Source organism: Sorex araneus, chromosome 2, assembly GCF_027595985.1.
Source record: "Sorex araneus isolate mSorAra2 chromosome 2, mSorAra2.pri, whole genome shotgun sequence".
Lineage (NCBI taxonomy): Eukaryota > Metazoa > Chordata > Mammalia > Eulipotyphla > Soricidae > Sorex > Sorex araneus.
In genome coordinates this window covers 224263987-224402046 of record NC_073303.1, presented here as the reverse complement: position 1 = coordinate 224402046, position 138060 = coordinate 224263987, and the positions used below count along the sequence as shown (strand labels likewise).

At 56.4% G+C, this 138060-nt stretch overlaps 5 protein-coding genes across 11 annotated transcripts in view; 2 read left to right on the top strand and 3 right to left on the bottom strand.

The window, feature by feature from the left end:
• The window catches only part of SOAT2 (sterol O-acyltransferase 2), a 13917-nt gene extending 5205 nt beyond the window's left edge, over window positions 1-8712 (top strand). Inside the window, exons 6-15 of the mRNA XM_055128367.1 lie at window positions 419-695; window positions 1142-1223; window positions 2518-2593; window positions 3267-3312; window positions 3536-3665; window positions 4705-4802; window positions 5165-5263; window positions 7138-7273; window positions 8066-8211; window positions 8362-8712. Coding sequence (XP_054984342.1) covers window positions 419-695; window positions 1142-1223; window positions 2518-2593; window positions 3267-3312; window positions 3536-3665; window positions 4705-4802; window positions 5165-5263; window positions 7138-7273; window positions 8066-8211; window positions 8362-8412 — 1141 coding nt within the window. The 3' untranslated portion in view covers window positions 8413-8712. The remainder of the gene's footprint in view (window positions 1-418; window positions 696-1141; window positions 1224-2517; window positions 2594-3266; window positions 3313-3535; window positions 3666-4704; window positions 4803-5164; window positions 5264-7137; window positions 7274-8065; window positions 8212-8361) is intronic.
• A 20902-nt stretch (window positions 8713-29614) lies between these two features.
• Window positions 29615-60543, bottom strand: CSAD (cysteine sulfinic acid decarboxylase). Of its 3 annotated transcripts, none has more exons than XM_055124237.1 (17): window positions 60481-60543; window positions 43759-43898; window positions 42656-42720; window positions 42180-42316; window positions 41545-41671; window positions 41367-41457; window positions 40997-41103; window positions 39456-39571; window positions 39103-39182; window positions 38857-38911; window positions 32753-32869; window positions 32595-32659; window positions 32265-32346; window positions 31543-31742; window positions 31337-31388; window positions 31136-31225; window positions 29615-30242 (listed from the first exon to the last, which is right to left on the bottom strand). In XM_055124237.1, exons 4-17 carry the CDS (start codon window positions 42303-42305, stop codon window positions 30069-30071), a joined length of 1482 nt encoding a protein of 493 aa, XP_054980212.1. In that variant the 5' UTR covers window positions 42306-42316; window positions 42656-42720; window positions 43759-43898; window positions 60481-60543; the 3' UTR covers window positions 29615-30068. The 3 variants fall into 3 exon arrangements, with proteins under 3 accessions (XP_054980212.1, XP_054980211.1, XP_004601570.1); XM_055124236.1 differs by having other exon boundaries at window positions 43759-44348; window positions 60481-60522; XM_004601513.2 differs by lacking the exons at window positions 43759-43898; window positions 60481-60543 and adding an exon at window positions 44242-44309.
• Window positions 60152-73572, top strand: ZNF740 (zinc finger protein 740). Of its 2 annotated transcripts, none has more exons than XM_055124239.1 (7): window positions 60152-60309; window positions 60883-61195; window positions 67432-67581; window positions 67873-67962; window positions 68409-68532; window positions 68976-69094; window positions 70882-73572. In XM_055124239.1, exons 2-7 carry the CDS (start codon window positions 61187-61189, stop codon window positions 70969-70971), a joined length of 582 nt encoding a protein of 193 aa, XP_054980214.1. In that variant the 5' UTR covers window positions 60152-60309; window positions 60883-61186; the 3' UTR covers window positions 70972-73572. The 2 variants fall into 2 exon arrangements, with proteins under 2 accessions (XP_054980214.1, XP_054980213.1); XM_055124238.1 differs by having other exon boundaries at window positions 60883-61387.
• Window positions 73573-73697: 125 nt separating this feature from the next.
• ITGB7 (integrin subunit beta 7) lies at window positions 73698-98668 on the bottom strand. The gene is made up of 15 exons (XM_055124235.1): window positions 98623-98668; window positions 85556-85759; window positions 82065-82266; window positions 81816-81986; window positions 80536-80777; window positions 80079-80237; window positions 79746-79841; window positions 79448-79537; window positions 76863-77009; window positions 76005-76201; window positions 75543-75766; window positions 75114-75333; window positions 74806-75014; window positions 74407-74567; window positions 73698-74239 (listed from the first exon to the last, which is right to left on the bottom strand). Exons 2-15 carry the CDS (start codon window positions 85754-85756, stop codon window positions 74165-74167), a joined length of 2394 nt encoding a protein of 797 aa, XP_054980210.1. The 5' UTR covers window positions 85757-85759; window positions 98623-98668; the 3' UTR covers window positions 73698-74164.
• Window positions 98669-103011: 4343 nt separating this feature from the next.
• On the bottom strand, window positions 103012-129674 carry RARG (retinoic acid receptor gamma). Of its 4 annotated transcripts, none has more exons than XM_004601517.3 (9): window positions 129523-129674; window positions 123179-123509; window positions 110179-110327; window positions 109846-109987; window positions 109063-109223; window positions 108762-108938; window positions 108317-108521; window positions 106904-107062; window positions 103012-104192 (listed from the first exon to the last, which is right to left on the bottom strand). In XM_004601517.3, the coding sequence occupies exons 2-9, from the start codon at window positions 123360-123362 to the stop codon at window positions 103993-103995; spliced, it is 1377 nt and encodes a 458-aa protein (XP_004601574.2). In that variant the 5' UTR covers window positions 123363-123509; window positions 129523-129674; the 3' UTR covers window positions 103012-103992. The 4 variants fall into 4 exon arrangements, with proteins under 4 accessions (XP_004601574.2, XP_054985135.1, XP_054985137.1 ...); XM_055129160.1 differs by lacking the exons at window positions 123179-123509; window positions 129523-129674 and adding exons at window positions 115030-115269; window positions 115687-116018; XM_055129162.1 differs by lacking the exons at window positions 123179-123509; window positions 129523-129674 and adding exons at window positions 115030-115269; window positions 115894-115991.
• Window positions 129675-138060: the final 8386 nt, after the last annotated feature.

The window sequence follows — 138060 nt, the reverse complement described above, 5'->3', positions numbered from 1 at the left end:
GACCGCGTACAAGGCAAAACGCCCTACCCGCTGTGCTATTGCTCCGGCCCCAAGTGCTGTACTCTTAAGAAACAAAACACAGCCTATGGACACTTTAAAGCAACCAAACTAAGAAAATCGGTTAAGCTTTAAATATCTTCTATCCCAGCAATCAGGCCATAAAAAGCCCCGAGCACCTCGGAACCCTTAAAATACTGATCCAGGCTCAAACGTCAGAGGCAAACTCACTCCATGGCCCAGCCTCCCCGGGGAGTTCCCTTTGCCAATGCCTAGGGCAACAGAAGTGCCACCTTGCACACCGTTAGAGCTCATCACCTTAGCATGACCTCTCAGTCCGTCCTCCAAGATCTCTGATCGCTGTGGAAAGGGAAAGGGCGGGCCTGCACATTCCTCTCCTCTGTCTCTCCTCCACCCCAAGGCTGATGCTGGAGATTGACCTGCTGATCTTCAGTTTCGGACAGCTGCCCTTGGCGCTGATGACGTGGGTCCCCATGTTTCTGTCCACTCTGCTGGTACCCTATCAGGCCCTGCGACTGTGGGCGAGGCCCCGAGCTGCAGCAGCCTGGAAGCTGGGGGTGGGCCTGGCTTGCGCGCTGCTGCTGGCCCACACCCTTGTGCTCTGGGTGCTCCCGGTCCACGTGGCGATGAAGTACCAACTCCCACCGGCCTCCAGCAGTATCCTAGTGTTCGAGCAGGTGAGGGGCGGCACCCGCAGAGGGGGCGGGACCAGATACTTTCTGGTGGGCGGGGTTAGCCCCTGGGGGCGGGGCCTGGACCCTCCCTGGTGGGCAGGGTTAGTCCCGGGGGCGGGACCCGGGTACCTCCTGGTGGGCGGGGTTAGTTCTGGGGGCAGGGCCTGTGGCGGGGAGGTGGAGCGTGCCCTCAGGTGAACCCATGCTGCCAAGCAAAGATAATCTGACTCCGTGTAGAGTTCCAGGTAGAAGGCCTGATGAAGATTACACCCTGGCTTTTCCTGTGCCCTTTACCCTCGGTTCATCCCAGCCACTGCCGTGGTAGTCTCTAAAACGAGATGACGACTTAAAGTACAGGTTCTGATCAGAAAGCATTCGCTGCTCGCCCTGGAAAGGAGGGCGCAGCTGAACGACACACAGCAGTTTCCCCTCCCTCCACTCGGTCGCAGGTCAGGCTTCTGATGAAAAGCTATTCCTTCCTGCGAGAGGCGGTGCCAGGGACCCTTCATGGCAAAGGAGGTGAGGCCCTTGGCTCAGCTGGGCTGACTAGCAGAACCCCGTAAAAGCTCTTTATGTTTTGCTTTGTTTGGGGGCTACACCTGGCTGTGCTCGGGGTTTACTCCTAGCTCTTTGCCCAGGGATCACTCCTGCTAGGGTTTGGGGGACCATATGGAATACTGGGGATTAACCCTGCATTGGTCACATGCCAGGCAAGTGCCCTACCCACTGTGCTATCACTCTGGCCCTAACACACAAGTTCTTCTTGAACCCATCATGCTCATGAGATAAAGCTCTGGCTTCCAGCTGCGCCCTCTGGTCCCAGTCAAGCTGCATTTTACTAACTCTCTGGCCCCCGTTTTGGTTTGGTTTGGTTTGGCCATACCTGCAATACCTACGGGCTATTCCTGCACCCTCAGAGAGAGGCACCTCAGTTGCCTAGGACTTCTGGCACTTTCCTAATCTCAGACGGGGCTTGTTCTCAGGGAAGACCCAGGGTTTGTGAACCTTTGTTTAGGAAGTGGGAACAAGAGACCAAGTGGTTGAACTTGTGCACTGGACACAGTAGGCCCTGTGCCAGAAAAGGGGGTGTCTGGACAGAAGCCCTAGAAAAGGAGTGTTGAAGAGCATGTTCAGACCTGACTGTTTCCAGTTTCCCAGCTCACCCGGGGGCCCCACATGCAGCCCTCTCACCCATGCTCACGCCTCTGTCCTACCCAGCTCTCCTCACTCTGGCCCGAACGCCCTTTCCCAGGCCGGGGAGATGGCTTAAAGGGCTAGGACAAATGCTTTGCATACAGGTGTGATGCCTTGGGACTATATGGCCCCTCAAATACACTGCTAGGAACAGCCTTTAGGTACTGTCGGGTATGGCCCAAAACAAAATTAAAAAGGAGCCAGCGAGGGGCTGGAGCAGTAGCATAGCGGGTAGGGTGTTTTCCTTGCACGCGGCCAACCCGGGTTCGATTCCCAGCATCCCATACGGTCCCCTGAGCACCATCAGGGGTAATTCCTGAGTGCAGAGCCAGGAGTAACCCCTGTGCATCACCGGGTGTGACCCAAAAAGAAAAAAAAGGGGGGCCAGAGAGATAGTACAGTGGGTAGGGTGCTTGCCTAGAACACGGTCAATTTGGTTTTGAACCCTGGCATCACATATGGTTCCCTGAGTCCTGCCAGGAGTGATCCCCAACTAGAGATCCAGAAGCAAGCGCTGACTTACTCTCAATAGCTGAATGTGGTCCCCAAATAAAAACCAAACTCAACAAAACCAAAAATACCCTCACTCACCTTGCCCTGTCCCTACTGACCTCCCTTCTCCTTCCTCCAGGTGGGACCCCTAGTTTCTCCAGCTACCTCTATTTCCTCTTCTGCCCCACACTCATCTACAGGGAGAACTACCCCAGGTAAGACCCTGGGTCCCTTCTCCAAACGCCCAGCTACAGGGCCAGAGAGAGAGCACAATGGCCCAGGTACACACTCACCTTGCACATGGATAATCCATCTCTGGCACTAAATCATTCGTTAAGCAGCGTCATGAGTGACCCCTGAGCACAGAGATGGGAGCTGCCCCAGAACATTGCCAAGTAGTGTGTGTGTGTGTGTGTGTGTATACACCACCAACAATAAAACACCCAAATGCCCAGGCCTAGCAAGGCGGGTGTTCCCTCCTCTCTCTCCCTGGCGTCCCTACCACATTCCCAGGAAGCATCCCCCAAAGATGGCAGCTGAATGGGGTTGCCTACCCTTCCTCCTTGCATGACGCACAGTGACACCAAGGTGACCGGCTCTCCTGGATTGCCCAGGATTGTCCTGCTTTGGACACTGAAAATCGCAGGTGGTGGGAAAACCCTCAGCTTGGCCCCCCCAGCCAACAGCGAGCTCAAATCCCACCGGCCCTCTCTGTTACGGAAGCTGCAGAGTGTTCTAGATGCCCAGCTCCTCAGACAAGCCTTCTGGGGCTGGAGCAGCTGAGGGAACTCCAGAGAGAACCCCACGCCCCCCCACCCCCACCCGGTCCCAGCCTGAGCAGAAGCCAGGCAACAGCCTGAGACACACGTTGTCCCTTTCCCGCCGCAGGACACCCCGCGTCAGGTGGAATTACGTGGCCAAGAACTTTGCCCAGGTCAGAAGATGGGGGAGGGGCGGGGGTTGGGGGAGTGGGAGTGGTGACTCACCTGTCCCTGCCGCCCGAGGGAGCAGGGTGGGGAAGGCCCCGGAGGAGGGCAGAGGGTGGGGCCGAGGGAAGACAGGGATACTGGGCCAGAGTCCAGAAAGGGGGGCAGCAGTTCCCAGTGCCCCCGGCCCCCACCCACGCAGCGGCTGCCCCTCTGCACGCGCACGCGCAGACCCTGGGCTGCCTCCTCTACGCCTGCTTCATCCTCGGCCGCCTCTGTGTGCCCGTCTTCGCCAACATGAGCCGGGAGCCGTTCAGCACCCGCGCCCTGGTGCTCTCCATCATGCACGCCACCCTGCCAGGTCTGCGCGGGCAGGGCTGGAGGGCTGTGCCCGGGGAGGGGAGCTCCGGGGCGCCCCTTCTTCCTCTTGCTTACCCCGCACTCAGTGCTCACCACCCCCCCACTAGCCCCTCCTAGCCGTCCCCTCCCTTTGCTGCTCATCGTCGCGGTGTCCCTACTGTGCGCCCCCCCCCCCCCCCCGCTCTGCACGCCCTCTTTTTCGTTTTTGTTTTTGAGACACATTCGGCAGCCCTGATGCTCAGTGCTTACACGGGTCCTGCTCAGGATCACTCCTGACAGGCTCAGGGGGCCACATGGGTGCTGGGGATCAAACCTGAGCAAGCGCCCTACCTGCTGTCACTCCCATCAGCTCCTTTTTTTATTTGGGGGCTGCGCCTAGCAGTGCTCAGGGCTTATTCCCGGCTTTGCACTCGGGAGTCACTCCTGGCAGTGTTCGGGGGACCATATGGCATGCCGGAGACTGTGCACGGGACATATGCCCTCCCCGCTGTACTATCTCTCTGACGCCCCGGTTCCTTTGTGGAGGCCTAGTTCCCCCTCTGAGAGGCCTTCCCTGTGCAGCCATCCCTCACCGCAGCCCCCCTCGGCCCTGCACCCCACTTTCTTCAGCAGCTACTCTGCAGCTGACGTAACTGCACGGACACAGGCCCCTCCTCTTCTCTCACCCACTCTGTGATCTCCCAGGCCGGCCACATCCCCAATACCCGGCCCGAGTTCACCAGAAATGGGTTAACTCACAAATGTCTGAATTGCCGAGTAACTAATGGGACCTGGGTAAGGACGGCGGCCCCAGGGGCCCGCAGGATAGGCCCGCGGGTAAGGTTGCACACAGCTGACCCAGGTTCAGTCCCCGACACCCCAGGGTCCTGCCAGGAGTGATCCCCGAGTGAAGAGCCGGGAGTAAGCCCTGAGCAGAGCTGGTGTGGCCCCCACACAGAAGAACTGAGGCCCCGTGACTGCTGAGCTGGGGTTCCCCACCCCTTCCCGGGGTCCTCCCGGGTGGCCGGCCTGACGCGCCGCCCCTTGTCCCTCCTGGCCAGGCATCCTCATACTGCTGCTCGTCTTCTTTGCCTTCCTGCACTGCTGGCTTAACGCCTTCGCAGAGATGCTGCGATTCGGAGACAGAATGTTCTACCAGGTAGGGCCAGGCCCCGGGCCGTGTGGTTGCTGGGTGAGAGACGGCTGGGGAGAGACCGGGACGAGGGGGGCTCTGTCGGGTGTCCCCTCAGCCGTGCCACCACCCTCTCCCACAATGAGGCACCCTCCCCCACGGCAACAGCTTTCCTGGGTGGGTGCTTTGGACTCTTCCTCTCCTGAGAAGGGACGGGGGGGGAAGGGGGGGCCCCATCAGACCCTGACTGAGCCCCGGGAGAATGGCGGCTGCCCTCATGCTGCCAGCCGCCAGCCTCATGGGAAATTTGGGGCCAGGGCCAGATGTGGGGAGCCGCTGGGGCCAGGCGGGCACAGGCCCTGACGCCCCCCGAACCTGCCCCTCCCCAGGACTGGTGGAACTCCACGTCCTTCTCCAACTACTACCGGACCTGGAACGTGGTGGTGCATGACTGGCTCTACAGCTACATCTACCAGGACGGACTGTGGGTAGGGGCTCCCCGCACCCCTGCAGCCTGGCTCCCGCCCGCTCAGCACCGCACCGCTCCCTGGATTCCGAGTGTCCGTATTCCACCCATGACCAAGATGGAAAACGTTGTTCAGGGTTTAATGTTGTTCTTCCTTGTTCTTTTTTCTTTTCTTTTTGTTTTTCAGTTTTGGGGCCACATTTGGCAGTGCTCAGGGGTTACTTCTGGCTCTGTGCTCAGGAATTATTCCTGGTAGTGCTTCAGAGGACCAAATGGGGTTCTGAGAATCAAACCCAGGTCATCGTGTGCAAGGCAAATGCCCTACCCATTGGACTATCACTCTGACCCCTACCCTCATTCTTTTTTTTTTTTTTTTGCTTTTTTTGGGTCACATCCGGTGATGCTCAGGGGTTACTCCTGGCTCTGCACTCAGGAATTACTCCTGGTGGTGCTTGGGGGACCATATGGGATGCTGGGGATCGAACCTGGGTCGGCCGCGTGCAAGGCAAACGCCCTACCTGCTGTGCTATTGCTCCAGCCCCTTTCCCTCATTCTTAATTGCACCCCCTGCACAGGGCTTTGCCCCCACCTTAGCTCTGATGATCCTTGCGAGGATCATTCATATGGCCATTTTACTTTATCAAGAGATTTTTGTTTTTGATTTTCTTTTTGGGTCACACCTGGCGATGCTCAGGGGTTACTCCTGACTCTGCACTCAGGAATTACTCCTGGCGGTGCTCAGGGGACCATATGGAATGCTGGGGATCGAACCTGGGTTGGCCACGTGCAAGGCAAATGCCCTCCCTGCTGTGCTATGGCTCCAGCCCTTATCAAGGGTTTTTATTTAGCCTGTACAGTAACCCTGAAAAATTAGCTTTTATAAAAAAAAAAAAAAAAAAAAACCTGGGGGCCACAGCTGGTGGTACTCAGGATTTACTCGGCTCTGAACTAGGGATCATTACTGGCAGAGCTCAAGGGACCACATGAGGTGCCAGAGATCAAATCCAGGTTGGTCACCTGCAAGGCAAGAGTTGTATCAACTGTACTAGCTCTTCCATCCCAGAGAGAAGCATTGTTATACCTCCTCTTAAGAACTGCATCTAGGGAGGCTGGAGCACTAGTACAGCAGGTAGGGCGTTTGCCTTGCATGCGGCCAACCCGGGTTTGATTCCCAGCATCTCATATGGTCCCCTGAGCACTGCCAGGAGTAATTCCTGAGTGTAGAACCAGGAGTAACCCCTGTGCATCGTCGGGTGTGACCCCAAAAGAAAGAACTGCATCTAGGGAGTGAGTGGCAGCTCAGTAGACTGAGCACGTTTGCATGTAGAAAGTCTGGTTCCATCCTCAGCATTGCTTGGTCTCCTGAGTACTGAGCAGGGAGCAGACCCCAAGCACTGTGAGGTCTGACCTAAAACACAACAGCAGTGAAAAAAAAAATTGTATTGAGGGTGAGGTAGGATAGAGGTAAGGCACTTGCCTTACACACAACTGACCCAAATTTGACCTGTGGTACTACATACAGTCTCCTGAGCATCACCAGGAATGATCCCTGAGTACAGAGCCAGAAGTAAGCCCTGAGCACTGCCGGTATGGCCGCCCACCCCTAGAACCAAAAAGTCAAATAAGTGTATGTCTTGCATGCTTGAAATCTGGGGTTGATCTTTGGCAGTCCACTTGTCACTGTCACTGTCACTGTCATTCCATTGTTCATTGATTTGCTCGAGCGGGCACCAGTATCATCTCCAGTGTGAGACTTCCATCTCAGTCCCAGTGGGCAGCTAGGGTGTTCTTAAGTAGTACCAACTTCAGCCGGCTTTGCCCCCAGTCCCGTATTCTTCCCGCTGCCCCCCACTCTGTGCAGGGGCTCACTCCTGCCTCCCCGCTCCCCTCCGCCAGCTCCTGGGTGGCCGGGCCCGAGGCGCAGCCAAGCTGGGCGTGTTCCTGGTCTCTGCGGTGGTCCATGAGTACATTGTCTGCTTCGTCCTGGGCTTCTTCTACCCAGTCATGCTGGTCCTCTTCCTGGGCATCGGAGGTGAGCCCTGGCCTGGGTGGCACCGGGAGGGAAGCCACCCAGGGGGAGGGAGCTGGGGTCCTACTCAGTTTTGAGGCTGAAGGGGCACTCCAAGACAAGGGAGGCAGCATGAGGGTTGGTGGGGGGGGTCGCTGAGAGAAGGCTCCTGTTGAGGGGACGAATGCAGAGAGGATAATGAGGGGCCCAGGAGGTTAGGGGTGTGGCAGGAATGCCAAGTCAATGAGGCAGACACAGGTTCTCAGCCTCCCCTGCGCTGCCTACGGGCTGGGCGCATTGCACATCCGGGAGGCACTTTCCTGGCACGTGGCCAACCTGGGTTCAATCCCCCGAATCTTTTTTTTTTTCTTTTTGGGTCACACCCAGCAATGCACAGGGGTCACTCCTGGCTCATGCACTCAGGAATCACCCCTGGCGGTGCTCAGGGGACCATATGGGATGCTGGGATTCGAACCCGGGTCGGCCGCGTGCAGGGCAAACGCCCTACCCGCTGTGCTATCACTCCAGCCCCAATCCCCCGCATCTTATTAGCGTCCCCTGAGCTCGCCAGGAGCAACCACCTGGGCTCAGCTGAGTGTGACCCAAGAGCCTAAAAATTAAAAACAAAAGCAAAAAAAAAAAAAAAAAACCCACCTATGCTGCCACCAGCTCCAGGGGTTTCGGCTGTGGGCTCAAGATCTTCAGAGGGGCTTCCTGCCCCTTCAGCTCCCGGTGCCTGGCGGGAGGAGGGCGGCGCGGGCGACCCCGCCCGGGGCCTGGGGCTGGGGTGACAGCTTCTCTGCCTCGCCCCTGCAGGGCTGCTGAACTTCATGATGCACGACCGGCACACGGGCCCCGCGTGGAACGTGCTCATGTGGACGCTGCTGTTCCTGGGCCAGGGCATCCAGGTCAGCCTGTACTGCCAGGAGTGGTACGCACGGCGCCAGTGCCCCCTGAACCAGGTAAGGCCGCAAGGAGGCCCCCTCCCAACAGCCAGAGCCAAGCCAGGGTTGGGGGCGCCTGGCCTGGCTGAGGCATGTGGGGCTCCCGTCTGAGGTGTGCAGGGGGGGCACCGGGAGGGCCCCCTCCAAACTCACCCTTCTTCGGCACAGACAACCTTCTGGGGGCTGGTGACGCCGCGCTCTTGGTCCTGCCATTCCTAGAGGTCAGGGCACCGTTGCAGCCCTGACGCCACCAGCAGCTTCTTCCCCGCCACGGCCGGGCTGGGGGGGGTGCCTCTCTCCAGCGCCCCCCACTCCGAGACCCATGGAGACATGCAGAGCCCTGCAGGGGACTCTAGGGACAGGTCTGTGCAGCTGCCTCGAGACTCAGAGTGGAGGTGACTCTCGAGCTGTCACCCCCCTGGACGAGCACAGGGCCCCTCCCGAGGCACGTCCAGGCCCAGGGGGACCGAGTTCCAGGTGAGGTGACTTGGAGAAATGCCCCCAACAAGCTGGATTGGGCACCTGCTTTGTCCTTCTTCCAATACTCTTTATAAATAATAAACTCGTGTGTCTCTTTTTGACTCCTCCATTTGGGGAAGGCCCGCGGGAGGCCTTTCAGCGGGGGGCGGGGGGGCTTCCTCACCACCCCCCACCATGGCGTGTTGTCCCGAAAGGCGAAGTCTCCAGTGGGAACTTTCAACTTCCGGTGGGAGTTGAAGTTTGGGAAGAACTCTGGGTGTTGGGGGAAGACCACCGGGGCAGGGGTGAGGGTCCGAGTGTCCTGCAGCCCGTCAGTGCCATTGGGTGCCAGGGAAAGAAAGAGGCGATGTGGGGGGCCAGAGCGATAGCACAGCGGGGGCAGGGGCTTGCCGTGCCTCTTCTCAAGCCACAAATCAAGGGGGGGGGTGCCCACAAGGGCTGTGGCGGAGGGAGAGCTCTGAGTGGATGCCTCCGTGTCAACCTCGTGCTGTGGATGAGTTGAAGAATCAAACGTCAGATGAAGAGACAGTGTTTCCCTGACACTGGGTGAATACCCTTAACCTAAAAATAAAATAAAGTGAATGTGGGGCCGAGACTGGAGCGATAGCACAGCCGGTAGGGTGTTTGCCTTGCATGCGGCTGACCCAGGTTCAATTCCTCCATCCCTCTCGGAGAGCCCGGCAAGCTACCGAGAGTATCCCACCCGCACGGCAGAACCTGGCAAGCTCCCCGGGGCATATTCGATATGCCAAAAACAGTCACAACACGTCTCACCATGGAGACGTTACTGGTGCCCACTCGAGCAAATTGATGAACAATGGAACAACAGTGCTACAGGGCTAATGTGGGGGAGAGGGAGAGATGGGTGAGCTGAGACCAGGCTTTGCACATGGGAGGTTTGCTCCCCAGCCCTCGCGGGAGCTTGCTACCCCCTTGCTACCCCTTGCTACCCCAGCAGCAAGCCCCAGCAGCCTCTCGGAACGGCCAGGTGTGGCCCAAACACAAACAAACACATTTTGAAGAAGGGGAAAGAGAGCTGGGGAAGAGAGAAGCTTGGTTTGTGGTGCATTCTAAATCAAAGCCCGATCCACCAACACGACTTGTTCTGGGAACTGGTCAGCAAGGCCGAATCTCAGGGCCCCTCAGGTCTAATGAATCAGAAAGTCCTGGCGTGGGGCTCCGCCATCTGTAGGAACAATTCCTGGCAGGGGTGCAAGTGAACACTCGGGGTTGAGAGCCACTATTCTCGGGAATTTCCACTCCCCTCTCCAGATAACGTCCCCTGGCCCCCTGGCTGCCAGGCTGGCCAGCACAGGGGTGAGGGGAGAGGGTGCGAGGAACTTAAGAAACTTAGCAGGAGCGAAGGGGAAGGTCTGGCATTGGCTGAAGTGTCCTTGGTCCCCCAGTCAGGGGGGCTGCAAAATGCAGACGGGACCCGGAGGCAGAGGACCAGGACTAAGGGCTAGACTCGAAGGACAGTCATAGCTGCTTTCCGCCCTACAGGCGAGACACCAATGGCAACCTTACAACCTAAAAAAAGGTTAGGGCACTTAAAAAGATTTTTGTTTTGCTTTTAGGGTCACACCCAGTGATGCACAAGGATTATTCCTGGCTCTGCACTCAGGAATTACTCCTGGCGGTGCTTGGGGGACCCTATGAGATGCTGGGAATCGAACCCGGGTCGGCTGCGTACAGGCAAACACCCTACCCGCGGTGCTATCACTCCAGCCCCCTTAAAAAAAGGATTTTTTTTTTTTTTGCTTTTTGGGTCACACCCGGCGATACACAGGGGTCACTCCTGGCTCTGCACTCAGGAACCACCCCTGGCGGTACTCAGGGGACCATATGGGATGCTGGGAATCGAACCCGGGTCTGCCGCGTACAGGCAAACATCCTACCCGCTGTGCTATCATTCCAGCCCCCTTAAAAAAAGATTTTTAAGTCATTATCTTAAAAAGTATTTTCTGAGGGGCTGAAGAGATAGTAGAGCAGAAAAGGCGCTTGCCTTACACACAACTGATGCTTTTATAATCCTCAGTACCAAGTATGACCCCTGGGCCTGACAGGAGTGACTTCTGAGCACAGGGCCAAGACTGAGCCCTGAGCACTGCCAGATGTGGTCCCTCTAATATTTCCCCCCAAAAAAAGTATTTTCTGGGGAGCCGGAGAGATCCCAGCACCCCATACGGTCCCCTGAGCACAGAGCCAGGAGTGAGTCCTGATCACCGCTGGGTGTGACCCCACTTCTTCTCCCCCCGCGCAAATCACTTCTGGAAATTAAAAAAAAAAAAAAAAGCCATCATTTTTCATCAAAAGGAAAAGCAATACATGTGCTGAGAGAGAACTCTGGTTTCTGCTGAGACTAAAATCAGTGGCTTGGAAGAACAAGCGGAAAAAACGATTTCAGAGCACAGGGCAAGTAATATGAAGAGATGGAAATAATGAGGAAAATATGAGACTTGGAGACTAGATCCAGTAGCTCTAACAGTCAAATGCTTCGCTCCAAAAGAAAGAAAAGGCATAAAGAGAGGAAAGCTGAAAGGGCTCAAGAAGATAGAGAAAGAAACGTTATGCATCTCAGCAGGACATGCCTGAAGCCCAGCATCAAAGGACACTTTCTGCAGAGAGCTCAGGGTCAGTGCATGTGCTTTGCGTGTTAGGGGTGCATGTTTCATCCCTAGCACAGAAGCTCCCCCAAGCAACACTGGGAGTGAACCCTGAGCACAGAATCCAGAGCAGCCCCTGAATACTTCTGTGTGTGGCCCAAACATCACACTCATGCACACATGGGCACACACATGCACACACAATTACACATGTGCATGCACACATGCATGCGCATATACACACATGCACATGTGCACAGACATGCACACTCACACACAAGCATGCACTCACATATGCACACACATGCACATGTACACATATGCACACACATATGCACGTATGCATGTTCACACACATGTACACAGAACTTACACTATTCAACACTTATGGCAACTGAGAGAGACCTATTCCCAGAACTCAGAAAACTAGATTAAATGCTCAGCAACCCCTAGAAGTTGGAAACTGAATGAGAGATAAGTAAAACTTAGTTCTGTCTCCCTTATTGGGATAGAAATGGCAGGAAGTAAAACATCTTTGGGTTTGGGGCCCTATTCAGCTTCATACTTGAATTGAGCAACACAGGTTGCTCCTGGCGGTGGGAAAACCACATGGTACCAGTAATCAAACCGAGGGGTCCCATAAGCAAAGCATATTCTCAGCCTGCTGAGCTCCCGGGGCCAAGAATACATTTAATCAATTATTTATTTTGGTTCTGGGGACCTGTAGTGCTCAGAGGATCAGAGGCTGTGCATAAGGGCAAATGCCTTAACCCCTGTACTATTTTTCTTCCCCCCTTTTGCCCTGTGGCACTCTTACACCCACAGGGGAATAGAGTTGCACCCCATCCCCTTGCAAGGCCACGGATGTGCCTAGAGAGGAGATGAGTAGAGAAGCAGAGAAAGTCTTGGGGTCACACTCTGCCCAGTTGGGCTCTCTGCCACGTCTTCCTTTCTGGGGTCTCCTTACTGCCACTCCCAAAACTCTGCCCCCACCCGCTTGCTTCTTCCCCTATCACCTCGCCCTATGAATTTTTGTTTGTTTGTTTTTTGGGTCACACCCGGCGATGCACAGGGGTCACTCCTGGCTCTGCACTCAGGAATTACCCCAGACGGTGCTCAGAGGACCATATGGGATGCTGGGAATCGAACCTGGGTCAGCCGCATGCAAGGCAAGCACCCTACCCACTGTGCTATCACTCCAGTCCCTTCACCCTATGACTTTTAAAGCTTATTTTGTTTGGGGGCCACACCCAGCAGTGCTCAGGGCTTACTCCTGTCTCTGTGCTCAGGGACCACTCCTGGCAGGCTCACAGGACCTTGTGGGATGCCAGGGATTGAACCTGGGTCGGCTGCCTGCAAGGCCAAGCCCTACCCGCTGTACTATCGTGCCAGCCCCCACCCTGTGATTTTGCTCAGCCTTTTCTCCCAATCTCCTTGCCTGGCCTGGAACCCCAGGGCTGCCCTTTGCCCTGCCCTGGTCTCACGCAGCCTGCCCAGTGCTGGGTGCCCACAGTCCTCCCTCCTTGCTGTTCTGTTTGACCCATGCCCACCCTGCACATCCATCACACACGCGACAGGTCTGGAATAAACATTTCAAATGGATATTTCAGGGCTGGAACAGTAGCACAGCAGGTAGGGCGTTTGCCTTGCACGCGGTCGACCTGGGTTCGATTCCCAGCATCCCATATGGTCTCCTGAGCGCAGAGCCAGGAGTAACCCTTGTGCATCGCCGGGTGTGACCCAAAAAGCAAAAAAAAAAAAAAAAATCAAATGGATATTTCCACAAAGTCCACCATCCTACTATTCTCTGAGGGACTTTCCGCTCTTCAAAGAATCCTATTTCAATGGGAATAGGAGGGAGTCCGATAGGCTGGCACATGTGGAAGGCCTGGCTTGACCCTCCAATACCAAATGGCTTCTTGAGCAATGCCAGGGGTGACCGGAGAGCAAGTGCCAGGAGTAGCACCAGCACATGGCCAGGTGTAGCCTCCTAAAAACGAAAATAAAAATGAAACCCCTATTTCAGTTTTCCCATCAGCCCTCGCCAGGTCCTTGTTCCAATTTTCTCCTGCGAACCAGAGGAATTAACCTTCTCTCTCCTCACCATCTCAATGAACTCTGCCCCCCAACTTTCTTCTCTACCACTGTGTTCCATCAGCCTCCAGAGACCCCCTTCTGCACGGCCTGTCTCTCACTTCCTTTCTAGTCACCCCACATCCTCGTAAGCTGACGCACTTCTCAAGTCTCGTCTTTTCCCACTTCTGGAAACAGTTGTACATGCTCACGACTGTGGATTCTTACCCCATTTACTTTGTTGTTGTTGTTGTTGTTGTTGTTTGGTTTTGGGCCACACCCGGAGATGCTCAGGGGCTACTCCTGTCTCTCCACTCAGGAGTTACTCCTGGTGGTGCTTGGGGGATCATACGGGATGCCGGGGATCGAACCCGGGTCGGCTGTGTGTAAGGCAAATGCCCTATCTGCTGTAGTATTGCTCCAGCCCCATTTACTTTTTTTTTTTTCTTTTGCATTTTGGGTCACACTCGGCGATGCTCAGGGGTTACTCCTGGCCCATGCACTCAGGAATTACCCCTGGCAGTGCTCAGGGGACCATATGGGATGCTGGGAATCGAACCCGGGTCGACCGTGTACAAGGCAAACACCCTCCCCACTGTGCTATCGCTCCAGCCCCGCCCCTCCCCCCATTTACTTTTATATATGCTTAGTGCCAGGGATCAAATCTAGGGTTTTACACAGGCAAGACAAGTGTTTTTGCTGAGTCACATCCCTGGCCCCCTTCACTTTTTTCTCTCTCGTGGGAGTGGGGTCACATTTTGCAGAGCTGGGAGGAGGGGTCACTCCCAGCAGTGTGAAGTCCTCTGACCCCTGTACTATCTCCCCCTTCAATTTTTTTTTTTTATGGTGTGGGTTTTTTTTTTTTCTTTTTGGGTCACACCCGGCGATGCACAGGGGTTACTTCTGGCTCTGCACTCAGGAATTACTCCTGGCGATGCTTAGGGGACCATATGGGATGCTGGGATTCGAACCTGGGTCGGCCGCGTGCAAGGCAAACGCCCTACCCGCTCCCCTTCAATTTTTTTTGAGGGGCCACACCGAACAACACTCAGGGCTTACTCCTGGTGGGGCTCAAGGTACCACATGGGGTGGCAGGGATCAGGGTTGGCTACCCTCAAGGCGCTAAGCGCTCTACCCACTGTATTCTGGTGCCCATCCCCTTTCACTTCCGTGTTAATCATTGGTCTACACGTGTACCTCTCATGTTTAAATTATCCGTTGAAGCACCAGGGATCACACATGTAAGGCATTTGCTCTACCACTTAGCCACTTCCTGGCCCACCATTTTTTTTTTGGGGGGGCACACCCAGCTGTGATGAGTACTTACTCTCAAGTCTAGACTCAGGGATTACTTCTGGTAAGATTACTTGGGGGACCCTTTGTGGAGCTGGGGCTCAAACCCAGGGCTGGGCTGTGTGGAAGGCAAGCATCTTGCCCACTGAACTATTTCTTCAACCTCTGGCCCACTATTTCTGGTAAGAAGTTTTTATCTAGTAACTCTATCATTTCCCTACATACTCTAAAACTTGACACACCTTTATGTATTCCTAAAAAATACAGTATTCTACTGTGCCTTTTAGATATTGTTATTTTATGCCATAATTTATATTCAATTTCATTCAACACTGCTTTGAAAGACATATGAATGGTACTACAGGTACATCCAGTTCATTTCGAGTGATAGTCCATTATTCTGTATGTCTTTGTGTGCGTGTGGTACTGGGAGCAGAAAGTGGGGCCTTATACACACACATCAAGTGTCCTAGCCCCTTCTACAAGCCTTAACCTAATAGGGATGTTCAGTTTGGGCCGAGGGTACAGGGGTTCTCTGAGGGATTTTCCAGGACTAGTTTTTTGTTTGGTTGGTTTTGGTATTTTGGGTCAGACCTGGTGGTACTCAGTGATTGCTCCTGGTTCTCTGTGCTCAGGCTGAGCTCAGGGGACTCCATGGTTCCAGAGGAACAAACTGGGGTTGGCTGCATGCAAGGCAAGTGTCTTTTTGTTGTTGTTTTCTGGGTTACACCCAGTGATGCACAGGGGTTACTCCTGGCTCTGCACTCAGGAATTACTCCTGGCCATGCTCGGGGGACCATATGGAATGCTGGGAATTGAACCCAGGTCGGCCACGTGCAAGCAACGCCCTAGCCGCTGTGCTAATTTTCCAGCCCCGAGGCAAGTGTCTTATCTACTGTACTACTTCTCAAGCTCTCTGGAGCTAGGTGTGTGTGTGCAAGTCTGTGTGTGTGTGTGTGTGTGTGTGTATGTGTGCTTTAATTGGTAGTAGATGAACCCTCACTCACTCGATGAGTCTTGCTTGTGAGTCCCATGTACGCAAACGTGCACTTTGCCATTGAGTTACATCCCTGCCCAGGAGTTGGTTCTTTTTGCATATCTGCTGGGGCGGGTAGGGTTGCCTCTAAGGGGTGCTCAGGAAGCCCAAGGGTCTCTCCTAGCAATTCTTTTTTTTTTTTTTTTTTTGCTTTTTTGGGTCACATCTGGCTCTGCACTCAGGAATTACTCCTGGCGATGCTCAGGGAACCATATGGGATGCTGGGAATCGAACCCCGATTGTCCACGTGCAAGGCAAATGCCCTACCCACTGTGCTATCACTCCAGCCCCTCTCCTAGAGATTCTTGGCTAACCAGTTCAATGAGAGGATCTGAGGATGAGGTCAAAGGGTGCTGGGGAATACCAGGCCGAGCTCCGGGGTGTAGGAACTAGTTCTTAAAATACATTTACTTTCACCAAGAAATGCCATCTGTTAGGCAGAAACCTGAGAACTGAAACCATTCCTAGTGTGACCATAAATGCATGAGAGCTCCAGTTTCCTCATTCTAAGAGCATGAGGTTTCTGACTTAAATTCACGCAGAAATAACAAGTCCTTCCACAGCCATTTAAAAAAATAATTTAAACAGACTATGTTTGAAGGGGCTGAAGCAATAGCACAGCGGGTAGGGCATTTGCCTTGCACGCGGCTTGTTGGATATCATTGGTTTGTCCTTTCTCCCTTGCCACAGAGTTTGAGCTTATCTGGTAATAATCTCTAAACAGTTCTAGACTACATTGGTATGTCCTGCTCCCCTTGCCACAAGGAGCTTAGGTATATCAGTCACACCCATCAAGGTGCTCGAGAGTCACTCCCATTCCTTTGTCTATCCGTAATCACTTCTATATTCCCTTCCCCAACTAGTCATTCAGGTCTTCCCCTAATCAGACTCTGTTAGTTTGTAAGGTCAGACCTTGCTAGGACAGTGTACTTGTACTGTAAGTTAATATTACCTTTCTCCACTCCTTATGTCTTTTGAATAGTTTACTTTAAAATAATATCCATTTTGGGGGCTGGAGCAATAGCACAGCGGGGAAGGTGTTTACCTTGTATGCGGCTGACCTGGGTTGAATTCCCAGCATCACATTTGGTCTCCCGAACACCGCCAGGAGTGATTCCTGAGATGCAGAGCCAGGAGTAACCCCTGAGCATCGCCGGGTGTGACCCAAAAACAAAAACAAAAGCAAAAAACAATATCCTTTTTGTATGGACAAAGAAAGACAGTTGTTAATATGCTTTGGTAACATGGGATTTAATTGGCTTCAAATATTATTCACTCCCGGGCATCTGCTTTCTCGACTTAAGCCTCAGCTGCCCTTACTTCCTAGCACCCCCAAAAGCAGGGTCCCGACGAGGGACGGGACAGACCCAGGGCAAGCAGTGAGTTGTGTGCTACTCTGGCATCGAGATGGGCCTGGCCAAAGTGCCTAATGTTTAACTATATGTTAAGAGCTTGGTCATGGGCATGTCATGTCATGATCCAAAAGCAACGACGAGACTAGGACCCTGCTAGGGATAGGAAAGACTAATCTGGCCTGAGCACTGTAGTCTGATATCAAGATGACCCCAGGAGAGCAATTCTATAAGCTTAATGCATCTCTTGCTATGCCCATACAAAATGATTAATAATATGAATACTTATATGTTAATTGGTCGAGGAGAAGAGAAACACACCCCTGGGATTCCGCTCTTGGGTGGGTGTCCTGCTGAAAGAGAATCTGTCCTAGAAGGAGCATCCCCTGAGGGATAGAACTTTACCCCCTGTTGATTGTAACCACACCTATGTGTAAGCCCCAACCCCTCATTCTTGGGGATTTAACTGGGCTGAAAGAGTGGGCTGGGGTCAAGTCCCAGAGCTAGTTCCAGGGCTACATGTCCTGGGGCCTGTCCCCGGCCAGTCCCAGTGGGAGTCCCAGTGCCAGATCTGGAGAAGCTAGATCGAGATCCAGATCCAGAGGAGAAGGAGAATGAAGTAGCATGGGGGAGGAAGAAGCAGAGAGAGAGATGGGAGTGTATAGAGAGGAGATTGGAATAAACTACGATTGAGACCAACCGGCTTTCCTCCGTTCCTTCCTTCGCCTGCCTCATCATCGCCATCAGCCTCCCCGGGGTGGGGGAAGTGGTTGGAGACTACCGAACTCGGGTGGCGGGAGAGACAGCACCGCTGCCCTGTGCCCGGTGCGATGTGGTGCCCGCTCCTTTTTCTTTTTTGTGTTTTTACACAGCGGCTGACCTGGGTTCAATTCCCAGCATCCCATATGGTCCCCTGAGCACTGCCAGGAGTAATTCTTGAGGGCAGAGCCAGGAGTAGCCCCTGAGCATCACCAGGTGTGACCCAAAAACCAAAACAAACAAACAAAAAAAGACTATGTTTGGAGACGGCGGCTGGACTAGAGCCGTTACCGACTGGATTCCACGGGACATCAAAAGACCACCTGGCCAGCCACCTACAAGATGGTCAGTCTTCTTCGTCAAGACCCTGAACGAACGGTTTGATGCTCTTCATGTTTCTGGAGCGAGCAGACTCCATTGGGCTACACTAGCACATGACAGGGACGAATGGAGACATTACTGGCGCCTGCTCAAGCAAATCAATGGGCAACGGGATGACAAGTGACAAGTGATGTTTGGGCCAGAGTGATAACACAGTGGATAGGGCACTTTCCTTGCACGTGGCGGACCCAGGCTCCATCCTCAGCACCACATATGGTCCCGCAAACACCACCAGGAGTGATCCCTGCTTGAGCACAGGGCCAGGACTAAGACCTGAGCACCTCCAGGTATGGCCTCCAAAACTCAAAAACAAATAAAATAAATGAAGACAACTGTCGGGGTGGGGGTGGGGAGGTGAGCCCCATGGGCCGTGTGTGATGCTAGTAATCCCAGCACCCCAAGTCTGTATTCTCAGAGCACTGGGGCCAAGGGTGCAGCCTGGGGCACTGTGACAAGCCAACAATAACAGATGGGAATAGAGGGGACCACTGTCCTCTCACCACTGAATTAATTGCCTTTGTAGTTCTACTTTTTTTTTTTTCTTATTTTGGGTCATACCTGACGATGCACAGGGGTCACTCCTGGCTCTGCACTCAGGAATTACTCCTGGCAGTGCTCAGGAGACCATATGGGATGCTGGGAATCGAACCCAGGTTGGCCGCGTGCAAGGCAAATGCCCTCCCCACTGTGCTATTGCTCCAGCCCCTGTACTTCTACTTTTTAATTTTCACTTTTTTGTTTATTTGATTTTGGCTGTGCCCAGGGCTTACTCCTGGCTCCATACTCAGGGATCCTGGATCTGTGCTCGGGAATCACTCCTGGTGGACTTGAGGGGCCATAATAGGTGCCAGGGCCCTCCAGCCCCTAACAGAATGCTCGGGGAACCGTGTGTGGTGCTGGGGACCGAACCTGAGTCAGCCTTGTGCAAGGCAAGTGCTCTACCTGCTGTATTATCACTCCAACCACTCCGGCTTTAATTTTTTTTTCTTTTTTTTGGGTCACAGCTGGTGATGCACAGCGGTTACTCCTGGCTCATGCACTCAGAAATCACTCCTGGCAGTGCTCAGGGGACCATATGGGATACTGGGAATCGAACCCGGGTCGGCCGTGTGCAAGGCAAATGCCCTACCCGCTATGCTATTGCTCCAGCCCCTGGCTTTATTTATTTATTTGTTTATTTATTTATTTTGCTTTTTGGGTCACACCTGGCAATGCTCAGGGCTGACTCCTGGCTCTGCACTCAGGAACCACTTCTGGCGTTGCTCAGGGGACCATATGGGATGCTGGGAATCGAACCTGGGTCGGCCGCGTGTAAGGCAAACGCTCTGCCTACTGTACTATTGCTCCAGCCCCTGGCTTTATTTTTAATAGAAATAAATTGAGGGGCTGGGGTGATATTACAGCAGGCAGATCGCCTTGCATAAAGCCCACCCGAGTTTGATCCCCGGCATCCCATATGGTCCCCTGAGCCCTGCCAGGAGTGATCCTGAGCACAGAGTCAGGAGGCAGCCCTGAGCTCTGCCAGGTGTGGCCTAAAAACCAGAGAACTGAGCAATATGTGCACAGACGATTCCTGGACTCTCCTTTTGGTTCCACTGATCATCCATACACCTACTGGTTTGGATCACTGCAACCCCACTCATTATATTGTCTTTGTTCTTGGGGGGGCATGCATGGAGGCCGCGCATGGCATTGCTTTGAGGCTGCTTCAGCTGTGCCTGGGGGCTGCGTCTACTGGTACTTGGCGAAGTGCATGGCCAGGACCAGTACCCAGACTCCCCCCACCCGGGCCCTCTGAGCTGTCCCCCAGCCCCAACTTCCTGTGTGTATGTGATGCCCAAAATCAATTATGGCCTCATATAGGCAAAACCAGTGCTCCGGCCCTTTTATTTAGTTTTAAAATCAGGTACTGTTAGTTTTCCAGCTTTCCAATTGGTTTGTGTGTTTGTTTTTTTTCTTCTTTTTTTTTCTTTTTGGGGTCACACCCAGCGATGCACAGGGGTTACTCCTGGCTCTGCACTCAGGAATTACTCCTGGCGGTGCTTGGGGGACCATATGGGTTGCTGGGGATCAAACCCGGGTCGGCCGCATACAAGGCAAACGCCCTACCCGCTGTGCTATTGCTCCAGCCCCTCCAATTGTTTTTTGTTAGTGTCCTTAGTGTTTGGGGGCCATGGAGGGTCGGGCCACAGCCGGTAGCACTCAGGCACTGTCCCTGGCTCTGTGCTCAGGTGTGACCCGTGGAGATGCTCAGTGAACCACATGTGGGTTTGAACTGGGACCGGCTGTGAGCAAGTCAAGTTTCTTATACTCTGTCTATCTCCAGGCCCTGTTAATATTCACTGTTTGGTTTTAGTTTTTTTTTTCTTTTTGGGTCACGCCCAGCAATGCACAGGGGTCACTCCTGGCTCTGCACTCAGGAATTACTCCTGGCGGTGCTCAGAGGACCATATGGGATGCTGGGAATTGAACGTGCAAGGCAAACGCCCTACCCGCTGTGCTATCGCTCCAGGCTCTGGTTTTAGTTTTGGTTTGGGAGACACACCTGGTATTGGGGGACAATGCGAGGCCAGCGGTCAAACCGGGGCTCCTGCCTGGAAAGCAACTTTCCTAAGCCTTTAAGCTATCTCTCCCTGGCCCTTGAAAGTTGGTCTTTGGGGGGTAGTACAGTGGGTAGGGTGCTTGCCTTGCATGCGGCTGACCTGGGTTCGATCCCTGACGTCCCACATGGTCCCCTGAGCACTGCCAGGAATAATTCCTAAGTGCAGAGTAATCCCTGAGCATTGCCACTTGTGGCCCCAAAACAAAAATAAATAGAGTTGGTTTTGGTTGATACTAGATGATTTGTTATTCCGTACAGATATTATTTACTTTTTACAGTTTTTACAAACATTTTATTGATTTTAATGAAGCTGGTACAGACAATGTTCATTTCAAACCCATGTCCCAAGCCAGAAATTACAAACATAATGAAGAAGAGCAAAATGAAAAAGGCTGGAGAGATAGTACAGTGGGTAGCGCACTTGCCTTGCACAAGTGAGACGCCCAACATTCCTTAGCGTGCCCCGAGCACTGCCACGAGTAATTTCTGAGTGCAGAGCCAGGAGCTGAGCCCTGAGCATCACTAGGTGTGACCTCCCTAACCAGTGCACATAAAAATACATATAAAGAGGGACTGGAGCAATAGCACAGCGGGTAGGGCGATTGCCTTGCATGCGGCCGACCCAGGTTCGATTCCCAGCATCCCATATGGTCCCCTGAGCACCGCCAGGGGTAATTCCTGAGTGCAGAGCCAGGAGTGACCCCAGTGCATCGCCGGGTGTGATCCAAAAAAAAAAAAAAAAAAAGTCGGGGCTGGAGCGATAGCACAGCAGGTAGGGCATTTGCCTTGCACTCGGCTGACCCGGGTTCGATTCCCAGCATCCCATATGGTCCCCTGAGCACCGCCAGGAGTAATTCCTGAGTGCAGAGCCAGGAGTAACCCCTGTGCATCGCTGGGTGTGACCCAAAAAGCAAAAAAAAAAAAAAAAAACCCAACCATATAAAGAGTAGTGTTCTGTTGTATACACATTTGTGGGGGCAGGGAGGGATTTGGGGCCAAACTCAGTTGTGCCCAGGGATCATATGTGATGTTGGGGATTGAATCCAGGTCGGTCTCCTGCAAGGCAAGTCTCTTGTCTACTGTAATATTTCTCTGAACACTTCTGTATACATTTCTGCATGAATAACTTTAACAAAAGAACTTTTCTGGGGGCATAGTATAGTGAAGAGGGCGTTTGCCTTGCACGCAGCCAACCTGGGTTCCATCCCAGACATCCCATATGCTCCCCTGAGCACGACCAGGAGTAATTCCTGACTGCAGAGCCAGGAGGAAGCCTGAGCATCGATGGGTGTGACCCAAAAAGGGGAAAAAAAAAAAGAACTTTTCTTGGATCTTCTGACAGGCGTTTTCATTAATTTTAACTGCTTTCTCTGCAGAAAAGCCTTCTTTGGAGTTAATCATTATTCTCATAGCTCTCATTTCTTTTCCAGCCTGAAATTCATCTTCTTTTGGTCCAAACCCTCCGATTTTAAAAAGTACCATCAAGTTAATTTTTTCCATAGTTCAGTTCTGAAAATCTTCCATCTCCCACTGAAACTCGCGGCTAGGTGTGGTCCAAAAACAAACAAAAAATAAAATTAAAAAAAAAGATTGAGGGGGGAAAAATTAAAACAGTACCTAAACCCTGTGTGTTCCTGGTCAAATTCATTCCTATCTTCTTTCTCCATTCTCTGTTTTTTATTTTATTTTATTTTATTTTTGCTTTTTGGGTCACACCCAGAATTGCACAGGGGTTACTCCTGGCTCATGCACTCAGGAATTACTCCTGGTGGTACTGAGGGGACCATATGGGATGCTGGGAATCGAACCCGGGTCGGCCGCGTGCAAGGCAAATGCCCTAGCCACTGTGCTCCAGCCCCTCTCTGTTCTTTTGGAGAGTGATTATCTCAGAAGACTGTGTGGCCTAGTGGTCAAGACGTCTGATTTCGAAGCAGCAAATGGAGTGTGATTCTCAACAATTCTTCCAGAGCGATAGCACAGCAGGTAGGGTGTTTGCCTTGCACGTGTTTGACCCGGGTTCGATTCCTTCATCCCTCTCGGAGAGCCTGGTAAGCTACCGAGAGTATCCCGCCCACACAGCAGAGCCTGGCAAGCTACCCGTGGTGTATTCCATATGCCAAAAACAGCCACAACAAGTCTCACCATGGAGACGTTACTGGTGCCCTCTCGGGCAAATCGGTGAACAACGGGACGACAGTGCTCCAGTGCTGCAGTGCTCTGACCTTCGAAGAGAAACCTGAGTGATTTCACTGGAACTCCCCGTCTCTAACTGAGACTTCGTTTCTTGAGATGTGAGGTCATTTTCACTTGAAAGAGAATCTCACTGCTCTCCTACCCAATAACTTTGACCTTTATGTATTCTCCTTCCTTCTCTCGCCCCAAGACCTCAGTCGGAGGTTTTGTTCCTGCACTGACACGGTGACAGGACACTCGGGGCCCCTGCACAGCAGTGAGCTCAGGTAAGCACCAGGGGTTACTTATCTTTCTCCCCCCCCCCTTTTGGTTTTTGAGCCATACCTGGTGGTGCTCAGGACTTACTCCTGGCTCTGCACAGATCAGGTTTCACTGCTTGTGGGCTCGGGAGACCATTTGGGGTGCTGGGAATCAAACCTAGGTCGGCTGTCTGTAAGGCAAGCACCCTACCCACTGTACTAGCAATCTGGACCCCCAAAGTTTTTTTCTTATTTTTAAATGTATTTATTTTTTAATTAGTGAATCACCGTGAGGGAACAGTTATAAATTTACACGTTTTCGTGCTTGTGTTTCCGTCATACAATGTTCGAGAACCAGTGCCCGTTCTCCATCACCGATGAACCCAGTATCCCTCCCACCCCTCAATCCTATCCCCCCACCCCACCCCACCTCTGTGGCAGGGCATTCCCTTTTGTTCTCTCTCCTTTTGGGTGTTGTGGTTTGCAATAGGGGTGTTGCAAAGGGTGTTGAGTGGCCATTGTGTTCAGTCTCTTGTCTACTTTCAGCACGCATCACCCTTCCCCCGCGTGGCCTCCAACCACATTTTACTTGGTGTTCCCTTCTCTATCTGAGCTGCCTTTTCCCCTAACATGTGAGGCCGGCTTCCAAACCATGGAGTCAACCTCCTGGTACTTATTTCTACTATTCTTGGGTGCTAGTCTCCTACTCTGTTATTTTATATTCCACAGATGAGTGCAATCTTTCTATGTCTGTCTCTCACTTTCTGACTCATTTCATTTAGCATGATACTTTCCATGTTGATCCACTTATATGCAAAGTTCATGACTTCATTTTTTCTAACAGCTGAATAGTATTTCATTGTATAGATGTACTAAGGTTTCTTTGGTATTCGATATGCCAGTCATCTGTTCTCGGGCACTTGGGTTTTTTCCAGATTCTGGCTATTGTAAATAGTGTTGCGATGAACATTTAAGTGCAGATGTCATTTTGACTATACATTTTTGCTTCTCCGGGATATATTCCCAGCAGTGGTATTGTTGGGTCAAATGGGAGCTCAATTTCTAATTTTTTGAGAAGCATCCGTATTGTTTTCCAAAAGGGCTGAACCAGTCGGCATTCCCACCAGCACTGTAGAAGGGTCCCTTTCTCCCCACATCCTTGCCAACAGCGGTTGCTTTTGTTCTTTTAGATGTGTGGACCCCCAAAGTTTTTAAATTAAATCTAATTCTAGGGACTGCATTCATTTGTGGCATGTAAATAAATAAACCCCCTTGAGCGATAGCAAAGCGGTTGGGCTTTCGCCTTTCACTCGGCTGACCTGAGTTCGATTCCTCCGCCCCTTTCGGAGAGCCCGGCAAGCTACCAAGAGTATCGAGCCCGCACGGCAGAGCCTGGCAAGCTCCCCATGTATATTGGATATGCCAAAAACAGTAACAATAAGTCTCTCAATGAGAGATGTTACTGGTGCCCGCTCGAACAAATCAATGAGCAACAGGATGACAGTGACAGTGACAGTGAAATAGATAAATATTTATTTATATATATATAGTAGAAGATGGACTGAAGCGATAGCACGGCAGGTAGGGCATTTGCCTTGATGTGGCTGACCCAGGTTCAATTCTTCCGCCCCTCTCAGAGAGCCCGGTAAGCTACCGAGAGTATCCTGCCTGCACGGCAGAGCCTGGCGAGCTCCCCGTGGCGTATTCGATATGCCAAAAACAGTAACAAGTCTCACAATGGAGACGTTACTGGTGCCTGCTCAAGCAAATCAATGAACAATGAACAATGGGATGACAGTGCTACAGTGCTACAGTAGAAGACTAATATCCATGGCCAGGGAAAACAAGGGTTAGGAGGTCTGGTCGGTGGTTGGAACTAGCCACAAGTGCGTGTGGGGCTGAGGGTAGGTACGAGAGAGAAGAGACCAGTGTGACAATAATAGCTGGGAATGATCACGCTGGACAAGATCTGAGGGTTAAAAGTAGGTAAGGGATATTCTTATTTTTTTTTTCTTTTTTGGTCACACCCAGTGATGCTCCGGGGTTACTCCTGGCTCTGCACTCAGGAATCACTCCTGGCGGTACTTGGGGGACCATATGGGATGCTGGGGATTGAACCCGGGTCAGTCGCATGCAAAGCTATTGCTCCAGCCCGGTAAGGGATATTCTTGATAACCTTTCAGTATCAATATTGCAAACCACAGTGTCCAAAAGAGGAGAGAGAGAGAGAGAGAGAGAGAGAGAGAGGAAGAAGAAAAGAGCCTGCCATAGAGGCAGGCTGGGGGTTTGGGGGTGGGGGGTGATGGGAGGGAACCTGGGGACACTGGTGCTGGGAAATGTACACTGGTGGAGAGATGGGTGTTGGAATACTGTATGACTGAAATCCAATCATGGGCGGCTTTGGAATGCTCTAAAAAATAATTTAAAAATAAAAAAACTAAAAATAAAATTTAATTCTAGGCATGTGGTTTACAATACTACTAACGGTCAGGTTTCGTGCATAAAACATTCCAGCACCAGGCTCTCTGGCAGAGTGCTGCCGTCGCTGCTCCCCCATGGCCCTACCAGCTGTACGATTACGCTGCCCCCTGAAAACGCAATTTGAAATTTAAGTACTCAAGCAAGACCTCACCTAGGAGGTGACACTGAACAAATTTCTAAAGGTCATGAGGCAGGGGGAAGTGGGTTGATGAATGAAGGGGTGGGGGGGGGAAGAGGTATGGAGAGGCATGGAGCAGAGAGACCTCGATGGCGGGGCGGGGGGTGGTGGGAAGGGGTGCTGCTTCCATCTGCAGCCCCGGAGGCAGAGGGCAGGCTGGTCCCCAAGAGTTCCACTGTGTGGGAGGGAGTGGACCGGGATGAGGTCAGTGGGGGAGCACTCACCCACAGATTTAGGGGATGGGCAGATAGTACCGGAGTTAAGCTACATGCAAGGCATGTGCGAGACCCCAGTTCAAGCCCTGCAACCATATGCCCACCCCCAAGCACCACCAGGTGTGGTCCTGATGGTCTCTTGTAAAAAACTAAAGCAGGCCAATGGGCGTGTGCACTCGCGGGCTCTCCGGGCGGCTGTGTCTCACGGCCTGAGTTCGGTGCTCTGGAACAGCTGTGTATGGGCTGGACCGGGAAGGCCGGTGGTCAAGGACAGGCGAAGGAAGAACGAGGACCAAGCTGGTTGCTGATTAGTTACCGTTTATTCAATCTTCCATCTTTCTCCTCTCCCGCACTCCCAGCTCCGTCCTCTCTCTGGATCTACTCCAGCCTCTCTGGATCTACTGCCACCCCCCTCCCATCTCTCTCCTTCCTTTTTCCTCTCTCGCCCTTGCCCCTAGGTTACACACAGCCAGGTAGCAAAATCAACATAAGAAAGCCCTTCCTGAGGGCTGTCAGGTTCAAAGGGAACACAACCTAGGGGCCTTCCTGACTGCCAGTAGGCAAAATACCTCTTAAGGGTTTTTTCTCCTCTCCTCATTCCAAACACTCACTAACATCTTAATACTAGTCATTTTTGTATGGACATAGCAAGAGATACGTTGAGGTTTGCAAGGCAGCTCTCCTGGCAACATCTTGCCACAGACTCAGACTACAGCACTCAGGCCAGATTAATCATTCCTCACCCTAGCAGGGTCCAAATCTAATTATCATTGTTAGGGTCATGACAACATTTGTCCATGACCAAGCTCTTAACTTATAGTTAAGCATTAGGCACTTTGGCCAGGCCCATCTCGATGCCAGGGTAGCACACAACTCACCGCTTGCCCTAGGTCCGTCTCGTCCCTCGTCGGGACCCTGCTTTTGGGGGTGCTAGGAAGTAAGGGCAGCTGAAGCTTAGGTCGAGAGAACAGATTCCCAGGAGGAAAATATCATGTAGAGTCAAATGACTCCCAGGTTACAAAAGCATGGCATTTGCTAACTCTTCCTGTGTCCATACAAAAAGGACATGGCTCTGAATAAACTATGCAAAGGATTCAAGGAGAAGAGAAAAACAATATTTACAAGTCAACAGAACACTAAGAAAGAAGCTACAAATAAACACAGAGGAGTGGGAGCACTGTGATGGGAGTAACCCAATAAACCCAAACTACCTGAGGCTATGTTATCTTACAGTCTCTGGCACCAGGACCCGAGCAGCACACATCCTCAGGCTCTGGCATTCAACCATCCGCTCAACTGATGGAGAATTCCAGAAGTTGACCCTGAGCTCCTGAGCATGGTGTATGAGGTTAATAACAGCATGGGGTCAGAGCGATAGTGCAGCTATATCGGGTAGGAGATATTGGGTATAGAGCAGATATCTGCGATAGTGCAGATATCGTGTAGGAGGTTTGCCTTGTTCACGTCCGACCCAGGCTCGATCTCCGGCATCCCATATAGTTCCCTGAGCACTGCCAGGAGTAATTCCTAAGGGCAGAGCCAGGAGTGACCATTGAGCATAGCTACGTGTGGCAAAAAGGAAAATAAAATGAGAGAAATAGTTAGAAGGGAAATAAAATAATTTATGGAAAGAAAGTATTTTGTTCCCCCAAATGGTCAAGAGAACTGGTTTTGGGTGTTCTTTTTTTGGGGGATGGTTTGATGGTTTGTACAGTCTGTATTTGCCTCTTCAAATAACTTTGGCTGACTTTTACATGACCACATTATCGTTTACGTAAGTGGTAGCTTTAGGGACTGGAAATAACAAAACGTTCTGGTAGACAGGCCCTGCCTCTTCTTAGTAACGCAGCTACACGCCTTGTTTCCAAAAAGTGGTAGAAAAATACCCTCATGAGGGGCCATAAATGCTAAATGATCTTTTATTTTTTTTTTTACCTTTTTGGGTCACACCCGGCGATGCACAGGGGTTACTCCTAGCTCTGCACTCAGGAATTACCCCTGACGGTGCTCAGGGGACCATATGGGATGCTGGGAATCGAACCTGGGTTGGCCGAGTGCAAGGCAAATGCCCTACCCGCTGTGCTATCTCTCCAGCCCCCACTAAATGATCTTTTTATGTCTGACAGAGGCAGTATGAGAAAGCAGGATGGAGCAGGCTGGGAGATGGACAGGGATTAAGGTTCTGCCTCGCACATGGCTGATCCTGGTTTGATCCCCGGCATTACCCGGCTATTCTTATGGTGCCCTGAGCACTGTTAGGAGTGATCCTGAATAGAGGCAGGAGGAACCCCTGAGCATAGACAGGTGTGGCCCACACACCTCCCTCAAATAACAACAACAGCAACAAAAACACAGCGGTGGGACTGCTGTTGGCTTTTCTGTTTTTGCTTTGGGACCATGCGCACAGTACAGTGCTCAGGCTTACTCCTGGCTCTAGACTCAGGAATCTCTCCCGGAGGTGCTCGGGATGGAACCTGCAGGCCAGGCAAGCGCCCGACCCTTGGACTATCGCTCCAGTCCTTTTTTTTTTTTTTTTTATTGAGTCACCATGTGGAAATTTACAAAGCTTTCAGGCTTAAGTCTCAGTTACACAATGCTCAAACACCCATCCCTTCGCCAGTGCACACACTCCACCACCAAGAACTTGGTTTTTGTTTTAACTTGGTCACTGTACTTCAAATTACTTGTATCACTTGTCATTCTGTTGATCTTCAATTTGCTCGAGTGGGTGCCAGGAACATCGCCATTTGTTCCTGTCACATGCTAGTGTAGCCCAATGGTATCTGCTCGCTCCAAGAACATGGAGCAAGCAGAAATCCGCAAGTTTCTGGGGTTCAAATTACAGAAAGAAAATCTTTTTGTATGTGTGTGAAGATTCCTCCCTGCCTTTTTACTCATCTTTTTTTTTTTGGGGGGGGATATGTTGTATTGCTCAGGGCTACTCCCGGCTCAGTACTTGGGGGTCACCCCCAGTGGTGTTCAGGAGCCCAGACAGTGCTGGGGGCTGTACCCACGCCTCCCACACACAAAGCGTGTCCGCTCCGGCCCTTTGGTCTCCCCAGCTCTTTCCCATTGTCTCCTCTCTTGTGTTTTTGCTGCACACGTGATACGTTAGGGTGACAGCAGGGGGCAGAGGCTTTAGCTGTGGTGCTTCTATGCATATGTCTGCAGTACACCAAGACTGCATTAGTGCTGCAGCCACAACCCTGGAACACACACACACACACACACACACACACACACATACGCACACATGCACGCAGGTGAGTCAACCGTAACAAAGAGAATGGGAAGTGGGAGAGGGAATCAAAAAGATTCGAAGAGTGACAGAGTGAGGGGAGGAAGAGATAAGCCAGGGGCTAGGGTGCTGGTCACACACAGGCCAACCTGGCTCCCCTTCCGGCATCTGGTCAGGTGGCCATCACTGCACTGGGTCAGCACCGCCAGGAGTGATGCCGGCGCCGAGCCAGGAGTAAGCCCCAGGCATGGCCGACTGTGGCTCACAAACAGACAAATAAAGCTTACCAAAAGCACACACTGAAATTTTAAGTTTATTGCTTTCCCACTCACAGAATCAAGGAACACACCTCGTTTAACAAAAGAGCAGAGCCTGGAGGGGAGCAGGAGGTGGATGTTGAAATTGCTGATGACCCGTCCCAGGGAACCCGATGACCATTCTGGCAACTTTTCCTGGTCCTTGGCTTTTTGCTGTGTGTTTCTAAGTACGGCTCAGATGTCATCATTTTAGAGTGTCTTGCTTCCAGCTTGTCCTACAGAGCCATATCCAAAAACGCTTTCCCTCCACCAATAAAATAATTCCCTCTGTGAGTATCCTAGTGGTTCCAGGGCGTCAGCCTTCTCCCGCCGCCCGGCTGGGGCCAGCGCAGCCTGGAGCGGCGGCGTTTCTGGGAAAGGCTGCTTCTGCGGGCCCGGGGGGCCCACGGAGGGCAGGGGCGGTGAGGGGACAGGGCCGCCAGCGCGGGCGCCTCAGAGGTCCTGGCCTAACCGCTCCAGCTCGTTGAGGAGAAAGTCCATATCTGCCGGGGTCAGCGCGGGGTTGGCCACGATCATGCGGAAGAAGTTGGCGCGGGTGCGGTGCGGCTGGTAGCCCACCATCATGGTGCCCTCCTTCACCATGCGCTCCTTCAGGGCAGGGGCCACCTGCACGGGACGGGGAGTCCCCACTGCAGCGCTGACCAGCCCCACCCCGCCACCCCTCCACCCCCCACCCATCTCCTCCGGGCAGGAGCGCCTGCCTACTCCAAATCCACACACACACACAAACACACACACACACACCTGCTCTCACACACACCTGCTCACACATACACACACACCTGCTCACACATACCTGCTCACACACACCTGCTCACACACAGCTGCTCACACATATGCTCACACACACACCTGCTCACACACACCTCACACACACCTGCTTGCACATACACACACACCTGCTCACACACACCTGCTCACACACACCTCACACACACCTGCTCACACACCTCACACACACACCTGTTCACACACACCTGCTCACACGCACCTTCTCACACACACACCTGCTCACACACACATCTGTTTACACACATGTGCTCACACAAACATACCTGCTCACACACACACCTGCTCACACACACACACCTGCTCACACACACATCTGCTCACACATACACACACCTGCTCACACACACACAGTGCCTCAACTACTCCAAATACACACACACACACACAAAACTGGGCTCTGTCCCCGAAACTTTCCATTTCCCGTCTGTCCCGGGCTTGAATTCCCACCAGAAGCCCCCCCAGCGGGGTTTATGTAGGACCCACAAGACCCCTCTGTGGTCTTTGCTTTTGCAGAAATGTCCTTCGTTCCCCATCAGAAAAGAGGACAAGTTGGTGTTTCTGTGTTTGAGTCCCCGAGTGCAGGGCCCCGGCTCAGGAGCCAGAGCCCGTGGGGGGTCTCTCGGGCCCACTGTGGGCAGAGCAGCCCTGGCCCGCGTCTGTGTCCCGAGGGAGGTGGGGGGAGGGAGAGGGGGCAACCGCCTGCCTACCTTGGCCAACTTCTCGCTGTAGTCGGGGTCCCCCTGCTTGCCCCGCAGGCTTGGCGGCACGAACCAGAAACACACGTTGACAAACTCAGGCTGCGGGGGGCCAGCAGGGGAAGCTGTGAGCCGGGGGCGTCCAGCCCCACACGGCCCCGCTGCCCCGACAGGCCTGCGTGTATGGGGGGTGGGGGGCGCCGGGGGTCATACCTCCATGACCAGCTCGAATCCTTCCCGCTTCTTCATCTCCTCCACCAGGTACCTGTGGACAGAGAGGGAGAGAAATCCCAGACGGAGGGAGGGTGAGTCACAGAAACAAGAGACCAGAGGAAGAGCTGGAGAATGGGAGAGCAGGGGCGGGGGGCAGGGGTGAGTCTGGGGGGGCGGGTGGGGGAGCTGGGGCCGCGCCCTCCTACCGGGTGAGGGCAAAGGCCTGGTCCACGCGCCGCTCCAGCCCTTGCCCGCCCTGGGCCTTCCACATGAGCCACAGCTTCAGGCAGTCCACGCGGCGCCCACACTGCACCACCTTGTCGCCCGTGTCCAGGGCCACGTCGTAGAACTTGTCCTGCTGGAACAGGTAGCTGGCCTGGGCGCCGTGGCAGTGCTTGAGGAGGTTCTGTGGGGGACAGGGCGGCCGTCAGGGCCCCCCACTCCCTGCACCATCTCCCTTTTCCTCTTTGCTTGGTTGCGAGCCACACCCGGCGGCGCTCAAGAGTTATTGCTCCTGAGTGGTGCTCGGGGACCACAGGGGATGCCGGGCTTTGAGCCGAGTCTGAAATGATGCAAAGCAGGCGTCCTCCCCGCTGTGCTATCATCTGGCCCCGCACATCGCCTCTTTCTTTCCCTGGGACCCGGTGGCACTGACAGGGGTGGCTGCAGGGAACTCGACCCTCACCCCTGCCCCGGGGGTCTTCTCCCAACACCCAGAGTTCTTCCCAAATGTCACCTCCCACCGGAAGCTGGAGATTTCAGGGTGCAGGACAACAAGGGTGGCGGGGGGAGGAAGTCCAGTCAGAGGGCAGGTACTCAGCAGCCGGGGGGCTCGGAGCACTCGGCCTGGCAGCCCCTCGGAGCGGGGCTCGGGAAGCAAAGTAAAGGCCAGGGCCGGGGCCAGGCTGGAGCCTGGGGGCAGACCCACCGAGGTGTCCCGGAGCAGGAGAGCTGAGCACTGCAGGCCCGCTGTGAGGAGCTTGTGAGGGTTCCAGGCCACGGAGTCGGCCCTGCAGGGGTGGGTGGGGGGGGGGGCGGGACAGAGCTGGCTCAGCCCCGCCCCCCGACTGCCCACCCGAACCCCCACATTCTCGGCTCTCCAAAGCCTCACCCCACTGCCTGAATCCCCGGTCCTCTCCTACCATCCCGCCCGCCTCCTTCTCCCCCCGCCCCTCCACCAAGGCCCCCCAAGAATCAGGACTGTTCTCCGGAGGAAGCATTTGAGGGTGAGATCCGGGGAAAGGGGGGGTGTGTGAACCTCTGGATCCCAGCCAGGAGATGTCTGTGTGTCTTCGACAGCAGGACGCTCCCGCCCCAGGCAGCCTGGGGTGCAGAAGATCACGGTCAGCCCTGGACCCTGCCCGGCCCGGCCCGGCCCGGCCCAGCCGGCCCGAAGCCCCCCACCTGCCCACTCACGTCCACATGCAGCCACAGTCCATGCCGGTGGCACACGTCAGCGATGGCCTCCAGGGGGTCGAAGGCGCCCAGCACGGTGGTGCCGGAGGTGGCACTGACCAGGAAGGGGACAGCGCCCTGTGCACAAGCAGAGGAGGAGGAGGAGGGCGTGAGGGCCACTTGGAAGCTCCCTGCAGCCTGTGCTGGCCCCACCCCGAGCTCTTCCCAGTCTCCCCGGGGCCCTTCTGACCGGCCGGACACGTCCGTCTCTCTCGGGCCGGCAGGTGAGGCCCAGAGGAAGAGGGACCGAGAGACCCGCTGTCGAGCTGAGACCCGAAAGACGGAACTTAAACCCCGGCCCTGGGAGACAGCGCAAAGGGCCGAGTGCCTGCAGAGTCCCAGAGCCGAGCCCGACACCGCGGGGGCCCCGAGTGACACCAGGGAGCCAGGCAGGCCCTGACCCCACAAGGTCAGGATCAGAGTGAACAGAAAGTGCTTGCCTTGCACACCCGGACCCGGGTCTGACCCCTTACGCAGGATATGGTTCCCTGAGCACGTCCAGAGATCACTCCTGAGCACAGACCTGGGAACAGCCCCTAAGCACCACCGGATAGGACCCCAGCCCAAAAATAAATAAGGAAAAATATACACAGGTTTTGGACTGGAGGGATAGCACAGTGGGTAGGGCGTTTGCCTTGCACGCAGCCGACCCAGGTTCAATTCCTCTGCCCCTCTCAGAGAGCCCGGCAAGCTACCGAGAGTGTCCCGCCCACACGGCAGAGCCTGGCAAGCTATCCATGGCATATTTGATATGCCAAAAACAGTAACAACAAGGCTCACAATGGAGACGTTACTGGTGCCAGCTCGAGCTAATCAATGAAACAGTGCTATACACAGGTTTCCCTGATGTCCTATTTTCTAAAATAACACCTCCTTCCACAACTGGAGGGTAATGCAGCAAGCAGGGCATTTGCCTTGTACGTGTCCAACTCGGATTCTATCCTCAGCACCGTATGTGGTCCCCAGAGCCCTGCCAGGAGTGATCCCTGAGCACAGAGTCAGGAGTAAGCCCTGGACACCGCTGGGTATGGCTCAGAAACCAAACAAACAAACAAAATCTAGTATCCTAGTGGAAGACCAAATGGATGTTGTTATTAATTTTATTTGTTATGGCTTGTGGCAGTGCTCAGGACTCAAAGGACTGGAGCACGTGCTTGGCATGTGGGAGACTCAGGCCTGATCCCCAGTACCACACTGTCCCCTAAACACTGCTGGGGAGTGACCTCTGAGCACTGAATCAGGAGCACCCTTAAGTGTGCTGCATGCTCCCCCCCCAAAAAAAAAAAAACTAATAGTACTGATATCTAGGAAAAAATACTATTCAATCAATACTTTTAAAAACTACCTACAAAGACTGGACTGGAGCAATAGCACAGCACGTAGGGCGTTTGCCTTGCATGTGGTGGACCTGGGTTCGACTTCTCCGTCCTTCTCAGAGAGCCGGGCAAACTACCGAGAGTATCCCGCCCGCCCGGCAGAGACTGGCAAGCTCCCCGTGGCATATTATGCCAAAACCAATAACAAGTCTCATAATGGAGACGTTACTGGTGCCCGCTTGAGCAAATCAATGAACAGGGGACGACAGTGCTACAGTGCTACCTACAAAGAAAACTGCAGACCCAGATAGCTTTTCTGATAAAACTCTACCAAACTATTTTTTTTAAATTTTTGGGTCACACCCGGCGATGCACAGGGGTTATTCCTGGCTCAGGCACTCAGGAACTACTCCTGGCGGTGCTCGGGGGACCATACAGGATGCTGGGAATCGAACCCTGGGCGGCCACGTGCAAGGCAAATGCCCTACCCGCTGTGCTATCACTCCAGCCCCTCTACCAAACATTTTTCAAGAAAGAATGCAGAAGGGGCCAGAGAGATAGTATAGTGGGTAGGGGGCTTGTCTTGCAACCGGCCAACTCATGTTCAATACCTCACACCCCAGATCATCTCCTGGGCCCCGCCAGAGTGATCCCAAACACAGAGCCAGGAGTAAGCCCTGAGCACTGCTGGGTGTGGCAGAAAAAAAAAAAGACCAAATAAAATAATAGTGAGATAGTGCCCCACACCTGAGATATTGTCACACAAGTCCTGTGTCAGATAAAGAAATCCTGCAGGTTGGGGGCTCGAGCGATAGCACAGAGGGTAGGGCGTTTGCCTAGCACTCGGCCAACCTGGGTTCGATTCCCAGCATCCCATAGGGTCCCCTGAGTACCGCCAGGAGTAATTCCTGAGTGCAGAGCCAGGAGTAATTCCTGAGTGCAGAGCCAGGAGTAACCCCTGTGCATCGCCGGGTGTGACCCAAAAAGCAAAATAATAATAATAATAATAATAATAAATTAATTAAAAACAAAATTTTAAAAATTAATACCACATGGGCTGAAGTGATAGCACAGCATTAGGGCGTTTGCCTTGCACGCGGCCGACCCGGGTTCAATTCCCAGCATCCCATATGGTCCCCCGAGCACCGCCAGGAGTAATTCCTGAGTGCAAAGCCAGGAGTAACCGCTGTGCATAGTTGGGTGTGACCCAAAAAGCAAAAAAAAAAAAAAAAAAAAAAAAAATCGATACCACACCTTTACAGATTTCCACAGAGGCCAAAGTGACAGTACAGTGGGGAGGGCACCCTCTTTGCACAGGGTTCACCTGGGTTCACTCCCTGTATATGGTCTCCTGACCGTGCCAGGAGTGACCCCTGAGCACAGAGCCAAGAGTAAGCCCTGAGCACTGCTAGGTGTGGCCCACAAACAAAAACCCCACTGAGTAAAGGAGAGGAGATAAGAGTCCAGAGGTGAGGCACTTGCCGAGCACGCAACACGGCCTATTCCATTCCCAGGACCACGCGTGCCCCCGTGACCTCCGCCGGTCACTCCTGAGCAGAGAGCCTGGAATAGTCCCTGAGTACCGGTGGGTCTAGTTCAAAACCATCCACCCACACAAACATACTCACACACATGCACACACAATTACTAAACCACTGAACAAACTAAGAATGGGAACAAGTGTTCTCAGTCTGATATAGTTCATGGGCAAAAACCACACAGCCGGGCCTGGGGAAGAGCGGGGTGGAGGGTCCCTGCCTCATCAGCAGGACGCCAGGACTCCCATCCCCACCCCACGCATTCAGATGCCACCGCAGCCGCACTGCCATCAGGGCTTTCGACACAAAACAGGGTTAGATCTGTAGCACATCACAATCAAGACAGGCATGAACGCACTAATAAATGAAACAGCATGGCTTAATAAAGTACACCGCCGGAGACATAGTACAGGGGTTCGGGCGCTGGCCTGGGATGTGGTCGACCTGGGTTTGTTCCCCAGTACTACATATGGTCCCCTGAGCACTGCCGGGAGCAATCCCTGGGCACAGACCCAGGAGAGGATGGGAGGGAGGGAGGGAGGGAGGGAGGAAGGGAGGGAGGGAGGGAGGGAGGGAGGGAGGGAGGGAGGAGGCCAGAGAGATAGCACAGCGGGGAGGGGCTTGCCTTAATCACAGCCAACCCAGGTCCAATCTCTGGCACCCCATATGGTCTCTCAGCCCGAGGGGAGTGACTTCTGAGTGCAGAGCCAAGAGTGACCCCTGAGCATCACTGGGTATAACCCAAAAAGGAAAAAAAAAAGGCAATTATGGGGGGTGGGGTAGGGGGAAACTAGTGCCGACCAGAATTTAAACCTCCTGAGGGTCAGAGAGCACAACAGGGACGGTGGCGGGTGCTTGCTTTGTATGTGTCAGATCTGCCTCACTGCAGGAGTGAGCCCTGAGCACAGAGCCAGGAGGCGCCCCAGCCCTCTCCCCACTCCCACCATTAACTGGATGTTCCCACGTGATCCCCTGAGCACCAGGAGTGATTCCCGGCTACAGCGCCAGGAGTAAGCCCTGAGTACCATCAGGTGTGGCCGCCACCCCACCAAACAAAGGTCATCACTGAAGGCCACAAATGGTCTGATTTCGGGGCTGGAGTGATAGCACAGAGGGTAGGACATTTGCCTGGCATGTGGCTGACCCAGGTTCAAATCCCAGCATCCCATATGGTCCCCCGAGCACCGCCAGGAGTAATTCCTGAGTGCATGAGCCAGGAGTAACCCCTGTGCATCGCCAGGTGTGACCCAAAAAGAAAAAAAAATTATCTATAGAAGTGAAACTCTCCTAGGACCCGAGAGATGGTATAGAGAATAAGTCACTTGTCTTGCAGATGGCTGAATCAGCCAAGTGTTGGTTCAAATTCCCGGCACCCCACATGGTCCCCTGAGCCCCACCAGGGGTATCTCTGAGCAGAGTCAGAAATACCTGGCTGAGTTCCGCTGTGTGTGGCCCCCAAGCTCTAAAGAAACAAATAAATTATTAACAAACCCATAAGGCGGAACTCTTCTATTCAGTTACTGCCCAGAGTTAACAGCTTTGTATTAACTTTCTCTATGTTTTTTTTGTTTTGTTTTGTTTTTCTTTTTGGGTCACACCCGGCGATGCACAGGGGTTACTCCTGGTTCTACACTCAGGAATGACTCCTGGCGGTGCTCAGAGGACCATATGGGATGCTGGGATTCGAACCCGGGTCAGCCGTGTGGAAGGCAAACACCCTACCCGCTGTGCTATTGCTCCCAGCTCCCACTTACTCTATTTTTGATTTTGGAGTCACCCAGCAGAGCTCCTGACTTACTCAGGCTTACCCCTGACTCTGAGCTCGGGGATCACTCCTGGCAGTGCTCAGGGAACCCCATGGGGTGCAGGGGATGGAAAGGGGTTGGCAAGTGCCCTATTCTTTGTACTACTCATTGTTCTAGCCCCTTTGTTACTCAATTGAAAAGACTGAAAAGTCTTTTTTTTTTTTTTTGCTTTTTGGGTCACACCCAGCAATGCACAGGGGTTCCTCCTGGCTCTGCACTCAAGAATTACTCCTGGCGGTGCTCAGGGGACCCTATGGGATGCTGGGAATCGAACCCGGGTCGGCCGCATGCAAGACAAACACCCTACCCATTGTGCTATCACTCCAGCCCCCAACATGAAAACAGTCTTAATGTGTTCTCTAAGGCGCATACTGCAGCTAGCAAGGAGTACTTTGCACACACGCACTCTGCCTGCAGTGGACAGGTGTCAGAGATGCGGGCAGGCGCTGGCTCAGCGGAAGGCACACTGGCCTCTCGTCTCCGTGGGCTACGGCCCAGCCCCACGCCCGCTGGGTAACCCCTCAATCACAGCAACAAAGCTTTCTTTTCCGTATTCTCATTTGCATGTCACTGTGTCTTTGGCGCTGCCGGAACTGAACCCAAGGTCCCACGCGTTGGGGCCACACAGTGGTGCTCAGGGCCTGCTCCTGGCTGACTCCGTGCTCTGCTGAGTGGCGGGTGGGGGAACAAATGTGGCACCAGGGATCAAAGCAGGGTCAGCGGCGCGTGAAGAAAACATCTTAGGCCCTGCACTGTCGGTCCGACCCCAACAACAGAAGGGTTTTTTTGTTCTTTTTGGTTGTGGGCCACACCTGGCGATGCTCAGGGGTTACCCCTGGCTCTGCACTCGGGAACTACTCCTTGGTGATGCTCGGGGGACCATCAGGGATGCCAGGGATCAAATCCAGGTGGGCTGTGTGCAAGGCAAGAGCCCTCCCTGCTGCACCATCACTCCAGCCCAGAAGTTTTTTTATTTTCTTTTTTTCGCTTTTTGGGTCACACCCAGCGATGCTCAGGGGTTACTCCTGGCTTTACACTCAGGAATTACTCCTGGCAGTGCTCGGGGGACCCTATGGGATGCTGGGGATTGAACCCTGGTTGGCTGCCTGCCAGGCAAATGCCCTCCCCACTGTGCTATCGCTCCAGCCCCTCGAAGTTGTTTGTCTAGCCAGTACCCAAATGCCCCCTCGGAGGGCAGCCACAGCCGTCGCCCACTGTGTCGGGGGATGTTTCTCACCCGCCCCCAGCCCACAGAAACCCAGTGCCCTGCGCCCCAGGTGCCCCCACCCCACGCCCCGATGCCCCAGTGCCCGAGTCCCTCAGCCGCACACACGGGGATGGACGAGGGTGCAGCGTGTCCCCTAGCCCAGAGAGGGACCCGCCTGCCCCCGGGAGCCCCTCCTCACCTCGGCCTCGGCCAGACTGATCTGCCGCTCCAGGTCCTCGGGGATCATTCTCCCTCTGCGGAGAGGCGGCAGAGAAGCCACGCTCAGGGGCCGAGCCGCCTCGGGGCTGGGGGACAGGGTGGGCGTGGGGGCCGCACTGGGGCCTCAGGGGGTGAACAGAGTGCAGGGGACGGGGCGGGGGGCGGGCAGACAGGGGCCAGCAGGGGGGGCCGTGGGGGCCAGAGCCACGCGCGGGGAGACCGTCACCTCTCATCCGCCTGCACCAGCCGGACGCTGTCCGTGCCGAGCCCCAGGAAGGCCGCGCCCTTCTGGATGGAGTAATGGCACTGCGGGGAGGCAAGGGGGTGAGCCGGGGCAGGGGCGCCGGGGCGCCAGGAGGGGCTGGGCCAGGTCGAAGGGGAGATGTCCCGGGAATCCGGGCCCAGCAGGGCCTGGCACACTTCAGGGGGCCTCTAACACGGGGAGGGACAGTGGGCCCCCTGCTCACTGCCCGTCCCTCGGCCCGGCCACAGGAGCAGGACTCAGCACCGCCCCCCTCCAGGAAGCAACTTGGGGGCCAAGGGCATGTTCAGAGGGGCGGTGAGCCGGCCCGCTCTCACCTCCTGGGACGTGAAGAGGGCCAGGGGCGGCAGCGCGCGCAGGCCCCGCTGCTTACAGGCCGGGTAGCGCTGGTAGCGGGCCAGGTTCATCGCGTACATGTTGGAGATGGAGCCACCTGCCTCGGGGAGGGGCGACAGCAAGGGCAGAAGCGGGGGGGGGGTCAGGACTGGGGTCGTCGCCCCTCACCCTCCACCCGGAGAGACTGACCCAAGCGGGAGTGGCCGGGAAGCTGGTGCAGAAGGCTGGGCACGGGCACCGCGTGGGGAGGCCCAAGCCTGTCTCCAGCACCTCAGGGTCCCCGTGAGCACCACTGAGAACAGCCCCTGATCACAAAGCCAGGAGTGGTCTCTGAACACCGCTGGGTGAGCCCCTCCCGTTCCCCTGCAAGCATGCACACACACACATACACACATATGTACACACATATACCCCAACATACATACACACATACATATATACACACACGTGTACACACATATACATACATATACCCCAACACACATATACATACATACATATACACACACAAATACACACTTATACACACATATACACATTTACACATATGTACATGTGTACACACATACATACACCCCAACACACATATACACACATACACACATATGTACACACATACCCCGACACACATACACATATACACATACATATATACACACATGTACACACATATACATGCATATGCCCCAACACACATACATATATATATACATATACACATACGTACATATACACTTATACACACATGCATACACATATACATTTACACATATGCACATGTGTAGACATATACACATATATATACCCCAACACACATGCACATACACACACATACACATACACACACACATACACACACATATATACCCACATACATAGACCCTGACACACAGGCAGCCAGGGCGATGGGCTCCCGCGTGGCTGTACAGCTGCGCTCAGCAGGCCAGTGCCCCCCAACCCCCGCCCACAGGGGGCAGCCTGGGCTCTTCTGGGCACCACTGATGAGCAGCCCCTCACCCCCACGAAAACAACCCCACACCACAGAGGGCACCATGGGAACCCAGAAACGCCCTGGGGTTCCCACAGAGCCCCTTGGCCACCCCCCTCACTCCTGCCCCCGCCCCCTGGCCCCCAGAGGGGACACGGACTGGTGGCCTCTGACCAGCCCAGGCTCCACAGAGAGGAAAGAAAGAGGCAAAAGAAAGGGGAGGGGGAGGGGAGGGGGAGGGAGAGGAGAGGGGGAGGGGGAGAGGAGAAGGGGAGAAGGAGGGGGGAGGGCTTCACCCTGAGTAGGGCACGAAAAACCAAAAGGAAACTAACATAATGCCATAAAAAAGACCTACAGTGGGTAGAGCGTGTGCCTTGGACACAGCAGGAGCAGACCCGGGTTCAAGCCCGTGTGGTGGGGGAAGAAGCCCTGAGCAGCAAGCCGGGTGCCACCCCCAGATAAAAACCCAGAACAACCAAACACACACACAAAACCCCCAAGCTGCAGAGCCCCCTGCCCCCCGTGCCGCCGTACCGGGGCAGAAGACCCCGTCCCCGGCGCCCCAGCCCAGCAGGGCCCGCAGCTTCCGCAGCACCTCCTCTTCCATGAGGACGAACACGGGCGCGATCTCATACGTGTACCTGCGACAGGGGGCAGGGACGGGGGAGTCAGGCCCGAGAGCGACAGCATGCAGGGTGCAGGGTCTCCCAACCTGGGTCCCCTGCGCCCACTGGGGGGACCCCCGAGCACCGCTGGGTGTGGCTCCGAAGGGGAAAGGTGCCAAAATGAGCGAAGAACGGGGCCAAAGACAGGAACTAGAGCTGGAGTCAGGCCCCGGGCACGGAGGGGCCCGGCGTGACCCCCCACCCCGGCCCAGGAGCCCTTCGGGGGGCGGGGGGCTCACTGGCTGGTGTTCAGGCTCTCGGTGACAATGCGCCCGGCCAGAGCATGGGGGTCCAAGCCTGAGAAGAGCTGGTTGAAGAAGTGGGGGTGACCTGCAGGGGGGAGCAGGGGCTCAGGCGGGGCCGGCCGGGGGCCAGCTCTGGACGCCGCGCCCGCCCGCCCGCCGGCCCGGGACCCACAGGTCTTCACGCTGTAGCGGATCACGGCCCGGCACCGCTCCACGATCTGCTCCTGCGACTCGCCCTGGGCCCGCAGCTCCAGGTCCAGCAGCCGCCTCAGCTCCTCGGGCTCCTTCCACTCGCAGACCTGCAGGAGAAGGGGGAGGGTCTGGGAAAGACAACCCCCCCCACACACACACACACAGCCTCGGCAGAACCAAGGGCCGGAGAGGTGGTCCAGCGGGGAGGGCGCTTGCCGTGCCTGCAGCAGACCCAGGTTCTATCCCCGGCATCCCAGGTGGTCCCCGGAGCCTCTCCTGGAGTGACCCTGAGGGCAGGGCCAGGGTGGACCCCTGAGCACTGCTGGTGTGGCCGTCCCCCAAACCAACCCTAGGAACTACCTGTTTGGCGGGGGGGAGGGGAGGAGAGGGCTGGGGGCCAGGGAGCAAGCCCAGGGCCTCAGGCGTGCGTGCAGAGCCTGTGCCCTGCCGCTGAGATCGATTCCGGCCCCACTGGGACGGCTTCCAAAGCAATCACTTTGGGAATACACGGCTCAGACAGGGAGGACCGTGCCCGGGGCGGGTGGTGTGGCCGGGGCACACGGCCAGGGAGAGGCTTTCTCCGACGGGGGCGGGCAGGAGGGAGCCAGAACCCACCTTCTCGGAAGCGCTGGTCCCTTTCCAAACAATCTCCTCCACGACCATCCCGAACACGCTCCGGAGCAGGCTCTCGGCCGCCCCGGGGTCCCCGTCCAGGGAGAGGGGTGACGCGCCATCGGCCATCGGGGTGAGTTCTGTGAAGCGGCCAAGCGTTGGAGCACGCGTCCCCGGGGCAGGAGGCCCCGCCCCCAGCCCCGCCAGCAGGGACCCCCCACCGGGACCCCCAGCACTGGGCCGGCGGGAAGAGCCCGGAGCACCGCAGGTGTGAGCGGAGCAGGAACCGTCCCTTCTGAGCCCAGGGTAGCCGGCTCCGACCTGCCAGTCAAAAGCCCAACTCGGGTCTGCAGCCAGTGTCAACCTTTAACCCCTCCTGTCGAGCTCAGCGGGGGAGCCAGGGGCCGTGGGCTGGCAGGGAAAAGGCAGTCAGCACTGCAGGGGGTGGGGGGCACCCCGGGCCCGGACCACAGGCTCACCTCGAGGACCACGTTGCTCCACGGTGCCGGGGCCGGATTCGAGCCGGAGTCTGAGCCTAGGGCAGCTATAGGCAGCAGGGTCACCTGACCGGGGACGGGTCCCGTGACCCTTGCCCTAAAGAGGACTCAGAGACTTGGGAGAGGGACAGCAGAGCAGATACGGCCCCTGAATAATCATTAGCAGACAGGAGAGAGCAGGGATGAAAGGCGCCAGCGCACGCCTCGCGGGGAGGCTGAGAGGAGCCGACCCCTGGGGAACCAAAAGGCCCCGGGAAGGATGCAGGGAGATAAGGCTATGAGGGGGGGGGGGTGCTGCATGTGGCCCTGGAGACGGAGGGGGCAGGGAGGCTGATACACAGACCGGTGGGCCTGTTGTGGGGGTGAAATGCCGCTGTGGCTCCCACAGTCCGGCCCGTCTGGGTCTCTGAAGCGGCTCCCGGGTCAGGAGGGCCAGTCAGGGACAGGCGCACACAGGCAGCCGGTATTTTCCATTCAATTTGGCTTTTGTAGGGAGCCTCCCAGTGGTGCGAAGGGGGCTGACACCATGGGTGCTCCGGGGGCCGCTGGCTGCAAGGGGAGGGGTCTCTGGGGCTGGGGCGGGAACCCCGGGCTCTGCACGCAGGACTAGCAGAGACGCACCCCGCCCCCCCCGCCCCCGCCCGGAAGCGCGTGGTGAAGTAAGCGCCATCCTGAGGCGAGTGGGCTCCACAGGCAGGGAAGGGTACTTGAAGGGACCATCACCGTGCTAAGGGCAGGGTGGTGTGGGGGGCCCAGAAAGCTTCCTGTGCCCCAGGAGGACTCAGATGCACCCAGCAAAGAGGGCAATGTGTCACTGGGTCGACAGGTGGGAACACAGGGGCCGTACTACTCCCATTCCCTGAACCACAGGGCTCCCCAAGTGGCCCCTAGGCTCACAGCCCTGAGCACCAACCACCAAGTGTGGGCCAATCCCCCAACACACACACACACACACACGCACACACACGCACGCATGCACGCACACACGCACGCACACACAAGAGGCAGCCAAAGACGGGGCAGGAAGTGGGTAGGAGCGATGGGCAGGGAGAGAGGGAGGGGGCGTGGGGGGGCCGTGAGCTCACACCAGCACCGGGCCTGGCTCCTCCTAGGTCAGCAGAGGAGGGACTCCCAGGGGCGACTGTGGATCAGAGGTGAGGTGCACAGAGCCGCCTGGGCTTCGGGAAGCTGAGAGCCGGCCGGGCCCAGCTATCAAAGTCACGTCCTGCAGAACACGGGAGATCGCGGCCAGCATCTGAGGCAAGGAAGGTCTGTGGGGAGGCCGGCGCTCTGCAGAGCGTTCACGGCAGTGGCAGCAAATTGGGGACCAGATCCACTGGCACAGACTCAGGGCAGAGTGATGCCAGGGAGACGGGCCCCCTCCCAGGGGCGCTGCTGAACTCGAACACCGCTGGAGACACAGGTCTCCGGGGTCCTGGGGGGTCCCCCTCCCCACTTCCTCTGGGTAGCGCAGTGGGGAGGACAGCAGGGTGGGCCCACGACCTGCCCTAAGCCCACCAGGCACGGGGGAGCAGAGTGGGTTCAGGCGGAAAGTCTGGGGCACTTGCCTTGCAGGAGCCCGACCTAGATTTGAAACCGGCCCCCCAAATGGGCCCGTGAGCCCCACCAGGAGTCAGCCCTGAGCACTGCTGGGTGTGGCCTCCAAACCCAAAACCTAAAAAAAGAAAAAAAAAGAAAAAGAAAAATTGATGGAAAGAAGGCTGGAGGGACAGAGGCTAATAAAAACAGGCGCCAGTGGGGCCAGAGCGACAGTACTGCTTCCACTGGCTCGGATTCAATCCCCAGCATCCCATAGGGCCACCCGAGTTCACCAGGTGTGATCACTGGGCACGGAGCCATGGCCAGGTGTGGCCCCCAAACCAAAAACAAGTAAGTAAATTCCTAACAGGGAGGGCTGGGGCTCCAGAGAGCACTTGCCCTGCTGTGTCTGAAGCCCTGGGTTCAATCCTGACACCTTACAGTCCCCAGAAGATGCAACAACACCCCCCAAGCAGCCCTGAGCACCTCTAGGTGTGACCCAAAACAAAAACCACCACATGTTTCTGGTTTGAAGGGACCTTGGCCATGCTCTTCTCCGGCCCTTCATTCCTTCACATGTACAATCTAGAACACGTGCTTCTTCTTCTTCTTTTTTTTTTTTTTTTTGTTTTTTGGGTCACACCTGGTGTTGCACAGGGGTTCCTTTTGGCTCTGCACTCAGGAATTACTCCTGGCGGTGCTCAGGGGACCCTATGGGATGCTGCGGATTGAACCCAGGTCAGCCACATGCAAGGCAAACGCCCTCCCCGCTGTGCTATTGCTCCAGCCCCAAGCACGTGCTTCTTTATTCCAACCTCTAATATCCTCAACTCCTGACCCTGTCACCAACCCCCCCACGCCCCCCGCCTCCAGCCAGCCCGCCCTCCCCTGACCCCACGCCCCGAGCCTGCCAGATTATGTGAGTGAGAAACTACATAAGCAAACTGCTACGAATTCAAATTCCCTGAGACCCTTCCAATCAAACACTGCAGATGCCATAGGTCACTCTCGCCACGAGTCCTTCCTGAAAGCCCCACCAAGCTTCCACTGGTGGGGTGTAAGTCCAGAAGAATCAAGCAAATGAGGAGAGATACAACAGGTAGGGAGAAACGGCAGCCTTCTCAGAAGACAAGCGTGTGGGGCTGGAGTGATAGCACAGCGGGGAGGGCGTTTGCCTTGCACGCAGCCGACCCGGGTTCGATTCCCAGCATCCATATGGTCCCCTGAGCACCGCCAGGAGTAATTTCTGAGTGCAGAGCCAGGAGTAACCCCTGTGCATTGCCAGGTGTGACCCAAAAAGCAAAAAAAAAAAAAAAAAAGAAGACAAGCGTGGCCGAGTAGCCAGGAAAGTCTGCCCAGCACGCGAGGGAGATAAGCCGGTTCTGGGTCTAATGCCCAGACGGGCCCAGGAGCTGGAAGCATCAGCACTGGTGAAAGGCATGAAGGAGGGCACAGCTGACATCATGGAGCTGAAAAATCTGTGCAAGGAACAGCTAGACCCTCTCTCTTCTCTGCACACCGTAAGGCCAGGTTTCCCCTCCACCTTATGAGGCTTCCAAAGAAGCAGGGAGGTTCTTCCGACAAACTGAAAGAGGGCTTCCAGGATTTCGGGACCTCAGGCAGAGCAGACGGTGAGGATTAGGCATTGTACTAAGAATAGCCTGATTAGGGGACAGGAGTGATAGTACAGTGGGTAGGGCATTTGCTTTGCACGTGGCTGACCAGGGTTCGATTCCCAGCATCCCATATGGTCCCTGAACACCGCCAGGAGTAATTCCTCAGTGCATGAGCCAGGAGTAACCCCTGTGCATCGCCGGGTGTGACCCAAAGAGGAAAAAAAAAAATAGCCTGATTAGGAGGAAGTTACAGATCAGGTCAACTACTTGCCCCCCAGTCAGCATGCAGAACCAGGGTCAGAGCTAAATCCCCCAGAGCCCCAAGACTGGGGAATTCCTCTCTCAAGAATCCCCTCTGGAGGGGCTGAAGCAATAGCACAGCGGGTAGGGCGCTTGCCTTACAACAAAAACTTTACATCCATTGTAACATCAACAGGTCTGCCAGGAGTGACTCCTGAGCCGGGAGTAAGGCCTTTCTGATAGAAAAGCTTCAGTATGTATGTATATACATTTTGCATTATCCAAACCACAGGGTTTTTATACAGTATCCAACTTCCAGACATTTGTATCACTCCCAAAGGAAACTCAGTAGCAAGGTCAGGTCACCGTGCGTGCAGCCCCAGCACCACCAGGGGGCACCCCTGAGCACAGAGCAGGAACAGCCCATGAGCCACACACTGAGGCCGAGAGCTGGATCCTGACACCAGGCATCTCGCTGTCCTTCCCTCTCCCTAACCCTGACGCCACAACCTACTTTCTGCTCTGCACATCTGCCTGTATACTGGATATTTCCATAAATGGAAGCATATGATAGGTGATGTTTTTCGATTGGCTTCCTCAGTTTCCAAGGTTCATCCAAGGTTCATCCATGGTGTAGCCTGCATCAGTACTTTGCCTAGTATGCTCGTGGCACTCAGGGATCACTTGTGGCAGTGTTCAGGGGGACTCCTAGGGGGTACCGTGTATTGAAATCGGGTCAGCTCAGAACAAGGAAAGGGCCTTACCTGCTAGTAACGTCGTTCCATCCCCTCTTGACACTGTTTTATGGTCAAATAATATTCCGTTGTGGGAATATGCCAATTTCTTTATCTAAGTGCCTTGTCATTAAATGTGAGCAGTTAGTCACCCTAGGGTCCCCAGGTAGTCAGGAAGTCCCCAAATATAAACCACAGATGCAAAACACGGGCCAAGATGTCCATGAACATTCGGGCTACTTCCATTTTGAGGCAAATATGAATAATGCTACTAGGAATGTTAGGATCCATGTTTTTGGTAGCAGTGCTTTTAAATTCTCTGGGGTAGACATCTAGCAGTGCAGTGACAGATATACGACAACTCTATGTTTATCTTTTTTTTTTTTTTTTTTTTTGCTTTTTGGGTCACATCTGGCGATGCACAGGGGTTACTCCTGGCTCTGCACTCAGGAATTACCCCTGGTGGTGCTCAGGGGACCATCTGGGATGCTGGGAATCAAACCCGGGTCAGCTGCATACAAGGCAAACACCCTACCCGCTGTGCTATTGCTCCAGCCCCAATATGTTTAACTTTTTGAGGAATTACCAGACTGTCTTCCCAATGTGGCTGCAGTATTCTATAATTCCACCAATATACAAGGTTTCAATCTCTCCACATTCCTGCTAGACTTATTATCACTCTTTTATTTTATTTTGCTTTGGGGCGGACTTACTCCCAGGTTGGCCACATGCAAGGCAAATGTCCTACTTACTGTCTTATCACTCCAAGCCCACAAGCTCTTTGTCATCTTCCTTTTGTGTCGGGGGCTGGGGAGGTATCAGGGAACAAATCCTGGTCTCAGGAACGAAGGGCACGCACTTTGCTGAGCGACATCCCTAAGCGTAGCTTGGATAAGGATCGCCAAGACCCACAGCCATGGGGCAGCAGGTGTGCTCTGCTGCTGTAAGAGCGCGTGCTGCATACTTCTAAATCTTGGGAATTTGAAGAGCAAGTGAAACTCTATCTCAATTAGACCGATGTTCATTTTTTTTTTTTTTTGCTTTTTTTGGGGTCACATCCAGCAATGCACAGGGGTCACTCCTGGCTCATGCACTCAGGAATCACCCCTGGCGGTGCTCAGGGGACCATATGGGATGCTGGGATTTGAACCCGGGTCGGCCGCATGCAAGGCAAACGCCCTACCTGCTGTGCTATCGCTCCAGCCCTCATTTTGTTTGTTTTAGGAGGGGGTTGTGCCTCCCCTGGCCGTGCTCAGGCTTCCTCCCGGCTCTGTGCTTGGGGCTTCTTCCAGCTCTGTGCTCGGGATCACTCTTAGCAGAATTCCGGGGACTCTGAACAGTGTACTGTCTTACAAGGCAAACACCCTACCTGCTGTACTATCTCTCTGGCCCTGATGTTCACTTTGTATTAACTGAATTCCTACTATTAATCAGTTCTTCTGTGCGTATCAAATGGTTTCAAAATCCCACAGGCAAGGTCGGAGAGATGGCACAGGAGCAGGACACTGGCCTTGCGTACAGTGACCCAAGTTCAATCCCTAGCACCTCATAGGGTGCCCTCTGCCCCACCAGGAGTGACCCCGGAGCACAGAGCCAGGAGTGAGCCCTGAGCACTGCTGGGCCTGGCCCCCAAACTGAAAAACAAACAAACAAACAAAAAAAACCAGAATCGCAGTGGCAGCCGAGGGGAGAAGCACCGAGATTCACAGCACTTGCCCTGCAAGTGCAGTTCCGAGTTCGACCCTCGGTGTTCCACACACACCGAGCACAAGCCTGGTGGTTCTGCTGTCTGCAATCCCTGGCCCCTCGCGAGCACTGTCCAGACACACAACAGCCACTCCACAAGACCGGGCAGCACGATACTAAAACCACATATGGGGGCCGGAGCGATAGCACAGCGGGTAGGGCGTTTGCCTTGCACGCGGCCAACCCGGGTTCGATCCCCGGCATCCCATATGGTCCCCCAAGCACCGCCAGGAGTAATTCCTGAGTGCAAAGCCAGGAGTAACCCCTGAGCATCGCTGGGTGTGACCCAAAAAGCAAAAAAAATAAAAATAAATAAAACCACATAGACAAGCACCTATGCTAAAAAGCAATACAGAGAGGACTAGCCATGCAGAGGCACAAGGATGACAAGAAGATGTGTGAAGCCTTCCATATTCCGCCCCCCCCCAAAAAAAAGCGGGGGTCAGAGAGATAGAACAGCGGGTAGGGCACTTGTCTTGCACGTGGCCAGCCCGGGTTTGATCCCCAAGCCCCACCAGGAACAATCCCTGAACACAGGACCAGGAAGAAGCCCTGAGCACAGGTCACTGTCACTGTCATCCCGTTGCTCATCGATTTGTTCGAGCGGGCACCAGTAACATCTCTCATTGTGAGAGTTATTGTTACTGTTTTGGGCATATCCGATACGCCACGGGTAGCTTGCCAGGCTCTGCCGTGCGGGTGCGATACTCTCGGTAGCTTGCCGGGCTCTCCGAGAGGGGCAGAGGAATTGAACACGGGTCAGCCGAGTGAAAGGCAAACACCCTACCACTGTGCTATCACTCCAGCCCAGGTGAGAACCGAAAATCCAAAATAAAGCGTGTCTGGCGGGGGAGGGGGAAAAATTCCACTGGCTTATCTGAATCATTTATTATGTAGCTAGTGTTACATGAAATAAACAGCTGTTGATCTCTCTTTCATGGTCTACGCTGTGTTGCCTTTATCGCAAGGCTTTAGTCTAGGCTCTAGTGCAGAATAAAGGAAAAGCCCTGCTGTGGGACATGATGTTCTCACGGTAAAGGGAAACGAGGAAAAAGCAAGGAAAACAGGCAATTCTGCATCTACTCCCAGGTGCAGGTCCGGAGCGCAGCGGGGAGGGTGCATCCTTGTCCCACTAGGGGGCGCTGCACACCACATGGCACAGCACCAGGACCCAACAATCCATCAGAGAACTGGGTCAGGACTCCCAGTTCTCCTCTGACTTCTCTCCTTCCCCGTCTCCTCATTCACACGCAGTCCCTGCCTGGCCCTCAAGAGAGCCGAGCTGGAACAGCGGGTCTAAGGCTTCCTCCTCTCCTTTGATCACCCCCTCTCATGTCAACTCCCCATCCGACTTCCACTTTCTCCTTTAACAGTTTGACATCCGGGACGGGAGACAGGCTACAGGTGTGAGGCGCCACTCTTCCTGCGTGTGACCAGCCCTGCTTGGATCCCCAGCACCGCGTGTGACCCACCGAGCTCAGCTCTGTAATCTCTGAGCGCAGAGCCAGGAGGAAGCCCTGAGCAGAGCCTGCTGTGTCCTAACCCCGCACCCACAGGCACCTGCCTTGTATATCTCCACCCCGAGTTGGAATCCCCAGCACCACATACGGTCCCTTGAGCACTGCCAAGGGTCACTCCTGAGCACCACCTGATCTGGCCCATCAGCCCCAAGTCCCCAGGGGAAAAACAAAGAGGCTGGCTGTTGGCTGTGGAAAGAGAAAGAAGGTGACAGAGTGGAAGGATTTTTTTTTTCTTTTAGGGTCACACCCAGTGATGCACAGGGGTTACTCCTGGCTCTGCACTCAGGAATTACTCCTGGCGGTGCTCAGGGGACCATATGGGATGTTGGGAATCAAACCCGGGTCGGCCACGTGCAAGGCAAATGCCCTACTCGCTGTGCTATTGCTCCAGCCCCACAATACTGTTAATAGGGTGGCCCCTGTCTTTGTTCTCCTCCCAAGGGTCTGTGGGTGCTGCACTTGGAACCCAGGACCTCATACATGTGACGCATGTGCTCCACCACAGATTCCCATCCCAGCCCACAGTCAAACGTCCCATGTAGGGCATTTGCTTTGCACGCAGCCGACCTGGGTTCAGCATCTCATATGGTCCCCCAAGCACCGCCAGGAGTAATTCCTGGGTGCAGAGTAACCCCTGTGCATCGCTGGGTGTGACCCAAAAAAGAAAAAAAAATGTTTTTAATTGAATTACCGTGAGATACATAGTTACAAAGCTGTTCCTGACTGGGTTTCAGTCATGCAATGTTCCAACCCCCTCCCTTCACCAATGTTCAGTTCCCACTGACCCTCCTGCCCCCTCTTCTGCCCCCACCCCCCGACTGCCTCTATGACAGGCACCATTTTTTTTTCTCTTCACTCTCCTCTACCTCCTCCCTCCTTCCCTCCCTCCCTATTTCTCTTTCTCTCTCTCTCTCCCCCGTCCCCCTTATGGGCATTATGGTTTGCAATACAGGTACTAAAATCATGTTTGCCCCTTCACCTCCTTTCAGCACTCAGTTCTGTGTCATTGTCATACTGGTCCCTTCTCTGTCCTAACTCTGCACTCGCCTGTCCCACTTGTGGCAAACTTCCTACCATGGAGCAGTTTTCCTGGCCCTTGTTTCCACCACCCTTGGGTATTAGTCTCTTACTATTTTATTTTATTTTATTTATTTATTTTTTTTTGGCTTTTGGGCACTTTATTTTTTTTTCCCCCTTCCCTAGTGTTCCTCTAAAACAAACTCTATCAGCTGTTTGTTAAAGCAAAGCAAACACAAGCCTTTGCAGAGAGAAAGGAAGGAGGGACAGAGAGAGAAAGAGAGAGAGGAGGGACAGAGAAAGAAGAGAGAGAGAGGAGAGAGAGAGGCAGAGAGAGAGAAGAGAGGAGAGATCTCTTACTATTTTAATATCCCACAAACGAATGCAAGGATTCTATGCCTGTCCCTCTCCCTCGGACTCATCTCACTCACGATACTCTCCAAGTTCATCCACATAGATGCAAATTTTATGACTTCTCTTCTTTTCGATGTGTGCCGGTCTCTGCGGTGTGAGACGGTATCTCATTTTTGATTTGCATCTCCCTGATGATTAGTGATGTAGAGCATTTCTTCATATGCCTTTTGGCCATTTGTATTTCGTCTCTGAGGAAGTTTCTGTTCATTTCTTCTCCCCATTTTATGATGGGACTGGATGGGTTTTTTCTTGTAAACTTCTACCAGAGCCTGGTATATCTTTGATATTAACCCCTGATCAGATGAGCGCTGGGTAAATAATATTTCCCATTCCATGGGTTGTCTCCGTATCTTGGTCACTGTTTCCTTTCAGGTGCAGAAGTTTCTTAGCTTAATGTAGTCTCATTTGTTTATGTTTGTTTTCACTTCCTTGGTCCATGTTATCATTTTGCTATTATTTATAATTTATTCTTCTTCCTTGTTTCTTTGACCTTCTGTAGTTCTTCTTTTGTTTTTCTTTTTTTGTGTGTGTGTCACACCTAGCAATGCACAGGGGTCACTCCTGGCTCATGCACTCAGAAATCACCCCTGGCGGTGCTCAGGGGATCATATGGGATACTGGGATTTGAACCCGGGTCGGCCGCGTGCAAGGTAAACGCCCTACCCGCTGTGCTATCACTCCAGCCCCTTCTTTTGTTTTTCTTTTTCTTTACTCATTCCTCTATATTTTTCCTTCTGGCTGTCTATTCTTGTTCTCCATTATTCTTCTTCATCTAATTCTGACTCTTCCTCTTGCAGGTTTTCTCCTCCTCCTGCTCCCACTCTTCCTTCTGCTTCTTTTCTCCTTCTTCTAGTTCTTCATTCTTTTTTTTTTCTTTTTGGGTCACACCCAGCGGTGCTCAGGGGTTACTCCTGGCTCTGCACTCAAGAATTACTCCTGGTGGTGCTTAAGGGACTATATGGGATGCTGGGAATCGAACCCGGATAGGCCACGTGCAAGGCAAACGCCCTACCCGCTGTGCTATTGCTCCAGCCCCCTTCTTCATTCTTCTTTCTTCATGCTTGAAGATGCCTTTAGCTTTAACGTCATGGAAGGTTCTGCCCATGTTTTACTCCATGTATCTATGGATTCAAGTATGACATTGAGGTCTTTAAATCCTTTTTTGACTTGACTTTTGTGCACAGCATTAGAAAGAGGTCTATGTTCATTGTTTTTTGCATGGAGCTGCCCAGTACGTCCAGCTGACCTCCTTAAGACTTGTCTCTATTCCTCTCTTCACTTCCTTTTTTCTCCCACTCTCCTCAGCTTACCTTCAAGAGCCCTAAAACTTTCCTGGCTTCAGCGCTGGAGTGATAGCACAGCGGGTAGGGTGTTTGCCTTGCATGAGGCCAACCTGGGTTCGATTCCCAGCATCCCATAGGGTCCCCTGAGCACCGCCAGGAGTAATTCCTGAGTGCAAAGCCAGGAGTAACCCCTGTGCATCACCAGGTGTGACCCAAAAAGAAAATAAAAACTTACTTGACCCTTCTGGGCTCTGTCAGAGCTTACTCACCATCTTAAACCTGGTGTTCTCTCAGTCACACCCTGCCCCCTCCCGGGACAACCCCACCCATCCCAAAGCCACACCTAGTGTAATTGCTACCCCAACCCCCCATGATCTGGGGATATAAGGAAGGCTGTGAATTAGCCGAGAAGGACGAATAAGGGAGTGGGTGAGACTGAAGGAGGCAGAGGGAGACTAGATTGGAATAAAGACCAACCAGCCTCGGGCAGGAGCGACAGCACAGCGGGTAGGGTGTTTGCCTTGCACACGGCCAACCCGGGTTCGATTCCCAGCATCCCATATGGTCCCCTGAGCATCACCAGGAGTAATTCCTGAGTGCAGAGCCAGGAGTAACCCCTGTGCATCAGCAGGTGTGACCCAAAAAGAAGAAAAGAAAAAAGACCAACCAGCCTCCTTCGTCTGCCCATTGACACCGGCCATCAGGGGTGAGGGAAGCGGCCCCAGACCACCAAACGCAGGCGGTGAAGAGCTCCGACACACACATGTATTTACTGAATATACAAGAATTGGAGGCTTTAAAAAAGGGGGAGAAATTTGGGGCTAGCTTGCTCCCTTGTTGGCCCAAGATCAACAATCCCACATTGGCAAAAAAAAAAAAAAAAAAACCATAACAATCTGTTCTTGCGTTACCCAGCTCAGGGGACGGTGCTGCGTCCCACGGGTCCCTCTCACCCACATTCGAAGCAATCTCCTGAGCCTCGGCACGCTTAGTTCCTCTTTTTATTTATTTTTGGCTTTTTGGCCCACTCCCAAGCAGTGCTCAGGGCTCACTCCTGGCTCTGTGCTCAGTGGTCACTCCCAGAAGGACTCAGGGAATCATTTGGGGTTCCAGGAATCAAACCCAGGACCTGACATCTAAAAGTCAAGGGTTCTATTCCTGAGTCACGGCTTCAAATTTTGTTACAGCTTCCTCTTTCCTTCAAAAACCAACAAGACAATATGAAAGACTGGATAATTTTTCCTCTGGGCTATACACACACACACACACACACACACACACACATATTTGGCTTTGGCTTTTTTGGTGAGCCCTGGAGATGCTCAGGGGTTATTCCTGGCTCTGCACTCAGGAATCACTCCTGGCAGTCCTCAGGGAACCATGTGGTATACCAGGGATCAAACCCCGGTTGGTTGTGTGCAAGGCAAACGCCCTACCTGCTCTCACTCAGGACCCATGTGCTGCAATATTCTTTTCCTTAAAAACACTTTAGAGGGGCCAGAGAGGTACAGTACATAGCGTAAGGTATCTGCCTTGCACGTGATCAAGCCGGGTTCAATCCCTGGCATCCATATGGTCCCAGAGCACCACCATAAGTATTCCTGAGTGCAGATACAGGAGTAAGCCCCGAGCATCGCCGGGTATGGCCCCAAACCAAAACAAACCAGAAACACTTCAGAGGGGCCAGAGAGGTAGCAGAGCGGTAGGGAGCTTTGCACAGGGCCAACCCAGGCTTTATCCCAGCACCAAGTGTGGCCTCCGAGCACTGCCAGGAGCAATTCCTGTGGAGAGCCAGAAGTAAGCCCTGAGCATCACCAGGTGTGCCCTCTACACACACACACACACACACACACACACACACACACACACACACACACACACACATGATCTCAGGAGATTGATAAACGGGGCGGAGCACAAGGGCTGGAGCGATAGCACAGTGGGTAGCGCATTTGCCTGGCATGTGGCTGACCCGGGTTCGATTCCCAGCATCCCATATGGTCCCCTGAGCACTGCCAGGAGTAATTCCTGAGTACATGAACCAGGAGTAACCCCTGAGCATCGCCGGGTGTGACCCAAAAAGCAAAAAAAAAAAAAAAAGGGGGGGGGTGGAGCACTGCTTTGAATGCTGGAGTCTAGGGTTCGAGTTCCAGTACTAACCCCGGGCCCCCTGATCACCATGCAGAGAACGGCCCTGCCCCCCTCCCCAGCACCGCCAGTTTTGTCCCTGAAACCAAAGAAACGCCCCCAGTCCCCCAGGTGCTTTCCCGCAACTCAATGTCCCTTCACCAATAGGGCCCAGCTGGCTCCCAGGGCGAGGAACGGGTTCAGCTTGTTCTGCAAACATTGGTGGCCGGGCTGTCTGGTTGCCTAGCAGAGGCGCTGCCCAAGGGCCCTGTCTGCCCTTCAGGCTGGATGCTAACTGCCCGTGAAAGAAAGGCAGGATCCCCACCCCACAGCGCGGAGGCTCCACTCAAGAGCAGCAGGGCGGGCCCAGGGAGAAAACGCCCGAGTGCCCCGCGGTCACCAGAGGCCCGGGCAGCCTCGCCTCATCAGAATCTTCCCAAAAGTACTGAGTGGGCTGGGGGAAGACCCTGCCCCCCCACCCACCCGAAATGACCGTTGCCAAATAATAAGTCTGTCTCTTTATCCAAGCTTATTAACAGAGTGAAAACGAACCCACTATCACCCCCACAGATGCACCCTGTGCATCTCCAAAACAAAGATTTGCCTGAGCAAGAGAAAGAGGTAGAAAGTAAGAGATTCTTACTTTTATCTTGTTTGGGGGCTCACTCGGGATCACTCATGGCTGGCTTCAGGGGACCGTAGGAGGTGCCAGAGTGGGAACCTGGGTGGTCCGTGTGCCCAGTAAGTGCATCCCCGCTGTACTATCTCTTGGGGATCCCCCTTACCATCTTTGTTTTGTTGGCTTGAGGTGTGCTGGGAATTGAACCCAGGGCCTCACATACGCAAGGCGAGTGCTGTACTGCCAAGTGGCCAAGTGATATCCTGGCCAGCCTGATCCTTCTTAAAGCAAAACACAGGGGCTGGAGTGATAGTACAGTGGGTAGGGTGTTTGCCTTGCACGCGGGCAACCCGGGTTCGATTCCCAGCATCCCATATGGTTCCCTGAGCACCGCTAGGGGTAATTCCTGAGTGCATGAGCCAGGAGTGACCCCTGTGCATCGCAGGGTGTGACCCAAAAAGTGAAAAAATAATAATAATAATAATAAGCAAAACAAAACACCAGGATCAGAGAATACAGATTAAAGCATTTGTTTTGCATGTGGCTGAACCTAGTTCAATCCCCAGAACCAAATATGGTCCCCAAATACCTGCGGAGTAATTCCTGAGCAAAGAGCCAGGAGTAAGCGCTGAGCATCAGGGGGTATGAACCACACCCCCCACACCCCCTGCCAAAAAAAAAAAAAAGCACCAGAGGAAGCAGACACTCCCAAAATGTTAGTTTCCATCTGCCCCATTCTCTTCTCCGTCCTGGAAGGTTTTGCACTAACCACACCAATTTGTTGACTCAACCATAGTGGGGAAAATGATGGTACAAAAAAATAATTCTGTATCCCACTTATACTTGTTTTGTATAAACCAAGAATCTGTGTTAAAATACTTTAGGAGAGAACTGAGTGCTACACTAAATTCCTCCCCAGCTGGCGAGTTTCTTTTCCTTTCCCTTCTACGTTCCAATAAACATTTCTATTTCAGAAAAATAATAATGATCCTTTAGAAGATTGACAGTTTTCTCCTTAAAGCTTTTCACCAGACCTTCACTTAAGTGTTAGAAATGAACCTAAGGGGCTGGAGTGATAGCACAGTGGGTAAGGCGTTTGCTTTGCACGAGGCCGACCCAGGTTCGATTCCCAGCATCCCATATGGTCCCCTGAGCACCGCCAGGGGTAATTCCTGAGTGCATGAACCAGGAGTAACCCCTGATCATGGCCAGGTGTGACCCCCCCAAAAAAGAGAGAGAAAGAAATGAACCTGAAAAGGTATTAATTCATTCTAATTTTCAAGAGGAGGATCTTGGGCCACAAGACAACCAAATTATTTTTCTTTTTTTTTTTCTTTTTTGGGTCACACCCAGCGATGCACAGGGGCTACTTCTGGCTTTGCACTCAGGAATTACTCCTGGCAGTGCTCAGGGGACCATATGGGATGCTGGGAATTGAACCTGGATCGGCTGAGTGCAAGGCAAATGCCCTACCTGCTGTGCTATTGCTCCAGGCCCCCAAATTAATTTCTCTAAGATTACAAAGGTGACAGACATAGGTGCCAGGCCCAGATCCCTGGTTTCCTGACTTCTGGGCTACATTACTGCCACCACCTCCCACTGCGTTACTTTCTTTGGAGGGGTGGGGAGCACACCCAGTGGAGATCAGGGTTTAATCCTGGGTCTTTGCTCGGGGATTCTGGTGGTTCTCAGGGGTCCATTACTGGGAGGCCAGGGATCAAACACAGGTCAGTCACACACGCACAGCAAGCACCCAACCTGCAGTGCTCTTTCCAGCCTCTGCATTATTTTTTCTTTTCCTTTGGTTTGGGCCACCCCCAGTGGTGGTCAGGGCTCACTCCTAGCAGTGCTCCAGGAAGCGTGTGGCGCCAGGTATCACACCTGGGTCAGCCACCCCTGAGATACTATATCCGGCCCTGATCACTATTTTAAGCACTTAATATTTTCCAAAATAATGTTTGCTTTCCTTGAAACTTTTTCTTTCCACATAAAGATTGGACTCAACCAGAGGAACATCCCATTGAACAAAATCTATAAATTCTTAGTTTCAATTAAACGCAAATGCCATTTTAACTCGATTTTAACCAGAGCAAAAATGGGTGTCTGTACAATACTGCCTTCCTAGTCATGACATGGTAAAAGTTTCCATTCAAGAAACTCTCCAGGGGCTGGAGTGATAGCACAGTAGGGCATTTGCCTTATACGTGGCCAACCCGGGTTCGATTCCCAGCATCCCACAGGGTCCCCCGAGCACCGCCAGGAGTAATTTCTGAGTACAGAGCCAGGAGTAACCCCTGAGCATTGCCAGGTGTGACCCAAGAAGCAAAAAAAATAAAAAATAAAATAAAATAAAATAAAGAAACTCTCCAAAGAAAGGCACAGAGAGACAGACAGAAAAGAAAAGTGTCTGCCACGGAGGCAGGCTGGGGTGGAGGTGGCGGGAAGGAAACTGGGGACATTGGTGATGGGAAACGCACATTGGTGAAGGAACAGGTGTTAGAACATCATGCACTTGAAACCAACCACATTTAACTTTGTAATTCATGACGATTGCATTTTTTAAAATTCCCCAAGCCCCCTTTCTTTTTTATGGGGGTGGGGCACGTCCCGCGGTGCTCAGGGGACACTCTGAGAGGACATGCAGGGCCAGCATTCCAACAAGGGCCAAGGCCATAGCCAAATGCCAGGCGAGCACTTTAACCTTTGTGCTGTATCTCCAGGCTCCCTTCTGGGTTTTGGTTTTTTTTTTTTTTGAGGGAGGGGTGGGGTAGGAAGTCACACAGCAGTACTCAGGGTCCTTAAATGCAAGACAGTTAGCCCCTGTACTATCTATCTGGTTCAAGGCCCTTTCTGTCTTTTACTAAAATAGTATGATTTTGTTAATACATAGTTTAGTTACTTATTAAATTTACTTCTAGATGGGCCATGGTGATAATAAAAGGCTTAAGGCACTTGGCGTGCATGGAGTCAGCGATGGTCCGTATCGCCGGCAGTACACAGGGTCCCCTAAGCACTGCCAGGAGTAATTCCTGAGCACAGTCAGGATTAAGCCCTGAACACAGCCAGGTGAGGCCCCAAATAAAACACTCCCCCCTACAAATTTATTTCTAGAACTGTTATTTCTTTTTCATTGTGAATGAGGCTACTGATCATGACATTTTTATGGCTGGTGGCTGTTTTGTTCATATATATATTGCTTTTTGGGTCACACCCAGCGATGCTCAGGGGTTACTCCTGGCTTTGCACTCAGGAATTACTCCTGGCGGTGCTCGGGGGACCATATGGAATGCCCGGGATCGAACCCGGGTCGGCCGCGTGCAAGACAAACGCCCTACCCGCTGTGCTATCGCTCCGGCCCCCTGTTCTTGTATAGTTTTAAAATACTTGATTCTATAGATCAAACCCAGGGACTCAAACACTAGAGAGACGTGCGCTCCCTGAGCTACATGCCCAAGCTATAAAAGTGGGGAGGGGGCATGCGTGGCCCTAAACCTCCCCCTTCCAGAAAGACATCTCTGATGGATGCTCCATTTTATAGCCCTTTTTATCAATGGCCCCAAACGTGGAGGGCACAAGAAATGAAAAAGCGTGGAGTACACCGACCCAGGTTCGATCCCGGGCTCCCCATCTGGTCCCCTGAGCACAGAGCCAGGAGGAAGCCCTGAGCACTGTCGGGCGTCGTCCAAAAAACCCAAACGAAAAACCAACACGAGGCGCAGACGGCGGCTGAGAATTCTTGTGTTCTTTAACATTTGTTCCCTTTGGATATCACCACCGGTCTCCTAAACTCACATAAACTCACACCCCGAGAGCAGCAGCCGGGACCCGAACGCAGTGAAACTTCCTCCGCCGACTGCACTTTGCATAGCCCGTCTGTATTTAGCAGGACCCACCCTCCCCGCTAAAATTGGAAGCCCAATTTTCAAGACTCCAGTTTCCATTTTCCTGCCGCGGCCGGGGCCCAGGGGCCGACCACCCCGCATCGGTCTCCCACGCGTTGGCCACCGCGGCTCCTCCGGGGCGAGGCAGGAGCGCGAAAGGCGGGACACCGGGGAACGAAGGGCCAGCAGGTGAGCAGGGCGTCTGGACCCCCCACCCCCGCACCGCTCCGATGGTGGCCGGTGCACACGCCAGGCATATGCAAAGCCACCTGACACCTCCCCCCACGCCGCAGCGAGCCCGGCGTCTGCAGATCTGGGGCTGATTTTTGCAAAAATTGAGGTCAAGACAAGTCGGGGGCCCGGTGGAATTCAAAGCCCGGGTTCTACGGCGGCTGTCTGGAGCTGCAGGCTCCGAAGCGGCCGAGGGGGCCGTCTGTGAGGGCCAAACAAGGTTCCCTTTCCGGCGCGGTGAGCAGGTCACCCCGCGGAACGCGCGCACGAGCCCCCGCCACACACGCTCCACGGGGCACCGGGCGCCCGCCCTCAGCCAAGATGGCCGCCGCGGGCTCGGGCGCGCCAGGGCGCCTGCGCAGCGCCGCCGGCCCGCCCCCTTCCGGCCGCCGCACGCCGCAGCCCCCCCCTCGGAGCACTCCGACGCTCACCCCGTGTCGGCTGGCCCCGCCCCTCCCGAGCGCCCGAGCCCGGAAGTGGATACTGCAGCCCGGCGGCAGGCCGCGGGGGAGGGGGAAGTGCTTCCGGGGAACCGGGCCCAGGGCTGGTGTTTGTAAACTTGCCTCGGTCCCGGCGGGGGCAGCGGCGGCCGCGGGCTTAGCGCCGGGGGCTGCGGCCCGGAGGAGGCGCGGCGCGGCGCGGGAGGCGGCGGGAGGCCGCGCCCGGCAGGTAGGGGCCCGGGCCGGGGCGCGCGGCCGCGTCCCCGCGCTCGCAGGCCGCGGGGCGCCGCGCGGGGGGAGGGGCGCGCGGAGGGGCGCGCGCCGGGGCGGGGGCGGCGCGGGGGAGGGCGCGAGGGCCGCGCCGCCGCCGCCCCCCGCCGCCGCCGCGCCGTCTCCCTACCTGCCGGCCGCCGTCCGCCCGCGCCCCGCGCGCCCGGGGCCGCCTTAAGACGGGGCGAGCGCGCCGGGCCGGCCCACTAGGCACAAAAGCCCCGGAGGGCCTCCGCCCCCTTTTCCCTTCCCGAGCTGGCAGGGCCCAGCGGTCGGGCTATTGGCTGATCTCCTCCCCCCGGGGCCCCAATTACTTTTGCTCCTCTTGGCCGGCCCCCAAGAAGCCACTTTCTTCCTTTGACCCTGCAGGGGGCTGGGGGGGGAAAGAAAAAGAAATATTCCTGATGGATGCCCTGGCTTCGCTTCCCAGAGAGCACCTGGCAAAAATAAATTTCCAAGTTCAGCCCCGTTACAGGTTGCGTGGCCCCAGGATGGAACCCCCTAACCGCGCCGTCTCCCTTTCTGGTTGCAGGAAACAGATCCGGAAGATTATCGGGGACAACCAGCGCGAGGGCCAAGAGGGACACAGACGCGCATCTGACCACAGACAGGGGCCACGCTGAGGCCAGGGATCCTGGGAGCATCTCTCTCGCCTGTGCAGGACATTGAGTTCTATTTGAGGACAAAGGAAGGCTCAGTATGGCAGCAGGACTGAAGGGACATGAAGGAGTGGTTACAATGATTTGGTGACAGTTTCTTCCAAACTGCAGTGTCTTAAGGAAAAGTGGACCAAGAAACTCCTCTAACTTTTGAGTTGCGTTAGGGGTGAAATCAGCATGGCTCAGGTAAAACACTCTAGCGTCCTCCTCCTTCAAGATCTCTGGGAAGCGAATTTGCAGTTTCACTCTTGAATGCTGCCTTAGTCAACCTATTGACCAGCCCAGTGATCAGCCCTCTGTAATAAGCTCCAGGGGGAGATCTAGAGGAAGGAAAGGCCACAGCCCCTGCCTCAGGGAGCTTCCAGTCAAATGAAGGAGGTAGGCTATACCACATTACAGGCGCTGCTGGGACGCTTGCGAAGAAACGGGCACAGTTCACATTTGCTTGGTGCATTAAGTCCTGAGGGGCACGAGACAGTGTGCAGTCTGGTGAATGCTTCATTTGTTGTTGTTGTTGTTTTTTTCCAGCAGGAATTTCTTAACGCTCCTGTTACTTGCAAGGCATTGTGCCGGGGATACAAAGATGAATATGGTGGTCCCTGCCCCCACCCAGCAAGCTTGGGTGGGATGGGGGTGGGGAGAATGAAGGAATAATCTTTTACTTATCTTTCTATTCCCCTTGCCTTCTGTGGTGGTAGAGAGCCCATGAATCGGTTGATTGAACAAATGTGCAAATAATAGAGGCGTGTACTCAGTGGAGGAGAGAATTATACCCCTTCCTGGGTGGGGAGGGGGAGAAAGATTTGAAGGATGCATAGGATTTTCTAGGTGAGCAAGCAGAATAGAAGACCTTGCTCAGAGGCTTAGACGCATGGGAGAAGGAGGTCAGGTTCAACGTGCTGCAGATGGTTTGCTAGCGAAGGAAACGCTGCACGTACTTGGCTAGTAATTTTTGGGTTTTGACCATGCCTGAGTCCTGAGGGCTTCCTCCTGGCTCTATGCCAGAGGTCACTCCTGGCAGGGCTCACATGTGGACCATATGTGGAGCCTGGGATCTAACCTAGGTCTGCTGAACATAGAGCAAGCACTTGACCCCCGTACTCTTCCTGGCCCACTTTGCTAATGGCTTGAATGGTGGGTTCAGGAGCGTTTGTAGGAATGGTGAAGGATGGGGAAAGTCAGGGGTGGTTTTCCCTGGGAAAGTAGAATAACCCAGTTGCCCTTGGTTAAGAAGTTCCACTTAATTCTCTAGATCTGAAGACTGCTCAGCAGCAGGGTGGGCCCAGATCTGCACATTTGAAGGGTCAGGGTCATGGCGGCAGGGGAGGGTGGGTTGGAGGAACAGGTTGACCGAACAGGCTCATGTGGGACAGTTCTGTGGTGCCTCCCCAGCGCCGAGGTCTCTCCAGGGACCCCCTGTCAGCCAGCAGGGTGGCGGCGTGACTGGAGCCTGGCTGCCTTCCAGCTGTGCATCCGCGCTCTCCCTCTCTGAGTCCGAGTCGGAGCCCTTCCGTGTCGTCTTCCTTTGTCTCCTCTGCAGCCCGCCTCACAGCAGCGTGTCGCGTTTGTTCTGAGAACTTGGCCGTTCCCTAGTTGAGCATAGCAGGACTCTGGCATCGGGGCCTCCAGCCCGGGGTCCCACACTTAACCGTGCTCCACCGCCCTGGAGCAGTTGACCTCTTAGACTAACCTCATCCGCCCCAGATGACACAGGCTTGAGGAACTTAACTTTTTTTTTTTTTAATCTTTGGAGCCACACCCCGTGGTACTCGGGGGTTACTCCTGGCTCTGCACTCAGGAGTTACTCTTGGCAGGCTTGAGGGACGGGATACAGGATGCCGGCCGTCAAACTCAGGTTGGCTGCATGCAAGGCCAGTGCCTTACCCCCACACACACACACACACGATCTAGTCCCAAGCCACAAAATTTCTTAAGAAATGAATGTTTAACAAAATTTCCTCTTTATTGCTACATTTTCCAAACCATGTGCCTAACAACATAGAATATTTTTTCTCACACTTTTTTTTGTTTGTTTTGGTAGTGCCAGGAATTGAACCCCTGACCTCCCACAGGCAAAGCAGGCACTGCAAGGCCTAGGAAATATTGTTCAGCTTTGTAGCAACACGCAGCTGCTGCCCTGGGCGGGGCTACTCCTGGCTTTCTGTTTTGGGGGACTTGCCCTGCTGAGAACCTGGTTGGGGTTGACCTCATGCAAGGCAAGTGCTTTAACCCCTATACTATCTCTTCAGTCCTAGAAAATAACTTTCAGGAAATAGTTGAATCACCAAATTTCCACAAGTGAGTTAAACAGAAAATCCTGGGCCACAGAGAGAGAGTGCCGCATAGGGTGCTTATCTTGCACACGGCTAGCCTGGGTATGATCCGTGGCACCCCTGGTACCTGCCAGGAGTGATCCCTGAGCCCAGGGCCGGGAATAAGCCCTTGAGCACCGCTGGGTGTGAGCCAAAAGTAAAAAAAAATTCAAAAAAAATTAAAATATTAAAAGTTTTTCCAGATGATTAGTTCATCCTGAGACCCCCAGATTCTCCCTTGAAAACTTGTCCTGGTAGTGCTCAAGGGACCACATAGGGTAATAAGGATTTAACCCGGGTCAGCCCTGTTGAAGACAAAAGGCTGGAGGAATAGTGCAACAAGTAGGCGGTTTGCCTTGCACGCAGCCGACCTGGGTTCAATCCCCGGCATCCCATATGGTCCCCTGAATACTACCAGGAGTGCACAGTACAGAGCCAGGAGTAATTCCTGAGAATCGCTGGGTGCAGCCCAAAAAGCAAAACAAAGGGGCTGGAGCCATAGCTTAGAGGGTAGGGCATTTGCCTTGCACGCGGCCGACCCGGGTTCGATTCCCAGCATCCCATATGGTCTCCCGAGCACAGCCAGGAGTGATTCCTGAGTGCAGAGCCAGGAGTAATCCCTGAGCATCCTCGGGTGTGACCCAAAAAGAAAAGCAGCCTTGTGCAAGCAAGTGCCATACCTGCTATCCTGTCTCTCCGGCCCAACTCTGCCTTTTTAAGCATTAGTTACCTTCAATGCAAAGTGCCAGATAATGCATGCTTTGTATGCAGGAAGCCTGGCCTTAATACCCAGCACATGGTTCCCTGAACACTGAGCTGGGAGTAGCTTGAGCACTGCTGGGTGTGACCAAGAAACAAAGTTTATCAAGTCTCTGGCCCAAGCATTCAGCAGGTAGGGCATTTGCCTTGCGTGCTACTGACCCAGATTCGATACCTGCCACCCCATGTGGTCCCCTGAGCCCGCCAAGAGTGACTACCGAGCGGAGTCTGGACTAAGCCCTGAGCTCCACCAGGTGTGGCCTAAAAACAAGAAGTTTCATCAAGTCTCAGTTGCGAGTAAGGAGCTCTCATCCCCCAGGCCTACCAAGAGTGATTCCTGAGTGCAGAGCCAGGAGTAATCCCTGAGTATCATCAGATATGGCCCCAGATATGGGGGGAGAGGGGGACTGGAGCGATAGCATAGCATGTAGGGTGCTTGCTTTGCACACGGCTGACCAGGTTTGATGCCCAGTGTCCCATATGCTCTGTTGAGCACACCAGGACTAATTCCTTAGCACAGTCAGGATTAACCCCTGAGCAACGCGAGTTGAGGCCCAAAAACAAAAAATTTCAAAAAAAAAAAATTGTAATACTGAGACCCTAGAGATACTATAGCGAGTAAGACACTTGTCTTGTATGTGGCAATCTGAACTCCAGCACCCCGTGTGGTCCCCCAAACCCTGCTGAGAGTGACCCCTGAGCACAGCTAGGGGTAGCTCAAGGAAAAGGGAAATTCTATAATTCCGCATGGAATAGGAATTATGAGAAATCATGGACTTGCCCACATGTAAGTGACCCATGGTTGGAGATGAAGAGAAATTAATCATACAGTCAACTTCAGAATCCTATTGAGTAGGGGTGTGTCTTGGAGCAGAGAGCAGGGTCCTGGTGGCAGTGTTCGAGGGGCCTTTCAGACCTGGAGTTGCTGGGTGCCAACCAGACGCCTCAGTCCTCCGTGCTGTCTCTACGACCCTAAATAACACAAATTTTAGATGTTACAGTTGACAGCACTTAGAGAATTTCGAACCTAAGTGGATTCCTCAAAAATAAGACCTTGGCGGGGCTGGAGCGATAGCACAGCTGGTAGGGCGTTTGCCTTGCACGCGGCCGACCCGGGTTCAATTCCCAGCATCCCATATGGTCCCCTGAGCACCGCCAGGGGTAATTCCTGAATGCAGAGCCAGGAGGAACCCCTGTGCATTGCCAGGTGTGACCCAAAAAGCAAAAAAAAAAAAAAAAAAAAAAAGACCTCTGGGCTGGAAGGGTAGCACTGCGGGAAGGACGTTTGCCTTGCGTGAAATTGACCCGAGTTCAGTCCCCAGCATCCCATACCATCTCCCAGTCCCGTTAGGGGTGATCCCTAAGTGCAGAGCCAGGAGTAAGCTCTGAGCACTGCTGGCTATGGCCCAAAAAGAAAAACCAAACGGGCTAAAGCGATAGCACAGCGGGTAGGGCGTTTGCCTTGCACGCGGCCAACCTGGGTTTGGTTCCCCGAATCCCATATGGCCCCCTGAACACGGCCAGGGGTGATTCGTGAGTGCAGAGCCAGGTGTGACCACTGAGCATCACTGGGTTTGACCCAAAAAGCAAAAAAAAAAAAACAAAAAACTGTAAATGGAAAAATGGCTTAAATTTTTTAAATTTTGGGGCTGGTGCAATAGCACAGCGCGTAGGGCTTTTGCCCTACACGCAGCCGACCCGGGTTCAATTCCCAGCATCCCATATGGTCCCCCAAGCACCACAGGAGTAATTCCTGAGTGCATGAGCCAGGAGTAACTCCTGTGCATCGCAGGTGTGACCCAAAAACAAAACAAAAAAATTTTTAATTTTTGTTTTATTTTGCCAGGGAGGAGCCACACTTGATGGTGCTCAAAGCTTATTCCTGGCTCTGCGTTCAGGGATCACTCCTGGCTGGGCTTGGGGAACCATATAGGGTGCTGGGGATCGAACCTGGGTTGGCTGCATGTGCGGCAAGCGCCCTGCCCCTCTGCACTATCTCTCTGGCCTGATAATTTTATCAATAGCTTATTTGTGAGACCTGATACAGTTGGCACCCATTGGGAATGGTGTCCGGGGCGCCCTGAGAGGAAGAGGGTGTCCCCTGAGGGTTTCAGTGGGCAGGCAGGGTAGACCTCGCCCTGCACAGTGTCCAGGAATGGTGGGAACACTGAAAACAAAGCAATGCATTAAAAAATATATATATATATCTAGGGGCTGGAGCCATAGCACAGTGGGTAGAGCGTTTGCCTTGCACGTAGCCAACCCGGGTTTGAATCCCAGCATCCCATATGGTCCCCCGAGCACCGCCAGGAGCAATTTCTGAGTGCAGAACCAGGAGTAATTCCTGTGCATTGCTGGGTGTGACCCAAAAAGCAAAAAAAAAAAAAAAAAAAAAAACTAATATCATCATTCTGTTGATCGTTGATTTTCTTTATATATATATATATATATATACACACATACGTATATATATGGTTGTTTTTGTTTTGTTGTGTTTTTTTTTTTTTTTTTTTTTTGCTTTTTGGGTCACAATCAGCAATGCTCAGGAGTTACTCCTGGCTCTGCACTCAGAAATTACTCCTGCCTGGCATTGCTTGGGGAACCATATGGGATGCCGGGGATTGAACCTGGGTTCGCCGCATGCAAGGCAAATGCCCTACCCACTGTACTATCACTTCAACTCCCTACTATATCTGAAATTTTTTTTTGAGGGGGGGTTACACCTGGTGATGCACAGGGGTTACTCCTGGCTCTGCACTCAGGAATTACCCCTGGCGGTTCTCAGGGGACCATATGGGATGCTGGGAATCGAACCCAGGTGAGTCATGTGCAAGGCAAACGCCCTCCCTGCTGTGCTATCGCTCCAGCCCCAATATCTGAATTTTTAAAGTAATATGTAGCTGCACATACTGGACCTGGCATGGTGCTGAAGGACTCAGTTATGTACCCAGTCTGTGTCGAAATACTGACTGATAACAAAAAGTCCTCGTTCCTCGTGAGGGCACCTGGGAGGACCCTGGAAGGGAGGCATTGTGGGGGAGGAAGGACCCTCTCAGCTGGGAGTCCCAGTGTGAGCCAGCAGCCTGCCAGCACCCTCAGGGCGTCCTGGGCCGTCCTGGAAGTGGGCAGAGGCTAGTGCAATTTGTGGGGGGGGGGGCACACTTTCTGTGTGTTGGGTCCGAGAAGGCAGCCGTCCTGGTGGGCACGAGTGGTCTTTCTTCCCGAGAGGGGGGCGCAGGCTCCGTGTGTCTGAGGGCCGCTGCCTTAGAGAGCCGCGGCACGTGGCGGGTCGGGGCGCTCCGTGGGCGAGGGCGGGAGCCGTGACCGGCACCTCCTCTCCTTTCGACCCAGGCAAGTCTCCTGGCTTGTGAAGGCCTAGCAGGTGTGAGTCTGGTTCCCACTGCAGCCAGCAAGAAGATGATGCTGAGCCAGATCGCCAGCAAGCAGGCGGAGAATGGAGAGCGGGCAGGGAGCCCCGAGGTGCTGAGGTGCTCCAGTCAGGTACGGCGCTGGCGGGGCGCACGGTGGCGGCCCCGGGCCCAGCCAGGGTCAGACGCTCTGCCAGGAGGTGCCAAGCTTCCGTCCCCTTGTGCTTGTAGTGTAGGGAGTGGGGAAGGGGGGCTCCAGGCAGGGTGTGAACGGATGCGCGGATTGGAGGAAGGTCTTTTCCATATGGCCCCACCCCAAGGCCCTGGCGAGACAATGGAGTGCCTCCCCTCAACACCAGGCCAGTCGGCCGGTCTCTCGGCCCTGCTCTGAGCCGGACTGTGACTGTTTGGTTTATGTTCAAAGGGCCACCGCAAAGACAGCGAGAAGTCCCGGAGCCGCAAAGACGATGCCAGCTTGTCCGAGGCCTCGCATTCCAAAAAGACTGTTAAAAAGGCAGGTAATGGGGTATCCCCAAACCGGTCCGGCTTGGTAACGGGGTAATTCTCTTTCTCCCACTCAACCTGGAGCTCCCTCACGTGCTTTGGTCCCGCGTAGCCAGTGAGTGTGTCACCCAGGTTTTTTTTTTTTATTTTTTATTTATTTTTTTTTTTTTGGAGAGAGGCTGTGTCTTTTGTTGATGCTGGGATCCAGGCCAGAGCATTGCACGTGCAGGGCAGGTTCTCAGCCGTTAGACCCCGTCCACAGCCCTCCCCGCCCCTTGTAATCTGAAGTCCACTTTGTGGTAGGCCTCAGGCCTCTCTGAACGTTCTTGGCGGGAGGACAGTCCGGGGAGCAGGAGGGAGGACAGTCCGGGGAGCAGGAGGCAGGAGGGTCAGCCCAAGAGCGGGGTGCCGGGGAGGGGAGGAGGGGCCTGCTGATGTGCTGCTGGTTGCCTCCAGGTGGTGGTGGTAGAACAGAATGGTTCTTTCCAAGTAAAGATTCCCAAAAATTTTACTTGCGAACACTGCTTTGGAGCCTTCAGGAGTAGCTACCACCTCAAGAGGCACATCCTTATTCATACTGGTAAGTCTCTGTCCCGTATTCAACAGGGGAGAGGAATCTTTGTCACCTTTCCCTTGGGGGGGCGCAGGGATGAGTCACTCCCTGCAGCGGTGCAGTCAGAGGCACGCGAGGTGCCGGGCTCCCTCATGCAACGCGTGTGCTCCGGCCCACTCAGCCCTCGCCCCCCCCAGAACTGGCTGTGGTTTGTAGTGAGCCTGAGAGAGAGAAGCTCTGTGGAGGGTATTTTGGCTGGGGGAAGGCGGGTGTTTCCCAGGGTAAGTACTAGAACGCAAAGCAGGAAGGTGGGTGAGGCAGCCTGCATGGTTCTCCGCCGTGTCACGGAGACCGGCAGTTTGGGGCACTCTGTCCCCAGGGCGGGTCTCTGAGTCTCTGAAGGTTCACGTATCGGGGGGAACTGCTGTGGTCACTCCTGACGAGAACCTCCCCCGATCCTCCCCCTCCAGGTGAGAAGCCCTTCGAGTGTGACATCTGTGACATGCGCTTCATCCAGAAGTACCACCTGGAGCGCCACAAGCGCGTGCACAGCGGCGAGAAGCCATACCAGTGTGAGCGGTGTCACCAGGTCAGTCGCCGTTTCTGGCCAGGGTAGAGCCCGGGATAAGGGGTCTTCTGGGGGGCTTTTGTTTGGGGGCCACACCCGCCTGGCAGTGCTCGGCTAACCCCTGGCTTTGCATTCAGGAGTAACTCCTGGTGAGGACCGGGGACCGTGTGGGGTGCTGGGGATCAAACCTGTGTTAGCTGTGTGCAAGGCAAGCCCCCTCCCCACTGTTGTATCTCCAGCCCTCGACCAAGACGGCTTCTTCCTTTGGTTCTCACATTAACTCAGTAGTGTTACCAGTAATGGGGACATTGAGATGGAGAGAGGTGAAGTTTCCCAAGGACACAGGACCCGGGGCAGAGGCAGTTCCAGTTCTTAGTGGCCCCTGAGAGCAGGTGCACCTCGAAGGGGAAAGTTGACTCTGTCTTTGTGCAGGGGAGCAGCGGCATGTCGGCACATGGCCCAGTGAGACCGAAGAGCCAGACCCCCGAGGGCGCGAGTGACGAGGGCCACCGGGGTAGTGCAGCTTGTTGGGCACTTGTCTTTAAGCAGCTAACCTGGGTTCGATCCCCGGCATCCCATATGGTCTCCCAAGTACCACCAGGAGTGATCCCTGAGTGCAGAGCCAGGAAGAAGCCCTGAGCACCACCAGGTGTGGCCAAACACCCACGGGCCATCCAAAAAAAGTTATGAGGGACCAGAGAGATAGTAAGGGGTTAAGGTCCTTGCCTGGCGTGCAGAGGACCTGGGTTTTCCCCCCTGCGCCCAGTGTGGTCCCCCCAGCACCACCAGGCATGATTCCTTAGTACGTTGCCGGGAGTAAGCCCTGAGCACCGCCAGGTCTGGCCCCAAAGCCACCCACAGACACACATGATGAAAAAGCAGCCACACAGTGAGCAGGTTCTTCAGCCCCACTTTACAGACGTGCGTGGCAGGGGGCCAGGGTGTGGCTCTGGTATAGCACGTGCCTGGTGGGGAGGCTCTGGGCTCCTTCCCTGGAGCCTCTGTAGAGCAGAAAGGGGCTGGAGTGATAGCACAGGTGTAAGGCCTCGCACGCGCCAGCCCTGGGTTCAGTCCCCAGCGGCACCAGGAGTAAGCACTGGGCAAGGTCGGGTACTCGGACTCCTCACCCCAGAGCAAGCTGAAAGCGGAGGGGCCGGAGAGATGGTGCAGCGGGGAGGCAGTAGCCTTGCACGCAGCCAGTCCAGGTTCAATTCCGGACACCCCGTCTGGTCCCTGATACGGCTGTCTTACACCGTCCCCGCAAGCTCCCCCCAGATGACCAGCTTACACCGTCAGGAGCAAGCCCTGAGCACCGCCCAAGTGTAGCCCCGAAACAAAAAACCCGGAAGCTGAGTGTGCAAATCCAGGGTTGTCGGATAACTTGCCCGAGGCAACTGCTGACTCAGCTTCGAGCTTGTGTCCCTCTTTGCAAGGCCCAGGGAGGGAGGACCGTAGCGCCCCGGGCCCTTCCTGCTCGGTGCTCAGGCCGGCCCGGGTTTCCGGGTCTCCCGTGTACATGGCCCACACTCCAGCCCTGCAGCACGCCCTCGGCCCGAGAGCCACGTCCTTGGCTGTTTGTTTGTTAGTTAGTTTTGGGGTCACGCTCAGCAATACTCAGGCCTTACTCCTGGCTCTGCACTCGGGAGTCCCTCCTGGCAGGGCTCAGGGGACCACACGGCCATAGGAGATGCCGGGGATCGAGTCCCCGTCGGCCGCCTGCAAGGCCAGCGCCCTCCCTGCTGTGCTGTCGCTCTGCCCCAGGAGCGGACTTGCTTCTCTCAGGCACTTAACCCGCCCTTTTCTCTCAGTGTTTTTCCCGGACAGATCGATTGCTCAGACACAAGCGGATGTGCCAAGGGTGCCAGTCCAAGACTTCCGACGGGCAGTTTTCTCTCTAGGCGCCCGGGGCCCTGGGTGGTGGGAGTGATCAGAAGCAGCTACTGAAGAGCGCGCCCCCATTTGGCCTCGTGTCCCGCCACCACCACCCGCCCGTACCTGCCCCTCCCCTGGAGGGGTGGCTGGGGGCAGAAGAGTGCGGCTGGGACATGGCCCAGAGCCTCAGCTCTGTAAATAATCTGAGACTTGGAGCATCTCGGGGAAGTTCGTGCAGCATTCCTGGGTCAGGCGGCCAGTCCCTGCACCCTCGGCTGCGGTCAGGTGGGGGACTGGACCAAGACTGAAGTGTCGCTTCCGCCCCCTTGGACGCCGGCTGGCAGCTGAAACAGGAGAAGATTGGGGCGAGGGCTTTGTTCGTTCTGTTCTTGTTTTTGTTTAAGCCAAAAGCGGTCTCGGCAGGTGCCCGTGGAAACAGGGCATCCGGACGGCGAGTCGTGGTCCGGGCAGGGCCTCTGCCCAGCCCACCCCCGAATGGACTTGGTTTAGTCGCAGGTGATCCGCAGTGCTCCTCGGCCCGCACCTCGTCCAGTGGAAGGAGCCGGGAGCAGGGGGGCAGCGAGCTCCCCAGCCCCCCTCCCCGCTGAGGGGGCAGAGAGGAAGAGGGGGGAGCAGGCGGGGGCCTCTCGTTTCCTCCAGGGAGCAGCAGGAGTTGTGCCCAGGGCTCTTGTGACGGCCCCGTGCCGCTCTGGGCCCGGCGGGGTCGGCTCAAGTGCCTTTCGGAGGAAACTTGGGTGAGAGGGGCCTGGGGGCCCGCCCCTCCCCCTCCAGGCGGCCGGCCCTGGAGCTCGCCCGTGGCTACCTCGCTGCCAGTGGACTCCCAAGCCAGACACTCGTGGTGCACGCGCGGAGTCGCGGCTGTGAACGTGGGGTTCTCGCCCTGCGCCCCCTCGGACTCCTGGTGCCCCCTGGCGTGACTGTCCGCAGGAGGCGCTGGTCCCCCTGCCCGAGTCCTATCACTGTATCCGGGCGGAGGGGCAGGAGGGCCGCAGGGAGAGGCTGAGGAAGCAGCCCAGCGTGGCTTCTGTTCTCCAGCGCGAGTATTGCTCCTCTCTGCTCCCCCACGCCCCCCCCGTCCGTCTGTCCCATGTCCCCCCACCCCCGCCACGCAGAGTGATGGGGGGTGTGCTATGTGAGTGTTCGTGTTTGTGTGCTTAGAGCCGGCGCATTAATGAGCCAGACCTTCTCCAGCCCGTAGCTTAGAGGGGGGTGTGCAGAAAGCAGCTTCCCTTCCCCCGGGGGCTGACGGGCGGCGGCGGGGTGCTGCAGGGCCGTGCTCGGAGGGGCTTTCTAGGTTTGATGCAACAGGCTGGGCGTGGGGCATTGCTGAGTCCAGCCCGGCATCTGTGAACATGAATTTTCTAAGGGAAAATGAAAAACCCTTTTCTTCCTCTAAGGAGGCTCTGAGGCCCAGGGACCGTCCCTCCCCCTCCCCGCCCCCCGGAGCTGCAGTGAAGCTGACCGGGCTGCCGTGGCCTAGGGAGCGGCCCCCGGGAAGGGCAGCGGCGGGCTCCTTCCTGGCCGGGAGCTGCCCCGGATCGTGGCGTGGGGGTGCGGGTCCTCCCTACCTCCGAGGCCTGAGGACTTCAGGGAAAACCCCAGGCGGCCCAGACACCTGGAGAGCATCCGGGCTCCTGGGGGGAGACGCTGGGGAATGCGGCCCGTGGCGGGCTCCAGGCGGGTGTGTCCCCACCTGCGGACTGTGGCGTCTGTCCTTCACCTCAAGGAGTAACTGTGGCAGGGAGAGGTTCAGGCTGCCGCCCTCCGGGGAGGCCTCTCCCGCTCTCCCCGCCCCTCGCAGCCGACTGGGGCCATGGGGTGCGGGGGGCGGTCGCAGGACTCTGCCCCACTGTGAATGTGGGTGGGTGCCCGTGCCCAGCCGCTGACGCCTCAGCTTCCTGCCTGCCTGGGTGGGCGAGGGGCCGACCAGAACCCCCTGTCTCGGGGAGGGCGGAGGGGGGGTGCTGTGAGACACTCAGGAGCCAGGTCAGGGACGGGGTGCCGGTGTCCTGGGGCATTTGGTGTGTGCAGGGAGCAGGGGCAGAGTCGGAGGTGGGGCCCCGGGGCCCAGGGTGCAGCCTCCTTTGCTCACGGGGTCTGGCCCTGGAAAGACGCTTCAGGTGTTTGGAGCGATGGGAAAGGGAGAGGGGACAGGCTCTGGGACACCGGGATACAGGATTGGGGAACCTGGGGAAGCCGTGCCAGTCCCCGCGTGGGCGCCTACTCCAGCCCTGCCGGCACCACCCTCCCCGCCCCCCGTACAGCCTCCCGTCACCACTTAGCTACTGATTGTGCCCCGCGGCTTGAATTCGGGGGTGGAATAGGCCTGACCTGCTCCCCTCTGCCCGGACGCGCTCTGCCTCTGCTAGGGCCCTGGCCAGGGCTCCTTCCTCCAGCTAGGCTCCCCACCTTCTCACCCCCCCTTTTTTTTTAATATACTTATTTTGCTATTGGGGGTGGGGAATATCAAAATGAACAAGATCACTTTTAAATGGTAGTTTTTATAAGATGTTATAAACTTGTATCTTTTTACCATTAAAGTACAGTGTATGTTCCTTCGTGATATATTTAGGATATTTAAATAAAAAGAAAATGGGACTTTTCTACATACCATCTCTTCTTTGGGGAGAATATCTACGAGGGAAGCTTTTTCCCTGGGACCAGCGTGGTCTGCTGCTCTGCCACCGCCTGCGATCTTTAGGGCCCTGCGAGTGGCCACTTAAAAGGAGAGCAGGTGCCTCTGTGTGGCTGAGATGACCGGGAGGGGCACAGGCCCTCAGCCCTGCCCAGAGCCGAGCCGCCAGAGCACCACCAGGTGGGGGGTGTCCCCCACCCCCAGTTCAAGAGGGATAAAACTTCTTCAGGGCAGCAGCAGGTGGAAAAGGCGTGTCTGTCGCAGGAGAAGAGACGGGCAGAGCTGGGGCCGTCTCTGGGGACTGAGATGTGGCCAGTGGCTGCCAGTGTCCAGCCAGCTCCCTCGAAGCGGGGACACTGGGGGCGGCGGGCAGCAGGCAGGGCCACAGCTGGGCTTCGAAGGAACTTTTGTGGGCTGGGGCGTCACCCCCGTGAGAGGTAGAGGAGCTGGGGGCAGCCAGGAAACGGCCCTCCGGTGGTCCCAGTGAAGTGAGGCGCTGGGGCGGGCGGTCCCGTGTCCGCTCAGAGAAGCAGCTGGTATGAAGAGCCCCTCCCCTCTCAGCATCAGGGACTCTCTGCCCCTTTGAAGCCAGGGTTGACGGTGGTGGTGACAGCACTCTGGTAGAGCGGGTTGTTGTCCTGCGGAGAGGGGGACGCGTGAGGTGGGCCCAAAGGCCACCCTCACATCCCAGCAGGCCAGGGGAGCGGGGGGTGGGGGGGTGGGGCGGGGGACCATGGCGAGGGCTGTGGAGCACTGGCAGGGAGGCAGGGAAGGCGCGGCCCCACGGCCGCCACCCAGGCCCCACCTGGTTCCAGTTGAGCCGCTGCTGCTCCTTCTCGAAGCGCCTGTACTCCTGGCGGTCATAGATCTCCACCGACAGCCGGTAGGCCAGCACCAGCCCCAGGCCCACGGCCAGGATGCCCCCGACACAGCCGAGCATGATGGCCAGGGTGTGGTCCGCAGCCTCTGCAGGGGTGCGGGGAGAAGACCAGCTCTGGACACGGAGGCGGGTCCCGGATGCTGCCACGCCCAGCCCCCACAAGCCCGACCAGCTCTGCCTCTGCCCGGGTTGGGAGGGCTCAGGGTTCCGGAGGCTGGGGCACTGGCCTTGCCCACCTCGGCTCTGCCTGCGTTCACGGCTGCTGCCGCCCGGGCCTGGCTCGCACCCCCCCATCTCCCACTCGGAAGGACACGGCCCACTTACTCTCAAGCGGTCTCACTCTCAGCACCACCCTGCCTCCGGCGTGGTCCTCCACCAGGAAGAAGAAGAGCTGGTTGTCCAGGGTCCGCTCTTGGCACCAGTTGTCACCCAGAACCGGGGCCGCGGCCAGAGTCACGTTGACGTGGGCACAGGCCGTGCTGCAGTTGGCCGCCAGGGCGCCCGTGCCGAAGGCCCCGCACTCAGCGCAGTCCCTGTCCGGCGGCGGCCAGTGAGTCCCCATGGGGCAGCCGCCCCCCCTCGCGCCAGGGACCGGGGGGCGGCAGAGGCCCCGTTCCCCGCATCGGTCTCACCTGTGGCTCTCGCACGACGTCCCGCAGCCCGGACACTGGTCGCACAGGGCCCCGAAGTAGCCGTCCAGGCACTGGCAGCGGTTGCACTCGCAGTGGCCGTGCCCGGTGCAGAGCCCCCCTTCGGGACTCACACAGCCGTCCGTGTCCCCACTGCACTCGCACGCCCGGCCCGTGCGGTTGGCGTGGCAGTGACACACTCCACACTGGCAGCGGCCGAAACCTGGGGCAGGGCGGGCCACAGGTGACCCCCGGGCTCCCCACACAGCCGGACACCCCAGGCCCCCTCTGAAGGCCTGCAGCTGACCTCTGCGTCCAGGCCCCTCCCCGTGCGCCAGGGACATCCTCCAGCTCCCGCGCCAGAATCTGGGGGGCTGGGCCTTCATACCCCGGAAGTGCCTCTGCCCGCCGCACCCCCGGACCTGCAGGTACCTCCACAGAGGACGCCTTCGTGGCGCTCACAGCTGGCATCGTCACACTCGCACAGGCGTCCGGAGCTCTGCCCAAGGCAGCTGCAGCTCCCACACTGGCACCTGCCCTTCCCGCTGCACAGTGGCCCCGTCCCGTTGGCGCCCCGGCACCCGGATTCCAGGTCTGAGGACGACAGATCTGCCTCCGAGCACTCGCAGAGCCGACCCAGGCGGCCAGGAGCACAACTGGCGGGGGTGGAGGGGGGGAACAGCAGAGGAGGGGGTCAGAGGCGCCCTCCCTGGGCCAGCCTTTCTGGGACCCCCAGACTCCAACACATGACTGCAGGGGGTGGAGGAGGGCGCGGACACCACAGAAGGGAACGGGGTTGGGACTTGGGAAAACAGCGAGAATCCCGAGGAGACAAAGGCCAGTGAGGACAGCGGGCGCCCCGGGGGGGGGGGGGGGACAGGACGTAGGTCTCACCTGCACACCCCGCACTGCAGGGTCCCGTGGCCCCCGCTGCAGTGGGGAGCCTGGACCTGCTCGCTGCTGCTGCAGCCGCAGTCGCACACCGTGCTCAGCTCCACGGCCAGCTCCTCCGAGAAACCCAGCGCTCGGAACCTCACGACCTGGGGCTCCGGGAGGCAGTGGGCAGCCCGGAGGGTGACCCGGAAAGTCACCTGGGGACAGGAGGAGCAGAAAGCAGATGAAGGGGGGGGGGGGGCTGGAGCAACAGCACAGTGGGGAGGGCGTTTGCCTTGCACACGGCTGACCCGGGTTCGAATCCCAGCATCCCATATGGTCCCCTGAGCACTGCCAGGAGTAATTCCTGAGTGCAGAGCCAGGAGCGACCCCTGTGCATCGCCGGGTGTGACCCAAAAAGCAAAAAAAGGCAGAAGAGGGTCTCACAGGGCTCCACCTGGAGCCCCTAGCCCCAACCACACCCTGCTCCTCGGTAAGGATGGGGGAGGCGGGGCGGGGGATCGGTCGAGCAGTAGGTGCAGCGGGGAGGGCGCTTGCCTTGCTCGCAGCCAGCCCGGGATTAGTCCCCCGCAGCCCGTGTCCCCCGAGCCCAGGAGAGACTCCGAGTGCAGAGCCAGCAATGGGCGCTGAGCCCTGCCGCATGTGGCCCCAAAAAAACTGAGTAATGAAGACTTGGGCTCCCACAGCACCTTCCAGAAGGGCGCGCGAGGAGAGTCGTCGGCCCCTGCAGGAGGGGTGGCTGGGAGGCGGCCCCGCGCTCCTGCACTGTTCTCGAGCCTGCCCCCATCTTTTCCTGCCTCTGTGGGCTTCCCACTCATGCCCCCACGCCCTTCCTCCGGCCCCCTGGCCGGCTCTCACCATCTGGTTGATCCCCACGTCAGTGCACTGGCCCCGGTGCCTGGCCTCCGCTGCCGTCTCCTCCGGGCCCCCGCACTGCGACTTGTAAGAGATGTCGACCCCCTCCGGCAGCGGGGAGTGCTCCAGCGTCACGGTGGACGACAGGTTCTGTGGGGAGACGGGGGGACCATTTCAGTGCGCCCCCATGCAGCCTCGCTTGTCCTCAGGCCTTGAGAGGCGCTTTCCAAGGCTCACTTTTGTTTTTTTCTTTTGGGGCCACCCCCTGCCCCGCTCAGAGCTTACTTCTGGCTCCGATCTCAAGGATCACTCCTGGCGGGGCTCGGGGAGACCGAATTGGATGCTGGGGACCAAACCCAGGTGAGCAGTGAGCAAGGCAAGCGCCCTACCTGCTGTGCTATGGCTCCGGCCCCGCCACTGCGCATTGTGAAGTGTTTCCACAGCAAGGAGCTACGGGGACTTTGACCGGAGCCTGTGCTCTGTGGCTGCCCCGACGCTGGCTGGCCCTGGGGCCACCCAGGGTTGGAAATGTTCTAAATGTTTTCAAACCCTAAACCAGGAGAGGGAGCTCAGGGCAGAGTCTCTCCTTTGACTGGGTCCTGGGGAATCGGGTCTATGTCCTGTCTGTGGGGCAGGCAGGCTCTCCACCATGCAGAAGCCCACAGTCGAGGGCAGGAGAGCCCGTGCAGGAGCTCAGGCCTTGCCTTGCACGCAGATGCCCCCTTTAGATTCTGGCACCGCCCATGGTCCCCAACACCAGCAGGGGGCACTCTGAGCACAGAGCCAAAAATAGCCCCTGAGCATCCCCAGGTGAGGCCCAAAAACCAAAAAAGGAAAAAACAAAAATTTCTAAATGGCCTAATGCAGAAATAAGGCCTAGACTCCAGTGGCAAAGAATGGTTATGGGGGGCTGGAGCGATAGCACGGTGGGAAGGGCGTTTGCCTTGCATGCAGCCGACCCAGGTTCAATTCCCAGCATCCCATATGGTCCCCTGAGCATGGCCAGGGGTAATTCCTGAGTGCAGAGCCAGGAGTAACCCCTGTGCATCGCCGGGTGTGACCCAAAAAAAAGCAAAAAAAAAAAAATTATCAAACAGGGGTGTTAGTGCCTTAAAGGAGAGAGCAAATGGGCCAGAGAGATAGTACAGTGGGAAGAGTGTTTGCCTGGCATGCAGCTGACCTGGGTTCAATCCACTAGTACTGTCAGAAATAATTCCTGAGTGCAGTGCCAGGAGTAACTCCTGAGCATCACTGGGTATGCCCCCCTCCGAGAGAGAGAGAGAGAGAGAGAGAGAGAGAGAGAGAGAGAGAGAGAGAGAGAGAGAAAGAGAAAGACAGACAGAGAGACAGACAGAGAGAAAGAGACAGAGAGAGAGAGACAGAGAGAGAGAGAGAGGCATATACAGTGTGTGCCGAAGCCAGGGCTCACAGCCTGCTCCTCTCCCTTCCTGCCCAGTCAGGACTCAGTGCTCCACAAGTACGTCCATGCTCCGGGTGTGAGCCTGAGTGTCAGAACTATGCAGAACAGCCCAGTCATGAAAGCTGCTGTCACCGCAGAAATGGACTGCACGCGGGCTGGAGAGACCGCACAGCTGGTAGGGCGCTTGTCTTGCACGCGGTGGGCCCGGGTTTGGTCTCCAGTATTCCATCAGGCCCTCTGAACACCACCAGAAATGATTCCTGAGTGCAAAGCTGGGAGTGACACCCGAGCATTGCCAAGTGTGGCCCAAAAAACAAAAGAAAGAGAGAGGAGAAAGGGAGGGAGGGAGGGAGGGAGGAAGGAAAGAAGGAAGGAAGGAAGGAAGGAAGGAAGGAAGGAAGGGAGGGAGGGAGGGAGGGAGGGAGGGAGGAGGAAGGAAGGAAGGAAGGAAGGAAGGAAGGAAGGAAGGAAGGAAGGAAGGAAGGAAGGAAGGAAGGAAGGAGGGAGGGAGGAAGGGAAGGAAGGAAGGGAGGGAGGGAAGGGAAGGGAAGGGGGGAGGGAGGAAAGAAGGAAGGGAGGGAGGAAGAAAGGAAGGAAGGAAGGAAGGAAGGAAGGAAGGAAGGAAGGAAGGAAGGAAGGAAGGAAGGAAGGGAGGGAGGGAGGGAGGAGGGAGGGAGGGAGGGAGGGAAGGAAGGAAGGAAGGGAGGGAGGGAGGGAGGGAGGGAGGGAGGGAGGGAGGGGGAGGGAGGAAAGAAGGAAGGGAGGAAGGAAGGAAGGAAGGGAGGGGGAGGGAGGAAAGAAGGAAGGGAGGGAGGGAGGGAGGAAGGAAGGAAGGAAGGAAGGAAGGAAGGAAGGAAGGAAGGAAGGAAGGAAGGAAGGAAGGAAGGAAGGAAGGAAAAAAGGAAGGGAGGGCAGGAGGGAGGAAGGGAGGGAGGGAGGGAGGGAGGGAGGAAAGGAGGGGGTCTCTACGGGGACTAGAGGGACAGTACAGAAGGCAGGCAGCTGGCCTTGCATGTCATCAACCTGGGTTCGGCCCCCAGCACTGCCTATGGTCCCTCGCGCCTGCCAGGAGTGACCCTGAGCACAGAGCCAGGAGCAGGCCCTGTGCACCACCAGCCGTGGCCATGCTCCCCCCAAACGAGGGCCGTCCCCCTGGGCCCGCGCGCACCTTGTAGGCGCTGGTGATGAGCTGCACCACATTGCCGGAGTCCTCGCTCAGCTCCCCCACCGCGGACTTGGGGATCAGCTTACTCAGCTCCTGAGGTGGGTGCGGGGAAGGAGGGAGACGGTGGGTCACGGTTCTCGGGGGCGGAGGATGGGCCTTGTTTTGTCTTCCTAGGCCCCTGGGCCGTGTGCACGGTTACTTTGGGGCGGCAGTGCCCCGGAGCCAGCCCCGGCCTGAGCTCCCCCACTCCGCCCCTCCCCGCCCGGCCCGGCCCTGCAGAGGAGGGCGGGGGCGAGCTCACCTGGTAGAGGGGCAGGATGCCACTGGTGACAGCAAAGATGGGCTGGATGTTGGCCGCCGAGAGGGCCTGGGCGACCTGCCCCACAGATGGGTAGTCCTGGAGCGGGGAGCAGGGGGCAGAGGTGAGCCCCCTTCAGATACGGGCCCAGCCGGTCCCACCCGCCACATGCGAGGTGCCCTCGGCCAGGAGGGGCAGGGCTGGACCCGTCCCAGAGCAGCTGGGAAGGCAGGGGCGACCGCTGGCCCGGAGAGTGAGTCTCGGGGGCTGGGGGCCTAGGAAGGGAGGCCCCGGGCTCAGAGAGGGGGAAGAGGGGCGCGGGGGGTGGAGACTCACAAACTCGGGGCTGCGGCTGTAGAGGCCGTTGCTGTCCAGGTGGCAGTGACCGTCACTGGGCATGAAGATGCCCCCCAGCTTCCCGTCCCCGGCTGTGTGGAACGTGTCATCTGAGGTGAAGACCAGCAGCCGAGACACGTTTCTCCAGCCAATCTGCCTCTGGGGTGTGGGGTGGGGGGGAGGGCTGAGCGTGAGGGGGCAGCCACCCGGCCAGCTCGGCCAGCCAAGGCCTTGGCCAGCCTTGCCCTGAGTCACTTTGTCCATCCCCTGCCTCCAGCTCCCAGCCTCTCCCCTGTCCCCGAAACAGGGACCCTTGGCCAGCCCAGCCCTGGGCTCCTGGCGAGTGAGGAAAACGGGGATGCATCCAGGTACTTCCCTCCAGCCCCCCGGAGGCCGGCAGGCACCACCACAGGTCCTAGTCCTGGCCCCGAAAGGTCCCTCGGGCCCCACCTCTCACCTGGCAGAGCGCGGCCTGCAGGATGGCATCGAAGCCGCCTTCGGGCGAGTCCAGGTTGCCAGACACGCTCTGGCGCCCCACCTCCTGCTCGAAGGCCTTGGCGTCCCCGGTCAGGGGCAGCACGTGGCGGAAGCTGAAGGGCGGCTGGCAGCGCTCCTGGCGCATGGGGCACGGGTGGCGGAGCTGGGAGGGCACCGTGCTCACGAAGGGTAACACCGTCTTGTCCACAAAGGAGCCGAAGCCTGGGGCAGGGGGCGAGGGGGTGACTGGGGGTAAATGCCACTGCCCAGCTGCCTGCTGCAGGCTCAGAGGAAAGCGGGAGTGGGCAGGACGGACATCAAGGAGGACCAGAGGGACGGAGCTCCCAGAGGCCGGGGCAGGAAGAAGGCGGTGGAGGAGATTGTGCAGGTACGTGGCCAGGGAAGGCTGAAGGCCAGGGAGAAGGTCGCACTATGGAGTGTACTAGCAAAAACAAAGTGTTCAATAGGGGCCTTGGCGTTTGGCGTTTGGGCTTGTCCAAGGGACAGAGGCTGAGATGGTAACATCTGGGCGTTGGGGGCCTGGTCCAGCTCTGAGCAGCCTGGAGACAGTCTGCGGACTTCCAGGCCTCCCTTACTTCTCCTGGACAGTGAGTCCCACCCACCATGGCCCATCTAGTGACTTCTGCAGCTCTGATCTGGAAGACAAATGGCTTTGGGGAGGGAGGTCAGGGACACGGGGCCTGTCCTGGTCTAAAACTGGGAGAGTGGGCTGGAGCTATAGCACAGCAGGTAGGGCGTTTGCCTTGCATGCAGCCGACCCGGGTTCGATTCCCAGCATCCCATGTGATCCCCTGAGCACTGCCAGGGGTAATTCCTGAGTGCAGAGCCAGGAGTAACCCCTGTGCATCGCTGGGGGTGACCCAAAAAGAAAAATAACTAACTAAATAAAACTGGGAGAGTCTGGAGGAGACAGTGGCCGCAGGATGCCCGGGTACCATGGTGGGCACCAGCCAGGAAGCAAGTGTGGTCCAGAAAGCAAACGCTCCAACTGGGAGGGGGCTGGCCCGTGTGTGCATCTGTGTACCTATATGTGCCCGGGTTGCACATGTGTACTTTACACGTGTGTGCATGCATGCATATGTGCATGTGTACATGTGTGCCCGTGTGTGCGTGTGTATACACATGTGTATGAGTGCATGTGTGTGCGTGTGTATGTACATATGTGTGCATGTGTGTGCGTGTGCGTGTGTGAGTGCGTGTGTGTGTGTGTGTGTGTGTGTAAGGTTGGCCCCGGCTCACCGATGCGCACGGAGCGGGTGAGGTTCTGCAGCCCGGCCAGCAGGTCGTGCCCCAGCTGGCGCACGCGCTCCAGGTCGTCCTTCATGGAGTAGCTCAGGTCCATCAGGTAGTACAGGTCCACCGGGTAGCCCTCGGCGCGCAGGAAGCGCACCTGCAGCTCCTGCGGCTCCCCTGCGAGGTGGGCGTCGGGTTAGGGCGGGCCCGGGGCGCCCGGGCGTCCCCCTCTGCCCCAGCCGCCCCGGCACTCACGAGGTCGCAGCGAGAGGCGGACGCGCTGCGGCGCCAGCTGCGTGGCTCCCTCGCCGCGCTGGCCCGCGCGCAGCGGCCGGTTCTGCAGCACCTCCTGGCGGCCGCGCGGCTCCTCCAGCTCCGCGGCCGGGCAGCCGCGCCGCAGCAGCTCCCGGCGCGTGGCGCAGCGCCGCTCCTCCGCCTCGCCCGACGCCGTGAAGTTCTAGGAGGCACCGCGGGCCCCACCCGGACCCCTCGGTGATTCCCCTTCCGGGACCGCCCGCCCCACGACCTCCCGGCCACCGCCAACCGCCCAGCCGCCTCCCTTCCTGCCACGCTCCCCTTGAGCCCGGCCCTCTTCCTCCTGCTCCCCCTCCTGCCCTTCCCCCCATCGGGGCTCCCCTGCCCCCTCCAGGGCCACCGGCTTCCTGTTCCCATCACAGAGGAGTTTGGCTCCTTGCCCCCGGGCCCGGGCCCAAATGGAAAGGCGCTCAGGCTAGGACACGATTCCTGGGGAGAGGAAGGACCCCCCTGCCCACTGTGTGGCTGGTACCACCGGGACTGGCCGCGAGGCAGGAGGGGAAGGAAATGGTCATCGCCTTCGAGGAAGGAAGGAGACACACAGCCAGAGGGCGGCTGGCACCTCTGCCCACTGTGCTGTGGCCGGTTCTCCCGCTCAGCTCCCAGACCCGGGCCCGCTCCCCCCAGGGCTGGGCTGCCCAGCTCAGCTGCTGAGCCGCCTCCCCTGGGGGTCCTGGCCTCAGTTCTCTCCATCCCACTCTCCTCCCCGTCCAGCAGCCCTGCAGCTATGCCCCTACTTGACGGTGTGGGCTTTAAGGCATGGATGACGCCTTCCCTTCTCCCTCCCAGTCACACGCTCCTGCAACGTAGCTAAGAACATCAACCCAGACTCAGACCACCCTGGACCTGCAGGGGTGGGGGATGGTGGGATGAGGCCATGCACGCCTCAGGAGAGCATTCGTGCCTTTATCTCTTCATTCTTTGGTTTCCTATTTGGGCCAAAGCCAGCTGTGCTCAGGACTTCCTCGAGGCTCTGCACCGCACCGGGGGAGCACTCCTGGTGTTGCTAGGGCTTATGCTCAGGGAGCCACATGAGGGTACAGGGGTGCCTGGGTCTGCCGTGGGCAGGACACACAGTATGCCCTTTGTGCCATGGCTCTGGGTAAGTGCGCTTATGAGACCAAAGGGTGAGGCAGATAGCTCAGAGGGTTAGGGCATTTGCTTCACTTCTGAAACCCTGCATTCAACAAACCCAACTCACTTCCCAGCTGGAGAGAGAGGACAGGGGTTAAGGTGCCTGCCTTTCACACAGAGCACTCAAGCAACCCCCAAGCACCCCAGGAATAAGACGCACAGGAACAAGCCTGAGCACTTCTAGGTGTGGCCCAAAAGCAAAACGAATGAACAAAAAAACAACAACAAAAGCAACGCCAGTTTAATAACCTTCTTCTTGGTGCCCCAGAACGACTGCCAGTGCATACTCCTACATGCCAGGAGTAGCCCCTGAGTACCACTAGGTGTGCCCCCAAAAAAAGAAAGAAAGGGGCTAGAGGGATAGTAAAGCAGTCGGGCTTTTGCTTTGCATGCAGCTGACCTGGGTTAAATCCCCAGCATCCCGGGGGCTGGAGTGATAGCACAGCGGGTAGGGCATTTGCCTTGCACACAGCGGACCCGGGTTCTATTCCCAGCATCCCATATGGTTCCCCCGAGCACCGCCAGGAGTAATTCCTGAGTGTAGAACCAGGAGTAACCCCTGTGCATCACCAGGTGTGACCCAAAAAGCAAAAAAAAAAAAAAAAAAAAAAAATTAAATCCCCAGCATCCCAAATGGTTCCCTAAGCACTGCCAGGAGTGATTCCTGAGTGCAGAGCCAGGAGTAACCCCTGAGCATCACTGGGTATGGAAAGAAAGAAAGAAAGAAAGAAAGAAAGAAAGAAAGAAAGAAAGAAAGAAAGAAAGAAAGAAAGAAAGAAAGAAAGAAAGAAAGAAAGAAAGAAAGAAAGGAAGGAAGGAAGGAAGGAAATAAGAGCATGAGAGAGCAGAGTTTATTTGTAGACTGCATGCAAACCTGAAAGAAAGCTCTCACCAGTAATAGAATCAACTTCCCAGCCTCTAGAACTTTAAGAAATAAGTCCCTATTGGGGCTGGAGTGATAGCACAGAGGGTAGGGCTTTTGCCTTGCACGCGGCCGACCCAGGCTCAATTCCCAGCATCCCATATGGTCCCCTGAGCATGGCCAGGGGTAATTCCTGAGTGCAGAGCCAGGAGTGACCCCTGAACATCGCTGGGTGTGACCCAAAAAGAAAAAACAGGGGAGAGACTCTCCAAACAATAATAGTGAGTTTTGTTGAAATATTGTATGCAATCAAAGTGAAAGTAAAGTGAAATTTATTAGTTACACAGGCGGGGGGGGGGCTTAGGGTGGGGGGGCTAGGGGCGTGGGGGGGTTTGGGGTGTGAGGGGGCGGGGTGGAGCTATACTGGGATTCTTGGTGGTGGAATATGAGCACTGGTGAAGGGATGGGTATTCGAGCATTGTATAACTGAGATTTAAACCTGAAAACTTTGTAACTTTGTAACTTTCCACAATAAAAAAAAAAGAAAAGAAAAAACAAAGTCCCTATTAAGTCACCCAGTCTATGGTTTGGGAGGGCAGTGTATTTTCTTTTTATTATTATTATTGGTTTGTTTTTTGTTTGAGGGCCACACTCAGTGATGCTCAGGGCTTACTCCTGGCTCTGCACTCAGGAATCATTCCTGGTGGTGCTCAGGGGCCATATGTGGCGTAAGAGATTGAACTCACGTGGATCCACAGGTGCCAGGCAAGCACCCTACCCACTGTGCCATCTCTCGAGCCCCTCACCCCCCAGCCATGGTATTTCTTTATGGCAGCCCAAGCTTACAGATATACTTTCTTGTGTCAGAAATACCCCCCTCATACAGACATCTCCAGCTCCCTCTACCCCACACGGAAACCTGAGCTCTAACAATGACACCCTTTCTCCAAACTCACAGTTCCAGGTCTCCACTTGCACACAGATACAGACATTAAAAATATCTGGTGTAGGGGCTGGAGCAATAGCACAGCGGGTAGGGTGTTTGCTTTGCATACGGCCGACCCCGGTTCAATTCCCAGCATCCCATATGGTCCCCCAAGCACCTCTAGGAGTAATTCCTGAGTGCAGAGCCAGGAGTAACCCCTGAGCATTGCCGAGTGTGACCCAAAAAAGCAAAAAAAAAAAAAAAAAAGGAAGAATAAAATTATCTGGTGTAGCAAGCTCACCTGCACACAGATACAGACACACCTCACACATTTGGGAGACAGGCGTGAGTGCACCCATCTGCACAGTCATACCCCGAATCCTGTGCACACAGACTAGGTCACACAGAGGATGTCATACATGTGCCCGAGTAGCCACAGATCCTGTCTAACTGCATCTGTAACATATACTCACACACCCACATAGTGCAAAGACCACGGGCCCTCTTTACCAGTTGCTTGCACCAGGCACAGCTTGGGTGTGAGAGAATGCACTTCTTACAGGAAGAGGCTGGCCGGCAGGACTCCAACAGGGACCCATCAGGGCTCCCCCATTCTGTGATGGCCCCTGGGGAGGAGACCTTGACGTCCATCTCACTCACACCTCTGCCCAGGGCCAGCAGGAAGAAAAGGACCACTGATGAGGCCATCATAACCTGCAAAAGGAATTAAAGGGTATTTTTAGGGAAGAACCCTACCCCTCCAGCCCCAGATCTCAGTTCTCGAAACTTAGCCTGTGGTTGTCATTCTCAAAACTCTGCTCCAGGGGTCATGGAACTTAGCTCAGCAATAGAGCACCCGATGACAGCTGCAAGGCCCTGGGTTTGAGCTCTAGCACTGCAAAGCACTGTAGCACTGTCATCCTGTCCCGTTGTTCATTGATTTGCTCGAGTGGGCACCAGTAACCTCTCCATTGTGAGACTTGGTGTTACTGTTTTTGGCATATCGAATATGCCACGGGGAGCTTGCCAAACTGTTTGCACTCCTATGGAATTGTTAAAAGTATCTGGCGTAGAAAGCTCATGATTTGGTTTGTTTGTTTGTTTTGCTTTTTTGGGTCACACCCGGCAATGCACAAGGGTTACTCCTGGCTCTGCACTCAGGAATTACTCCTGGCGGTGCTCAGGGGACCATATGGGATGCTGGGAATCAAACCTGGGTCGGCTGCAAGGCTACCCACTGTGCTATCGCTCCAACCCCCGAAAGCTCATGATTTGAAATAGCTAAGGTACAAGAACTATTGAAATTAAGTTAAAGAAAAAAAAGGTTTTCTTGTGTTGCATAAAAATTGATTGTTCAAAGGTCTTATGCTGTTAAGGCAATGTACATATTTGTATCTGCATTGGATTAGAATATTTGACCTAGAAAATCTTGTGAATTGAAATAATTATGACACATGAAAACAAGTTCAAAAAGTAATGGTTTAGTTTAAACATGAGTTTCTAGAGTTATAAAATTGGTTGCATAATTTATCCTACCAGTGCTCTATTTGATCTCTGAGATTTTTTGTACCTAAAATTTCTAGAATTACTAAGTAAGTAAGTAAAGAGGGGGAGCAGTAGCACAGCGGGTAGGGCGTTTGCCTTGTATGCGGCCGACCCGGGTTCGATTCCTCTGTCCCTCTCAGAAAGCCCGGCAAGCTACCAAGAGTATCCCGCCTGCATGGCAGAGCCTGGCAAGCACTGCAAAAAAAAAAAGAAAGAAAGAAAGAAAAGTCAAAGGAACAAAAAGCAAAACCAAGTAACTGGACCCAGCTCTTTCGGTCCCTGCAGTTTCCCTTCCCCCTGTGGATTCAGCAGTTTCCTAAAAAAGACGGGAGGGGGCAAGTGTCAGGCTGGGCTAGAGGCCGTAGGCAGCCCTGTTCCTCTGTGTGCAGAATTCCCAAGGCCAGGAGAGGCAAAACAGCCCAACCAAGAGCCTGAAGGGGCCAGAGAGCCAGCAGCAGACGAAAGGCACTTGCCTTGTGTGGGGCAGACACAGTTCCCGTCCCGGCACCAGATACGGTTCCCTGAGCACCGAGCCAGGAAGAAGCCCTGAGCACAGCCAGATGTGGCTCGACCCCCGTTCCCACCATCCAGTAGAGCCAAAGCTTTGCAGAGCAGCCAAACTGCTGGCAATTCCAGTCCGCCAGTCTCCAGCCTGGGAACTCGGGGTCTTCTCAGAGCAGGGGCAGACAGCCATCCCCCCTGTCCCCCCCACCCAGTACCTCCAGAAGCCCTGACAGCCACACCCACACCCCACCGCTGCTGCCACGGGAGCTCATCCATGGGCCCAGCTTTACAGACTCACAGTTACATCTTGGAAGAGCCACAGAAAACCACTGATCTCCTGGCTGAAAATTCTGGGGCGCCCTCAGGACGGGGGGCGAGCCAAGTCCCTGGCCTGCCAAAGCCACATTCGCACCCCATAGCTGCCACCACGCCAGCCACCCAAATCCAGTGCCTCAAAACTGGGCTCTGAAGACATGCCAAACTGCACAAAATTCCAGGTACACCCATCTTCAGGCTGAGAACTGTGAGGCCTTCTTGGACTGGGGGTGGGCTACCTCCCCGCAACTCCCTGTACTTCCAGAAGCCCTTGGCAGCCACCCCCACACCCCACAACCACCTGCATGTAAATTCACGGCCCAGTTAAATGTTCTGGAGCTTCAGTGAACAGTTTACTGGCCTGCCACACCTCTAAACTCTACAATATTGACCTCTCAGTAGGAGCACACCAAATTAGGTTGGAAAGTAACATAGAAGCCAACTGAGGGGCTGGAGCCATAGCACTGCAGGTAGGGTGTTGGCCTTGTACGTGGCCGACCTGGGTTCCATTCCCAGCATCCCATATAGTCCCCTGAGCACCATCAGGAGTAATTTCTGAGCTCGGAACCAGGAGTAACCCCTGTACATTGCCGGATATGTACAATGTATCACTGTCATCCCGTTGCTCATCTATTTGCTCGAGCGGGCACCAGTAACGGATCCATTTTTGAGACTTCTTGTTACTGTTTTTGGCATATCAAATACGCCACGGGGAGCTTGCCAGGCTCTGCCATGCGGGCGGGATACTCTTGGTAGCTTGCTAGTCTCCAGTCTCCATGCAGGGCTCTCCAAGAGGGGCAGAGGAATCGAACCCAGATCGGCCTCGTGCAAGTCAAACACCCTACCAGCTGTGCTATCACTCCAGCCCACATGCAAATACCATGCCATTTTATTCTCAGACCCAAAAGAAAAAAAAAAAGCCAACTAAGCCCAACACACAAAACCACTAACACACTAGCACAGAGGCTCAGCTAGCAACAAGAGCTTAGTAAACCCTCAGACAAAGACTTTATGACCCTAGAGTGAGAGATAACCATTTTCACAAGTTTTCTTTGGCTGGAGTATTTTTTTTTATAATTCCATTAGCCATCCATTGTAACAAGCAATATAAAATAAATTACGTTGTGCCTGTTAAGGGGACAGGCCTGTGCAGTCGTAGGGGGAATTCCCTTCACTGGTGGAGGGAAGGTCACACTGGAAGTGGGGCTGGTGTTTGAATATGGACTGCCTGTAACAGATGCATCATGAACAACTTTGTAAACCGCATGATTTGAATAAAGGGGGGTTGGAAATAAAGTAAGAGAGTCTGATCCCAAGAGATAGTACAGCGGGTAGGGTGCTTGCTGACCCGGGTTCAATCTCCGGCAACCCCTGTGGCCAGGAGTGATCCCTGAGCAGAGAGCCAGAAATACGTCCTGAGCACAGCTGGGTGTGACCCAAAAGCCAATAAAAGAAAAAAGGAAGGCTAGAGATGAGGGGGTGTAAACCAGAGGCAGGAAAGGGTGAGCTACTTTTTTTAAGGCCGGTGCTCCCACTCAGCTGTGCTCAGGGACCACTCCTGGAGGTGCTTAGAATCAAATCCCGGTTGGCTGCATGCCAGGCAAACGGCCTACCTGCTTTATTATCTCACCTATTATCATTATTGTTATTATTGTCTTGGCTTTTGAGTCAGACCCAGTGGTGCTTAGGGCTTATTCCTGACTCTACTTCTGGAAGGCTCAAGGAGCCATAAGCGGTGCCAGGGATTGAACCCAGGTTGGCCACATGCAAGGCAAACGCCCTTCCCACTGTACTATTGCTCTGGCCCCTTGCTCTACTGTCTCTGGCCTTAGGCGGGAGCTGTTCTTGACTGATGTAGCAAGAAGAATCAAGACTAGACCATGTACCTGAAAGAGATTAATGATTTCTGACACCTTAGACTCTGGCATAACAATATAAGGTTCTTAAGCTTCTTTATATAAGGATGTCTAAAATATACCGAGCTAAAATGACTAAAATTAAGGTAGTATATATTAATTTGCTAGGGATGCCATTAGAGTATCACATATTGGCTGATTAAAACAATAAAAATTTCTTTCCTTAAAATTAAAATTAAAAAAAAAAAGACTAGGTCATGAAGGCTGGAGCAGTAGTACATCAGGTAAACTGCTTGCCTTACATCTGGCTGACCTGGGTTTGACCCCCCACATCCCGTATGGTACCCTGAGCACTGCTGGGAGTGATTCCCGAGTGCAGAGCCAGGAGTAACCCCTTAGCATCTCCAGGTGTGGCCCAAAATCAAGAACAAAAGAAGATTAATCAATCTATGAGGAACCGGAATGATAGCAGGTAGGGCATTTGCTTGCATGCAGTTAACCCAGATTTGATCCCTGACACTAAATATGGTTCCCTGAGCCCACCAGTAGTGATCCCTGAGTGTAGACCCGGGAGTAAACCCTGAACACTGCTAAGTGTGGTCCAAAAATTTTTTTAAAAAGGAGAGGAAAAAAGATGAGACTACAAGAGCTTTCTCTACCACTTAAATCACATTCTCAGCCCCTGGGAACTTTCTAGAAGTTGTGATAGTGGAGAAAGGAATTCCAGGTTTGGTAAAATGCTCTTTTCTGAACTTTGCACTGAGGATCTAGATTAGAGATAGATCCAAATGGCAGGTAATTCTGGAAATAACCTCTAGGGAAGAGAGGGAGAGATTCTGAGTCTCATAATAGTGGTTAAGCCTGTGGCTGTGTCTCGGTGATACAGCACAGGCCTTCAGTATGTGAAGCCCCACGTTTGATCCCTGGCACTGCAAGAAACAAAACAAAACAAAAACTTCTGATCAATTTTTTTTTTTTTTTTTTTTTTTGCTTTTTGGGTCACACCCGGCTATGCTCAGGGGTTACTCCTGGCTTTTGCACTCAGGAATTACTCCTGGCGGTGCTCGGGGGACCCTATGGGATGCTGGGAATCGAACCCGGGTCGGCCGCGTGCAAGGCAAACACCCTCCCCGCTGTGCTATCACTCCAGCCCCCTGATCAAAATTTTTGAATAAGCCACTTGCCATGCTTCAAAAATAAAATCTGGGCTTTCTGACAGAAATGGAATAGAGGATCCTAAAATTTACATGCACTTACATGGGACTGTGAATAGACAAAGCAGTCCTTTTGGGGGGCCAGAGAGCACAGTGGGTAGGGCGCTTGCCTTGCACACAGCCAACCTGGGTTCAATTCCCAGCATCCCACATGGTCCCCGAGTATGTTCATGAGGATTCCTGAGTGCAGAGCCAGGAGTAAGCCCTGAGCAATACTGGGTATGACCCAACAACCTCCCCCACGCCCCCCCAAAAAAAAACACTAAAAAAACTTAATTTTCTCTTTTTCTTTCTTTTTTTGGGGTGTGTGTGTGTGTGTGTGTGTGTGTGTGTGTGTGTGTGTGTGTGGTGTGTGTGTGTGTGGTTTAGTTTGAGGGCACTGTTGGAGGTGCTCAGGGGCTTTCCCGGTACAGTACTCAGAGATCACTCTTTGAGACAGATGCTCACAGGTGGCTCCTAGAGGCGCTCAGGGGACCACGCAGTGACAGAGATGGAACCCAGGCCTTCTACATGCAAAGACTGAGATTCGGTCTTGAAAAAAGAACAACAAGTTGAAGGACTCACACTTTTCACTCTCATTTATTTAAATCTGGTTTTGGGGACACTTCTAGGGGAGCTCAGGGCTTACTCCTAGCTCTGGCTCAAGGATCACTCCCGGCAGGCTCCGGGGAGTGAACGCAGTGCCAGGGATCAAACATGGATCAGCTGCATGCAAGGCAGGTGTCCTACCTGTGCACTCTCTCTCCAGCCCCATGTAGTACTATTTCAAATTATATATTAAAAGCTTTTGGGGGCACACCCAATGATGCTCAGCGCTTACTCCTGGCAGTGCTCAGGGGTCCATATACTGTGCTAGGATTTGAATCAGGGTCAGCTGCATGTAAAGCAAGCACCCACCTTAATCCCAGCATTATCTCTCCAGCCCCTATGAAAAGTAATAGAAAAGGCGAAGGTTCTAACTCAGCAGCAGAGCGCTTTTCATGCTTTATGAGGCTTTGGGTTTAGTCACCAGCACCACCAAAAAAATAAAAATGAACCAAAGATCTCAGTTTAAGTCCTTAAATTCTAAACTCTAAGACAGGTAAATCTGTAATATCTTGGACTTGACAATAAATTTTTTTTTTCCTTTTTGGGTCACACCCAGCATTGCTCAGGGGTTACTCCTGGCTCTGCACTCAGGAATTACTCCTGGTGGTGCTTGAGGGGCCATATGGGATGCCGGGGATTGAACCCAGGTAGGCCGAGTGCAAGGCAAATGCCCTACCCACTGTGATAGCTGTGATAGTTATGCTATCACTTCGGCCCCTTGACAATAAATTCTTTAAATTTTTTGGGGGGGAGTCACACTCGGCGATGCACAGGGGTTATTCCTGGCTCATGCACTCAGGAATCACTCATGGCAGTGCTTGGGGGACCATATGGGATGCTGGGAATCGAACCCAGGTCGGCTTCGTGCAAGGCAAATGCCCTACCCGCTGTACTATCACTCCAGCCCCTCTTTTTTTGTTTCTTTTTTTACTTGATGTGCTTTTGCTGTCACAGTTAAGAATTTATTGTCGGGGCTGGAGCGATAGCACAGCGGGGAGGGCATTTGCCTTGCACGCAGCCAACCCGGATTGGATTCCCAGCATCCCATATGGTTCCCCGAGCACCACCAGGAGTGATTCCTGAGTGCTAAAGCCAGGAGTAATTCCTGTGCGTCGCCAGGTGTGACCCCCCCAAAAAAAAAAAGTAGAAACTGTTCACGCAGACATTTGGTTTCAAGGATCACATTCATGCCAGAAGGAAAAACTGACACGCTACTTTCAAAAAGAAACATGTTTCCTGGAAAGCAATAAAAATATATATATGTACATATATATATTTTTTAAAGATAAATTAAGGGGCCAGAGCGATAGCACAGCGGGTTGGACATTTGTCTTGCACGTGGCCAACCTGGGTTAAGTCCTCAGCATCCCATATGGTCCCCCCCAAGCACCGCCAGGAGTAATTCCTTAGTGCAGAGCCAAGAGTAACCCCTGAGCATAACCGGATGTAACCCCCAAAATAAAATAAATAAATAAATAAATAAATTGAACTTCATCATGATTAAGAATTTTGTCCATAGAAGGATGCTCTGGAAAGAGTGAGAAGAGAGGCCACAGGTGGGAGAGGACTTAGCTCCCTGGACAGGGGCATCCAGAGCCATTGTCCAATCCAGTGGGAGGGGTGCTTTTCTTGCAGGCACCCACCTGGGTTTGATCCCAAGCAGAAATTACATTCCTCAAACCCCACCGGGAGTGATTCCTACATTCGCAGGCAGGAGTAAACCCTGAGCCGGCCAGGTGTGGCTCAAACACAAAAACAAAAAGAAAAACCAAAGAAAGCTCAAAAGACTGCATTAGGGCTTCTGTGCAGGAGGCCCAGGTTCCGGCTGGCGCCTCCCCCTCCCCCCAACAGAGGGGAGGACCGCTCCCCTCTTCCCAGGCTCCAAAACAAGAACAAGAGGACAGGCCATATCAAATAGGGAAAATATTTGCAACGCTTATGTCCCATATGTATCCAGGAACATAAAGAACTCTCAGCACGCAACAACAACAAAAAAGACAAACAATCCACTTCAGACTTCAGACGGGGAGGGCTGGGGGTGGAGAGTGTCTCCCAGGCTACCTGGGGGAGGGGCCTGGCGATTTTTGACCAACTAGTCTGAGGCTGCTGCGGGCTGCTCAGAGCCTGCTCTGCTGGGGATCACCCAGGTCACCCCTGTGGTGGTCAGGAACCTCGGGGGTGGCCGCAGCCGTACTGAGGGGCCGTGTGCTTCTGGGGACTGGACCTTGCGTGCAAGACTCGTGCTCCGGACTTTTGTGGTGGTTTTGTTTGGAGGCCACACCTAGAGATGTTCAGGGGTTACTCCTGGCTCTGCACTCAGGGGTGGCAATTGGTGGTGCGTGGGGGACCCTGTGGGATTCCAGGGATTGAAGTGGGTCCTCTGCGTGCAAGGCAAGCATCCCACCTGTGTGCTGTCTTTCCTGGCCGACCCAGGTTGGATCCCTGGTACCTCATGTGGTCCCCTGAGCCCTCTAGGAGTAATTCCTAAGAGCAGAGTGAGGGATAAACCCTGAACCCCACAGGATGTGACTCCTCTTCTCACCCCTGCCACCAAGGAAAAGAAAAGGGGGGGTGGAGGGGGACAAAGAACTTAGTAAGTTTCAGTCTTTTGTCTTTTTCTTTTCCCCTTTGTATTAGCAGGGAGTAATTTGGGCCGTACCTAATACTGAGGGTTAAACCTGGCCTCTTATGGAAAAGCGCTTGAGCATTTAGAGTTCTCTTCCTAGTCCCATAACATTTGGTTAAAGACGATATATATACAGGGGCTGCGGCGATAGCATAGGGGGTAGGGCGTTTGCCTTGCACGTGGCTGACCCAGGTTCGATTCCCAGCATCCCATAGGGTCCCCTGAGCACCGCTGGGAGTAATTCCTGAGTGCAAAGCCAGGAGTAACCCCTGTGCATCTCGGGATGTGACCCAAAAGCAAAAAAAAAAAAAAAAAGGGAGTACATTTTTGTCTGTAAAAATAGTACAGGGGTTAAGGAGCTTGCTTTGCACATGAAGGCTCCTAGTTTGACCCCAAGCACCACGTAAACACTGCCAGGCGTGATCCCTGAGCACAGAGTCAGGCGTGACCCCAAAGCACTACTAGTGTGTGATCTAAAATCGCCTTCCCCCCAAAAAAAGGGGAAAAAATTGAGGGAGCCAGAGAGATGACTGATCACAAGCAAAGCTTTGCATGGAGAAGGCGAGATAAGATCGCGAGCACCACATGGCTCAGTTCCTTGACCACTGCCGGTGTTAACCCAAAGGGAAAAATTGGAGGGGAGGGCCCTAAAGGGGCCCAAGACCTGGGGCCCAAGACCAGTTATGAGCCACACCCAGCAGATTTAGGCGTGCCCAATCTGCACAGACGTTGCAGATCAAACCCAAAGCGAGCACGGGCAAGGTATCTACACAACCACTGGAACCACATCCCCAGTGTCACAGTGAATTTTTTTCTTCCGTTTGGATTTTTTTTTTTTAATTTTGGTTTTGGGGTCACACCTGGTAGTACTCGGGGCAAGTCCCCAACCTATGCTTTGGAGTTGCTCCTGGCAGTGCTCAGTGCTCAAGAGACCCTATTTGGTGCCAAGGATCGAACCCAGACCTCCTGCAGGTAAAGCCAGCACTCAGCCTCTTGAGCTCCAGCCCCATCCAAAATAATTTAGATGAGGGTCTAGAGTGATAGTATAGCTGATAGGGCATTTTCTTTGCACGCGGCCGACCCGGGTTCAATTCCCAGCATCCCATATGGTCCCCTGAGCACCGCCAGGGGTGATTCCTGAGTGCAGAGCCAGGAGTAACCCCTGTGCATCACCAGGTGTGATCCAAAAAGCAAAAAAAAAAAAAAAATTTAGATGAACTGCTGAGGATTATATGCAGGGCCTGAAAAAATAATTAAATTAAAAATCAGGGGCTAGAGTGATAGCACAGTGGGTAGGGCGTTTGCCTTGCACGCAGAAGACCTGGGTTCAATATCCAGCATCCCATATTGTCCCCTGAGCACCGCCAGGGGTGATTCCTGAGTGCAGAGCCAGGAGTAACCCCTGTGCATCACCAGGTGTGACCCAAAAAGCAAAAAAAAAAAATTTAGATGAACTGCTGAGGATTATATGCAGGGCCTGAAAAAATAATTAAATTAAAAATCAGGGGGTGGGGCTGGAGTGATGGCATAGCGGGTAGGGCGTTTGCCTTGCACGCGGCCGACCCGGGTTCAAATCCCAGCATCCCATATGGTCCCCTGAGCACAGAGCCAGGAGTAACCCCTGTGCATCGCCAGGTGTGACCCAAAAAACCAAAAAAAAAAAAATAAAATAAAAATAAAAAAATAAAAATCAGGGGCTAGAGCGATAGCACAGTGGGTAGGGCGTTTGCCCTGCACGCAGAAGACCTGGGTTCAATATCCAGCATCCCATATGGTCCCCTGAGCACCGCTAGGGGTGATTCCTGAGTGCAGAGCCAGGAGTAACCCCTGGGCACAGCCAGGTGTGGAAAAAAAAATCAAAAACAACTCAAGGCCTGGTAAAAATTAAAGTAATAATAATAATAATAATAATGGCCAGTGAGATGACACTAGGAGTGGAGCACCTGTTCTGCATGCAGGAGGCCTGGATTTAATCTCCAATAATGTATGGTGCCCCGAGCACCACTGGGAGTCACCCCTGAACACCACCGACCATGGCTCGAACAAATGAAAATGTTCTTTAACGGGCTGAGTGTGAAGTGCTGGTCTTGAGCATGGCTGACCCCAGTTCAATATCCAGCACCATAAGTGGTCCCCTGAGCACAGTTGGGTATGGCTTCAAAACAAAAATATCCACTCATTTTTATGATTGTATATTGTTGCTTATATCTTCCTAGAGATTGTTATATTCATAGAGAAGTATGAATATATACTCTTTAAATGGCAGGCCCAAATGGTAGAACTTGATAAATGATATTAAGTAGTTTGATAAATGATGGACTGGAGCGATAGCACAGCAGATAGGGCATTTGCCTTGCACACGGCTGACCTGGGTTCGATTTCTCCGTCCCTCTCGGAGAGCTACCGAGAGTATCCCACCCGCACGGCAGAGTCTGGCAAGCTACCCATGGCATATTTGATATGCCAAAATCAGCAACAACAAGTCTCACAATGGAGACACTATTGGTGCCCGCTCAAACAAATCAATGAACAACAGGCCCACAGTGCTACAGTGCAGATAAATGATACTTTACACATGTTTTTGTTTGGGGGCCACACCCACCAGTGCTTAGAGGTTATACTTGGCTCTGCACTCGGGGGTCACTCCTGGAGGGGCTCGGGGACCATATGTGGGCCCAGGGACGGAACTCGGACCAGCCAATGCCAGCCAAGCAGCCTACCCGCTGTCCTATTGCCCTGGCTCCAATCCCGGGGAGGATTTGTGAGGCCAGCAAGCAGGAGTCACTTGTCACATTAATGAGTATTGCCACCGTCTCTGAGGGTTGTGCCAGTTTGTATCTCTTTCTTTTGTTGCTTTTGGCTTTTTGGCTCACACTCAGCGATGCACCAGGGTTACTCCGGGGCGGGCCTGCACGCAGGAATTACTCCTGGCGGTGCTTGGGGGACCATATGGGATGCTTCTGCATGCGAGGCAAACGCCCTGCCCTATGTGCTATGACTCTGTGCCTCTTTCCCTGTCCCCACTCATTGCTCTAACTCCCTCTGTGTCTCTTGGAGCCTCAGACCGGGTGCCCCGTGGCTGGGGTGTGGGGAAGGGTGGGACCAAGTCACTGGCTTCCCAGTTGAGCACTGGCTCGGCCTCCCCCTCCCCATCCATCACCTCAGCCCTGCAGGCCTGCAGCTGCTCTGCACCGTGTGGTCAGGGAGGCCCCTTGACTCACTGCACCCACTGGCTTGGCTCCTTACTCACAGGGCCCCTGCCGCCCACACAGCCTCTTCCCCCAACAGAGCCCCCTGAGAGCCCCCAGCTCCATCCCCCTCCCTTCAAGGGCCTGGCACTGAGACACCTCTCTCTCTCTCTGTCTCTCTTTCTGTGTCTCTCTGTCTCTGTCTCTGTCTCTGTCTCTGTCTCTGTCTCTCTCTCTCTCTCTCTCTCTCTCTCTTGGCTTTTTGGGTCACACCTGGCGATGCACAGGGGTTACTCCTGGCTCTGCACTCAGGAATTACCCCAGCGGTGCTCAGGGGACCATATGGGATGCTGGGAATTGAACCCAGGTTGAGCCGCATGCAAGCTCTACCCGCTGTGCTATCCCTCCAACCCCAATATTTCTCTTAATCAGCTTCTCTGTCCTCTCTCCTCTCCCCGCCTTCCAGTGCTCTCTCTCTCCCCCTCACACCCTCTCCATGCAATTCTCCCTCCTCCCCTCCCTACTGAAACTTTAATTATGTCTCTTGCTACTTATCTTCACATCTTCAGTTCTTTGTTTTACTTCCTTTTCCCCTTTCCCCAGACTGTAGCGTAACAGAGTAGCAGAACCTTGGGGAGGTGGGGGGGATGGGGGTCAATGGAAACCTAAGTCACTCACGGGCTGTGAAGCAGCGACTTGCTCAAGGTCAAGATGAGGTGGGGGCTGAGGGGATGAAAGCAGAATGTGGCCTGGTGACCCAGGAGGACTCTGCCGGGCTGGGGCACCTGCCTGCAATCCCCTGGGCACCAAGCAGGAAGCAGCCCCCCAGGAACCCATGGGTGTGGCCCCCAAACCAAACTGAAACTAAATAAACTGTGTCTTCTCTAATCAAAAAGGGCTCTAATCTCTCTCTTGCCCTGGAGGATTTTTTCCCAGGCTTCCCATATTACCCTATGGTGCTGGACTCCATGTCCATGCTCACTCCAGGGCCGGAAAGATAGGACTACGAGTAAGGCACTCGCCTTGCAAGCGGCTGAATTGGATTCAATTCCTGGCATCCCAAGTGGTCCCCAGCACCACCAGGGAGTGATCCTTGAGCACAGAGTCAGGAGTAAGCCCTGAGCACCAAGGTGTGACCCCCAAACTAACTGAAAAGCCAAAAGTAAGTCTCACTCCAGTACGCATCCTATTCTCTGAGCGAAGTAGGGTGTTTGCCCGACAAGGGGCGAGCCCGGGTGGGAAACCTGGCATCCTGTCCGGATGGTCCCCCAGCACCGCCAGGAGTAGCCGCTGGGTCCAGAGCCAGGAGGAACTCCTGAGCATCGCAGGCTGTGGCCCCCAAACTCAAGACAAAACCAACAAAAAGATGCACAGCTTGTTCTGCCCCGCCAGTCCCCAGGAGGGAACAGACATTGGTGGGGTGGTGGCGGGGACCCATCTATGGGGACCCATGGGGGTACAGTCTACGGCCAGGCAGCCACCAGGCGCCACCAGGAGCCCAAGGCACAAAGCAGCTGCAAGGAAAGCTCAGATGCCAGCCCTTACCCACTCTGCCAACTCCTTTGCCCACCCCGGGGGCTGATGCAGGAGGGGGGTGGGAGAAGCCCGGGCCCTGTGGGATGGTAGGAATGAGGGCGGGTCACAGGTGCCTCCTCCCTCAGGTCCCAGCAGAACCAGGGAGCCCGCAGGCCAGCCCCCTTCCCAGCGGGGACTCTGGGGAGGACTAGGCGAAGGTACTCACTGTGCAGCGGGCCCTTCCTCGGCGGCAGCAGCTCCGTGTACTGATGTGGGCGGCTGCAGAGGAGGAAGTGACAGTCTCCAGAGTCAGGGAGACTTGATGTGGGGGGGTTGACCAACAGAGGAAGAGGGGGGTTGCAAGCAGCAGACAGAGGAAGAAGGGTGAAGGGGGGGTGTCTGGAAGGAAGCAAGAAAGCCCACCTGTGGCCCACCTGCCCTGAGCCTCGTGTTACCTCGAACCTTTGCAAGCACCTCTCGATACCGGTGGTAGGACCCCACCTCCTGACCCCCCCCATTTTTATTTTTAACAAAAATAGAGTCTTTGGGGTGGAGTGATAGCACAGCGTGTACTGTGTTTTCCTTGCACACAGCCAACCTGGGTTCCATTCCCAGCATCCCATAGGGTCCCCCGAACATCGCCAGGAGTAATTCCTGAGTGCATGAGCCGGGAGGAACCCCTGTGCATCTCCAGGTGTGACCCAAAAAGAAAAAAAAATAGAGTCTGTGGATTGGAGGTGAAAACTTTGCCAAAAGTGACAATGTTTGTTAGTGGCTTGTCTGAGTTTAAATCCAGGTCTTCACCAGGAGTGATTCCTGAGCGCAGAGCCAGAATCACTGAGTGTGGCCCATAAAGCCCAAATAAATATCTGTCACTGTCATCCCGTTGTTCATTGATTTGCTCGAGCAGGCACCAGTAACGTCTCCATTGTGAGACTTGTTACTGTTTTTGGCATATCGAATATGCCATAGGGAGCTTGCCAGGCTCTGCCATGCGGGCAGGATACTCTCTGTAGCTTGCCGTGCTCTCCTAGAGGGACAAAGGAATCAAACCTGGATTGGCCACATGGAAGGCAAACGCCCTACCCACTGTGCTATCACTCCAGCCCCCCAAAATGAATTTTTATTGTATTTTAAATATTTATTTAATATGTTTATATTATAAATATATATAATATTTATATATACAGAGAGACTTTTAAGATCTCAGGGAAAGGTCGGGCGCATATGCTGCCTGAGCCCATGTGCTGCTTGTGCCCACGTGGCCGAGCACATGTGTTGCCCGAATCTCCCCTCTTGAGATGTGTACTTTTATGCTTTCATACTTTTGTGTCTAAAGCTCGGTTATGTGTAGGGGCTTCCTCCACCCTTGGAGAAGCCTTCGTTCTCCCATGAGCGCGTTATTTTCACTATTCTCTCTCCCACTTATCCCTTCCTCCTTCCCTCAGAAACCTCTAAATAAAATCTATTTACTTAAAAAAAAAAATCTCAGGGAAAGGTCGAATGGAGAGGTTACTGAACCCACTCAAGAAATCGACAATTAACGGGGATTTCGTGACTTATTTAATATTTATTTAAAAAATAAATCCAAGCCTGTCTGGCTCCAGATGTGGTCACCTCTCCATTTTGTCATGTAAGAACACGAGAAAATGAAACAGGGAAGTGGAGACCCCTCACAGAGGAGCTGCCTGGGGGACCCCAGGTCACTGGGGAACCCGGTGCCAGTTGTATCAGTTGTTGCAACACTGGAGCCCAACGTTGGTTGTTGGTTTGTGTTGTTGTTGGATCTTTTGTTTGGGGGCCACTGTAGACGATACTCGGGGCTCACCCCTGGCTGGCTCTGTGCCCGGGCACCCTCCTGGAGTGGCTCAGGTGACCTATGGGATGCCAGGGGGTGAAACCTGGTCGGCCGTTTGCAAGGCAAGCGCCCTCCCCTCCTCCCCTCAGTACACTCTCTCTGGTACTGGAGCTAAGCTTCTTGAGTTTGAATCCTGGTTCTTCCGGGCAGGGAGTAGCTGGCCCCGAGGGTGGCGGCCCGTGCTGTGAGTGTGAGAGCGCTGGGTTGGCTCCTGATGCTGACGTGAGCATGGTCCTCGAGCACTGCCGGGAGTCGGCCTCAGACCCTGCCAGGTATGGCTCCGAAATAAAATAAGGATGGGGGCTGGAGCGATAGCACAGCGGGTAGGGCTGTTTGCCTTGCATGTGGCCGACCCAGGTTCAATTCCCAGCATCCCATATGGTCCCCCGAGCACTGCCAGGGGATGATTCCTGAGTGCAGAGCCAAAAAGCCAAAAAAAAAAAAAAAATAAGGATGATGATGATGATAATTAATAGGGCTGTGAGTAGGCCGTTTGCCTCGAACATTGTTGACCTGGGTTCAATTCCCAGCACCCCATATGGTCCCCTGAGCCTGCCAGGAGTGATCCCTGAGCACAGAGCCACGAGAAAGCCCTGAGTACAGCCAGGTGTGGCCCCCAAACTAAATAAATCAGGCTGACACTAACTAGGGTGAGTTTCCTTGCTCGGGGTGTGAGACCCGGTGGCTCCCACACTGCTGCGAAGGAGAGCGGGGCACAGAGAGATAGTCCAGGGGTTAATGCGCTTGCAAGCGGCTGACCTGGGGCCAACCACCAGCACCCCGTATGGCCCCCCGAGCACCACCAGAAGTGATTCCTGAGCACAGAGTCAGGAGTAAGCCTGAGCTCTGTTGGGTGTGGCCCGAAAACCGAACAAACAAGCCCTCCCCTCCCCCCAGTCCTGGCTGGACGGTTCAATGGCATCTTCACCTGGTTCCAGGCTGTCCTGCTGAGTGGAACTCGCATGCGGCTGACCCGGGTTCGATTCCCAGCATCCCATATGGTCTCCCAAGCAACCCCTGTGCATCGCAGGGTGTGACCCAAAAAGCAAAAAAAAAAAAAAGAAGAAGGGTGAGATTTGGGGGCGAAGGAGGCCCGGTCATGGTGGAACCAGGAAAGGGGTGAAGGCCGTGCAGGGAGAAGCAGGGGAGGAGGGTGGCATCAGTGCCCAGGCCAGAAGGAAGCTGGAGAGAAGGGGTCTGAATATCCCCCCGCCGAGAAGGGGGAGCCAGGCTGAGGTTACCCACCTGGGCGTGGGTGGGGTCCAGCTCCTACAGAAACGTCAGACAGGGTGTAGCTGTGGGGGGGGGGGGGCGCCTGGGAGAAGGCTCCCCTCCGGGTGGGCTTCTGTGAGCCTTTCTCCTGGCCCACAACCAGGGGTTTCTGTGGCCAGGAGCCTCCTCGCCCGAGGGCCTAGAAGGCCGAGGTTTCCTCTTTCACTTTCTTTTGCAGTTGCCCAGCTCTCGGCCGCCCGCTCCCACAGTCGTCGGCGCCACCGCAGCCTCCGTGCCCACAGCCGCCCCTGGCCCCACAGCCATCTGCACCCCGACAGTCACGGCCTCCGTCCCTATGCACCTGCTGGCTGTGTGGGGGAACCAGACCCCGGCAGGCAAAGCTCGGTCCCCAGAACGGGAGCCAGGGGGTGGCAGGGGCTGAAGCAGGCCACTAGGAGCAAGGGGATGGCCGGGTGGCGCCATGGACGAGGCCAAAGAGCAGGGCTGAGACCAGGGGTGCAGGGGAGCTGAGGCATGCAGAGGCAGAGAGAGAGAGCGACTCGGTGAGAGGGCCAGAGTTAAAGGACAGCGGGGAGAGCGTTTGCCTTGCATGCCGCTAACCACAGTTTGATGCCCGGCATCCCATATGGCCCCCCGAGTCTGCCCGGAGTGATCCCTGAGCACAGAGCCAGGAGTAGAGCCTGAGCATTGCTGGGTGTGATCCAAAAACTAAACAGAAAGCAAGGAGGGGGGCGGAGCGATAGCACAGTGGGGAGGGCGTTGGCCTTGCACGCGGCTGACCCGGGTTCAATCCCCAGTATCCCATAGGGTCCCCCGAGCACCGCCAGGAGTAATTCCTGAGTGCAGAGCCAGGAGTAACCCATGAGCATCTCCGGATGTGACCAAAAAAGAAAAAAAAAAAGCAAGTGGGAGGCAGGGTGGGGGGGAGAGAGGGGACAGAAACAAGAAAGCAATAGTGGGGGTGGAGGACAGTGAGTAGGGCAGGCACAGGGTGGGAGGGGGAAGGTCGCAGAAAGCAGACACACCACGACTTAGGGGGAATTCGCGACCCTCTGGCTCCAGAGGTAGCTCTCGTGAACCGTCCCTGCAGAAGGGGCCTCGGCACAGACCCATCTCCCTGGGGGCTGGGGACAGTCTTCAGAATGGCTAAGGTACAAGCCTGCTTCTCGGAGGCCCAAAGGGTCCAATCTGAGAACCCACACCGGGACAGTGGTCGCCCCCCCCCCCCACCAGCTCCCGTCTGGAGGATTTCCTTGGTTCCCCAAGCAAGTACAAAACCCAAAGACAGGGAGGGGCAACGGCTGGGCGCGCTGCACGTCTTCGCTCGGGGGAGGCCTGGGTTTGCCCCCCGCTCCACGGAGCCCCCTCAAGCATGGCCGGATGGGCGGCCTTGAGCACTGGCGGGCATGGCCCCCCAACAAAAATTCACCGACTCCAGAAGCCTGGGAGTTGCCTGGCCATCCTCACCCCCCACCCCCAGGTCCCCTGGCTGCCCCCAACACCTCCTCCAGGGAGCCACATCCCAAGAGTTTCCATCACTTTATTTTGCAAAAATAGAAAACTCAGCAATACGCAATACAGCGGGGTGGAGGGGAGATGTAAACAGAGGGGAGGGGACAGCACCCTGACCCCCCAGAGAAAAAGGGGAGCCAGTGGGAACCTTATTTGGCAGCTAAATACAAACTGGGCACGGAAGGGCGAAAGGAGGGGTCTCAGGGGCCCTGGGCTCCCCCTCCCAAGACCCCTGGAGGAAGGGGTCGATTCCGGGGTGTAAACAAAAGCTAATAAATAAATAGAGGCTTCCTCTGGGACAGGGCGGAATCAGCTAAGCAGCGCCCACTCCCCTCCCTGGGCCAAGCTGCTCGGGGGGTCACGGGGAAGGCACTAGTGGAGGAGAGGGGTTCCCGGGCCCCTCTGTAGTGTTCGAGGGCCCCCCTGCCCCGATGGCTGAGATGGGAGGCGGGGGGAGCCCAAGGCACAGGACGGGGCTGGGGGTGCTTAGAACGGAGGGTGCCGGGGAAGCTCGGCCCAAGCAGAGAGGGGGTGCAGGTGAGGCCTGCATCTGTCCCTGTCTCCCTCTGCCCCCTCCCCGAAATCAAGGCCCAGGTGCGGGCAGGTGCATTATGCAGCATCAGGCGGGCTCAGCCCTGCCTCGGCGGCCACTTCTGGGTTCTAGTGTTGTTCCTCTCTGCCCCCCGAGGCCTCAGCACCAGGCAGAGGAAGGGGCTGCGGACGGCAGGGTCTCCCCCCTGCCCCAGGGAGCCTGGCACCCTGGCACGGCTGAGGGGCGGCACTGAGGTTTTCCAGTCCGAACCCAGGCTCACCCCTCTGCCCTCCCTCGGGGTGGGGGCGTGGCAGGCCCCAGTGCTGGCGAGGGCGCCGCTGAGAGGGGGAGGGGCGCGGGCACAGAGGCGGGCACCCCCCCCCCCCGGGGACTTTGGCAAAAACAAGGAGCTCGTCGGAAGGGGGGAGGGCAGAGTGGGTCCTCCTCCACCGAGGGGGCGGTCAGGGGCCCTGGCCGGGCTGTGGGCTGGAGCCCTCGGGGCCCTGCGCCCGGGGAGCCTCATCCTCGCTGGCGGTCTTGGCGTGGGCACCAGGCTGCGAGGAATCGTCCTCAAACATTTCCGGGTTCTCCAGCATCTCCCGGATCAGCGGCGGCATGGGGCCGGGAATCTCCATCTTCAGCGTGATGGCCCGCTCCGCTCCTGCGACGCAGGGACAGAACAGCTCAGCGAGGTGGTGGCGCCCGCCCGCGCGCCCACGCGCCGCACCCGCCCGCCGCGCGCCCGCCCGCCTCCACCTCCCCAGCCTCTGTTATTCTGGGTCTCACTCAGCGGTGCTCAGGGCTTCCTCCTGGCTCTGTGCTCAGGGGTCACTCCTGGTGCCGGGGATTGAGCCGCGGGCCAGGTAAGCGCCCTCCCCGCCGGACTATGGCCCCGTGGCAGCTCCCAGCCCCGGGATTCCAACTCTCCATCCCCCACTCGTTCTTTCCCTGTGCGGGGCCCAGGGCCAGTCCGCTGCCCAGCCGCTGTGCATCCTCCGCTCCCTTGGGCTTGTCTCTGGGAAGTGTCCGGCCCAGCTGGCCCCTCCCTTTCATGGCCAGACCTTCCCAGGGCAGACCTAAATAACACTGATAATAATACCTATTACTAACTAATGACTTTTCAACACTAAGGCTTTCTTCTAAAGTACCACTGGCCGACAGAACTTTCTACAATGATGAACTGTCTGTTCTGATCAACCTGACAGGCCTCGACCGAGTGCTGGACCGGGCGCTAGAAATGGGGCTGCTGCAACAAGAACGGTTTTGTTAGTTGCGGACACACCTGACAGTGCTCAGGGAGCCGTGTGAGGTGCTGGGGAATGAACTGGGGTTGGCCACTAACCAAGCAAAAGCCTCACCCGTGTACTATCTGTACCATCTCTCCATCCCTTCTTTTCTTTCTTTTTAATTTTTCAAAAAAAAAATTTTTAGGGCCGGAGCGATAGCACAGCGGGTAGGGCGTTCACCTTGCATGCGGCCGACCTGGGTTCGATCCCCGGCATCCCATATGGTCCCCCAAGCACCGCCAGGAGTAATTCCTGGCACTCAGGAGTAACCCCTGAGCATCGCTGGGTGTGACCCAAAAAGCAAAAAAAAAAAAAAAAAAAAAAAAAATTTTTAGGGGCTGGAGCGATAGCACAGCAAGTAGGGTGTTTGCCTTGCACGTGGCCGACCTGGGTTCGATCCCTGGCATCCCATATGGTCTCCCCAGCACCGCCAGGAGTGATTCCTGAGTGCATGAGCCAGGAGTAACCCCTGTGCATTGCCGGGTATGACCCAAAAAGAAGAAAAAAAAAATTTTTTTAGTTTTTGATTTTTGGGCACACCCAACAGTGCTCAAGGCTTAGGGGCCTGGCAAACTATATGGGGTGCCAGGGATCAAAGCTGAGTGAGCTATGCACAAGGTAAGTGCCCTACCCAGGGTCACTCCTGGCTCTGCACTCAGGAATTAATTCCTGGTAGTGCGCAGGAGACCTTATGAGACGCTGAGGATTGAACAGAGGTTGGTCACATGCAAGGCAAGTGCCGTAGCCACTTTGCTTTAAGGGACCATATGGGAGACCAGACATTGAACCCGGGCGGGCTGAGTGCAGGGCAAGCGCTTTACCCTTACCTTATCGCTCTGGCCCCTGGGCCCTTTTTTGTTTAAAGCCTTTTTCTTTCCTACCGGGAGTTTCCTGCCCACATGGGAGAGCCTCGCAAGGTCCCCATGGAGTATTCATATGCCAAAGCCAGTAACAAGCTGGGTCTCATCCCCCTGGCCCTGAAAGAGCCTCCAATGCGGCATCATTGGGAAGGACGAGTAGAGAGAGGCTTCTAAAATCTCAGGGCTAGGACGAATGGAGACGTTACTGAGACGGCTCAAGAAATTCGATGATCAACGGGATGATGATGATGATGATGATGATGATTCTTTCCTTCTTTTGTTTTGTGTAGTTTTGGTTTACCCACACTAGGAGGTGCTCAGAGCTTACTCCTGGGGTGCCCAGGACACTCTCCAGGGTGCAGGAGCTGACATGCCGCGGGCAAGGAAGGCACACCTTCACTACTGTGCTAGCTCTCCAAACCTGGACCTTGCTTTTAAGTCTTTTTTTTTCCCCCCTTTGGGGGTGGAACATGCCCTGCAGTGCTCAGGGCTTACTTGTGGGATGCCCAGGAGACTGCAGGGTGCAGGAAATCAAACTCAGGTATGCCTCGTGCAAGGTCCAGGATTGGATTGCTGTTCAAGCTCTCTAATCTGGGACTTTCCTTTTTTTTTTTTCCCTTCTTTTTGGGTTACACCCGGCAATGCACAGGGGTTACTCCTGGCTCTGCACTCAGGAATTACTCTTGGCGGTGTTCAGGGGACCCTATCGGATGCTGGGAATTGAACCAGGGTTGGCCACGTGCAAGGTAAATGCCCCACCCATTGTGCTATCACTCTAGCCCCTAATCCTGGACCTTTCTTTTAAGTCTTTCTCTTTTTTCCATTGGGTGACACTCCCAGCAGTGCTCAGGGACAATTCTTTTTTCTCTCTTTTTTTTTGCTTTTTGGGTCATACCAAAAAGCAAAAAAAAGAGGAATTACTCCTGGCAGTGCTCAGGGGACCATATGAGATGCTGGGATTCGAACCCGGGTTGGCCTCATGCAAGGCAAACATGCTACCCACTGTGCTACTGCTCCAGCCCCACGAGGTCTGTTAAGTACAGTCCAGTTTCCAAAGGGGAAAACAGGTGACCGAATGTGAAGGAATTTGCCCCAAATCCCTCCTAGCATGCAGCCGAGCCAGAATTCCAGTGCGGGCTGCCTGGTTCTCAGCCCCACCCTGCTCCTGTCTCTCCTCCCCTGGTCACAGCTGCGGGAAGAGACAGGGGAGAACCCTGGTGACTGACCCTTGGTGCTGATGCCCCGGAGGTCAGTGATCTTCATGAGCATCCTTGGGAACATGTAGGGCTGGCTGGGCCGCCGGCGCCGGGCGTATAACCTCAGGGCTTCCAGCAGTGGCTCCTGCAGCTTGTCCACTTTTTCAGGTTCCTCCAGGTCCATTCGGTCTACGGGGACCCGCAAGGTGGAGCGAGAGAGGAAAAGAGGGTGAGATGAAAGATAGGGCCCAGGGGCCGGAGACGCAGTACACGGGGGCTCGCCTTATACGCGGTTTGACCCGGGTTTCATCTTCAGCATCCCATATGGTCCCTGAACCCTGCCAGGAGTAAGCCCTGAGCACTGCCAGATGAAGCCCCAAAACAACAACAAAAAAGATAAAGACAGGGTGGAGAGGTCGCTCAAAGGACTGAGCATATCCCCGCCTGCAAAGTCCCCAGCAAGCACTATCAGGACTGACCTCTGAGCACAGAGCCAGCAATATCCCCCGAGCACCATGGGTATGGTGGCAAAGCAAAAGCAAGCAAACAGGGGTGGGGTGGGAGGGGGGTGTATTTGGGTTCTTGGTGGTGGAACGGGTGCACTGGTGAAGGGAAGGTGGTTTGATCAGTATTTGACTGTGACTTAAACCTGAAAGCTTTGTATTTTTTTTTGTTTTCACGGTGGTTCAATAAAATATTTCTTTAAGGAAAAAAAAAAAAAGCAAGCAAACAGAGAGATGGGGACAGAGACAGGTGGCTGGTCCACAATAGTCCCTGCCCGATGGGCCTTCAGGCCCTAAACTTTGCCCCGTCAGCCCTTTGCCTGGTGTCCCTGAGCCCTGCCCAGGTCTGTCCCCTTTAGCAAGTGTTCTTCTATTTGAGGGAGGGGGGCGAGGATAGGAAGATGGTTCAAAGGGTTGGGACAGGTGCTCCAGTGTGCATCACCTGAGTTTCAGGACCACACAGTTTTCCAAGGACCACTGGGAGTGACCAGCAGGACTCCGTGGGGCCAAAAGTCAAACAAAGATGCATAAAGAAGCAAAAAGCCTTTTTCTGGCAAACCTGCTCTGATTTTTTAATTTTTTTTTTTTTTTTTTTGCTTTTTGGGTCACACCCGGCGATGCACAGGGGTTACTCCTGGCTCATGCACTCAGGAATCACTCCTGGCGGTGCTCAGGGGACCCTATGGGATGCTGGGAATCGAAGCCGGGTTGGCCGCGTGCAAGGCAAACGCCCTCCCCGCTGTGCTATCGCTCCAGCCCCCAATCTGCTCTGATGACTCTCTCAGTGCCTGGGGCTTCTCCAGCGCCCCCTGGCTCTGCCTCTCTTTCTGGCGTGTGTCCCTGCTGTCAGGAAGCCAGCGCTGGACCTGAGCATCGGGGTCCTGGCAGGGAGAGGGAGCAGGAGAGGGGCCTGAGCGAACACTAGGGGGCGCACCCACACCTCCGCAGATGAGGCAGATGGCGCTCAGCAGCCCTGTCTCGGTGTCGTCCATCTCCAGCGGCAGGAGCTGCCCCGCAAAGGCAAAGACAAGGTCCGTGAGGGGCCCGAAGCCAGCGTTGTGCATTTGTGTCCGGTTCAGGGTCAGCCCGTCCGAGAAGGTCATGGTGTCCTGCTCAGGGGTGTACCTTGTGCAGATCCGCAGCATCTGGAGGCGGGCACAGGGGGGGGGGACTCAGTGCACCCTTTCCGCGGCGAGGGGATTGGGGTGGGGGAGAGGGAGCACCAAGAGGGAGCACGGCGCAGAGTGAGGACAGCCTTGGGTGCAGGGAGGAAGGTGGGAGGCTCCGAGGGGAGGAGGTCAGGGTGGGTGAGGGTGGGAAGCAGGTGAGAGTGTCCCAGAGGGGGGTAGGTGGGAGAGAGCTCCATGGTGCAGGCTCCCCCTTACCAGGATGTCCAAGCAGGCCGCCTTGAGCAAGGTGATCTGGTCGGCGATGCTGAGCCCCGTGAAGCCGGGCAGGCGCTTGGCGAACTCCACGATCTTGATGATGCACTTGGTGGCCAGCTCGCTGAACTTGTCCCACAGCCCCAGGTCCAGCTGCACCCGGTGGTCTGCACTGGAGTTCTGCGGGCACAGTCGGTGGGAACGCCACTGAGGCCTGCCCTGGGCGCCCCGGCTCCCGCCTGCCAGACCCGTGCTCCCCCCCTGCTCCTCCCGAGCCCCCGCGTGCCCTGCAGCCGCTCCTCACCGTGGTGTACTTGCCCAGCTGGCAGAGTGAGGGGAAGGTCTCCTGGTGGGCCTTGCTGACCTTGGCGATGAGCTCTTCCAGCTGGGGGCTCAGCTCGTAGCTGTCCAGGGACACCTCCTCCTTCACCTCTTTCTTCTTCTTGTTCCGATCATTCCGCACAGCTGGGTTGGGGGGAGGGTGCCAAGGGGAAGGTCAAAGACCCTCAGAAACTCCCTCTGGATTGTCCCTCCCCGCCTGATTTCACGGGCCGGGCCTGACCACAAAGAGCCATGCCTGGGGGACCTGGTGGGGCAGTGCCTTAGTTTCCCTTGCTCCCATTCCCAGGCCGGCGCTCCCAAGCTGGCTCTCCCCACCCCAGGCCTGCAGCCCCCGCTCCCTCCCCGGCCATTCCCTGCCCTTCCTGTCACCCTGCAGGGCTGGGGAGGGGGCAGGATGTGCAGCGGCAGGATATCCACTTATAGCCTTGGCAGCTCAATGGCCGCGGGGAGGGGGGCACCCCAGATCCACCTCAGGCTCGGACCTGGGAGCCGAGGAGGGGACTGGTGAGGCCCCCCTACTTCCCTGTGAAACAGGGGGATGCAGAAGGTGACCCCACTCAGGCATTCAGGGGAAGGGTCATGTGCAGAGGAGGCAGGGCGGGCGGGTGGGGTGGGGCCTCCGGAGTGAATGGAGCTAATCAGAAGCGACTGGCTGGTGGGGGGGTGGGAGGCGGCACCCCAGGGCTGCGGAGCAGGGGTGGCCAGGGAGAAAGGGCAGGTCCTGCAGGCCAGCGCCGGGGCCTACCTTCCTTGGACATGCCCACTTCAAAGCACTTCTGCAGGCGGCAGTACTGACAGCGGTTGCGGGTCACCTTGTTGATGATGCAGTTCTTGTCCCGGTGACAAGTGTACACCATGTTCTTCTGGATGCTGCGGCGGAAGAAGCCCTGGAGTTGGGGCGGGGGGGGGGGGCCGGGAGTCAGCGAAGCATCACCAGTCGCCCCAGGCCCGACCCCATCTAGGAACCCATGCGTGGGGAGGCCTGGGCTGGGCTAGGCGAAGAAGGACGGCCCTCGCGCCCACTGGCAGGGAGGCGGGCTCGCACGCTGAGTCTCTGTCCCGCCCCACAGGTACACACCTTGCAGCCTTCACAAGAGCTGACCCCGTAGTGGTACCCCGAGGACTTGTCATTGCACACAAAGCAGGGCTTGTAGACCCGAGGCGGCGGCGGCGGCGACGGGGAGCTAGGCACCATCTCCTCGGAGCTGGTGCTCTGTGTCTCCACCGCTGGGGGCAAACAGCGAGAGGGGTGTCAGCAGAGGGCCCCTGGCCTCCAGGGACACACACACACACACACACACACACACACACACACGTGTGTACCCGTCCCCATCTCCTTCTTTGGCTCAGCGAGGACACTGCCATCGTTACAGTGAGTCCAGGCTCAACGCACAGGTCCATAGCAGACAAGAAAACTCCAGAAATCTCCCACCAGCCACGACTAGGCTGTCCAAAATCTGGTGCCCCCCCCCCGCCCCTCATGAATGCCAGTCTGAGGGGCTGGAGTGATAGCACAGCGGGGAGGGCGTTTGCCTTGCATGTGGCCGACCCGGGTTCGATTCCCAGCATCCCATAGGGTCCCCTGAGCACTGCCAGGAGTGATTCCTGAGCGCAGAGCCAGGAGGAACCCCTGAGCATCGCTGGGTGTGACCCAAAAAGAAAAAAAAAAAAAGAATGCCAGTTTGAGCACCAAAATAACACAATAACACGGTGCGATTCTCCACATCAAGGCAAAGACCTTTTTTCTTTTTTTTTTTTTTTTGCTTTTTGGGTCTCACCCGGCGATGCACAGGGGTTACTCCTGGCTTTGCACTCAGGAGTTACTCCTGGCGGTGCTCAGGGGACCATATGGGATGCTGGGGATCGAACCCGGGTCGGCCGCGTGCAAGGCAAACGCCCTACCCGCTGTGCTATCGCTCCAGCCCCTCTTTTTTCTTCTTTTTAAAAAATTTTTAGCCCACACCACATGGTGGAGAGGGGGGGCTGGGGCTACTCTCCTAGTCTGTGCTCAGGGGACCGTGTAGTGCCCACATACAGCGTATGTCTTCGCCCTTTGCGCCTCCAAGGCCATCCTTGGAGTTAAAACTTGTCTTAGCCTCAGTTTCCCAAGCCATAAAGGAAGGTTGAGGAAGAGATTATGGCGGAGGCTCTAAACCCTCTAATCACTTCCTGTCCTGTCAGTCAAACCCTGCCAGGTAGTCGGCCTCCCATCCCCCACTCCGCGGGCAATACACAGGGCTGGGGGTCAGCAATTAGAGGGGCCTGGATAAACAACATGTGGGCACTAAACCAGAAAAGGGTCTCGGTCTCTCATGGCGATAAGCCTTCAGCTTTTCCGTCATCCCACCCGCCGACGTCCATTTCCCCGGAAACCACTGGCACAAATACACAGGTATCACGAAAGTAGGTTAGCAGATACAGGAGTCATATTTTACACCTGAAAAAACAGAGGCGCGGATCGGGAGGTGGCCAGCTCAGTGTCACCAGTGCCCAAGGCCCTGGACCTTCCGGCTACATCTCAGTGACCCAACCGAGGAGAAATCTAAGGAGACGGGAAGGGGAGGCAGGTATTTGCTATGTCCCTGACCTCAGGCCTGGTTGCTGCTGGGGACACAGCAAACCAGACGCCGGGTGACAGCGGGTAAACAGGGCTGAGGGAGAACGGAACCCGCTCTGGGTCTATGCCTTTTTTTTTTTCTGTTTTGGAGTCACCCCAAAACAGTGCTCTGTGTTCAGAGAACCATGTACAGTGCCAGGGACCAAACCCAGGCTGGCAACATGCAAGACAAGGGCCCTACCAACCGCACTACCTCTCCGGGCCGGGGCCTAGGTCTGGCATCCCAGAATTTCTCCCAGAAAATGCCCAACAGGGGCTCTCGGCCCACCTCACGTGCGTGCAGGGAGCCGGCTGGTTCCCCAGGTGGCTGAAGATATTTTGGATGTGAGATTGATCTTCAAAGACTAAGAAAACCATATAAATGATTCAACCAGTAGGACCTGTTGCCAAACCCTGGAGTGCCCAAGTTGACTCGTGAAAATGCTACGACACCCCCCCCCCACTAAGGAGGGTCCCACTCACCCACCTTCTAACCTCCTGCGGCCCACCAGGCAGAAGTCACCCCCTGCAGCCCGAAGGCTGAGGAATGCACCCCCTACCCGCAGCCAGCTCGAGAGCTCCACCCCCCCAGGAAGGTAACTCCCCACCCCCCACACACGCTGAGATACTCAATTAGCATAAGAATCCTGGGAGATCTTCCCCCGGGAAAAGGGGCGGCCCCCCCCAGAAAAGAAGGGTGCTGAGAATCTATTCATGAAGGGTGGTGCTGAGGCCGGCCGCCAGGAATGCCTCCCAGGACCCCTAGCTGCCCGCCGAGGCGCAGGGCTGCCCACTGGCCAGCGCGCGGGGTGGTGTTCACTCGGGCACGGACGCCCTCCCTGCCCGCAGAGCGCTGCCTCATTTCCTCTGTTGCGAAAGGGCCTGGGTGTGGTCACACTGGCATGGGGCAGTGCCAGTCAATTATAAGTCTGGGGGCCTCCGGGAGACAGGCCCCGGGGCAGCTTTTCCCAACTAAGTGCAACTGTCACCCCTTCTCCGCACCCCTCCGGCACACCCCGGCCCCCTGGAACTGTCAAGGGCAGCTCTGGTCACTCTGGGGGGCGAAGGGCACGGGAAGGCTGGTTGGGTCCACTCCCCTCCGGTTCCCTTGTCAGTCCAGGGCAGGGATCCCCCACCCCACCAACCAGCCGGCCGGCCGGGATGGCGGGCCAGGAGGAGGGGGCCCTGCTGGGGGGAGGGGCTGGCTCTCTTGGGTTTTTCTCCTTTTAAAGCCCAAATTGCTGAAATTGAGGAAATTCCTGGCCAGGCCGAGCGGAGCTTCAAACAAACTCTTTATAACCGGCTGTAAACGCTGCCAGCTGCGAGGCCCAGGGCCGAGAAGCCGGGACTCACTACTATCTGACACAGAGCTCCTCCGGGCAGGCACAGAGCTCCGGACTGGCGCCCACCCTACTCTGGGCCCCAAAGGCAGAGCAGCAAGGGGCACCGATACGCCACTGGACGGGCACGGAACACACAGGGCGGCAGAGAGCATGCCCGGGGCACCGTGGAGGTGGACGACCAATCACAAGACCCACGCAACACCCCAGGCACCTTCACATCTGCCAGTGAGCAATTCTGCTGCCTAACACCCAGGCCTGCCAGCAGGGCCGGATCAGCGCCGGACACCCGGCCTGCCTCCCTCAGGCCCCCCTCCCTGGCTGAGAACCACAGACCCACAGGTTTTGTTTCGGGAAAAAGTGTGCCAGGAGGCCTGTATGCCCACCAAGACTTTCCAGGCCAATATTACTGGTCCAGACCTAGATGCAAAAAGAAAAAAAAAGAAACCAACTCCATAAACAAGAGTCTATAGAGAGTCTGGTAATGGATGAGGTTCCCGGCTGTCAAAACTGCTCCTGGTTGTCTAGCCCCCCTCTGCACCGTTCCCAGCAAACCCCGGGTCCCCTCGGATCGGGCCACGCGAGAGGAAGGTTCAAACTTGCCAGGGACTTGTGGCAGAGCAATAGTTCCATGCTTTCAGTGCCATTTAAATGTCTGACTTCTCATTCTTGCCCCACCCCAAAGTACGGTCTCCTGTTTGCAGCCACCCTCAAGCTGCTCTGCCCTGGAACCAAAAAAAAAAAAAAAAAGCCCAACTCGTAAACAGCGCCGCGGAGTGCCAAGGAGCGAGGCGCGTTGGCGGGGCTCGGTGACCCCGCGTGCATACTCCCCCGGCGCCCGGCGCCCCGCCCCGCCCGTCCCTTCCCGGCGCGCCCCCCAGCCCCTCGGTCTCGGGGGCGGCCGCGGCACCCGGGCTTCCAGCGGGGTCCCAGTCCCGGGAAATTGGGGGTGGGAGTGGGGGGGTGCCAGGCACCCCTCCCGGCTCCTCCCAACACCCCACCCCCGCCAGGCACTTCGGCCCGGGCTTCAAAGCCGCCTCTCATCTGGACTTCATTTTTACTGCTTCTCAGTCCCCAGCTTTTTATTACCGTTCTGGAAAGGGGTTCCAGGGCCCCAAGGCCTGGCATCTCCCATTTCACAGGGAGGGGAAGATGGATATTTGGGAAACCAGTAGTCGAACTCCCCCGGCCGCTGCCACCTCCGGGCCACCCGCCACCACCCGCAACCGTCCTTTGCTTTTCAACTTTTCGCCTCCTACTGAAGTTGGCGGCGTCGGGGCCCGAGGGGGGCAAGTCCCCTCTCCGCCGACGGTGGACGCTCTGCGAGCCTTGTGCCAACATTTCTGCTCGGCGCGGGGGAGGGGGGCGCCGGAGCCCACGCGTCTCCCGGGCGCGTGCACCCCGCCTTCCACCCCGCGCGGGGAACACACAGGATGCTCGCTGGGGCTCGGCACTTTCCAAGCCCGCCCCCGCGGCCACCGCGCAGGGGCACACGCCCGCCCGGCCCCGGCGCAGGGGCGCCAGCGCCCACCCCCGCCGCGCCCAGGCACACGCCCGGGATCCGCGCGCTCGGCACGGGCTGCTTTTCACACTCCCCACTTCCCACGCGGGCTTCGCCAACGCCACCCACGGTCGGGGTGCCATCTCCCCCGGGGGCCACGGACCTGCAGGCACCAGCCCGCAGCCCCGGGAACTCCCTGTCCTCGGGAGCACGCAAGTGGCATCATCCACAGGTCTAACCTAAACACCCACCAGAAAAACCACACGCGCTCCCAACACTCCCGCACACACCCAAAGGAGTCAACCGAGCCCCCCCCCCCGTTTAAAGGGCCAGTACCTCGCTCGCCTTCACGCCCACCCCTCACCAGGAAAGGGTCGAAACCTCCGCCTGCACCCGGCTTCACCTTTTACGCTCGCGGAGAGTGAGCCGCTGCCTCTCCTGCACCGTCCCCCCGACCCCCCCCCCAGCCCACCCCGGAGCTCGGGTACCTACATTGCAGGCTGGCGGGCTGCGGCCAGGCAAAGGACTCCAGTCCGGCGAAACAGGGGCTGCCCGTGGGTCTGCGCAGCAAGCCGACCCCGGGCCCGGCTGCTCCGTACAGCCGTTGCGGACCCGGGGCAAACGTTTCCATGCAGTCGTACATCGCGACCCGGCTTGGAGGGAAGCTGGGTGCTAGGAACACCGAGGACACCCGCAGCCGATTCCCCCTCCTCCCCCGGCGGCGCCCCGCTCCTGGAGGGGGGGAGGGGGAGGGCTAGCATAGGGCGCCGGGCTGCATGGGGGGTAAGGGGTGGGCGGGGAAGAGGGGGATCCCCAGCAGGGGAAAGGGATTGGGCGGGGCGCAGAGCCGGGGCTGCCGCTTCAGCCGCAGTCCGGCTCGCTCTGGACGCCCCGGCGGCTAGGACTGGGGAGACCTTTTGTAAAAGCGAAGCCCGGAGGGGTGGGGGGTGGGGCTTGGAGCGCGAAGGGGGCCGGGCACTAAGATGAGCAGGGCTGGGAGTGGAGCGCACACGCACACACAGCCACCGACACACTCGCGCCGCGGCGCGCGCGCCTGCTTTAGACACACATCCGTACATGCACTTATCTCGGCAAGCACCGCTCATTTGCAAATACGCCGTCGCGCACACATGCTTATCTACAACGCACCGAAAATCAGAGATGCAAGCGCGGGAGGAGGCTCGCAAACATCCTCCCTCCACAGCCCAGAGGCTCTGCACGCATTTGCACTCCGGCGCGTGCCCCGACCCAGGAGGGACTGGAGTGGAGGAACCGAACACGCATTTCCTTTGGAGTCGGCCTCCGCCCCCCGCCCCCGCCCCCGCCCCCGCCCCCCAAAGCTCCCTCTCTTCACACCGGTCCACGGAGCCGGGGGCACGGAGGGCGAGCGGGGACAGGGGAGCAGGGAGGTCCCCCGCGCGCGGCGGCGGCGGCTCGGAGCCCCGGGACCTGCGCTCCCTCCACCCCCTCATTCCCAGGCCTGGCTCCGCCCTCGGCCTACGCGCGCGCGCGCGCTCCCCGTGGCCGAACATTCCTGCGGCGGGGCGCGCGCGACCGCCTCCTTCCTTCCCGTCCTCCCCACCCCCGGTGGAAGGGCCGCGCGCGCTCCCGCGGTGAACTCTCCGGGAACCCCCCTCGGGGCGGGTGGCCGGGCGCGCTCACCTCCTCCTGACCCGGCCCCGCCCCGCCCCGCCCCGGCCGTCGCCAGCGCCGCGGCGGAGTTTCCCCCCCACCCCCGCCCCGTCCAGCGCTGCCCGGAGTCTCCCCCCCCCCCCTCCCGGCCCGGCGTCCCGGCCCGGCGACGGGCACTCCCCTAGCGCCTCCGCCGCGGGTCTCGGGCCCCCTCCCCCGACCTGGCGTCGCCGGCACCGCGCGGAGCGACCCTCGCAGACCGTCCCGACCACCGCGGCTCGGGCGAAACTGCCCCTCCCGGGTGCCAGCTCCCCTCCCCCCCGGGTTTCCACGATGCCAATCAGTTGCGCGCCCCTCCCCGACCCCCCCCACCCCGGCCTCCAAGTGCCAACGACCCCCCTCGGCCACGACGGTTGTCACGGCCGCCAAATCGCCTCGCCACGGGCGAGACCTGCCCCCTTCTCCCCTTCGGTGCCACACTTAGTGCCCGTCAGCTCTCGGGGCGGGGGGATCGTGGGGGGTCGCCGCACTGGTCACTCGCTGGCCCCTTCCGGGCACCGCGCGCCTCCGGGCGACGGAGGGGGGGGTGCGGCAGGGGTTTGGCCACGTCAAGAGTTTGCCCCGGCCGGGCCGGGCCGAATCGGGGACCCTGGCCCCGGGACAGCGCCAGCGGCGGCGACTCCCGGAAACCGCCCCCTCCCCCGCGCCCCGCCCGCCCGGCGGGCCGGCCCAGCCGGCTCTGTCAGCGCAGCTCACACGGGCCGCGCCGGGGGAGCGGGAGCGGCGCCCGGGCCGGCCCCTTCCCCCGCCTGGCGGCTGCGGCCGGGCCAGGGCGGGGCGCGCTTTTCTAAGAATCTGTTGTACCGGGCGGGGGGCGCACTGGGGTGCTGCAGGAGTGGGGCGCCAGTTTGGAAGAATAAAGAGCAGGAAGGGGTGCCAGAGGAGGGAAGGGAAGGCAGGCACGGAGGAGGGGCGCGGGAGCTGCGGGAGGTGGGGGTGGGGGGGCAGGGCTGGGGAAGGAGGGCCTGGATCTGGGGGGGGGTGCGGCATAGGGGGGCGCGGAGTGGCAAGGCCGACTCAGGGGCTGGAAACAGGGGTGAACCGGGAATGCCGCGCTGCCTCCAAGCCAGCGAAGGCTCCCGGCTCCTGCCCCAACCCCACATAACCGATTTCTGCTTCCAGCCTTTCCACACTCCCAATAAAAGAAAAGAGTGAGATTTCTGAATCAGAATCTGGCCAGTGGCAAAGGAAAAAAAAAAAAAAAGAAATCAATGAAGTGCTAAATGCGAATACCCTCCATACAAGGGGGAAAGAGCTCTGATTAGTCAACTCTCTGCTGTCAGTCCCCCCCCCCCCCAGCACACACCCTTCCCCCTCGAAATCTGAAAGGTCCCAATTAAGTCAAGCCTGCCTGGTTGGTAATTAGAACCAGAAGTGGCCAGGCCACAGGGAGGGGGGTTGGGAGTGGGGCACAGGAGGGGTGGGGGGAGGGCTCTAGGAAGTCAGGAGTCCTCAATGGCCCCCCTTTCTCTCCACCAGATGCACCCCACTCCTCCTCGCCCCGTCTGTGTGTGCTTCCCGGGCACCGCAGGGAGAGGAAGGCTTACAGAGAAAGCAGGCATGTGGGCGGCAGGCAGACCCCGCCACCCCCAGCCCCCATTCTAGCCAGTCTTGGTACAGCTTCGGGAGAAGGTAAGATGATGGGGGATCTAGTGCCCTCTCTTTCCCCCAAAGTCCTCCCGGCCCTTATTGCAGCAATTAGACCCATTAGCCTTCTAGCATTTCATGGGAACCAGATGTTCTCCACCAGCCTGGTGGGAGCGCGAGAGGGGCTGATGCCTGACTCACCCCCCCGTTCCTGCGAGCCCCACTACCACAGTGCACCCCTCCCAGCTACAGCCCCACCGAGGCCTGGACCCAGGACCAAGGAGAGGTGCCCCTTTCCCAGGCATGGCCCTCCAGTACTTCTTGCGAAGTCACCCCTCTGCGCCTCAGGGACCCTGGCAAGGATGAGTCTGACCAAGGAGGGACGCAGCCGGCGGGGGAGGGCCAGCGCCCCCCCCCACATCCCCCCCCACCCCTCGCCCCTTCTTTCCCGCTTCCTGCCACCTTCAGGATGGGGCTGGAGGATCATGGCTGTGAATTCCTCTTGCTAAATTCTTTTCTTCCCCAAACTGAAAGGGGGCATTTCAAAGCACCCCCAGAGTGAGTCCCACCTGAGGGCTCGGGGAGGGGGGAGGCGGCTGGCGGGGCAGCGAGGGGCAGAAGCAGGGGGGAGCAGGGAGGTGTGAATGAGGGATGGGCCCAAGCCGGAGCTGGCTGGCAGGATGGGGGCTGGGACTGGGTAGGGGGCCCGGAGAGGGGGTGCAGCCCGGGCCCCAGCAGTGGTGCTGGCCCTGCTCCCCCCGCCCGGAGAGGTTTCCTGTTGCAATCAAAGCCCCATTTGTGCCGGCTGGAGCTGGAGCCCGAGCCTCAGCCTCGGGAGGAGAGACCGGAGGGGAGGGGAAGGAGGCAGGCTGGGGCTTTTTCCTGGAGGCCTGGCGGCTGCCCGAGCACCCTCCCTGGCCCGCGCTTCTCCAGGCCTCTCCCCAGCCGGCGCCTACACCTTTCAGCCCGTGCCCTTCTCTCTCATCTCCTTTAGGTCTGCGAGCCTCTCTTTTTCAGTTTCTTTGAAGTCTTTTTTTTTTCTTTCTGTTTTTTCCTGTGCCAGCCTGCCCTGGGTTTCTCCATCTGACTTGGTAACGGTGAGGTCTGGGCTCCGTGCCCCAGGCACTGTCACCAAGGCCGGAGGGCCAAGTGGGGCCACAGATCACCTCCCTCAGAGGGGCAGGAAGGCAAGGTGGAAGCTGTCACCTGCTGCCCCCTGTACACAAGGAGTGTCTACCAACAGACCGACACAGGCACCAGCCTTCACGCACAACGTGAGGGCACGCGCACACACACCCTTACACACGAGCTCACACAGGCATGCACGTGCACACAAACAGTCACACTGACACATGCACACACACGCTCCGCTCACACACACCTGCACACATTCGCGTGCGCATGCGTACATGCTCCTCTCTGCTTTTTCATGCACACAAGTCTGTGCTTGCCTCGGCACATGTTTTCTCCCCCCATCCTCCCCCACCGGCTGGTTCTGAGGTGCCTGCCTTACCCATTCGGGCCCCTGGAGGTCCCCAAGACGTAGAAAGCCCGGGCTCCTTGGCGGGCCACCCCCTCCCTGAGAGTAAGCGGGCGGGCCGGGAGAGAGACACAGACCCACAGGGGAGTGTGTCTTGGGCCTCCGGTTTCTCCCCATGATTCGGTCCTGGACCAAAAAGGGATGCTGGGTCAGAGAAACGAGAAACTACACTCTTTAGTCCTTCTGCACCTCCCCCCCCAGGAGGGTCCCCAGATTCCAGCTGGACCCCAACACACCCAGGCCCCTGCAGGAGGGTCCCAGATTCTTGTTCCTGGCTTCCCTCTCCCCTACAAGAATCCCCACCCAAGCCTCCCCTCCTCCCCGCCCCGCTGCCATCTCTCTGCCCAGGCCTGTTCCCCTCTGCCAGCCGCACCCGCCAGAGCGACCTGCCCCACTTCTGGCTCCTCCCTCGGATTGCTTTCGGGACCCCTCCTGCAGGGCGGGTTGTGGGGATAGGACCCAGCCTGATCCCTTCCCCTACCTTGGCCTCACTGTGAACCCTGACCTTGCACTCCGAGCAGTGTTTGGGGCTCAGAGCTCTCTCGGCATTCTCCCCACCCTCCTCTCCTCTCTCCCCGCTCAGCTCCTTCCCAGAACCCGGGAAAGGCCAGTCCTCGGGGCTGCGGGACTGAACTGTCCGGTTCTTGGTTCTCCAAGAGGCGCTGTGGAGAGGGGCTGTGGAGAGAGGCTGTGGAGGGGGCTGTGGACAGGGGCTGTGGACAGGGGCTGTGGAGGGGGCTGTGGAGGGGGCTGTGGACAGGGGCTGTGGACAGGGGCTGTGGAGGGGGCTGTGGAGAGGGGCTGTGGAGAGGGGCTGTGGAGGGGGCTGTGGAGGGGGCTGTGGAGGGGGCTGTGGACAGGGGCTGTGGAGAGGGGCTGTGGAGGGGGCTGTGGAGGGGGCTGTGGAGGGGGCTGTGGAGAGGGGCTGTGGAGAGGGGCTGTGGAGGGGGCTGTGGACAGGGGCTGTGGACAGGGGCTGTGGACAGGGGCTGTGGAGGGGGCTGTGGAGAGGGGCTGTGGACAGGGGCTGTGGAGGGGGCTGTGGAGGGGGCTGTGGAGGGGGCTGTGGACAGGGGCTGTGGAGGGGGCTGTGGAGGGGGCTGTGGAGAGGGGCTGTGGAGAGGGGCTGTGGATGGGGCTGTGGACAGGGGCTGTGGAGGGGGCTGTGGAGGGGGCTGTGGAGAGGGGCTGTGGAGGGGGCTGTGGACAGGGGCTGTGGACAGGGGCTGTGGAGGGGGCTGTGGAGGGGGCTGTGGACAGGGGCTGTGGAGAGGGGCTGTGGAGGGGGCTGTGGAGAGGGGCTGTGGAGAGAGGCTGTGGACAGGGGCTGTGGAGGGGGCTGTTGAGGGGGCTGTGGAGAGGGGCTGTGGAGAGAGGCTGTGGACAGGGGCTGTGGACAGGGGCTGTGGAGGGGGCTGTGGAGGGGGCTGTGGAGGGGGCTGTGGACAGAGGGGTTCTTCCCACCTCACCAGCCAACAGACTCACGAGGTGCAAATGAGCAAGGGGAAGTCCAGCTGAGGTTTCGAAAAAGGGGTGCTTTGTGCTCTCTGCCTCACCTGCCTCCTTCCCAGTAGCCCCCGTTGGACGGTGGACACGGCCCTGGCAGCCTCACAGGCGGCCCCGTAAACACGGGCTCGCTGCACACTAACTCTTTGTTGCACACACTGGAATCCTGTATTCCAGCAGACTCTCAGAGCGCGCTGCACACACATTCCGTGTGGTCTTGTTGCTGTTTTTTATGTGGGGGGGCCACACCGCGGGACTCAGGGCTGACTCCTGGCCCTGTGCTCAGTGACAAGCACAGGCCGTATGTGGTGCCAGGATTCAAACTAGGGCCAGCCACACAGAAGGCAAGTACCCTCCCCTGGACTATCTGTCTGACCCTATTGTTTTTGCCTGATTGTTTCTGAGACACACAGGGTGGTGACCAGGGTCACTCCTGGAGGTGCTGAGGAGGACACGTACTGCCAGGGATCGAACCCTGCCCTCATCCCGTTGGGCTCTCTCTGGCCCTCTACGTGTGGGTCTTAACACACATACACCACATTCACACATACAAACCACACACATACACACCAGACACACATCACACAGCAAACCACACACATACACAAAGACACACATATCACACACCACACATACACATACACACTGCACACACACAAGACACATATACCACACAGCATACACACAAAAAACACACATACCACACACACATACACTCCATACATACACATGACACACATACCCACACACATACACATCATACACATATATAAAAGACACACCAGAAACACATACTAGACATATAAACATCAGATACACACACCAGAGACACACACATGACACACACATGACACACACACTTCTCCAGATGAGAACAGCCTTTCCCGGTGGAGCTGCCGACCATCCAGTCTATACTCCTCTCAACAAACACACAGCCCCCCGGGCTTCCTCCTGCAGGCAAGGGCCCTTCTCCTGGTCTGGGGACCAGGCCAGGGAACCCGTAAAGGATGTGCCTGTATTTTTTTTGGGGGGGGCACCCAGCGAAACTCAGGAGTTACTCCTGGCTTTGCACCCAGGAATGACTCCTGGTGGGCTTGGGGAGCCATATGGGATGCTGGAGAGCAAACCCAGGCTAGCAGCATGCAGGGCAAGCACCCTACCCACTGGACTATCTCTCCGGCCCCTTCTTTGTCGTCTTTTCTTCTCCAGTTCTGTTCCAGCCTCTCTGGAACTGCCCCTCGCTGCCTCTCCCTCCACCAGCGCCCGTCCGGCCCAGGTGAGCCGTGCTCTATCCCAGCCCCCTGGCCGGGCCCTCTCTCCCACGGGGTCCAGAATCCAGCTTCCCCGTTCACAGGCACACATGCCTGTAAGGGCCTGGTCGGGAAGAACAACTCCCCAGTGGGAGGAGAGGGGACCCAAAGGGAAGAAGGGAGGCCCAAGGCTTGTCTGCTGTCAGCACTCGGAGGCTTAACCCAGAGCGGGCAGGCCCGAGGGACAAGTAAGGATCTGCAGAGCGTACTGGCAAGGGGCCAGCGAGGAGACGGGAGGAATCCAGAACCCGCACGGCGGGAGAGAGATGCTTCTGGAACACCCCTTCCACCTCCCAGCGTTACGGATGGTGCAAGAGCCACCAACTCTGCGGGGGCTTCTGCCCCTTCAGCAGCAGACGCGACAAGAGGGTTTTCCGGGCCCCACGGGAAACCTGTGGGAGCCTGGGGGGGGATTTGTTTTGTTTTGTTTTGTTTTGTTTTGCTTGGGGGCCACACCTGGCGATGCTCAGTGCTCTGCACTCAAGGATCGCTCCTAGCCGACTCAGGGGGCCGAGGGGGAAAGAACCTGGGTTGGTTCTTTCTAACCAACCACAAAAGCCAAGTGCCCTCCCGCCGCCCCCTCACTCTGGCCCCTGGTGGGGGGACTCTGGGCCTCATTTTGCAGCCTCTCCCGAACTCAGAACAAGTTGACCTCTTGATCACACCAATAACTGATCGATGTCCCAGGTTCCCCTTCTCCCCACCCTGACTCCTCTGCCCCACACCGCACGCAGGCCGGAGCCTCCAACTTCAGGCCCAGCTGCCAAATGACACTCGAGAGACCATTGTCCCTTGGCCCCCAGCTGCAGAAAGGCCACTCTCCCCGGCTCACTTGCCAACATTCCTTTGGCTCCACGTCCAAACGCCTCCCCACCCCCAAACCATGCCTACCTCCTGCACCTTTGCATCAGACCCCTACCCCTGCTCGCCTGCAGGGCCTTTAGCGCCTCCCCCCAAACGCCCTCCTGCTTTCCCTCGCCCTCGCCCCGAGACCCCTGAGACTCACACAGAGAGGCCATCTCCTTGGGGAGGTCAGGCTGGCCCAGGCCCCGGAAACTAGGGCTCAGCATCTCGAAAGGCGGAGACCCCCTGAGTGCCCCTGGGAAGGCGAAGGGGAAGCCGGCCCCCGGGTAGCCGGATCCAGGCCCCAGGGCGCCAGCCGCAAAGAGTCGCTCCTTGTTGGTGGCCATGGCCGCTTCGGTGGACGAGGCGGAATCCCCGGGGGTCTGCAGTGGGCAGGGGAGGTCTTTAGCCACAGCCTCCGCCCATGCCCACTGCCCCGGCCTGGGAGGCTCCGTGCCCGCCCTGCCCGGCCTCTCTGCTGGGGTCCAAGCGTCCTAGAGAGAAAGAGAGGAAAAGGAGAGGTGAGCGGGAGATCGGGCAGAGGCCAAGCCCCCCAGGCCCTGTCGGAGAGGAAATCTCCCTCCCTGCTGCCCTGGCTCGGTCCTCTCTCAGCCCCGGCTCCGAGAGAAACTCACCAGGGCAGGAGAACCCGAGTGTCCAAAGTGAGCGAGGGTCTGAGGACATCTGGGAGGGAGGTCTCCCGAGCTGAGTGACCATTTAGCTTTCACAACTGAACCTGAGCCTGGATTGTGGCCTCACAGCAGGCCGAGAGATGGCCCGACGGGCATGCTTCACACACGGGGCTCAAGGGACCTGTTTCAGGTCCCCCAAACACCACTGGGAGTCACCCCAAGCACTGAGCCAGGAGTAGGCATCTCTGTTTTTTTTTTTTTCTTTTTGGGTCACACCCGGCGATGCACAGGGGTTACTCCTGGTTGTACACTCAGGAATTACTCCTGACAGTGCTCAGGGAACCATATGGGATGCTGGGATTCGAACCCGGGTCGGCCGCATGCAAGGCAAACGTCCTACCTGCTGTGCTATTGCTCCAGCCCCAGGAGTAGGCATCTCTGAACCCAGGTATGGTCCCCCAAAAAACAAAAAGGGGGGAAAAAAACACAACCCCATATATCAGTTGTATGAAATAGGATCATGGTTCCCTTTTCACAGACGTGGAAACAGCCTGTGAGGGTCACATAGCTGCAAGCCGGGAAGCCGGTGGGATTCACCTTCCTCCACCTGTATTGTCTTCTTTTGTCTGCTTTGGGGCTCCATCCAGCCCTGCTCAGGACATACTCAGGGCTCTGTGCTCAGGAGTCACTCTGGGTGGGATCTGAGGGACCCTCTGGGGTGCCGGGACTCAGGTCAGCCACATGCAAGGCAAGGGCCCTGTGGCCTGTGCTACCTTGTCGGCCTGACACTCGGCCACCTATAAAACACCAGAGAAGTCCAGGGCCCCGCTGGGCTCTGGGGAGGAGGTCAGCGCTGCACTAAGGAACAGGGGCTGGAGCCAGACCACCCGAGCGGATCCCACGCTCATTAGCTACGGGGCCTTGGACATGCTACTTAATCTCCCTGTGCCTCAATTTCCTGATTTGTCATTTGGAACTAATCATAGAGCCGTCCTCATAAGGTTGTTGCGAGGATTAAAGAAATGGACATACATAAAGTATTTAAAGTAATAACAGGGCACACACTAAATGCTATAGAAGTGTCTCATATTCTTTCTTTGTATTTTCTCTTCCTCTCTTTCAATTATCATTTCCCTCCCTCCCTCTCTCTCTCTCTCTGTTTTTCTCTGTCCCCCCTCTCTCTCTGTTCCAGTTTCCCTTCCCAAGTCTTCCTCTACTTCCAGTTACCCCCTCACCTCCCTTGCACTCTCCTTCAAATTCGCAGATATGGACAGAACTCCGAGTGGCAGGGACGGTCTCCCCTCGTCCTCGGCTGACTCGCCTGTCCTCTTTCCTTCGGGCCCTCTGCTCTACTCCTTCGAGGATGCCCTTTGTTCATTCGTTTGTTTGGGGGCCATACCTGGCAGTGCTCAGGGCTTACTCCTGGCTCTACCATCAGAAATCAATCCTGGGGGCCAAAAGGGGGACTAGGAATTGAACCTGGGTTAGCTTCATGCAAGGCCACTGCCCTACGGGCTGTGAGAATTTTTTGTTTATTTTTCGGCCACACCTGGTTATGCTCAGAGATCACACCTGGCAGCGCTCAGACTGAGATGGGGTGCGAGAGACAGAACCCAGGTAAGTCTCGTGCCAGGCAAGCACTCTGCCCAATGTACAACCTCTCCCACTCTACCCCCTGAGATGTTTAGCTGGGGCATGGAAGGGCAAGAAGCAAAGGTAACCCCTGGCCAAGTGTGTGTAGCGGGTGGTCTTCTCTTAATGTGCTGACGGGGAAGAGTTGATTTTCAGGGGGTTGGAGAGATGGCACAGAGGATAAGACACTTGCCTTGCGTGTAGCCAACCTGGACTTGACCCCGGCGCCACATACGGTTCTCCCTGAGCCCTGCCAGAGACAGCCCTGAGCATAAGAGCCAGGAGTTAGTTCTGAGTACAGCCAGGTATGCCCAATATATATTTTTTCTTTTTGGGTCACACCCGGCAATGCACAAGGGTTACTCCTGGCTCTGCACTCAGGAATCACCCCTGGTGGTGCTTGGGGGACCCTATGGGATGCTGGGAATTGAACCCAGGTCGGCGTGTGCAAGGCAAATGCCCTACCCCCTGTGCTATTGCTCCAGCCCAGACCCTCCTCTATCTTTTTTTTGAGGGGGTCACACCTGGCCTGGCGATGTACAGAGGTTACTCCTGGCTCTGCAACTCAGGAATTACCCCTGGCGGTGCTCGGGGGACCATATGGGATGCCAGGGAACAAACACGGCCAGCCGCATGCAAGACAAACGCCCTCCCCGCTGTGCTATCGCTCCGGCCCCCAGGTATTCCAATATTTAAAGATGGAAAGAAAAAAAAAGGAATTATCTCTCCCCAGAGACCCCAGAACCCCTCACTTTTCAATGGGCTTTGGGCCTGGGAAAGGAGAGTCCCCCCATTTGGGGAACAACCTCTATTACCTGAACTTCATGGACTGAAGAAGGATGAGGAAGGGGGTAAAGAGAGATAGTACAGCGGGCAGGGTGTTTGCTCTGCACGCGACCAATCCAGGTTCCATCCCCCGCACCCCATATGGTCCCCCAAGCACCCAGGAGAAACTCCTCAGTGCAAAGCCAGGAGTAATCCCTGGTTTGACCCAAAAGCCAAAAAAAAAAAAAAAAGGATGAAAAAGGTTCAGGAGAGCAAAGGGCATCGTGGGAGGCAGCAGTCAAAGTGTCGCCCTTACTGCTGCTCCCTGCCCCCCAGCTGAGAGCCCTGATGCCTTTGATTCATGCTCTTCCTCCCTCCCTCCTTCTCTCTCTCCCTCCTTTTCATCCTTCCTTCCTTTCTTCCTCAGAAATCATTCCTGGTGGGGCTGGAGAGATAATTCAGCAGGTAGAGCATTTGCCTTGCACACGGCCTACCCAGGTTAGATCCCCAGCATCCCATAGGGTCCCCCCAAGACCCCCAGGAGTAATTCCTGAGTGCAGAGCCAGGACTTACCCCTGAGCACTGCAGGGTATGGCTGCCACCCCCCTCAAAAAAAAAAAAAGAAAATAATCACTCCTGGCAGTGCTCGGAGACTATTTGGGGTGCCGGAAATCCAACCCCGGTCAGGTGCATGCAAGGCAAATACCCTCCCCACTATACTGTCACTCCTACCCTTCCTCCTTTTCTATTATTATTATTTTGGCTTTTTGGGTCACACCTAGTGATGCTCAGGGGTTACTCCTGGCTCTCCACTCAGGAATTACTCCTGGCGGTGCTCGGGGGACCCTATGGGATGCTGGGAATTGAACCCGGGTCGGCCGCGTGCAAGGCAAACGCCCTACCCACTGCGCTACCCACTGTACTATCGCTCCGGCCTCTGATTATTATTTTTTCAGTGTGCTCTCTTGCCGGTCGGGGCCCTCCAGCTCCTGCAGGCAAACTGTCTTAGAGGTTATAGGGATGCAGGCCCCTATACCACCACCAGGCACTCCTCTGAGGGTGCTGGAGATGTGGGTGGTGCCTGGGGGCAGAGGCTGTGCTATCCCCAGCACCCTCCGATCTTTCAGCTCCCTGTCTCCGCAGGCTCGCAAAGTCTGGGCTAGAGCCCCCAGGGTCCCTCTTCTTTCCTTCCCCTATTCCCTCAAGTCCTCATCCTAGGTAAGCCCAGGTGAAGCCAGGAGTCCGGGCCCCTGAGGCCCCTGGGCCACAGCTCAACTGGCTGGGCCACATTCCAGGTGGATTAACCCCTCCAATGCCAAGGGTGAGAAGCTACTGGAGGCCCCCCCCCAGCCCAGCCTCCCCTCGTTGGCCCACACGGACGATGGAGAACCGGGGCTCTGGACTCCAGCCCTCCTGGTGTTTACTTCCTCCTGACACAGGGGAGAGAGACTTGAGGGGAGCACGGGGAAAACTGGGGAGGGGGTTCCTGCAGAGAGCAGCAGCCTCAGGGAGGCCCCTGGCCTGCTGCCTGGAGAGAGGAAGGGGGGACCGGAGACCCCCATTTCTGAGCCTTGGTTTCTGCGCCTTCCTTGGGAAGGGGAGGGGACAGGAGGACAGAGCGGCGGAAACTGAAGAGTGGCACAGAGAAGGTCATGCTAAAGGGGCACAGGGGAGCCAGGTGCCCGGGCTGGGAGGACAGGGAGAACACACCTCCCCTCCCAAGGTGCAGACTCGGGGAAGGGCCCAACAGAGCAGCTTCTTGGAGCCGAGGTGAAGTGCAGGGGAGGGCATGGATGAAGGGGGCTGCCGGATGGAGGTGGGGGGCGTCTCCCTGCGGCCCTGCCCGCTCCACAGACTGGAACAAAGCTGCTCTTGTAGCGGCTCTCCACCCCCCGCCCCCCTCCCCTCTGTATAAACACGACCACCTTTTTCCATGACCCCATCCCCAGCCCGGGGCGGAGCACCCAGGCATCCTTGGCTCTGGGGGGAGGCCTGCCTGCACCCCAGGAGGCAGCAGTTGGGCTGGGTTTCTCTGGCCTGGTGCCACCCTTGGGGGAATCCAGACCCTTGCGTCGTCTCCACCTCTCATCCCCAGGTGCCCTCCCTCTACCCCACTGGCCCCAGGGAGGGGCAGTGCCCAGGAGGCAGGCAGGCAGGCAATGCCAGTGGAATGTGTGTGGGCATCGGAGGGCACGGGCAGGGTGGGGCAGAGGGGGGAACTGGAGGTGCCAGTTAGGTGGCTTTCTGAGCCAGGGGTGGGGGTGTGCCGGGGTGGGAGTGTGTGTCCTGTGCTGGCTACCAGGCTCCTCAGCCGCAGTGTGTGTGTGTGTGTGTATGTGTGTGTGTGCGCGCGCGCGTCGGGGATATGTGTGGGTGTGTGTTTGTGTGTGTGTGTATGTGTGGTGTGTGTATGGGCGTGGGTGGGTGTGAGTGCGCACCCACATCTATTGGGACATCCAAGCACCAGGCACCCTTCACACACTGCCCTTCCTCTGCCTTCTCCATTCCAGCCCGGGGACAGGGGACACCGACAGTGGTCCTCCCTGCAGCTCGGCAGCTGGGTGCCGGGAAGGACAGAGGCCTGGGACCTGAGGACCGGATGGCAGCACGCCCATCGGCTCCCACAGGAGAGTAGGCACAAGTGGGGGGCTTGCCCTCTGGAGCTCTCCGTGACAAACACCTTCTTCCCCTCTGGCCACCTGCAAAGACGCCTCCTGGATGGGGGACCGAGATGGAGTTCTAGACTAGGACAAGGGGACTCTGCCCCGTCCGCCTGCTCGCCCTTTGTTTCACTGGGACCCCCCTTCAGAATCCTTCAGAGAAGCCCCCACCTTGGACGGAGCCAAAGCTCACAGCGGGGCTGGCTGGACTCCGTGAGACCGGATCCCAGCTGCCGTGGTACAGCCTGTCCGTGTGTCTCCCTGATTCCCAGGACCCTTCATCTGTCCACTAGCCTCCCCAAACCCGGGGACCCAGGGCCCCTCACCTGTCCGCCTGTCTCTCCAAACCCGGGGACCCAGGGGGCTGGCCGCCGGGTTCTGGTCGCCCTTGAGCCTTGCCCCTCTGCCGATCTGGAGGTGGCGGACCCTGGGGAAGGAGGATCCTGGACCAGCTTGGACCACACACCCGGGCGCCCCTGCTCCCCAGGGGACACCGCGAGGTCCGCGCCCCCGGGAGGCAAGCCCCTCTCCTACACTCCAAGTGCAAAAGTAGCCCAGAAAAGCTCCGGACTGAAGAACGATGTGTCCGCCCCCCCCCACCTCGCCCCTCCAAGCGATCCCGCTGCCCAGCCGAAGGGTGGACGGAGCGCAGCCCAGCCCGGGGTTGGCCCAACCTTCCCTCTCCACGGGGGGCTGACCCCCCGGGCCGGCCGCGCTGGGCACAGCCCGGGCAGGCAGGGCGCCCCCGCCCCCAGCCCACCTCCCCGAGGACCCAGGCGTCCGCGGGCGGGCGGGAGCCGCTTCCCCGCCTGACTCACCTGGAGGGGGAGGGAGGGGGAAGGGAGGCCACCGAGCCCCGAGGTCCCGACGTCGGGCGGTCGCGGGGATGGCGCGTCGCAGTGTCAGGGGCTCGCGGGAACAGGGGGCTCTGGGGGGGGGGGCACGGGCTCTCAGGCTGGGACTGTCCCGGGGCCTCTCGGAGCCCGCCCGCCCACGTGACCGCCCCAAAATATCCGACACATTTTCTCCCAAACCGCACACTGACTCTGCAGGCGGGGACACGGAAAATATTTTCTTTCTTTTTCTCCCTCCCCACCCCCCCACCTCCCTCCCAGCCCGACTCCCTCCTCCCCCTGCCGCCCTCGCTCCTCCCTTCCCTGCTGCCTGCCCCAGCCCCGCTCCCTCCTCGGTGCCCTGGGGCTGGGGGGCGGAGGGTGGGGTGGGGTGCGGTGGTTGGGAGGGGGCGGGGCGGGGCGGCCCGGGACGCCTGGGTCTCTGCCCCTCCCCTTCACTGGGTTTCCTTGGCTCCATCCCCAGGAGGCTGGGCAAGTCTGGCAGGAGAGGTCAGTGTCCTGGGCCCATGATGCCACCCTTTCTCTCTGCCACTTTTCTCTTTCCTGCCCCCTGGGGGGACTGGCTGAGTGCTTGGACCAGGAGGCGCTCCCAGAAGCCAGGCTCTCTGCATCCAGGCTTCTTGATGGGGGCTTCCTCCCAGGGACCCCCAGGAGCCAAGTGTCCCCGCCTTCACCCTCTGCCCGCCTGCCCTGCGGGTCAGTGGGGACCCCTCCACCGCCCAAGGTGCTGGGGTCCGCCCAGCCCACTGTCTCACTAGCGGAGAGAGAGGCGCTGACCCTTTCCCTCCCTGCCTGGCCTGGGGTGCGCGCCTGGGGTGAGGGCATAGGGGGCCCCTGGCTGCCCGTGTCGTCCCCACCTTTCCGCCAGGATCTGGGAGGGAGAGACTGGGGAGGCCGGCAGGAGGCCCCGAGCTGCAGGGGGAGGAGCCTGCCGCTGGGTGTGAAGGAGAAAGCCCAGGGTGTGTGTCTGCCTAGCCCGCGCCTGCCTGCCTGCTCCACGGCCCCGACGCTGCCTGTCTGTCTGCGCATGTGCCGGTGTGGATGTGTGGATATGCATGCGCTCCTGTGTGTACATGTCAGTGCTTGCTTGAGTATGTGTATATGCACGAGTGTGTGTGTGCACATGTGTGCATGTGTGCATGGGGGCGGTGCTTAGAGTCAGTGCCAGCGTCTGATGGGGGGGACATAGTGGTCACTCCAGTCCCTCAGCCCTTGAGTGGGAATCTCGGGGCATCAGTGCCTCTTCTATTGAGGACAGATGGCAAGAAAAGGCGTCTCAGGGTCCAGGTCCCCCCTCTGTGCATGAACCCCCAAGCACCCACATTCGGGCACAGTCAGGGGTGGGAGGGAGAAAGTGGAGAGGGGAGCAGAGGACTGGGTTTGGCAGGAGAAGCACCCAAAGGACCTTCCCCAGTAACAGCCCCAGGGTGCCCAGCCCTGGGGACAGAGTCTGGGTCACGTCACATTTTCCATACCGAAATGACTTTGCTCTGTCCCCGCTGCCATCCTGGGGACCAGGTGTCCTCCCTCCTGGGAAAGGCCACTCTGGGCAGCCAGAGTTAGGGGAAGGAGAGCTAGAGGGGGAGCACGAAGGGGGGATGCTGCGACTCTCTCTGGAGAACAGGAGACGTCACAGGGGTGCCGATAAGGCCCGCCCTTTCCCTCCAGGGGTGGGAAGAGCTGGGAATAGGGACTCCAGGGTCCCGTCCCCAGGTGGCCAGGCTGCTGTTGACAATCTCTCAGTTACCCTGGGCGCGCTCTGCAGTGTGGGCGGGGCGGGTGGCAGCGAGCTGGTCCCGGGCATCCTGGCTGGGGTGGGACGGCTCCCGCCCGCCCGCCCGTGTGGCGGGGACCCTGCCAGGTTAACCCGTCTTGCCCTGCTGGCGGCTGTGGTCTGTGGACGGGGCCCCTCCCCACACATCTGCACTTGGTTTACAGTGAATGAGTCTCCTGTCCTCAGGAAGCGGGCGAGGCCCGGCCTGGCCCCTGCTTGGGCATCCTGACACAGAACCAGGGCACTGTGCCCGCTGGGCTCCCTTCTGGGTACCTCCTCCGCTCACAACGGCCCCTCTCCTTAAAGGACCTGGGCGCGGGGCCGGCCCCCCCCCCCCCCCGCCAGAAAGCTAACTCTCCGACGTCGCGCAGTGCCGGGGGGGATAACAGGTGGGCACTAAAATGGGGATCAGAACACTTGGGTGGGTGGGAAAGGAGACAGCGGTCTAGCGCTCCATCAGTCGCCTTCTCTTTGTCCGGGTGGGTCTGTCTGTCTGCGTTCCGTCTTTGTCTCCGCCTTGCTGGCGGTGGCTCCTCCCAGCTGGCAGCCTCCTCGGTCCCCAGCCAACGACAGCAGCCAGGAGGCGATGCCCAGGAAGACCCGCCCTGCGCCGGCCCCTCCCCTCCGGGATGGCCTCGCCTCTGCCCCGCCCCCGGTCTGTTGGCGGCAGCTGTTGAGATGGGGAGAGAGGCTTGGTGAGGGGTCCAGATTCTTCTCCCCCCGTCTTGCGTTGGAGCCAGTGAGCTGCCCAAGGATGCCAGGGGCGGCTCGGGCCTCGCTTTCTGGAAACTCATCATGAGAGCAAGCTCGTCTCTCTTTTTCTCGGAGCATCTCTCCCCATCTCTCCCAGTTGCCCTACTCTGTCCCTGACATCCTAAAGCCACAATATCTCAGGCCAGAGAGACAGTACAGCGGGGAGGGTGCTTGCTTTGCACGCAGCTGACCAGGGCCTGGTATCTGGTCTCATTAGCTCCTCCAGGAGTGGTCCGGGAGTATAAAGAAAGGAGAAAGCCCTGAGCACAGCCAGGTGTGGCTCCAAAACAAAAACCAACAGAGCACAACAGAGATGGGATCAGAGAGAAAGCACAGCGGGGAGGGCACTTGCCTGTATGTGGTCCAGTGGATGCAATCTCTAGCTCTCCATATGGTCCCTGAGCCCTGCCAGAGCTAGGAGTCCCTGAGCGCTCCTGGGTGTGACCCAAACACACACACACACACACACACACACACACACACACACACACACTCATACACACACGGGGAAAAAAAAAAAAGAAAGAACCCTTGCCCTTCTGTGCTCTTCTCCACTTTCTCATTCCCACCCTTGGTTGCGCCTGTGTTTGGGGGTTCATGCACAGAGGGGGGACTTGGACCCTTAGACTCCTGCTTTCACAATCTGTCCTCAGTAGAAGAGGCACCGACAGCCCGAGATTCCCACTCAAGGGCTGAGGGCCTGCAGTTGGCCGCTGTGTTCCCCATCAGATGTCCATGGCTTGCTTCACCTCACCACAGTGCCCACCTGCCTGGCCTTGCGCCATTGTTTCTCCCTAACGCCCTCACACCAGCAGCAGGACACTGGCAGGGGCCCTCCCCAAGCCCACTCTGGTGCCGGAGCTGTCCTGTGCGTCTTAGAGGTGGCTGGCAGATGTCTGTAGGCGGTGGGGGGAGCTGAGTTACACCCCCCAAGGACATCATTAGGGCGCGGAAGTGCCACCGGGGCTTGGAGACTAGGGCTCCCAGGGAGAGTGTGATGAAAACATGTTTTGTACAACACGTGTCTTCTTTCCCTTCTCCCCCCCCCCTCGGAACACCTATCCTCTGCGCCTGCTCTGTGCCAAGGCCGGTGGGCCGGTGCCCTGCCCCGGGGGGGGGCAGGGGGGCTCAGCTTTTCCCACCTTCGCTTCCGCTTGCCCTATTGCCAGTTCTCCCGGTGAATGAGTCCCTGTGTGAAAGAAAGTTCTGAGCTGCCCCGACCCTCACACAGAATTAGACCTTGATCTTGAAATACAGGATGTTAGGACTGGCCTAAACAACTCTAGGACTATGCATTCCCTGAACACTCATTTAACAAATCTTTACTGGGGCCTGGGAGATACAGTCGGGTCTCTTTTCTGCTTTGGGACATCAGACTGCAAATTCAATTTCTTATTCCGTCACAGGAGCTGAGCATGGGGTCCCAATGGCGCTAATGCCCGTGGTCCTTGGGTACCACAAGCAATTTCCAGCCACACTGCGGCCAGGCTTAGGTGAACACTGCACCGGAAAGGGGCATCCCCGGTGAGCACCACCCAAGGTGTCTGAGACTACATCCAGGAAGTGCGACCCCTGGTGAGCGTGTTTGCAACCACCCAGGGGAACCCAAGAAACAAATCATGGGTGGTGTGCCGAGCCCCGTGCTAAGGTTTGGCCTACCCAGGCATGGTCCCTTTCCTTGGCACTCAGTCTTCATTGGATAAGTCAGATGTTAACAAAATAATCCACAATATCCAAGGGGTAGAGCATTTATTTGCCTTACACATGTGAGACCCTGGGTTTGATCTTCAGCAAACAAACAACAACAAGAAAACCCCAACCCCCAACTTATACCCAGTGTGGAGAGGCATAAAGTACAATGTATTAAGAGAATGGAGAGTAGGAAGAAATGCTCGCAGGCATAAAGTAAGAGGAAGGAAGCCAGGAGCCTGGCTCAGCAATCGAGCCCTTGCTTTGCATGGGTGAGGCCCTGGTTCCATCTTCAACGTATGCGTGCCAGTGCGTGCCTACAGGGGCGCGCGCTCGCGGGCACACATACACATACACACATGCACGCAGACGCGCGCGTGCGCGCCACACATGTAGGGAGGAGAATGGAGAAAAGAGAGGGCATAAGAGTCTATGCAGAGACCCTGGGAGGCTCGCACCCAGGACCCTGCCCTGCTAACAGGAAGATAGGAACCCTCCCTTGCATCTCCCCACCTGGTTTGAGTTACCGCGAGCGAGCGACAGAAAGCACCTCCTACAGGACAAACCAGGACCTGGGGACCTCTGGTGACCCCATCCTGGAATGATTCTACCCATTCCTCCAGTTCCTCCCCCAGAAAGGGAAACAGAGGCACACAGAGGGAACAGGAATCCACAGGTGTAGGCCTGAGACAGCCCTGGAAAACAGGCCCCACATTGTTGTCAGATGCCCTCCGGGGGAGCGATTCTCGCATCTGCCCAGTGGGGCCTCGGCAGAGAGGAAAAGCCTTCTCCGCGCCGTAGGTCCGCGCACCCCCACCTCCCGGATCCAGCCCCGACCTGCCCCAGTCCCGGGACCGGCAGCGCGGCTGCCCCCACATTGCACAGGCGCAGTGAGTGTGAGGCGAGTGCTCCCGGGCCTGCCAATCACCTGGTGGGTGGGCTTAGCGGCGCCCTGCTCCGGGACCTCCACCCACCCGCGCTCAGGGGCTTGGCGCGCCCCTGTCTCCCAGGGGTTTCCTGTTGCTCCTGTCCGGGCACCACCCAGCATTCCGAAGAGGAGAATTTGAGAGCCCGGTGGCAGACGGTGGTGGCTGGGCCTTGTCCGGAACCTGCAAAGAGGTCATGGCACCCGTGGGGTTAAGTTCCAGCCCTGCTCTGACCCACTTTCCTCCCTGTGCCCACATCCCCTGGGGCCTCCGTGTTGGGTGGGGCCCGCCTGGCAACCCCACACCCACACCTGGGACTTCCCCTGGATGGAAACTCCCAGAACCCCAGCGTCCGCCCCCCCTGCCAGCTCCCACCGACAGCCCGAGCTCTGTGCCGTCTCAGACGCTCTCCCGGCTGCCAGCTCTTGGCCAGACAACCCCTCTGCCCAGCGCCAGAGTGCCCCGAGGAGGATGTGTTTTTGGAATTCTATTTATTTTGTGGGTGGGACCCACACTTCCCGTGCTCAGGGCCTACCCCTGGTGGCGCTCAGGGGCCCCCATATATGTGATGCTGGGGATCGGAGCAAGTTGCCACGTGCACGAAGGTACCTTATCCTCTGTATCTAGGGGATCTTCAGCCGAAGGCTCCAGGGATTTTTTTTGGGGGGAAGGGGGGCTTTGTTTTTTTTGTTTGTTTGTTTTTTGGGGGGCCACACCCGACAGTGCTCAGGGCTGTGTTCAGAGATCCGCTCAGAGGACGCTGTGGGGTGCTGGGGATAGAACCCAGGTCAGCAGTGGGCAAGGCAAGCGCCCTATCTGCCCTATTATCGCTCGGTCCCCCAAAGCCATGAGGATGGGTGGGAACCCACCCCCGGCATGTCCCTTCTGGTGGACCTCTTTGAAGAAAAGATGTGGGGCTCTGAGGGGAGGGCATTGGGCAGCTGTCACTCGTTGAACAGCTACTATGTGCCAGGCATTGTGCGAAGTATGGACATGACTCAGTCTACACAGTTCAAAGAAGTAGAAGTTGTACAGGCTGTGGCTCGCTGGGCTGGAGCTGCCCTGCGCTCAGGACTTCTGGGTCCAATCCACATGGTTTCCTAATGATACTGAGATGAGGGCAGCCTCGGAGCACTGCTAGGTGAGGCTCTAAAATAAAAACAAAACAAACAAACAAAAAGGCAATCAGGGGGCTGGAGCGATAGCACAGCGGGGAGGGCGTTTGCCTTGCACGTGGCCAACCCGGGTTCGAATCCCAGCATCTCCTATAGTCCCCTGAGCATCCATCGCCAGGAGTAATTCCTGAGTGCAGAGCCAGGGGTAACCCCTGTGCATTGCCGGGTGTGACCCAAATAGCAAAAAATAAATTAATTTAAAAAATAAACAAGCGGAAGGGCTCCAGAACAGTGGGTAGGGAGCTTGCCTTGCACGCCGGCTTCCACCCGGAACACTCCATTTCGTAGATGAGTGACTAAAGGTGCTCAAGTTCTCTGACGCCCTGAGAACTTAAGCAACTCGGTGCCAGGGATGTGGCTCAGTGGCAAAGTGTATGCCATGCGTGCCTGGACATGGGTTTGACCCAAGGCGCTGCCTACGAAACTTTCTCACTCTGATACCGCTAGGAAGTAGCTGGGCTGAGGTGGAGCCCGGGTCTTCGTGTCCATAATGTTCTTCTCTGGTGCAGTTTTGTCCTCTTCTCCAGCTGCCCCCTCGAAGGACAGTGGTGAAACTTAACAGGGAAGTTCAGTCCAAACAATCTAACTCAGGAGGGCCAGAGCGTTAGTACAGCAGGGAGGGTGCTTGCCTTGCACAAAGTCGAGCCGGGTTTGAGTCCCAGCATCCCATATGGTTCTCTGAGCATGGAAGGGAGTAATTCCTGAGTGCAGACAAGAGTAACCCCTGAGCATTGCTAGATGTGCCAAACCACCCCCCCAAAAAAAAAAATCGGACTCAGGAAATCTTTTTTCTTTTTTTTTCTTTTTGGGTCACACCCAGCAATGTACAGGATTACTCCTGGCTTTGTACTCAGGAATTACTCCTGGCAGTGCTCAGGGGACCATATGGGGTCCTGGGAATCGAACCTGGATTGGCCGAATGCAAGGCAAACACCCTACCCACCGTGCTATTGCTCCAGTCCCTAACTCAGGAAATCTTTACTGATCATGTGGTAGGCATTGAGAGGTACTAGGAGTAAGGAACTCCTTGAGGTCTGGTGGGAAAGATGGATGCAGAAACTAGAAAGTGTTTAACCAGCATATCATCCTAAACAAGGTAACAGGGAAGAGAGAAAGAACTAGCACTTTTATTTTCTCTTGCTATCTTTTTTTTTTTTTTGGTCACACCCAGTGATGCACAGGGGTTACTTCTGGCTCATGCACTCAGGAATTACTCCTGGTGGTGCTCGGGGAACCATATAGGATGCTGGGAATTGAACCCAGGTTGGCCATGTGCAAGGCAAACGCCCTACCCACTGTGCTATCCCTCCAGCCCCTTTTCTTGCTATCTTGAGGTGGGTTTTAAAAAATTTTTTCTTCGATGGTCAAAGGCCCTTTCATGGATTCTCAGCCAACTGGACGAGCTATGGGGCCAGAGAGATAGTACAGTGGGTAGGACATTTGCCTTGCACGCAGCTGATCTAGCTTCAATCCTGGTATTCCTTGAGCACTGCCAGGAGTAATTCCTGAATACAGAGTAACCCTTGAGCATCACTAGGTGTGACCCACAAAACAAAACAAAAACAACTGGACTAGCTCTTTAATACAAGAGCCTAAGGATGCTGTGCTTTGGGCCTTGTGGTGCCAAGGATGATCCTGGACCATGAGGGCAGTAATCGAGGGCCTTTGGGACTGCAAATGTGGTACTCCGGCATCTAAAGAGACTAATCTAGTGATGTGCAGGGGACCATATTGTACCAATGATCCTGCCACAAGGGTTGGCCGCATGCAAGCCCTAATCCCTGCACTTTCTCTCTAGCTCCTGTTTTCTTTCTTAAAAGAGTATACATAGATACAGGGGCTGGAGCAATAGCACAGCGGGTAGGGCATTTGCCTTGCACACGGCTGACCTGGGTTCAATTCCCAGCATCCCGTATGGCCCCCTGAGCACCGCCAGGAGTAATTTCCTGAGTGCAGAGCCAGGAGTAACCCCTGTGCATCGCCGGGTGTGACTCAAAAAGCAAAAAAAAATAAATAAATAAAAGAGTACATAGATACAATAGGAACATCATTCAGAATGAAATGGAAGACAGTAAATACTAACTTAGATCAAGAAATAGAATGTTTCTTGGGCCAGAGAGATAGTACAGTGGCTAGGGTACTTACGTTGCATGCAGCCATCCCTGGTTCTATCCCTGGTACCACA

Excerpts from the sequence above, each read along its gene's own strand:
- CSAD (XM_055124237.1), bottom strand. The coding sequence starts at position 42,305 with ATGGCCGATGGCGCGTCACCCCTCTCCCTGGACGGGGACCCCGGGGCG. Across the intron at positions 39,572-40,996 it reads GGACGGGGTCTTCTGCCCCG|GTGGCTCCATCTCCAACATG; the intron begins GTACGGCGGCAC and ends TCCCCGAGGCAG. Across the intron at positions 32,660-32,752 it reads GACTGTGGCTGCATGTGGAC|GCTGCCTGGGGCGGGAGCGT; the intron begins GTGAGTGGGCAG and ends TCTGCACCCCAG.
- ZNF740 (XM_055124239.1), top strand. Across the intron at positions 67,582-67,872 it reads TGCTGAGGTGCTCCAGTCAG|GGCCACCGCAAAGACAGCGA; the intron begins GTACGGCGCTGG and ends TTATGTTCAAAG. Across the intron at positions 68,533-68,975 it reads GCACATCCTTATTCATACTG|GTGAGAAGCCCTTCGAGTGT; the intron begins GTAAGTCTCTGT and ends CTCCCCCTCCAG.
- ITGB7 (XM_055124235.1), bottom strand. The coding sequence starts at position 85,756 with ATGATGGCCTCATCAGTGGTCCTTTTCTTCCTGCTGGCCCTGGGCAGA. Across the intron at positions 81,987-82,064 it reads CCGCCTCTCGCTGCGACCTC|GGGAGCCGCAGGAGCTGCAG; the intron begins GTGAGTGCCGGG and ends CCCACCTCGCAG. Across the intron at positions 74,240-74,406 it reads AGCGGCTCAACTGGAACCAG|GACAACAACCCGCTCTACCA; the intron begins GTGGGGCCTGGG and ends CCCTCTCCGCAG.
- RARG (XM_004601517.3), bottom strand. The coding sequence starts at position 123,362 with ATGGCCACCAACAAGGAGCGACTCTTTGCGGCTGGCGCCCTGGGGCCT. Across the intron at positions 110,328-123,178 it reads CAAGGAGATGGCCTCTCTGT|CGGTGGAGACACAGAGCACC; the intron begins GTGAGTCTCAGG and ends GTTTGCCCCCAG. Across the intron at positions 109,988-110,178 it reads GCTCTTGTGAAGGCTGCAAG|GGCTTCTTCCGCCGCAGCAT; the intron begins GTGTGTACCTGT and ends CCCCAACTCCAG.